This window comes from Larimichthys crocea, chromosome XII, assembly GCF_000972845.2.
Source record: "Larimichthys crocea isolate SSNF chromosome XII, L_crocea_2.0, whole genome shotgun sequence".
Lineage (NCBI taxonomy): Eukaryota > Metazoa > Chordata > Actinopteri > Sciaenidae > Larimichthys > Larimichthys crocea.
The window spans coordinates 20,381,219-20,519,506 of NC_040022.1; the positions used below are offsets into that span (position 1 = coordinate 20,381,219).

The 138,288-nt window shown below is 39.2% G+C and overlaps 17 protein-coding genes across 24 annotated transcripts in view; 5 read left to right on the forward strand and 12 right to left on the reverse strand.

Annotated features, from left to right (window-relative positions):
- Nucleotides 1–5,971: 5,971 nt before the first annotated feature.
- Nucleotides 5,972–14,890, forward strand: kcnj12b (potassium inwardly rectifying channel subfamily J member 12b). 4 transcript variants are annotated; one of them, XM_019274266.2, is made up of 3 exons: nt 5,972–6,533; nt 8,310–8,525; nt 9,066–14,890. In XM_019274266.2, exon 3 carries the CDS (start codon nt 9,188–9,190, stop codon nt 10,463–10,465), a length of 1,278 nt encoding a protein of 425 aa, XP_019129811.1. In that variant the 5' UTR covers nt 5,972–6,533; nt 8,310–8,525; nt 9,066–9,187; the 3' UTR covers nt 10,466–14,890. The 4 variants fall into 4 exon arrangements, with proteins under 4 accessions (XP_019129811.1, XP_019129812.1, XP_027141731.1 ...); XM_019274267.2 differs by lacking the exon at nt 8,310–8,525; XM_027285930.1 differs by lacking the exon at nt 5,972–6,533 and having other exon boundaries at nt 7,588–8,525.
- Nucleotides 14,891–18,321: 3,431 nt separating this feature from the next.
- tufm (Tu translation elongation factor, mitochondrial) lies at nt 18,322–22,936 on the reverse strand. Its single transcript, XM_019274269.2, has 10 exons — nt 22,823–22,936; nt 21,969–22,015; nt 21,738–21,876; nt 21,411–21,577; nt 21,023–21,292; nt 20,704–20,836; nt 20,293–20,397; nt 19,810–19,961; nt 19,304–19,423; nt 18,322–18,797 (listed from the first exon to the last, which is right to left on the reverse strand). The coding sequence occupies exons 1-10, from the start codon at nt 22,857–22,859 to the stop codon at nt 18,624–18,626; spliced, it is 1,344 nt and encodes a 447-aa protein (XP_019129814.1). The 5' UTR covers nt 22,860–22,936; the 3' UTR covers nt 18,322–18,623.
- A 573-nt stretch (nt 22,937–23,509) lies between these two features.
- On the forward strand, nt 23,510–27,329 carry hspbp1 (HSPA (heat shock 70kDa) binding protein, cytoplasmic cochaperone 1). Its single transcript, XM_019274287.2, has 8 exons — nt 23,510–23,688; nt 24,004–24,134; nt 24,417–24,633; nt 24,755–24,979; nt 25,110–25,265; nt 26,211–26,307; nt 26,405–26,516; nt 26,681–27,329. The coding sequence occupies exons 2-8, from the start codon at nt 24,015–24,017 to the stop codon at nt 26,759–26,761; spliced, it is 1,008 nt and encodes a 335-aa protein (XP_019129832.1). The 5' UTR covers nt 23,510–23,688; nt 24,004–24,014; the 3' UTR covers nt 26,762–27,329.
- A 112-nt stretch (nt 27,330–27,441) lies between these two features.
- Nucleotides 27,442–29,030, reverse strand: tmem86b (transmembrane protein 86B). The gene is made up of 3 exons (XM_019276316.2): nt 28,752–29,030; nt 28,320–28,563; nt 27,442–28,128 (listed from the first exon to the last, which is right to left on the reverse strand). The coding sequence occupies exons 1-3, from the start codon at nt 28,800–28,802 to the stop codon at nt 27,683–27,685; spliced, it is 741 nt and encodes a 246-aa protein (XP_019131861.2). The 5' UTR covers nt 28,803–29,030; the 3' UTR covers nt 27,442–27,682.
- A 563-nt stretch (nt 29,031–29,593) lies between these two features.
- Nucleotides 29,594–33,081, forward strand: aspdh (aspartate dehydrogenase domain containing). The gene is made up of 8 exons (XM_019274288.2): nt 29,594–29,689; nt 29,797–29,876; nt 29,996–30,140; nt 30,373–30,457; nt 30,816–30,965; nt 31,409–31,632; nt 31,722–31,861; nt 32,335–33,081. The coding sequence occupies exons 2-8, from the start codon at nt 29,822–29,824 to the stop codon at nt 32,370–32,372; spliced, it is 837 nt and encodes a 278-aa protein (XP_019129833.1). The 5' UTR covers nt 29,594–29,689; nt 29,797–29,821; the 3' UTR covers nt 32,373–33,081.
- On the reverse strand, nt 32,600–41,018 carry gys1 (glycogen synthase 1 (muscle)). The gene is made up of 16 exons (XM_010745103.3): nt 40,823–41,018; nt 38,723–38,841; nt 38,224–38,405; nt 37,160–37,351; nt 36,714–36,899; nt 36,466–36,610; nt 36,164–36,281; nt 35,835–35,955; nt 35,603–35,709; nt 35,366–35,425; nt 34,980–35,172; nt 34,654–34,780; nt 34,463–34,558; nt 34,181–34,344; nt 34,013–34,093; nt 32,600–33,923 (listed from the first exon to the last, which is right to left on the reverse strand). The coding sequence occupies exons 2-16, from the start codon at nt 38,838–38,840 to the stop codon at nt 33,678–33,680; spliced, it is 2,136 nt and encodes a 711-aa protein (XP_010743405.2). The 5' UTR covers nt 38,841; nt 40,823–41,018; the 3' UTR covers nt 32,600–33,677.
- Nucleotides 41,019–42,045: 1,027 nt separating this feature from the next.
- Nucleotides 42,046–51,714, forward strand: pold1 (polymerase (DNA directed), delta 1, catalytic subunit). Its single transcript, XM_010745110.3, has 27 exons — nt 42,046–42,227; nt 42,906–43,094; nt 43,649–43,762; nt 43,883–44,023; nt 44,625–44,750; nt 44,895–45,063; nt 45,707–45,821; nt 45,961–46,090; nt 46,227–46,393; nt 46,516–46,620; nt 46,701–46,841; nt 46,958–47,068; nt 47,210–47,401; nt 47,489–47,577; nt 47,676–47,792; nt 48,015–48,128; nt 48,283–48,430; nt 49,019–49,114; nt 49,233–49,370; nt 49,554–49,729; nt 49,908–50,060; nt 50,157–50,259; nt 50,350–50,482; nt 50,668–50,781; nt 50,907–50,959; nt 51,257–51,354; nt 51,466–51,714. The coding sequence occupies exons 2-27, from the start codon at nt 42,908–42,910 to the stop codon at nt 51,551–51,553; spliced, it is 3,318 nt and encodes a 1,105-aa protein (XP_010743412.2). The 5' UTR covers nt 42,046–42,227; nt 42,906–42,907; the 3' UTR covers nt 51,554–51,714.
- Nucleotides 51,715–52,221: 507 nt separating this feature from the next.
- Nucleotides 52,222–56,765, reverse strand: zgc:55558. The gene is made up of 5 exons (XM_010745111.3): nt 56,454–56,765; nt 56,099–56,211; nt 54,662–54,840; nt 54,113–54,272; nt 52,222–53,997 (listed from the first exon to the last, which is right to left on the reverse strand). Exons 2-5 carry the CDS (start codon nt 56,207–56,209, stop codon nt 53,884–53,886), a joined length of 564 nt encoding a protein of 187 aa, XP_010743413.1. The 5' UTR covers nt 56,210–56,211; nt 56,454–56,765; the 3' UTR covers nt 52,222–53,883.
- A 1,545-nt stretch (nt 56,766–58,310) lies between these two features.
- Nucleotides 58,311–75,052, reverse strand: slc17a7a (solute carrier family 17 member 7a). Its single transcript, XM_010745112.3, has 13 exons — nt 74,907–75,052; nt 66,723–66,975; nt 66,365–66,483; nt 65,977–66,091; nt 65,800–65,887; nt 64,885–64,971; nt 64,337–64,479; nt 64,066–64,215; nt 63,242–63,374; nt 61,782–61,892; nt 61,244–61,371; nt 61,052–61,121; nt 58,311–60,967 (listed from the first exon to the last, which is right to left on the reverse strand). Exons 1-13 carry the CDS (start codon nt 74,966–74,968, stop codon nt 60,672–60,674), a joined length of 1,755 nt encoding a protein of 584 aa, XP_010743414.1. The 5' UTR covers nt 74,969–75,052; the 3' UTR covers nt 58,311–60,671.
- Nucleotides 75,053–76,387: 1,335 nt separating this feature from the next.
- On the reverse strand, nt 76,388–86,233 carry slc6a16a (solute carrier family 6 member 16a). Its single transcript, XM_010745113.3, has 12 exons — nt 85,889–86,233; nt 82,868–83,099; nt 82,485–82,642; nt 81,486–81,612; nt 81,226–81,401; nt 80,594–80,704; nt 80,199–80,440; nt 79,638–79,818; nt 78,338–78,539; nt 78,065–78,224; nt 77,813–77,975; nt 76,388–77,405 (listed from the first exon to the last, which is right to left on the reverse strand). The coding sequence occupies exons 1-12, from the start codon at nt 85,889–85,891 to the stop codon at nt 77,064–77,066; spliced, it is 2,097 nt and encodes a 698-aa protein (XP_010743415.2). The 5' UTR covers nt 85,892–86,233; the 3' UTR covers nt 76,388–77,063.
- A 2,724-nt stretch (nt 86,234–88,957) lies between these two features.
- eps8l1a (EPS8 signaling adaptor L1a) lies at nt 88,958–96,046 on the forward strand. Its single transcript, XM_010745117.3, has 14 exons — nt 88,958–89,109; nt 90,021–90,135; nt 90,296–90,354; nt 90,844–90,982; nt 91,919–92,007; nt 92,090–92,164; nt 92,253–92,401; nt 92,475–92,681; nt 92,865–92,973; nt 93,091–93,231; nt 93,321–93,462; nt 93,831–93,993; nt 94,457–94,589; nt 95,009–96,046. The coding sequence occupies exons 2-14, from the start codon at nt 90,021–90,023 to the stop codon at nt 95,093–95,095; spliced, it is 1,608 nt and encodes a 535-aa protein (XP_010743419.3). The 5' UTR covers nt 88,958–89,109; the 3' UTR covers nt 95,096–96,046.
- On the reverse strand, nt 95,555–99,036 carry nme4 (NME/NM23 nucleoside diphosphate kinase 4). Of its 2 annotated transcripts, none has more exons than XM_010745114.3 (5): nt 98,776–99,036; nt 97,863–97,993; nt 97,680–97,781; nt 97,424–97,536; nt 95,555–97,263 (listed from the first exon to the last, which is right to left on the reverse strand). In XM_010745114.3, exons 1-5 carry the CDS (start codon nt 98,918–98,920, stop codon nt 97,143–97,145), a joined length of 612 nt encoding a protein of 203 aa, XP_010743416.2. In that variant the 5' UTR covers nt 98,921–99,036; the 3' UTR covers nt 95,555–97,142. The 2 variants fall into 2 exon arrangements, with proteins under 2 accessions (XP_010743416.2, XP_027141719.1); XM_027285918.1 differs by lacking the exon at nt 98,776–99,036 and adding an exon at nt 98,084–98,532.
- A 1,114-nt stretch (nt 99,037–100,150) lies between these two features.
- Nucleotides 100,151–113,180, reverse strand: xpo6 (exportin 6). The gene is made up of 24 exons (XM_010745119.3): nt 112,370–113,180; nt 111,256–111,346; nt 110,811–110,923; nt 110,145–110,342; nt 109,100–109,259; nt 108,612–108,689; nt 107,944–108,475; nt 107,515–107,641; nt 107,299–107,408; nt 106,621–106,729; nt 106,317–106,409; nt 105,977–106,046; nt 105,681–105,840; nt 105,352–105,444; nt 104,767–104,911; nt 103,823–103,972; nt 103,362–103,551; nt 103,097–103,252; nt 102,632–102,746; nt 102,335–102,506; nt 101,972–102,130; nt 101,758–101,856; nt 101,306–101,536; nt 100,151–100,797 (listed from the first exon to the last, which is right to left on the reverse strand). Exons 1-24 carry the CDS (start codon nt 112,370–112,372, stop codon nt 100,696–100,698), a joined length of 3,456 nt encoding a protein of 1,151 aa, XP_010743421.1. The 5' UTR covers nt 112,373–113,180; the 3' UTR covers nt 100,151–100,695.
- Nucleotides 113,181–113,316: 136 nt separating this feature from the next.
- antkmt (adenine nucleotide translocase lysine methyltransferase) lies at nt 113,317–117,395 on the reverse strand. 3 transcript variants are annotated; one of them, XM_027285188.1, is made up of 6 exons: nt 117,143–117,288; nt 116,165–116,328; nt 115,964–116,068; nt 115,733–115,873; nt 115,355–115,405; nt 113,317–115,117 (listed from the first exon to the last, which is right to left on the reverse strand). In XM_027285188.1, the coding sequence occupies exons 1-6, from the start codon at nt 117,174–117,176 to the stop codon at nt 114,893–114,895; spliced, it is 720 nt and encodes a 239-aa protein (XP_027140989.1). In that variant the 5' UTR covers nt 117,177–117,288; the 3' UTR covers nt 113,317–114,892. The 3 variants fall into 3 exon arrangements, with proteins under 3 accessions (XP_027140989.1, XP_027140988.1, XP_010743422.2); XM_010745120.3 differs by lacking the exon at nt 117,143–117,288 and adding an exon at nt 117,315–117,395 and having other exon boundaries at nt 113,347–115,117; XM_027285187.1 differs by lacking the exon at nt 117,143–117,288 and having other exon boundaries at nt 113,345–115,117; nt 116,165–117,132.
- A 78-nt stretch (nt 117,396–117,473) lies between these two features.
- hirip3 (HIRA interacting protein 3) lies at nt 117,474–121,625 on the reverse strand. Of its 2 annotated transcripts, none has more exons than XM_010745121.3 (8): nt 121,484–121,625; nt 120,402–120,531; nt 120,120–120,264; nt 119,366–119,728; nt 119,090–119,265; nt 118,475–118,622; nt 118,021–118,119; nt 117,474–117,845 (listed from the first exon to the last, which is right to left on the reverse strand). In XM_010745121.3, exons 1-8 carry the CDS (start codon nt 121,558–121,560, stop codon nt 117,661–117,663), a joined length of 1,323 nt encoding a protein of 440 aa, XP_010743423.3. In that variant the 5' UTR covers nt 121,561–121,625; the 3' UTR covers nt 117,474–117,660. The 2 variants fall into 2 exon arrangements, with proteins under 2 accessions (XP_010743423.3, XP_010743424.3); XM_010745122.3 differs by having other exon boundaries at nt 119,090–119,262; nt 121,484–121,623.
- Nucleotides 121,626–122,410: 785 nt separating this feature from the next.
- On the reverse strand, nt 122,411–127,208 carry kctd13 (potassium channel tetramerization domain containing 13). The gene is made up of 7 exons (XM_010745124.3): nt 126,824–127,208; nt 125,791–126,051; nt 125,433–125,602; nt 124,846–124,935; nt 124,671–124,723; nt 124,319–124,514; nt 122,411–123,861 (listed from the first exon to the last, which is right to left on the reverse strand). The coding sequence occupies exons 2-7, from the start codon at nt 126,026–126,028 to the stop codon at nt 123,613–123,615; spliced, it is 996 nt and encodes a 331-aa protein (XP_010743426.1). The 5' UTR covers nt 126,029–126,051; nt 126,824–127,208; the 3' UTR covers nt 122,411–123,612.
- A 1,943-nt stretch (nt 127,209–129,151) lies between these two features.
- The window catches only part of sez6l2 (seizure related 6 homolog (mouse)-like 2), a 14,677-nt gene continuing 5,540 nt past the window's right edge, over nt 129,152–138,288 (reverse strand). Inside the window, exons 6-19 of the mRNA XM_019274291.2 lie at nt 137,645–137,837; nt 137,248–137,433; nt 136,977–137,160; nt 136,081–136,244; nt 135,217–135,411; nt 133,801–133,939; nt 132,900–133,096; nt 132,519–132,713; nt 132,006–132,200; nt 131,699–131,890; nt 131,439–131,477; nt 130,841–130,958; nt 130,613–130,724; nt 129,152–130,510 (exon numbers count right to left, since the gene is read on the reverse strand). Coding sequence (XP_019129836.2) covers nt 130,481–130,510; nt 130,613–130,724; nt 130,841–130,958; nt 131,439–131,477; nt 131,699–131,890; nt 132,006–132,200; nt 132,519–132,713; nt 132,900–133,096; nt 133,801–133,939; nt 135,217–135,411; nt 136,081–136,244; nt 136,977–137,160; nt 137,248–137,433; nt 137,645–137,837 — 2,139 coding nt within the window. The 3' untranslated portion in view covers nt 129,152–130,480. The remainder of the gene's footprint in view (nt 130,511–130,612; nt 130,725–130,840; nt 130,959–131,438; nt 131,478–131,698; nt 131,891–132,005; nt 132,201–132,518; nt 132,714–132,899; nt 133,097–133,800; nt 133,940–135,216; nt 135,412–136,080; nt 136,245–136,976; nt 137,161–137,247; nt 137,434–137,644; nt 137,838–138,288) is intronic.

Sequence of the window (138,288 nt, forward strand, 5' to 3'; positions counted from 1 at the left end):
TCATCATTTCTGGCGGTCTGATTTCTGTGTACATTTCCAATCACATTAGTATCACATCATTCTTGCAGAATACCCAATCTTGATGTTGCTGTTTGTTGGGAGTCGTATTCCTAAAGAGGAACATCACACCTCATTAAAACCCAACACTCATTTTTTCCTTGTGACTCCGGCATGCGAAACGTACGTGTCATGTGAGCCGACACTTTGAAAGAGTATTGCTGATTCCTAATGTCATCCACCGTGGATATAATTCTGCACCTATGAGCATTTCTGTCTGGCTGTGACACCTTTTCTGCACTTGTTTTCTAAAAGTCAACATGTTTTTTTTTTTTTGCAACAGACAGGTAAGATTTTTCACCCTACAAGACCTGAGGAGTGTAAAACCTGGACTGGGCAAGTGGAGTTCATACTGTGTCACCCATCAGATGACCAAGCTCATTCTTGACCTGGGAAATAACAGTTTGACAAAATAATCTTAACTTAAGGTCCATTTCTTTTAGCTTTGCTAGCTCTGAAGATTTCAACTCCAGGTGAATGCTGCAAAGTTTCTCTGAAAGTTTCTTTTCTATGTTTTATATTATTGGAAATTAAATCTATTTTAGTTTTAGACCGTTTTAGACCCGGCTGTTATTTCTGTTGTGTAGTGGTATCAGTATGTAGCTCTCTTGATATTTGAGTTTCTAATGTACTTAAAAATAATGAATAAAAAAATTGCACCTACGATAAAGTCAGTCTTCCTGGTGTTGCATTAATTCTGTCCCTTCAAGCTGATAATTTCCTTTGTAACATATTTTTTCATGTCTTCTTAATCTTGATACCTTAATGGATAAACACACTGAATTTAACCAAATTGTAATTATATTGAAACCGATATCTCTCTCATGTGCTGCATTCATTTTATTTTAATAAGTTCATTATTTCTTTCACATAGTTTCGACTTATGTGACATTTATGATTGTAACATGTTCAGAATAAAGAAAGTGATTCTCATACACAGTATATCTCAAATATGAACTTCTCTCAGTTTGTTTCTAATGTGTGTGTGTGTGTGTGTGTGTGTGTGTGTGTAGTGTCTATATATACAGTATGCGTGTGTGTATATATGTGTGTGTGTGTGTGTGTGTGTGTGTGTGTGCGTGTGTGTGTGTGTGGAGTAGTGCACCTGCAGGGTCTGTTCTGAGTCGAGCTGCCCCACAAACGCATTCCCAGCGCTCATGACTGATCAGCGGCTGATGTAGAAACACCAGCACACAGGTGCACCTGCTCAGGCTGCAAAAATAAGTGGCCCATTTAGTCATGCAAAGATCAATTACTGTAACCAGCAAAGAGGCTGCAGCGCTGATCAGTAAGTACTGCCTGCTTCCCCACAATCATACATTTCAGTTGTGTTTACACTGCAGCTGACAGGACCACACTCTGCCTATTTTTCCTCTCACATGTGACACAGCTCATGGTTTCAGTGTAATTTGGATCACAGAGTTTAAAAAAACGAGGTCCAGAGGCGTGTGACCTATATGCAATTTATTTGCTCAAACTCAAAATTGTCAGCGTTTCCATGACAATGGATAAATCCTACATTGTTCACCTGAGTTAAATATAAATTTGGCACCACCGTAGGTTTGGCCTCACCAGCCTCAGCATGGAGGACGATGAGGCTGATTGGTATTTGGGGAAGCACACTGTTGACGCTTGTAGGTGCTGTTAGTAAAACGTGTCAGAAACAAATAATCAACGTTTGTTTGGGTAAAAAAAAAGATGTGAAGATGTATCGGATATGGACGTGCAACTTTTAATGACTCTGGAGATCTTATATATGAATTATTTGTTTTTCTGCAGCAGTCAGCTAGAAATGAATGATAAAAGAACAGACTGAGACTTTTCAATGATGTTAAACATTTTATATGCAGAGCTAAACATTGCATGTGGTCAGAAAATAGCCCCACACACTCTTACCTTAAGTGAGGTAAATAACATCACTATCCACCTGTATGAGGTAACAGAAAGGTTCTAATTAAAGGTTTTTGATTGAATGCAGATGTCACCTCATAGTAAGAAATTCCACCTCCAGTCCTTTTTGTGCTAACGTGGTCTCCTTGTGTTATTTCATAAGGTGAGAGCACTTTATTATTAAGAGGCAGGATGTTGATTAGGCTGCTCCCCATGAGCATAACTGGAGCAATGAGGTTAGTGAACAGATCCCTAAAAATGTCCTGTTTCTTTTGTATATGCAGCATTTCTTTCTTGGGTGGGTGCACAACGCCTCTCTTCCCCCACTCAGGTTTTTTTTGTCGGTGCTGGCTGCCAACAGAGACTCTCTACAGCATCTCGAACATTCGTGTTCGTTCTGTCTCTTCCTTGTGATCACTAGCTTTGTTACACAGGCCTGCAGACATGCTGTTTCAGGTATTTAAGGAGAGTTCGACAGAATTACACTTTTAGTTGTTATTTTAAACACATTTTCATACAAAGAAGTAGAAAAAAAATCAATCATGGGGTGATTGTAATCTAATGGAGTAGCATTAGATTACAACAGGGTAACACCTGTGTAATACAATTCTCGTGCAACAGTAGTCCAGTTCGTAGGAGCATCATAGCTGGTGCCTGTTTCTCCTCCTGGACACTGCTAAAATGTCCTTAAGCAAGACATTGAACCCATAATTCTACATTTGCATAAGTCCTGTGTGTGTGGTTGTATGATACAGTAAATCTTCTTGCTGACCTTTACCCAACCCAACCCCACTCAGTTACTGTTGCTACACCTATAAAGCTTTCCATTCTCACCACTCCACATATGCAGTTTGCAATAATAGGGGCAGATCAAGGGGGTAATAATGTGTACCTACATATCTCAAGTAGGAATACGGCAAAACAGTAATAATGGGCTAACAACAGCCAAATCTCCTCACATTTATCAGGTAGATAAGGTGAGAAAGAAATATTAGGATATGGTAGAAATATTGGTGTAAAATCCATTACTGGAGGTAACAAACGTTGGTGTAATAATAGAGTAAAGTGCTTATAATAAGGAGGAAATACTTACCTGAAAATGTAGTTTCAGTGGAATAACCTGATTACCTTGATTCGTAGTTATGAGTTAGTATAGTTAGTTAGAAGACCAACATTACAACTAGTCTCCTTGATATTACCAGGTTATTAACTCACTGACATCGGTATCATTCATCACTCATTGACATGATATCTCAGGATGATGTATGTTGTTTACCAGATATTTCTGCCCTTTGTTATTATGGAGCTAGAATGTTTAGCGCTAATGCTAATGTCAGCTGAAACTTGTATGCAATGTGTTGGCAAATGTCAGAGCAGCCATGTACTTAATTAACTTTGTTAGTGTGATAAAATAGATTTTGTTTTGTTTTCACACATTTGCATCTGAGCTGGCACAGACTACCTTACTCCTTTATACTGTCAATGCCTTACTGAAGTTGTTCTGCATGTTGTTTTCTATTGTTAGGAAGCTGCAAGTGATGTTTCAGGTTAATTATGCAATATTTATTTTTTTATTTTTTAAGCTGGCTTCATGTTATTTTTAATTTCTTTATGATCCTCACTGCTGTCATATCTACCAGTAAAGAGCACAAAAATGTGGACACTAATAAGAAACTCCTATTTTCTAAAACTACTGACTATAAAAGGCATAAATGGTGAATGATTGACACAAACACAGTGTAAAACTATCATATATGTAGTTAAGTAAGCTATGCATGTAGTAATAGGATGTGACACAAAAGTTAACAGCAGATTAATGGGACAATTACCTGTGTGATTGATTTTACTCCCACCAGTAATTACAGGCCACGGTGAAGATATTGTATACAGCTATAGATAATAGAACAATGAGCAGGAAGTGCAGAAACACAGCAAGTGAGCAAGAACAGCAGGAGTGCTGGTGAGACTGAACTAAACAGACGGTTACACAGTTGTATAATTGGAGTACCTGCCGTGCTCCTGATCCTGAGTGTCCTGCCAGAACCAGTTACGCTCATGTCTGACTGAGCTTTGAGTAAACATCCTGTGCTCTGACTGGTATCTTCTGTACCACACATGGATAACCACAACATGACATAAAGCTTGAAATGAATCAGAAGGGTGTGAGCTGATTATCTGAAACGTGATCAAAGTGTGATCAGACGCTGCAGCTTGCGTCTTGAATGAGTGTGGTCGAGCTTGTCCCACTTGTCCTGCTGCAGTGAGACGGCCTTTAAATAACTCGCTTGGTACAAGGTATCGACTGGGCTCTGAGACCTCTCTGTCCCTATAGCACACTTCACATCGGTCTGCCATCTCCTAAATGAACCCATAACCTATTTACAGGCCTGTCATCATAGTAACAGTAACATAGTGTGCATGTACAGCTTCAAAACACAGCAGCACACACACACACACACACACACACACACACACACACACACACACAAAGCAACTTTAAGGTATAAAATGTGCAGTCGAAAAATAATTAAATTATAATTAAAGTTATAGCCTACCAAATGTTACATTCTGTACATTTTCTGCTGAAGATTTTACTCAATAAATGCTTCAAAAGAGTTTCATAACAGCTGTTAGCTGTTAAATAGCACTCAAAAGTCATTCCTAACAAATAAGATTCAGATGAAATATATGTACTGTAATATCTTTTCCTTTAAAACAAAACATCCCTACAGGCACCTTAAATTAACACACATACATTTACATTCCTTAAAAAATGTCAAATCTTATATGCATTGTCATATCTTGTATATTAAGGGAATGTTTGTCCTCCATTCAACAGTACTAACACTCATGAAGGTCAAATATGTTTTCCTGTTATAATCAGAAAACTGATACTGAGACTGCCATCCATGGCTGTCATATTACAGTGTCAGCAGAGCAGACAGACGGGTGAAAGGTGTTTCCACCCATCTGTCTGCTCTTTGATGGCCTCTCGAGTGAATCTGGGTCAGACCAGTACTGGAACTAGAGATCCTGTTTGTGTCCCGTGAAGCTCACGAAAGAATTACACACTCCTGGGTAAGGCAGTCTGCCATTGGGTTGTTAAAAACCAACATTAGATGTGTTGTAGCTTGCAGACTGCATAGAGCATATTGTTTTAATCTGAGGTGTTTGGAAATAAATTGTGATTGCACAGAAAGAGTGACAATGTAAACTCTCTCTACGTTGGTCCACCATTTTAGTCCAAACTGAAATATCTCAACAACTTTTAGATGTATTGCCATGATTTGTCATACATTCATGGTCCCCAGAGGATGAATCATACTGCTACTTTGGTGATCCTTTCACTCTTCCTCAAACATTTTCACTTTTTCTGTGAAATATCTCAACATCATCTTTTGTACATGCATTCATGGTTGTCAGATGATGTATCCTATATCCATTTGTCCCTAAGTATTCTCTCACAGAGCTGCTAGCTTGAATGTAGACTCTTGATTTCCTCCTTCATTCATGCATGCACAGACATTAAGACAAAGAAGTGACGTGCAGTAAGACACTGCCCACGTGTGCTTTTCTAGTTGAGCTTCTTCAACATTAGCTGCCTTGCGTTCTGAATGAGTAAAAATGGAGATCTCACCACCCACTCTGTAATCTGTTTGGTTTAAGTTGGAAACTAAAGACAATATTACAGAGTATGCCCATGAATTATAGGTGTAAATGACCTCTTAATTTTTCCCTATTTTATTACATAAGTGCGTAATTCAGTAGATTTTACATCTGGACCAACAATACACCCAATGTGCCAGGATAAGAAGTACTTACTAGAAAAATAGCGAAGAAATCAGGTTAACCAGCATTTAACTATATGGACTCTCGTACACATCGTTCATGTGTAGCTGTTAGTTCTTTCAACTCTAAATATTGCTGACCAGTACTAGTGCAATACTTGGTAAGGGGAAGAGCATGTAGTCTCCAAATGCCAAGTATCTACAGTGACACCATGAAAGGGAGGGGGAGGACGAGAGCTGAGCAGTGAGCAATAGTTCACTGGATGTGGGATACAGAGTGGGATCTGCAACAGAATAAGATCAGATAGCAGATCTACTAAGAAAGTGTGAGGCTGTTGACTGTCCATGACAACTGTCTGACTGACATGACATAATTCATGTGAGGGATTGATTTTTATGATTGGATTGGACCCCACAGGCCGTGATCAAGTCATTTTGAGGTTCAAAATTATGACTTCAGTGCTCCACAAGTCATTTTCTATGTTTTTGGTTTGTTTCTGATCGACTGGATATCAATCAAGCACCAATTTTGGAGGACTTGACAGTGGGAGTGAATGTAATGCTGTCCTCATTGAGCGGAGAAAGAGACGCGATAAAACTAGGAGGCATGGACATGATGGTACTCTGTGACCATTTACTTTTCTGCCTCAGGAGGATAGAGTGGTTCTACCCGTAATAGAAGAGTTGAAGGACGCCTGAGGAGAAACATGCAGCAGTTTGGCTAAAAGACCTGGATATCTGGAAGAAAAGGAAAGTTGGAAATCAACATTTATCTGGAACATAAATATTGCTCACAAGGTAAGCCACTTATGATTTTAGACAGAAAAGATATAAGCTATAACACTGTAGCCCTGCTCTAGATTCCCTTAATGTGGACTGTCTGTCGTAGTTTAATCTATTTTTAGTGAAAACTGAGTTCCTATTGTGAATATCAGCAGAGAAATAAACTAATCGCTGCTCCGGCACTTAGATCACAGCCCAGCAGGCAGAGTGTGGCTCCTGTGAGAGCTGAGGAGCAGTCGCATAGAATATTAGATATTAATATCCTTTGGACACTCAACATCCTGCTTCCTAGCAACTAGAGCATTGAGAAGCAGCAACTGCTGCATAAAAGACACCACCAGTCAATGACAGGCAAAAAAAGAGTCAGATTTGTTGTTATTGTCATATCTGAATTTAATTCTGTGCAGATAGCTGCTGTTTGTCACACACCTGTTCTGTTGTATACACGGGATATTAATGTCTCTCTAGCTATAGAGTATCCCTGGTGGGGACACCTGCACAGCAGGCTTAGTGACCCCATTTGGAAGTTTTGCTAAAGATAAAACCCCAGTTGCTTTATAACTGCACACTGTACAAGTACTGAGGTAAATTATCTGGTGTTTGAGTGCATCATGAAGAAATAAAACAAACAGTAATCATCTACCATGTTTTACTGAGGTGAGTGCAACAACCAGCCAGGCTTGTAATCCTATAGAGTTCTCAGACATCCCAAAAGACTAATCCTAATGACTCATGATAATAATTTCTAAAAGATGCAGCGTCTTATTCTGTATTCTATTATATCTAAATTATCTGCAGGATATTTTTTAAATGTTCTTGGTCCTAAATGCAGGTTTATGAAATTTGATTTTTAGCCATGCATGTGGCAGGGCACTATAATGACTATGTGTTGGTCCAGACTGAAATATCTCTATATATCTCTATAGCCATGACATTTTGTACAGACATTTGTGGTTCCCAGAGGATGCACCAAATGTCTTTGGTGATCCTTGACCTTTGCTCTAGCATAATGTTAAAACCTTTTGTGCTTTTGAGTGAACAAGGTCAGTTTTATAACTTTTCATCAATCATTAGGTCAAATATCAATAAAACTAATAAAACATCTGTCAGCTGTACTTTGAATTTAGTGCTAATTAGCAGATGTTGAACTAAGGTGTGAATAAATATGATACCTCTTAAACATGTTAGCATTGTTATTGTAAACATATTACTAAAGCATGTTGAAATTAGGATTTATCTCAAAGCACCACTGAGCCTCCCAGAGCCGCTAGCCTGGCTGTAGGCTCTTGTTTACCACAATGTTGTGTTGTCTAGACCACGACATTAATAGACAATTTGTCTTCTTAAGCACTATGAGCTTGTTTCAGACAATACATGCTGGGATCACAGTTGTCTTGCTTAGAGTAACATGTTTCTGTGTGAAGGATTCTGATTGAATTTACAGCAGGGTGGCTGGATCGTTCCCAAAATCTGTAATCACATCTACAGTGAATTTTACTGTACAGAAAAAAAGTATATATGTAAAGACGTTCATATATGTAATTTGTGAAGACTCTTTAACCCAAGACAAACAGGGATTTAAAAACAAACAAACAAACAAAAAAAAACAGTTGTACACAACGTTAACATGTTAACAGCTTTTAACACCACCAGCAGACAGCACAAAGTGCACAAAGGCTACAACTGGGACTGACCAGTTCCTAAAATATGTTTTCCATTATGTGCCTGTAAACCATTTATATTTGAGGCTGTGTTTTCTATGATACCCATTTTCTACCCCGTCTTTTTCAGCCCATATTATTTTCCAGTTCAACCTCACGGGGGAATCACACAGCCTCATCACAGTACTCCAGTGACTCTAATAGCTGTGCCAGCTGGAGGAAACAGAAGATACGTCACATAAAATGGCAGGGCATTGGATTAGCTGGCTATTTCTGTACCTTGTTGATCAGAGAAACATGTATTGTATATACCAGAGTATTTTCAACAGACCAGGGGAGAACGGAGGTAGGACAGAAAATCAAATGTAGGCTATGTAAGAATACAATACGAATGAAATGTACTAGGTTAACTGGAATCCTTTAAAGCAAGGTTAAATATCGTGCCCTGAAACCAAGTTTTCAACATAGTCTGCAGTTTGAAAATCATCTACCAGGTTTGTCCTAAATTGCTTTAAAACACAGATTTTTGTAAATAACATTTTGAGAAGAAAAACGATCCAAAAAATGTGTTACAAAGCAACAGGCTAAAATGATTAAGTAAAATTACAACATGCTTTGGCACAGCTTTGTAAACCAGCTGCTATTATTAAACAGCAGGTCCTATATAGTTGACAGTGAGTGAGTCCTGAGAGGAGTCCAGATATTTTAAGTACATAATGATCATGAGTAGAAGAAGTATGTCCTTAAGTGGTAAAAAGTAAATGTAGTCAACAAAGTGCTGCAACAAATAGATAGAGAGATATGTGATATCCTTAAATTCTTAACTGATATCATACAATAACCAATAATGTTGTATACTAATATCGTATCTGTCATTTCTTTACAGGAAACTACATTTGTGCCTCACCTTTTAGCTTTGGACGGAGCAGTACACTTTCCGTGAGCCTGGTCAGTTTTGTATGAACCGGGCTGATTGTTTGAACCCACGTGGCTGTGCCCCACCGAGGCATGAATGTGGGAAGGGCCCACCAACACAACTTCCTGTCCTGCGACGAAGAAGGCCTGAGACTAAGTACCATGCCTGCTGTGGGCAGCTTCGGCAATGGCAAGATTCACACAAGACGCAAGTACCACAGCCGGTTTGTCAGCAAGGCTGGCCAATGCAACGTCAATTTCTCAAACATGGATGAGAAGTCACAGCGGTACATGTCTGACATTTTCACAACTTGTGTGGACATCCGCTGGCGGTACATGTTCCTGCTATTCAGCCTGGTGTTCGTGGTGTCCTGGCTAACATTCGGCCTGGCGTACTGGGTTATTGCCCTCCTACACGGTGACATGGACCATCCTGCAGGGGACGACAACTTTGTTCCTTGTGTCACGCAGGTCAACACCTTTGTGGCAGCTTTCTTGTTCTCTATTGAGACCCAGACAACCATTGGGTATGGAGCTCGTTGTGTGACAGAGGAATGTCCGGCTGCTGTCTTCATGGTGGTGTTTCAGTCCATCATGGGATGCATCATCGATGCCTTCATGATTGGTGCTATCATGGCCAAGATGGCACGGCCCAAAAAGCGTGCAGAGACTCTACTGTTCAGCCACAATGCAGTCATTGCTTTGCGTGATGGGAAACTGTGCCTCATGTTCAGGGTTGCCAATCTAAGAAAGAGCCACATTGTGGAAGCTCACGTGCGAGCTCAGCTCGTCAAGCCCCGCTTCACAGAGGAAGGTGAATATATCCCCCTAGATCAGATTGACATGAACGTAGGCTATGACAAAGGTACAGACCGCCTGTTTCTGGTTGCACCCCTTACTGTCATACATGAAATTGATGAAGAAAGTCCACTGTTTGGTATTAGTAAGCAAGATCTTGAAACATCTGAGTTTGAGATAGTCATTATACTTGAAGGGTTGGTGGAGGCCACAGCAATGACGACGCAAGCACGCAGCTCTTACCTGCCCTCAGAGATCTTGTGGGGTCACCGCTTTGAGCCCGTCATCTTTGAGGAGAAAAGCCAGTACAGGATAGATTACGCCTACTTTCACAAAACATTTGAAGTACCGTCCACCCCAAGATGCAGTGCCAAGGACATGGAGGAGAGAAAATTCCCAACATCTGGTGCCAACTCGTTCTGCTATGAGAACGAGCTGGCCTTCATCAGCAGGGATGAGGAGGAGGACAAGGAAGATCAGGAGAAAGACTGGAAGTGTGTACCAGAGCTATTGAATGAGCAGACGACTCCTGAAAGTGATCAAAAGTCCTCTCGTAGAGAATCAGTGATGTGAACTTTGGTTGCTGCTTGTTGTGTGCAATGCAAGCATCACACGTAGAGACCTATGACTGTCATCTTTCTGACATGAGGCTACTGCAAGACATTTCTGCTGCAGGTGGAGAAACATTTCTAATCTCTATCATACAAGCAAGGATGAAACTTATCACATTTCTCATTGGAATAACTGTTTTGCTTCCCTGAGATGGTTACTGAGCTTTAACAAATTTAAACAAAACTGTCATGTATCAATTTGCAGATGCCCCTAGTAGTAAAGTGCATGACAATAGCATAGTTTTGTATTAATATTTTGGGAAATGTTTCATAGTTTCGGTGAGACTATCTTTAGATTCACAGTCCTCAAATATATGAATTGCAACTGAGTGTGGAGTGAAATTGACAATTTGCAGATAACGTTTAGGAAACTAAAACTCTCCAGACTCATTTTGATAAAAGAAAAAGTGTAGATCAACAGTGGATTTTCATCTTAATGCTATAACTTAAATATTCTATATTATACAATGTCAGTTGATGACTTAATTAGTTGTCTTATATACAACTGATACATAGTATGGACTGCATGTAACTATGGGAGACACATGACAAGGTAGAGTTATAAACATTTCCATCACAAAAAGGGCAAATAAACTTAATGGTGCATCATATGACATTTATGCATACTAACAGGGAAAAATACTCATCTATGTCTTAATATTTCAGCCAGTGAAACAATGCAATGAGTTTTCTATTCACCTGTTTTTATCTGTACATAAAAACAGCTTGATGAGAACAAGGAAAAATGTTAATATTGGAAAAAAGTTCTACCCTTGGCTGAGGTGGCAACACAAAGCAAAAAGTGCATGACGTACACGAAACATGTCACTTCAGTGTCCACTGATGGTTCCAATCTACAGAGGGTATTAAAAATAGTAACAGGTCTATGTGGAGAGATGAGGAGAGTGATCATTCATTCAACATACAGTCTATGCCATATTTACATCATATCTTTATTGTTTTCCACCATCTGAGGTCTGACTGACACTCTTTGAATTACGACATCTTGTACCCTCTTCTTTAGATTCTGACTGGAGAATTAGTACCAACAGCTGTTTACATTGAGTGGTTTAACTTCCAATATACATACAGTCGGTGTCTTGTCATAGTTGGAGGGTGTTCTTAACTCATATTAATGTCAACAAGGTGTCCTTGCTGATATTTGGCAAAGAAGGCCATTAGCTTAGGTGAGAACTACAGGTCCAACTCACGTTTTCCTCCTGCGGTCCAGTCTTTTTAGATTTGTAGCTGCAGAAGAAGTGTGCGACTTAAATCCTCTTTTTAAATTTAGAGATGGACAATTTAAAACGTGAATAGGGGAGCTAAAGCGATACAGATTTTTACATTACCATGTTTATGTTGGTAGCAGTTGTAAAAGTTGCAAGGAGAGATAATTACTTAGCAAAATTTAGACTAAACATGGTGAGTTAGTTAACTTAGAAAGATTAATCGAACATTTATGGCCTGTCTAACAGTTTAAATACAGCAAACTTAACATTAATGTTGTAGGTGCAGACTACACATAAACATATTTTTATGTTAATTTGACGTACAGAAAGCCGCACAGTAACTCTGCAACATGTTAACAAATGGATGTGACATTTTGTGGGTGTTCCCATAAATATAAATAAATATCTGTATTTGCATTACATTTAATTGAAACCTTAGCCCTCTTGATTACTTTTGCCATGTTGTCAAACTGTCAAAGCTATTTAAGCTATTATTAGCTTCATGAGTCGGTTGCAAAGGCCATCTTCAGCTAACTTTTTAAAGTTTGAACTCTTTTTAAACTAAACAAATATCCTTAATACAGTATGCACTTCTGGCTACATCATGAAAGGCTAAAGTTAACAGTCCCAGGCAAAAGGTGTCATTATCCACGTAGAAAACCTGGAAATAATCAGTTGTTCTTGTATTGCGGTACAGAGATAGATAGCTTATTTTGCTTAGCTTACATACTAGCAAACAAAAGGTTAGATTTATGCTTATTTCTAAATAGTACTGTATGTTTTAAAACTGCAAGATGAAATGCTTTTAGCATCAGGGCTAACAACCCTGTCTCAGTAATACTGGCTGGGTTTCTAGAGGTGTAACCCAAAGCCAACTCCAATAAACAGCAGGGCAGAGCTGCTAATATTAGCCTACACTCTAATGGTAGAATCCAGGACCGGTTTCCACATAGTGAGGACATAGTGGACGTGTTAGTCATAAATAAGGCTTTCACGTAACTGTAATGTAACCCTACACAAAATAATAATAAGACAGGCTAATGTTTGTAGAGTTGACAAAACACTGGTTAATCCATTCCTACCTTACACACTTGCTATTTTTTAATTTTGGAGAGGGTAAAAATCCCAACCACCCTCCACAGTCTTTCAATACAGAATATTTGAATAAATTCAGAGCTGAACATGTCTACATGCCTAGTTAGATATGCTAAGCTATGATTGCACAATTACTAGTGAGAATTGAAGTTTAGCAAATGGTTAATTGAAATTAATTTGTCAATTCTTCCCAGATGCATTATATGTTCAGAGGGAAGAAAAAATACAGTTGTACACTATATTTTACAGATGTCTTTTCATCTTTATACATGTGCTGCTGCCATCATCGTGACCTGTGTGAATCTAAAATTTAGACAGACAAATATGAAAAACACCACAAAAGCCCAGCCCTTTTTGTACTTACCCTTTCTTTCTGTAAGTTATAAAAAAATGTGAACAGAAGGATCTAACTGTAACTCGTCACATATTGGTTATCAAAGATCTGACACAATTTTCTAAGGCTCCCACATGCGATAAAAGCAGACTTAAAGTCATCTGAAATTAAACCCTGTCACATGCCTGGCACATGAGATACAGTGTGGAGTAATACTGCACCACATCGGTGTAAATTAAAACGCTAAATAAAAAACAAGAAATATTGGCCAAAGGGAAGCCCTGGAACACAACATGAAATACAGCACTGAGAAATCTCTTCAAGCGCTCTGATGTCAACAACAGCCAACACATTAAAGACTATATTAACCACAGTAAATATTCAGAGGACAAGTTTCTTACATTCATGTCATGTAATCACTCATGCAAAATAGATAAATGTTTTGACAAGCTTTACTTAGATTTAGATTGATTATAGTGTCATCATAATGTTATAATAGATATATCAGGCAATACATTTAGCTCATGATCTCATGAAAGTATGCCATGAATACATACAGTATATATCTATATCTATATATCTATATCTTTAAAGTAAAACTAAAGTATAATAATGTGAAAAACAGCAGCCCAGCAGGCAATCAACAAACATTAATTAACTTTGAGGGAAAACAACGAGCGTCCTAGTTTTACTCTGGCCTGCTCATGTCGTCTTAAAATGACCAAATGTTTCCAAATAAACCTTTGATAGATGCTTTTTATATATTACTTTGGTTCTACTGGTGAATCCATTGAGTCATATAACAGTTTATATTGTTTTTCTCTGTTCCAGTGGCATCCGTCTTTCTTTTATTTTTAATAGGACATGTGACAAAGATATTAGGTCAGACTGTGTACCACAGTTTCACTTATCCAAGATGAGATGAATTAGTCTTCCCTCCACATTTCTCAAACTAAAAGCTCCATGTGGGATAACTTATACACATGACTGCCATTTCAGCAAAATTCAACACATTTGTATTTATATCTTGCTGACCTGTGCTGAAAATACCACAATAAGCTTGCTCTAGAAAACAAATGGTGGTTCCACTGCCATTTGAGCCAAGAGCAGGGCTGAGGACTTCCTGCATGTATAGTAAGAGGGAAGAACTAATTTGTACATGTCATTATTGTAAATAAATGTATTTATTTTTTTGGTTCGTGATCTTTCTGGCTGACTAGACACTAAGTATTATTTTTAAAAATGAATATCATATACTTTACCAGATATGAAACCAGAAATACTCTCTTTGCTTGATGGACTGAAATAATGTCTACTGACCTCTTCTTGTCTTCCACTAAATGCATTTGAAGCAATCTTCACTCTGAGTTGCACCTTGTTATCTCACAGGATTTAAGTTTGTTGTGTGAAACAACAATTATGAATTGACAGACAAAACAATTATCCTGTTGATAACCACAATAAAATATATCTCACAAAGCCAACAGTTTTCTTTTTCCTTCATGATAGACAGACAAGTACAGGGATAATTTTACAGTAAGCACTCACTGAATGGATTTGTTGTCCAGTTATGGGGGGTCAGAGGTTTCTTCTTTCACTCTTATGCAATCGATCAGGCATGTCTTTGCATATGTACAGACAAGACTTGGCAGTGCTGCTTGATTTCACTGCCCTGTAACCTTCAACACTGGAAAAAAGATCACACGCACACGTAGAACACACACATAGACACAAACAAACAGAAACGTAACGGTTAGCGTGGGCTTCTGCTACATGACACTATCAGCTGACAATTTTAGCTTATTTAAAAACACCCGAACAGTTACTGATGCTGTTACTGTTTTTTACAAGACATAATTAAAGTTTCCACTGATGGGAAATAGTTAAAATTCCTGTAAAATGTACAGACATTAGTGGAATATCTGTACGTTGAATATAAATCTGTCTGTGTGTTGGTATCTGCTACCAAAATATGGTTTTATTCAATTACCATTTAATATGACCCGTCAGCTAAAGAGTTGGTGTGTTTGATATAAATTATAAATGTTATCTTGGCAACAAGAAGTCACATCACAGTGACATTTGACAGATTCAACGTACCCTTTCATGCATTTAACTTATCTTAGTGCCGAATTAATGTATAATTTCTAACTGTGTCCTCTGAGACGTGTTGTGTGATGGAAAGAGCACTGAGAATAAACTGGGATGCTTCTCACCCACTCGGCAGTGTTGGAGGATGAGATGCCGTGGAGGGGTCAGTCTTCCAACATGAAGAGTGGGCTGTTGAAAGGCAAATTCAGGCTTAATTGCAGCAGCTCTATTCTTTGCTGGTTTGTCTCAGCTGCCAGAAGGAGGTGGAGGATGGGAAAAAAAGTAACATGATACAACAGCTGTGCTTCCTTTCCTAAAGCCATAAGTCCAGACATATTAGACAATAGTCAGTCCTGAGGATATACCAAACTTTTTACTATACTATTCACTACTTTACGCTACCGATGGATGAAACATATGGACTCACCAAAAATTAACCACAAAAGCCCCAAAGCATTCTTTATCAACAGGCTGGTTGCTCTCTTTGTAATAAACAATACAGAATAAAAGCTGTAGTTGAAAAGTCTACATGCTGCTGTGGCTAATTATTGTCATGAATCTGCTAAAAGAAAATCACTTTGGTGCCTCTATGTTGAAAAGGATTTATAGTTTGATGTGTTTCCTATGGGAACGTACCACCCACCACCTAGAGATTTTGGTCAGAATCAGTCAGCGTTGTTGGGAAATGGGCGTCCATGTTGAAGATTAGCTGGAAATAACCCTTAAATCTCATCGTCCTTGGCCTGAGGACGTGACATGTCATCGGGACAGAACAAGTCAAGGAAACCAGTGTTAGCGTCGTCTTCATATTAGATTGCGGTTTCTTGTTCCATTCACAGAATAATGTTGTTCTTTTAAAGGGTGCGGACAGCTTAGAGGTTAGAGGAATGAACCTGTGAGTGGAAGATCGCTGGTTGGAAAAACCCGCCCTGACTGGGAAAATCTGATAGAGGAAACTAGTTTTAGAAATCAGGGTGGTTTATACTGTAATTTAAACTACTGTCTAACTGCCCCAAGAGAAGCTGAGCAAAGGAGACCGTGTGAATATGTAATAAACTTATATTCAACGTGAAGTTTTCTCTGGCTTTACTTTAACAAAATTATTTAAGCAGTATATAAAATATTTACTATAAAGATGTACTAAATGCTTATTTTCATGTACAACTCATTCAAGGGCAAATTATTAACAAAGTGAATAAATATAATAAATAAATACTTCATATTTCATAATAATATTTTATATAAAGTTCATATTTTATATCACTATATTTAGGGGTGGAAAAAAGTATGTTTGTACTCTGATTATTTGTTCACAGGAAATAAATACTATTTTTACTACATTTATCTGACTGCTGCACTTTCTAGTTACTTGTATAATTAATATATATTACGCTTATGAAATACAATTATTGTGTTCTGTCTTCTTTCTGTTGGCCGCCCAGCTACAACACAACACTGCTTCTTAAACAACGATGAATTAGTCATAACAATCTAACAATGACATTTATAATAATTTAGCGTTCAAACTGGCCATTCTCCTGCATCTTTGTTCACGATACTTTAAGTACAGTCAGATAAAGGATGTTAATACTTTTTCCACCACTGATGATTTTGTTGCTAATCATTCATTATCTCTTGGAGTTGGTTCTCAGAAGTATTTGTAGTTGTTGATGTCTATATTAACATTTATTAAGAAAAGGTTCTTACAGCTGCTTCCGACTACGTTATAGTGTTATAAAACAGTCATTGCTTAGATATTATACATTTCATCCTCACGTGTCTACAGACTAAGGTTGTTGTCAACATGAACAACATGCTAACAGAGTACAAATGTCTCCTGAAGCACAGTCTGACAAGATTCAGCAATCATAAGTCATGGGTGAACGCTGGTTTGAATTACATTTAGTGTATCAGCACTCTTCAGAGACAGTTGAAACCAGTATCACAGACCACCAGTACATACTAGTGATTACTCTCTGATCATCTATCTCTTAAAGATTTCTGCTTATGGAGACATTCATGCTCCAGCTGAGCACATCACTCAGTAGTATTTGCTGCTCCAGCCTCGGCTCCTGCAGACATACAGTATTTGATTACAGAAACAGGATGATTGGATTACAGGAGGTACTGACTCAAATACGTACAGCAACACAGCAACTGGAGAACTTCCTGCTGGGGATGAACAAACCAGAGAGGACACCAACTATTTGGTCCGCAAAACCAGCAGGTCAGCCTGGATTATCACACTTAAATGATCTGTTAAAGGTCACTGTGTTCAAAATTATTGAGACTACTGAGACTTATCCAAAGCCCTCCAGCAGAGGACTTTGGATAAGCATTTCTGTTTCTCTGGTCGTCACAATTCAAAATAAAGACTTATTGTATTACAGTACCGTGTATATTACAATACTTGCCGGTTTCGTGTGTGTTGATCTTTGGTCAAGGGGATGTTATTGTACAGTTATTATTTGAAATTTACATAGTTAAAGTTAAACCTTTTATAAAATATTGTGTTATATGTGCAGTACTTAAGTTTAAACATTTTAATAGAGCATCTGACCAAAGAGACTAGTCAAACTTTTAATCCTTCAACTCTCAGGATAACGGACCATCATGGGTATATATAACCTAGAAACTATTGGAGTTTGTAATCATAGATATATTAAAAATATATAACCACCAAGTATAGAATAAGCAACTTTTATTGGACTACATTTTCAAATGATCTCACCAACAGACTTTTAAAATTCTGTTATCATTTTGAGATCAGAGCTTTGAACCTACAGACAGACTCTTGAAGCACCTCTTTGCTGCCCTCGTGTGGTGTAACAGCCATCCATTTTCCATAACCACTTATTCTTATCAGGGTTGCAGGGGGCTGGAGCCAATCCCAGCTGGCAATGGGCGGGAGTTCGAACTAGGAATCACTGTAATAATTTATTTTCTTGTAACATGCAGCATGCATGCCTGCCAAGTCCTTTAGCATTATTTGTACATTGCAAGAATTTTTGTGTGTATATTTTTTGAAAATCATCTGGCTAGAGATAGCTAATACCACAAAACAAAGGATGTTTTTATATTAAATACATTTTATTACATAAATGACAGATTTTTTGACAGCCTGGCCTTTAAACACAAAGACATGTAAAACATTACAGGTATTTTGGTTGGGCGGATCTGCACAACAGAGCCATGCTTTGCTTTGAGTCCTCTAATGTTTTATGTTTGTGCATGGGTTCATGTACTGTATGTTTATTTCTATAATCATTTGATGTGACCAGACACAGACACCCACCCACCGATCCTCCCTCCCTCCCTGACCCCCCCACAGTGCACCATTCCCCCAGCTGAGCCCTCTCTGCAGTTTCCCTTCAGTTTCCCCAGTCGACCTGGTCTTCTTCTGTAACTGTCAAGATGTCTGTGACCAGGCCGGTGCCGATGGTTTTGTTTCCATCTCTCAGAGTGAACCTCTGGCCTTTTTCCAGAACCATCGGCTGGCGCAGTGTGAGCATCAAGGAGGTGTCCTCCCCTGGCATCACCATTTCCTAAAAGAAGACAAGAAGAGGAGAGTCGTTACGGTCCTCTAAAATCCTGCTGTTGTGCTACGTTTTTTATAAATGTAAAAAGTGTAAAAAGGACTTAAAAGTATCAGCTTATGTTGGAAATTTTTACTTATTTTTGTAAACTGGTCTATGCCAACACCATATCCTCACTGGAGCAAACCCAGAAAATCAGAAACCACTGTAGGCTGTAATAAAATGCAGTCCTACATTAAATACTACCTTTTAAATTAAAAACATACCATCCCTATAACTTCATAATTCCCAACTTGCTTATGCCAAAATGCAGCATTGCTTCACATGTCAAAAACATAAAAACGCATGTATTGTAGGAGTCATTTTTCAGATCCCTATAGAAATAACTTAACAGAGGCTCTTACAGATCAGACCTGAAACATCATGAAGTCACATAAATAGTAAACAGTAGCTACATACATTAGCTGGGTGAACTGAAACCATCGGACAATGAACAAAGACACACGCACACACACCTTGTCAGCAGGCAGAGTGATTCTGCAGGCCATGTCCCAGGTCAGAGAGAACATCACGGGTATGAAGTTGGACACAAATGGTTTGTGCCTGCCTCCCTCCTCCTTACTCAGAATATACACCTGTAATAAAGGAAGCACAAATGTGTTCACAAACAAACATATTGGTGTTCTGGATAACAGTAAACTAAAAACTGGACTAAAAAACACACACATACACACAAATACACACATAACCATAATCTGTTTTAGCTCACAGCCTCCCTCTAAAACTATTCCTGCTCTGTTAGTAGATACTGTGAACACTGTAAGCGAGTGAATGACCTCAGAGTCAGTATTGAGGAATCTGGCTCGTCTCCCAGTTTGACTTTAAAATTGCTCTTTGCACATTACAGCTGGTGGGTTTTATATATAGTCATGTAACAGATGTGACTGTTTAGATTAATTGATTGTTCAAAAATCTTAAAAATTCATCAACAACAACAGTTTGCAGCTTTGTACTCTCTGACCTGAGCCTTGACTTTCTGGTGAGGCTTGATGGATCCCGGTTTGCACATCACCATCCCTCTCCTCACGTCCTCCCTCTTCAGTCCTCGGACCAGAGCGCCCAGGTTATCTCCTGCCTCTGCCCGATCCAGAGACTTGTGGAACATCTCAATACCTGAACACCAAAGGACGGACAGCAAGGTGAATTTCCTGTGTATACACCAATACTCATACAGACTGACATAACCTTGGTCTCATCAGTATCAGAGACCTGTTCTCAGATAATTATCATCTAATCACATAGAGTGCACTAATTCACATAATCAAAACATTCAGTGAGCCCTTGTACCGTGCATTGAAGCATCTGCAAAATTTCTTCACCCATTTATTCATATTTTTTAATTTGTCATTTGCCTTATGTATATTTGTCATCTTTTGGTTCCTGTAGTCCGTAAACAGCACAGCAGCTCCTCCTTTAAATGTCTCTTGCTTTTTCTTTCACTCACCTGTAACGACGGACTTGAAGAGCCGATTGTGGCCGACAAACTCAGCGTCATCTCCTTTCTTGATGATACCCCTCTCCAAAGTGCCCGTCACCACCGTACCTCTGCCTGAAAGATACAATTGATCAAATTTAGCAAGACGCTTTCCTTTTTTAAAGTTTATGTTCCTGGTTTAGATTTGATAGATAATGAAACCTGAATTTTAATTGAATACATTTTGATGATGTTCTTACATTTTCTGATTATCATTCTAAAGCATGGGAGAGGAGGAGACTGGATCGAAACAGTGTTTCAACAACTACATTTAAATTCTGAATTTATTACAAAAAACAAATAGCAACAATATTGACTGGATTAACTTTATAGTTCAGTGTTGATGTGTGCAGGCTGCACTTCTCGTTTTTTTCTACATACCTGGGATGGAATAAACTCCTTCAACGGGCAGGAGGAAAGGTTTATCCATATCTCTTTTGGGCAGAGGAACGTAAGAATCAACAATCTCCAGCAGTTTCAACACTGCATTCATACCGAGGTCAGGCTCTCTGTTCTGAGATGCAGAAAAGAAAAGATATCTCACATTAGAAACTCAAAATCTGTAATCGGTCACTTGTCATAAATGATGGAGCCACATTTGGGCTCATGATTTTGTTGAGTGGATAATTATTTTCTGATAAAGCTGAGTAGCTGACAGTATCATCTAAATAAGACAAATGACTGCCAGCGTTCACCTCACCTCCAGGGCGCAGAGGGCTGAGCCTATTACAACAGGTGTGTTCTCGCCATCATAGCCGAACTCTGTGAGCAGCTCACGGATCTCGATCTCCACCAGCTCCAGCATCTCTTTGTCCTCCACAACGTCAGCCTTGTTGATGAAAACCACCACATGCTCGACACCAATCTGCCTGGCCAACAGGAGATGCTCTCGTGTCTGAGGCATCTGACCATCGGTGGCCGCCACCACCAGGATGCAGCCGTCCATCTGAGCTGTGCCTGTGATCATGTTCTGAGAGAGATCAGAGTAACTTAGTGAACGTATAAAGAAAATAAAAAAGCTTGTATCATGTTGAGAACTCTCTTGGCCAGGTTGGTTGCAGGTGCTTAGTAGAAGTAAAGCTGATTACCTTGACGTAGTCAGCATGACCAGGACAGTCCGTGTGAGCATAATGCCTGTTGGCTGTGGTGTATTCTACATGAGAGGCGTTGATGGTGATTCCTCTGGCCTTCTCTTCAGGGGCATTGTCAATGTCTTCATACTTTTTATAGTTAGCACCACCAGCGTCAGCGAGCACTGAGGATGCAAAAACACATCAAGGTCAAGGTCTTGACTTTTTAGTCGTAGTTCAGTGAGGCCAATTCAGTCTCAAAACCGAATTAAATAATCCAATGTGTTGGGTTTATGGTCGTCTTGGCTACAGTAAGCATTAGAGAGAGGATTTCAGTGATTCTACCTTTCGTGATGGCTGCAGTCAGGGTTGTCTTGCCGTGATCAACATGGCCAATTGTTCCGATGTTTACATGGGGCTTGTCTCTGCTGTACGTCTTCTTAGCCTCTGCAGCAAAGGTCCGCCGACTCAGAGGCACAGCACACTACAACACAAACCAGAAAAAAAAAATCATGAAATACAGTTACAAAATGCATGTTAAACAACCTGTAGGCTGCAGTCTGGGGGCACTCTCACCAATTTGAAGGAGCTGTGCAGGAGGCCCGGCGAGGTGAGCTGGAGGGCTGTGAAGAAATCAACATGGGAGAATTACACTTAGTTATACTGATCAGTCAATCAATATATAGTTTCATTACCATGTGTTCCAGTATAATGTTTCTTATCAAAATACAAGCACAGAGACTTTCTGAAGATATTTCTGATCCGTGACATTTAAAGTTTGCTTTTACAATCTCACTGCAAAACATATTTATATCACACTGTATCCACTCAAACTGACCAGTCAGTGAATGCACATTTTGTTGTTGCCTTCATGTTTGTTTCAATCAGTGCAAGCACACATCGATAGTGATGTCTCCCATACTATATTAGCACTAGCACAGTGCCTCACACGTCTTTGCATAGGTTCAATCAAGATATTAAACATGCAGGCGTCTAATAAGCAACAGCATGTTGTTATAAAAGCAGTCACCTGCTGTGACATGAGTGATATATCTGGATCAGCTCTGACATGGAGCTAACAGGTCCACGTTGAATGAGAAAGAAAGACTCGAGTCATTCTCCTTCAAATAAGACGCCACTAGTTACTTATATTGTCGGCTTTGGTCGTTGTCTATCTGTTTATAACATTAACAGGTTTTAATCATCATTCATTAGTCTGTCCTCATCCCCGGCTAACTGTGTCGTCGGCTAACACAAATGGTAACGTGACCTTGTTCTGCTCCTGGCAGAGACAGCATCATCTGCTTTCACATTTCTACACTTATAAACAACATGTTCTGCTGTGCAGAGCAAACCAGAGTGTTATGGCTTCATAAACTGTCCGATATGCACAAAAACAGACATGATACGAGAAATTTGAACGTTTTTACCGGAGAAACATGCGCGCAGTCCCACAAGCGACGCCATCTTGGATGGTTGGACGAGCCAAAGAGTAATAAAAAAATCAAGATAGTATCCGGATACTTTCACAGCTGTCACTACGAGCAGGAAGCTACAGTAGCGATTTATGACAGGGGTATCAGTTAGGTATTAAAAAAAATACTACTACTGGTGATTATTATACATGTCAAGTGATTATTTATCAACAAGAAAAAGCGCCAAACTGCAGGTTTGTAAGGAAGTAATTCGTTTTTGGTTTTTGAACTTCCCTGTTACTTTGAGGGGGGTAAGGTTTGTATATATTTAGTAATATTTAAATATTTATTACACACAGGCACACACGTGCATCTCTTTATATACATTACGCATATAACGTCTATATTACATAAAATATTTTGCAATATTCATTTCATATTCGACACGTTAGTCCTGATGCGGTGCTTATCTCACTTTTATCAATACTCTCTGAACGTCGCGCGTACAAATGTTACTGATTTACCTTAAATACGCTAATAAGGTCGCGTTTGCTGCGGTATTTTAAACACCAAGGTCGTATTGATGTTAGATTTAATACATAATAATTTTAAAGGGATGGATTAGCGAAGATAAGTCAATAAGAGACGGAAATGACTTCGAGGTGAGAACAGAGTAAGGGGTAAAATATTTGACTTGCCAATTTGGTTTATGTTTTACGGTAAAGCATGGCGACCTCCTTGCCACTCGTGAGCTCAGCTAGCTAGAATGTTCTAGCACGTTCACGTTTCTGTTTATAACGAGCTATAAAAGACACGTGCCCATTCATTCATTCATTCATTCATTCATTCATTCATTCAACACCGTTTAGAGGCTCTACGAGGTAAGAACAAACTATAACTTATAAACGAATACTGTCACCGAGGTGTAATGTTATCAGTAGCTAAATTACAGCTGTGTTAAACTCCGTGTTTGTCTATTTTCTTGTTATTTAGCATGTGATGTGTGTTAAACTGATGAGCTGTTACTACTAAACTGCAGTGACTGTGGTCTTCAGACTAAAATCAAGTGTGTCAAGATCAAATCCGCCTGTTCTGTGTGCTTTCTTTGTTGTTTTGGGTTCATATCCTCAAGTCCCATCGAGTGCCACTGCACATCATGTCTGAAATCCAGTTGTATTGTTGATGTTTCTCTTCAGTTTTTCACATCATGGCGGAAAACAATCAGAACAGGAGATATCCCCAGAACCTCCAGGGGGTCCTCCAGCTCGCTATGGATGCTGGGTCAGCCGCAGAGGGACCTGCCCCTGTTGAACCCATGTCAGAGGAGGTAAACGCCTGTTCAGTATACATTTCAAATCTGAGAAGGCTTCAGGCAGATACCTTTACACATAAACACACTTTGTCGGGTCTTCTAGTTCACCTTGGTTAGTCTCCAAAGAGCACAACATGTGCTGTGTCCATATGGGCTCAGCACTCCTTGATCTATATTCATTTTTGTGAGTGTGTTTGTTATGAAAGGACAGTCCATTTTAGTGACATCCTCTTGAGGTTGAGTGTAAGTCTTCGTTTGGACCCATGACCCCATTATTGTCATCCCTCTTTGTTGCAGAGGAAAACATGGCTGAGAGAAGCTCTTGCAGAAGTCGCCAAAGGACAGATGGATGAGGTGGAACAGATGAAGCAGTGCTTGGCTGTCTTGCGCAAAGAGGAAACGAGTGAAAGGGAACGAGAAGGAGAGGAAGAGATGGATGAAGAGGATGAGGATGAGCGTGAATCAGCCTTTGAGGTGCTGTCAGAGTTGTGTGAGAACCTGGACAATGCTAGAGGTATGTAATGAATGACATTATGTTCCAATCAGTCTATAGATCAGATGTTTGCATGGACCTAGATAAAACTCTATTTATTGGCTCTATCCTGACTGCATGCTCCTCCACGTCTGCTTCACAGACCTGATGATTCTTGGTGGATTGGAACTGTGCCTCTCCAAGTATCTGTGTCACGCCCAAAGTGGACTGAGGTGGCGTGCTGCCGAGCTTATAGCTTCCTGTGCTCAGAACATGCCGCAGGTGCAGGTCCACCTGCTCAGCATCGGGGCGCTGCCGAAACTGCTGCAGCTGACAGACTCAGACCCCCACCCCACCGTCAGAGTAAAAGCTCTTTACGCTGTTTCGTGTGAGTGTCAAAGAAAATGCTGTAAAGATTTGCTATGAAAACATCTTAATTTTTAAATAAAGTTGATTTGCAACTGGCTAGAAATTATGCTGTTATTTATTTGATTGATTGTATCCTGTTGTGATTTAAGGTCTGGTTCGTGAGCAGGAGGCAGGACTCCAGGCATTCTTGACCCACGATGGCTTCTCAGTGCTGATGCGAGGCATGCAGTCGGAGAACGAGAAGCTCAGAACCAAGTCTGCATTCCTTCTGCTCAACCTGCTGACGTCACATCCCGAACAGAAAGGTACAAATAAGGGAAAAAAGACAGTGCAGTGCTGTTTCGTCAGAAAGCTGGCATTCAGACCGTGTTGTGATAGTGACACGTCGTTTCAGTGGAAGAGTCTCTGTCTTGGTATTTTTGGTGCAAAACAAACATTAAGTAAAAGTATAATGAAGATAAAAATCAAGTGTTAAAAAATCTAAACTTCTCCATTCATTCTGGGAGTGGAGGACATGTTTAACTTCATTACAGTATTTAATTATAGAATGTTATCACCTGGTTATGTGGTGTAATATTTTAGTACAGAGCCACCATATCTATGTAAATGTATTTAAAAATGTGTGAACAGCTACAGAATGCTTTTCATTCCCAGGAGTCATTTTCCCAGTTCCTATATAATCTGCACTGAACTGGGTAAAAGAGCCTTTCTGTGTTGTACACTTCTCCCAACCAGAAGTCGTAAAATTTGATCTTTTTTTGGTGAATTCAAATCATTGAAGACACTGTATGTTCTGTCTTCTGGCTGCTGATGTTTTGTGGTATTGACCATAGTTATTTTAATGGTTTTAGATGACTCCATTTAGGTTATTTTAAGGATAAAAGTTCTGATTTTCTTAATGTTGTTTATAACTTAATGGTATTTCTACCTGGCTTGTCCATTACACTTTTGAAAGAGATGTTTAATCTAACCAAGGCTTTCCAGGCTAAGTTAGGACAAAAAAATCTAATCTGTTAGTGGGATAGACCAGACTGAGCTGAGCCACACCAGGTCTTTCAATTTGGATGGTAAATTAGGACATCTTGGAACCATCCCTCCCTGTGTGCCCACTCTCATCTCTCTCATCCTATCCCTTCTTATGGGGCAAACTGAGTCTTGTTAGAAAGAGCTCTGATCATTTAATAATATGTTCATTCTGAAACTTTCATTCATCTTCAATCTAATGTATTTCTTTTTCCTCCTTCCTGCAGGCACAGTTGTCTCCATGGGGATGGTACAGCAGCTGGTATCTGTTCTCCGCACACCACACTCACCTTTCCATGAACATGTGCTCGGCGCCCTTTGCTGGTAAGCAACACTCTCTACTGTGCCATCTTAAAACACTCACAACTCACAAACTCATGGTTCACATTTATAATGACAATTATTTCTGATGTTTGTCTAGTCTGGTAGAAGACTGTCCACAGGGTCTCAAAGACTGCAGGAATCCTACTCTGGGTCTGGAGGAGTTTCTCAGACAGCGATCCAGAGAGCTCCAAGGAAAAGAAGAGAGTCAGGTAATTCCTATGTCTTTGAGTCTGGTAAGACTGGGTTAATTAAGCATTATTTATTATAATAATAATAATAATAATAATAATAATAATATAATACTGTGATTTAGCCTTAGCTTTAGTCCTTGTCTAGAAAACCTCTTTTAAAGTCACACTTTTGTTTCCAACAGGAAGAACTGGACTTCTGCGAGCGTTTGAGGGTTGCATGTTTCCGTGGGCAGCAGTCAGAAGATAATGGGATGGATCGTTGAAGTTTTATTATTCACCTTGTTTACTCTCAGTGTGCAAAGATGTAACAGGACATTCATGATCTGATTCATGGATGCTAAGTAATGTTTTTATCTGTTACAACAGATGCTGTCCATAGATTGAATATAATCCAGGAGATGGATTTTACTGTGTAAATAACTCAAACTATATATAACTCTGTATAAAATACTTTTTCAAGTCAGCTGTTATTTTAGTCCACTGTTTTCAGTTCTCCTTTACCCTGAATCAAAGATAGCATGTAAAGTATTTTCTTTTTCCGTGATTATTATTTACATCCTAATGTCAATATAGTTACACATACAGCTAATTTTTAATTATGTCTGAGATAAAGTATAATCATTTTATTTTATTGTCTGTTAAAAGAATTATGGACATTGTTTTATTTTTTTTACACCATATTTATTTATTATTAACACAATAAATGTATTAAATTTCATGTAAACTACATGTAATGGCCAGCTCACAATGGAAAAACAAAGCAACCACATGCATCATTTACAAATACACCTGGATGTCACTGATTAAAATATTTTGGCACAAATCACAGAATACAGATATTTCTGATATTGAGCTTTTTTTCTAAATCTTGTCTTTAGACTGTGGTGTTTTTTTTTAAATGTTATGACCTAAGTATGATCATTCAAATAGCAAATACAAATTGGCAACACAGTAAGATATTTTCTTTTACTCTGCATCATTTGAACTCAGTCAGTAGATGTCAAGTCTGACCAGTAGCAGAACTGTTCTCGTCCTGTTTATTGTCGTCTTCTCCATTTGATGTGTTTGCCAAGACTTACAACTCCAAACTCCAAGACCTACAAGAAGTCTTTATTGGCAGTTTTAGGATTTTAATCATGGTGAGGGAGATACTTCAAACTTCAGGGGTGCCACAGGGATGCTGTTTAGGACCTCTTCCATTTTCCAAAGTCATCTTTGTTCTCTGCCTTTACATCGCCAACAGCTATAAGTAGCTGTGCCAAATAATATGTCACCATGATAAAAATCTGACCGTTCTTCATTGGTGTCACCTTAAAAACTTGCAAAGCCACGGCCATGTCAGACACCATGAAGGACAAACTTCCTAGTATTGTCGCTGTGTGGCGAGTTCTGATGGCTAACGACCCCATTAGATTGATTAAGGCAACGTAGACCACTACAGCTGGAATGAGCATGTCTGAGTGTGGCGCCTTCTGCAGGAATGGATATATGTAGATGTAGAAACCTACTCCACCCGTTATCAGGATCAGATAAAAAAAACGGTTCCAGGAGGAAGAAGAATATGCTGCATAACGAGTGGAGACAAAGGTGAACGAGTACAGCAGATGAGCTGCAGCGAATGCACCCATTCCTAAAACGTGTGAGATGAAACAGACATGCAATAAAAAAAATGAGTAAAGGCCATGATGATCACACTGAAAGATTGATGTATTGCTGTATATTCTGTATTAGACCTATAGAACTGATTTCAGTGTTGACTAAAAAATGATTTGCATCTTGAAAACACCCAATGTGTGCTTCACTAATGTACAAGGCTCTTACCATGTATGAAGAGCTCAGGCCATACCAGGCACCAGTCACCTACAGCAGAAAACACCAGTCCTCCTGCCACACCCAGGACACTCTGACCTCCATTCCAGCTCAGCACTACTGCAGCCAATAGGAGTGTTGGTGCTGATTTGATACCTGCAGTCGTGATGGACGCAGGCGACTCAGGGGTCCACAGGTAGAAGTAGAGGGCGGCAGATAAAAAGAAAGGCATAAGAGAAAAAAGGAGAGCACAGGACTGATAGAAAGGGAAGGACAGAAAAAAAGGTGGAGACACATCACAAAGTTAGTTTTTTTAAAAGTAGGCTGAAATCTTGATTGTAGACAGTTTTGTCCTTTCCACATGTAATAAGTTACACAAACAACTATTGAATACAATTACTGTACTAACAAATTCTGTACATAAGAGTTAGTGTTTCCAGGTACCATATTCCTCCTCTGCCGCCTGTCATAGGCATCTGTTTCAAGGATGTCCATCGTCTCCCAGCAGATATCTCAGTCAGATGAACCTGTCCTGTTCGTCAATTTCTATTTTCTTCTGTCTGTGTAGTTTTGCCTTTACTATCTTGGCTACCAACACATATAATCTTCAGATGTTATCCCGTCACCCTGTCTCGAATCTCTGCCGTCTCTCTCAGTCTGTTAGTATTTCACACTAATGAACTTTGGACTGATCCTTGCTGTCTGATTGCACTTTGATAATCAATGTTCTCGCTGTTTTGAGTTCTCATGAACAAACTGTTGACTTTTGACCTATTCAGCTAGAATATATTGGTGACATCAACACAAGGGGCAAAGTTGAACTAGTAATAAACTCATATATGACAAAGGTTGTTTTCTTATTTTACATGTAAACTTCTGCTGATTGTTGATAATCACAACACAAGCAGGCATACTTTGCATTGTTTGACTTAATGGCTAAACTGCTTTAGGTTTATCCAAAAAGGCCACACCACTTGATATTGGAACAGAAAAACGGCAGAGCTTTGATACAAAAGCAATACATTTGATTAATTTCGTTGAAAACGAAACACAAGTTACACTGTACACATGCACGACAAATTAAAAAAGTACACGTTTATTCATGTACAGTGTAAGTAACACATCAGTTTATGTCTTTCTGTTATACAAAGTGAAGTTCTTTACAACATATTTTGATTGCATCTGAAACTGAAATTATTTAAATGGATAGAGGATGAGCCAGCATGTTTTACTTCCACTCATCTAAGGACTAACAATGATTAACTACGGCCTCTCTGAGTCAAACTTTGAACTGTGCTTGCCCACTTTTCCTGAAGTTGTGGGCCGGTTTTCACGCTTCGAGTTGGGAGACACAAAGTTCTGGAGGGGTATGTGATTATCTGGTGAGTAGGGCAATAAATCTAAATCAGAAGCAAGGTCAAAGGCGAAAAATGTGTATATGTGTGTGCAGTTTGTGTGTAACAGGTGAATGTTTTGTGCTTTCTCTCAGCACGTTCGCTTTCAGGGTACAGGACATGGCAACCAGCTCTTCCTCCCAAAGGATTGGAGTTGTAGGATTCGGACATCTAGGTGTGAACTGCTGATATATTCTACATATCCTTTGCTTAAATGTATTCATCTGTATCATCTTCTATCATACAACTGTAATATACGAAAGTATATGAAAGTATCCTGTGTGTGTGTTTCAGGGCAGTACCTGGTTGAGAGTATCCTTAAAGATGGAGCTGCTCTCGGTCTAACTCTGGCTTTTGTTTGGAACAGAAATCCTGACAAACTCAAAGGTTTAGTTCCTGATGAGCTCATACTTGGTAATCTGTCATCCTTTGCAAACAGGTGCGAACACACACACACACACACACACACACACACACACACACACACACACACACACACACACACACACACACACACACACACACGCACACACACACACACACACACACACACGTAGAATAAACCCATGTGCAAAACACAGTATAAACATCTGATAGTATCTCTGTGTTACCAACACGTCCCATGACATCTTTGATTCAAGTTTTATGAATAATAACTGTGTGTTTTACAGGCCATGTGACGTGATTGTAGAGGTGTGCCACCCACAGATAGTGAAAGAATTTGGGCTTCACTTCCTGTCTCAGTCTCATTTCATGGTGAGATTTTTTTTGTTGCTGTCTTTGCTTTGATTTTGTAGCTATATCTTGTTTTTATTAGTTAACGATATGTTCTCATCTGGAAAGAGTGATGATATGTTAAACTGGGAAAGCTAGTGTATTTGACTGAGGTAAATAAGATGTGCTGCTCAATCTGGATCATTCCAAGGAAAAATATGTGATATAAGCAGTGTATATGTAATTTATATGTTTGTGATATACGGAGAGATAAATTAGCTTTGACAAATCAGATGACATTCTTCTAAGTAATGTGTAAATAAATGTGTTTCTAAAAGAAAAATGGCAAATGTAAGCTGACACAAACTGACTGTTGTGCCTCTGTGTCTCCTTCTCTCAGGTGGGCTCTCCCTCCGCCCTCTCCGATCATGATCTGAACCAGAAGCTGCGTCAGGCGGCCCAGAAGTATGGTAGGACATTGTACGTCCCCAGTGGTGCATTATGGGGAGGCCAGGACATCCAGAGGCTGAATGATAGCGGGGGACTGAAGGTAACACTGCTGTAGTGCAAATGTGGTGTTAGACAGAGCAGGGACAGGTACCAGTATGTCGGTACATACTCACCTTTATATCATTTCAATAATATCTGCTGGCCCTTCTTGTTGATCTTCTTGCTGCAAAATGGTAAATTCATCACAGCACTTACATTATTTGTTAAAATGATGTAAGACTTCTTGCAACAGAGAGCTCAATTTGGACCAGAGGAAAATGTCTTGAATAAAACATTATTCTTGGAACATTAATATACTGTAGATATTATGTGGACGTGAACATATCAGTGGAAGTATAGAAGACCAGAGGTATCCTGTCTTTGTCAATTATACCCATAATTAAAATTAGAAGAAGAAAAAATGCCAGATAAACAGTTATTTTATTTTAATACTGAGCGTCCTCTGGTAATCCTTTTTGTGCTCTTCTCTTGACTTGTTTTCAGGCTTTGTTTATAAGAATGTCCAAGCATCCCTCCTGCTTCCGGCTGACAGGGGACATCCTCTCTGATTGGACGGAGGGAGAGGGCCGACGAGTTTTATTCAGTGGCTCGGTGGCAGAGTTGTGCCCACTTGCTCCAAACAACGTTAACACCATGGCAGCAGCAGCAGTGGCAGCAGGAACACTCGGCTTTAGTGGTGTTCGGGGAGAGATTGTGTCTGACACAGCGTGAGGCTTTTTAAATATCTGATAGATCTGATTCAGCCTGTCATATCCGCTTGAATCTCACTTTTCATCTTCTCCTCTTCACGTCCCAGGTTAAGTGACTATCATGTGGTGGAGGTGGAGGTGACAGGGCCTGGTGGCTTTTCTGTACACACAGTGAGGAGGAATCCAGCCAGCCTTGGAGCTGTAACTGGCAGTGCAACATACAACTCCTTCTGGAATAGTTTACTTGGTGAGTCATGCACAGTTACTAAACACTTCCTTAAAAGATCCTGATGCATCCTGCCACAAGGCAGCAAGGCGTTGTATTTTGTAAGCTTATCACACCCTTGAATGAAAAAAGTGGAACTACAGCTCTCTGATTAAGTGTTGTGAAGTAAAAAAAACGCACAATATTTGAGCATTTATTAATATTTCCTAAAGTTTAGGAGTTCAAGTGACTATTTTTCTCTTTTTGCCTGTCTGTAATAAAATGACTTACAAATGCCCAAAACATATTTAGCATTATTTCCCTCTGAAATGCATTAAAGTAGAAAGCTGCATAAAACAGAAATGCTCAAATGGAAACAACGTAATTAATCTATCATAAAATAACTATTTATGTTTAGAAGTTAGAGGAAATATCTAATTTGTTTGTATGCAAATGAGTGATTTGTTGTTAATTCTGTATTTATCCTTTATATATACTGTATATTCTTATTACAGTTTGCAAAGGTCACGGTGGCAGAGTTTACTTGTGCTGAAGCAGACAAGAACACTGCGGGATTAACTACAACATCACAAGAAGGCCCACTTCTAGATAAATTGGATGGTTTATAGTGGATACGATTTATGAAAGGTGTCACTGGATTAATGTTACTTGAAAACCTAAAGACTCTTGGGTTTGTATTCTGTATATTTGTGTCCCAATAAACTGCATGCATACAAAGAAAGAAAATCCATTTATCATTTGTAATAATATACTTATAGGTATATATATTTAAACTTTATTATAAGATCATCTGGTGCAAGATTGTAACAAATGATAAAACTTACAGGAAGTACACGCCTGGTAAAAACGTTTTTTTCCCTTTTCTTTCCATAATAGACAAATAGTCCTGATGTACTCCAATTCCTTTTCCTTTTCCAGCACTGATGTCGCCATCTTGGGACACAGTCCCCAATTTTTCCTCCATCTGTCTGACCTCTAGTCCTTTCACAAATAAATACTTGCCAAAACAGGGAAACTCAGAAATAACCATGCCCACACAAGCACACACAGAGACAGATAAAAAGGAGTGTGAGGTTATTAATGGATAACGGAAGACGCTGAAAGAAAATGTTTATGTGTGTGTGTATGTTCTACATTTAATTTCTATCCTGGGATGTTTTGTAGTAAACAAGGCATTTGTAAGGAAGAAGAAAATGCTACCAGGTGGACAGTTATATCTGAAGCAGTGGATAGTCAGCACACTGTTAAGCCAAAAAAGAAAAAGTGCTCTTTGTGTGTCATCACAGCAAACTGACACTCACATGTGCATTTCTAAACCAGGAAGTGTAAAATGGTGACAAGCTGGTTAAAAGGAGGGCGTTGTCACTTTCCCTGCTCTGAGCCACCTTTAAATCAAGTATAAAATCCCCTCCAGATACTCATAATAATCTTCTGTTACTTTTTCATTGCTTTAGATCTATGTTATCCAGTGTTAGTACACTACAAAATCCAGCAATCCTGATTTGTTTTCAGTGTTGAGCTGTCATTTAGCCCTTTCTAGCTGCTGCATTTACTCCACAAAGTAAACCTCTGCTTGCACTGCTGGTGTAACTGAAACAATAACAAAACATATCAAACTGACCAATATTTTTTTTTAAATTTCTGAGGTACGCATAAGTTGGGAAGACACTGACAGTGATGCATTTTTTCACAACAAGCCGATAATAAATTTATCACTCACATTCATACAACTGCACTCCTTTATAAAATTTGTGAGTGGATGGATGACTTCAACAATTGCCACAGATAAGGTTTTACTAGTGAGGTTTAATATGTACTGTATGTGTGTCTGCGTGACTCAGTTTTTCTCGCTCGTGACAACATTGCTATTTCCATTGACCCCATGTGCAGCAGAAGACTTGTTTTTGAACGGCAGGGCGTAGGGCTGGCGGATGTTCACCCGGTCCTTTTCTGCCTCCAGATCCTCATCGTAGCGTTCGTCATCATCGTTGTCCTCTCCCTCGCTGTGGTGGGGGGAGGAGTGGCGGGACAGAGCTGGAGATGGTGGCACAGAGGCTGGTCGCGGGTAACGGAAACCTGAGTTCTGAGGAAGGAGAATCAAAGGAGGTGTAAAGAATTTACTACTATGAAAGCAGGTGAAAGCTCACTACTCCCATCCAAAGACACACTTACTGAGGTGGGCTCATGAAGTTCATACATGTAGGTGTCAGGGAAGGCTTTAGCCAGGGCCATATGACGGGCAGAGGTATAGTACTAGTGCAGAACACAAGAAAAACAACATTTATTTATCTTGAATTTGTCACATGAACAAAATTTGTCCTTTGGGATTTGGAGTCTCACCTTGCCGAGGTATCTCCAGTCCAGGAGTTCGCTCAGACGCTCAGTCCGGTTCCTCTGGATGATCCGCTGGCGCCGGCTCTGCTTGCAGAACTGAAACAGGAAGGAAGTGAGCTGGTTACACGACTCGTCCACACCCCGAAATCGTCGGTCCAGGATGTAAATACCTGCAAAAAGAAAATGACATAATGTAACAGCAAGCATCGATTATCCCTGTGTATCTTTTTAAAGACAATCTTTGAGGAGAATTAAGAATTTAAAAAAAATAAGGTAGGAGAAACACACCATATGCTGAAGGGTCTGCTATGTGTTCCTCCATGAAACAGCCAAAGCCTGACAGGTTGGTTGAGATTGATGGAATTCCCATGACCGTGCACTCAGCTGATGGTGACCCAAACAGTAACATTTTATTATTATATAATATACCAAACCAAACAAAACCACAAAAACACCTTTTCAGTGCGCATGAATCATACCTGGTGTGTAGCCCCAAGGCTCATAGTAAGAGGGAAAGACGCCAAGGTGGCATCCTCTTACAAACTCTTCATAATCCATCGGAAGTAGAGGAGAGGTGGATGAAAGGAACTCTGGATGGAAGATAATCTAAAGATAGGAGAAGCCATTCAGTATCAGAGCCAGATATACGAGTATGTACTACAGCAAACAGTGTGAGCACATGGTGCAATGTGGAAGGATAATCACTGCCGAAACTCTGGTAAAACAGGTAGAGATGTATCAGCTGGCAACAATATGTACAAAGGTTGATGGAAATCTTGCTAGGGTGATTACTACTGACAAATACCTTGACACGGTCAGCAGAGCTGTTGAAAAGGCCGATACGGCGGACACAGTTAAGGATGGGGTCGCTGCTGTCCTCCAGCATGTTATGGGTGCAGATTGGAGGCTGGCACTGTCTCTGAGTCGCAAAGATGGCCCGCTTCATTATGGTGAAATCCTCTTTGTCCAGCATCTTCGACACATCTGGCAACTGCCCACTAATGATAACAGCTTGTTTTAGACTTAAAGGCAACTTTAAATGATACACTTGATGTGAAGTGTATTGGGTTACTCATTTCCATAAACAACAATAGAGTGTTTATTGGCATGAATAAACCAACTCCAGCTTATAAAACAGGTCATTCCACATTTGACAGGTTTCTTCACGTGGACTGAAAATGATCAACTTACACTAGAAGTGACTCATAAAGTTTCTTTCCGAAACGTTCCTTCACAGTCTGAGCAGTATCCCTGTCAGGGACAAAGATAAAAACAATACAAGTGTAAAAAGACTGCTACAAACACTTTTCCAGGTTGAACTCAAAATGTCTGATGGTTGGTATGGACATGTGTAGCACTTTGGTTGTCTGGCTCACAATGAGCCTCCAAGTGTCACTTTATTTAACATACGGTAACAGAAAAACTCACCACAGCTGTTTTCTGACTGCTTGGCCCTTCAAGGTCTCCACGTTGAAGTTGTTTGTACGAGCTGGCATGATGAAGAAAGCGATGACGGTCACGTCACTGTGATTGACCTGCAACAGAAAGACCATACATGAACATGGGGTTACACCTATAATTAACTGTCCTCCTTATCTTAAAACAAACACATAAACACTTAAATACATGCACATATCTTCAGACACAAACACACACTTACTCTCAGTAGATAGTTGAGTCTGGCTAAAGCTTCCAAAAAGATGTCAGCTCCTTTGTTGGAGAACTCGTACCTTCCAGCGATGAAGAGAAACAAACACTTGTCCAGGTTGAAGTCAAGGTGCCTAAAGGTCAGACCAAACACAATGTTCATTCTATACTATATATTTTATTCTTCACAAGTGGATTTGTGCCTTTCTTATCAGACAGAATTACTTTGATTAAAAAAAACACAAAACTAGCAGGAAAACTACTTATTTAAAAGTAAGTTCTTAAGCTTTGACTGTGCTGTGAATGTTGTGATTTGTTTATGGAGGTCTCTGTCTGACTGACCCGTAGAAGTGTCCCCTGACGAACTCCTGAATCCGATTCTTGCTCTGAGCATGGAGGTTTTGAAACTCGTGCACGGCTGAGAACTTCTTCACGTTGAGCCCGTTAGGAGTGACAATGTCTGTACGTGATGGGAGAGATTAAGCAAACAGAGAGATAGAAATCAGTTCAACTCTAGCTAAGTCTAATTAACTGTGTAGTTAACTTAAGTACAGTAAGACCTGTTTGTCTGGCCAGTGACAAGAGAGTAGAGTGAACCGTCAAGGAAGTTTCTGAATTTCATGAATCAAATCACCTCCACACACCTGGTTTCCTCTTAAGCAGGTGCTCTGCCTCAATGGCTGTGATCTGTGACACAGTGGTGAAGACATGGGCACAGTGAGCGGCCGCCCGCTCCAAACAGTAGCGGTGGTAGATCTGTCTGTCGCCTGCTTCCTTATCCACATTGAACTGTATAGGACATAAACAGGAGAGTGAGAGTCAATGGAGTGAAAAGTCTTATCTTCGTTTTGTTTTATTACATTCCTGTGTGATAAAATGTACACACACATACATCTGCAAGCTTGTTATAGAAGTCCACATTTCCAGCACACAGGTATCGTCCCAGCAGAGTGGCGTGAGTTGTGAAGATGGTTGCGACCGGCAGCTGTCTGTGTCTACACAATACCAGACCCAGGCCGGCCAACCACTCGTGGAAATGGGCTACGATGTGCGGAGGCTCCTCACACTGGGCTGCGTACTGCAATATACAGAGAAAACAGGGTCACTATAGACTAAACACATACACAAAAACATGAACTCAAATTTGTCTGTCATATGTTTTCAAGGGTTTTGACAATTTAAGTCTTCAGATTATTTTTACATTTTTTAACATTCAGGACCTTTCTTTTTTCTGCATATAAACATGCAATATTCAACTTCTCAGTTTGACATAATGCAGCTAAAACATTTTATATTTAGCTTTATAGAAATTCTCTACTGTATATGGGAGCTGCTAACCTCTCCCAGGAGCCAGGCCGTCAGGAAGCCAAACAGCACAGCATCGTTGGCCTCACGGTCGAACCACGGCACGCCGATGTCACAAAGCTCCCACAACTCGCTCTTCCAGGAGTCCAGAGACCAGGCAGTGAACGCAACGTCAATCAGAATAACGTATGGACTGCCCTCGATAAGCCACCGCCCAAAGTAGACCTGAAGGAGTAGGAATCATCATTTTACAACACAGTAGAACAAACCACATAAAGAGTTACAGCTGCAGCAGCTCCAACTCCTATTTGTCTGTTACATGCATTAATCAGCTATTTACTTTTACAATGTTTATAAGTAAATGGGCTAGTCTTTATTTGCAAGACACGTCCCACTAACAAAAACATTCCAACCACACAATCCAAGGTTAACCTTTAAGTTTGTCTTGCTGAAACATAATTGCACATTACAGTCACTCCAAGCATCAGGCACGACTAAACTAGATGGTTTAGTTTATTGTGCCATTACAGAACCTAAATATGTTTACTGGCGAACTAAATGTGCTGTGGCACTGGTCTGTCGTGAGCTTAAAGGTCAGAGGATTCAAGGTAAACCAGATAGGCTTCGTTGAAAAGGCTGCACTAACCCTTTAAAATAGTACCACTACCACTCCCAGCCTTGACCCATAATTCCACAGCACTCCCAGAGTGACACAGCACAAAGCGTTAAAAGTATCACACACACATGCGCACACACACACACCTCAACAGTTATCTATTTCTGGTGTGTGTGTTTCAGAGAGAGAGAGAGAGAGAGAGAGAGAGACAGAGACACTGATACAACTTCTAACCTTTACAACGAAATGTCACAAGGTTTAGGGATGTGGTCAGGGACACAAGGCCAAGCACAGAGCAAGTGGGTCAGACATGAAAGAGGGGCTAAGGATGATCTCTAACTGGGTTTTTAAGTGTACTGTCCATTCACAAATCTCACTCTATAATCACTCCAACTATGTGTAAATCCTTGGCCGTGCTTGAGTAGATGATGACAAATTTAACTCAGAGGCATATGTGTTTACTTTGTACATGTGGTAGTACCTTACAACCACTGGAGTTCATTTTGTCAATGGTTCTCTTCAGCGTGGGGTTGGTGGGCTCGATCAGCTCCACCTGAGTGCGCACGTTGCTCTCTACGTAGGGACCCACGAGGAAATAGTTCTCCCCCCATTCCTCTGAGGTCAGTCGGGCTTTGGTCTGGATGACGGTGTAGATGCCTCCAACTTCACACATGCAGCAAACATGCCACACGTACGCACACAAAGTAGAGACAAAGATATAATGTGATTCAGCCTGACGTATAAACTGTACGGCATTATGATAGATATGATAGATGACGATAGGTTTCTCTCGCAAATACAATATCTCTGCAGAAAATAACCTGTGTTAATGAACAAGATTAGACATGAACCTAGAAGAAAACAGAAAAAAGTACTTTTTTCTTTAAGCAGTGTTTATGTGTTTAAACCTTTTATTTTAATAATCTTTAAAAGTAAGTGTAGATGCACAAAAGACCAAACATATGCGCGCACACACTTACCTTTGTTAGCGACCTCCCATGCTATTTCAAAAAGAACAGCATCCTCCAAATCAAACTCCTCGTCCCACTCTTCCAGTCCTGACAAGGACGTGGCGGACAGGCTGCGAGCCAGCGGCATGCTGGGTAGACACAGAACACACTTAGTTGAGATGGGAGCAACTTACAACTGTGTGAACACAATACATGATTGTGACATATTGAATATATTTACCAAAAGACTTTTGATGTGTGAGCAATTCACACATGGGAGAGGTTCCAGAGCTTTTTGACAGAAAGCCCTGAGGGCAAACTTCCCCATACATAAGCAATTCACACTTAAAAACAAGGCTTTTACATCGAAACCTGTTCTTTGTTTTTATTTATCTGCAAATAAATTCAATCATTTGGCATCAACTTTGGGATACAAAAACACATTTTGCACTTTTTTTTAAGTCAAGACACTAATTTCTTCACACAACACATTGTAGTCATGTTATTTTTCTGGTAACTAACCTTTGGCTGTTCTTATAGGAAACTCTTGAGTAAAAGGCATTCAACATACATGTGTAGCGTGTGTGTACCTCTGTGTGTCTACAGTATTTGCTCTGCATATTATCTGAGGTGGTCAAAGGGCATCTTCTTCATACTAGTACAAACTAACACACAAACATGTACAGTCATGCATATCATAGACCGTTCGGTTGTATACAAAAACTACACGTTTACTCTGTGAAATCTTAACTTCTGTCGGTGCATCAGAAAAAGTTTAATTATCTGTCTCATAATCAAAGGGGGGGTGCATTTCTGTGTAAGTGTAAGATGGAAAATACAACTTTGTGTTCACTTCCTGCTTGCATAGATGGTGTAACGTCCTGAACAGATAGGGAAGGAAGGCACATACAAGGGCATATAACAAGTATAAACTTGATCCAACCATTCACATTGTGCCATTGCACACACCAATGAAATGTTGTAATTATATGAAGCTGAGACATGAAATTGCTCAAACACTCCACAACTTTGATGTTTTTTTTAAAGAGTTCTCAGCAGAGATTCAGCCTGGGCTAATCTCAAAAATGTGACTGATAACAATCACACAAGAATGACCTGAGTTTAGTGACAGCCCATCACTTTTCAAGCCTGATAAACCAACCTGATAATGGAGTGATGTAAACATGTTCTCAAATAGACATTCCTTTATATGAATTTACATTTGAGTTAAGTTGAACTAATTCAATTTTATTTGTATAGCCCAAAGTACCTTCTTAAAATCCTTTAAATTACATCTACTCTTACTTCCTTATCCAAATCACAGTTGTATTTCTAATGGAAGCTTCAAGTTTCTCACCACGCTCATATGTACACATCTTAAACTCATGTTTAACGTAAGCTCAGAGAAGCTTTCCCTCCTTCAGAAGATGAATGTGAAAACAGTCTTCTAGTGGCAGACTCAGCGCAAAGCCTCCATCATTCTGCACAGTGAAGCTCAAACATCCAAGGGACAGCCAAAGTACATTTTGAGTGGAGGGGGGTGTCTAACTTATGCAACAGCATCTGAGAAGAGCTGGCGAGGCAGGAACAAACATATGAACAAACCGCCATGCAGACTTAAGGAGTAAATGCCACAGTGCTCAACTTGAACTGTTGCTCATTTCTTCGGGGACCCCCTGGGATTCCCTCTGAATCAGCCCTCCTGCCTGGGACTCCACTTTATGGATGTTTTATAATGGCACTCCTATGAACATGTAACCACATCTTGTCTTAGACTTTTACAGATATTTTGATTTGCTCTGTCTGGTGGGCCTACATCTCTAACAAGACAAGACCCACACCTGTCCCAAATCAGGCTATGGAGCGCGCACTGCACGCCCACCTCGAGCATCGGCTGAGCCTAAAGGCAACATAAAGCCAACAGCAGACCTCTCATCTGTAGATGACATGATGCTGTATGCATCGTCTGTGTTTTCTCATGAGTTGAGGAGTGAACGTGACATCCAGCACTGACTGCAACACAGCTGCGGAAACGCGCAAAGGACACAGCGTCCTGATGCGCGCCCGCGCCCGTCCAGGAAGTATTCAACTCTTATCATTGTAGAAAATAAAAAATAGATATTGACTCACCCTTCGGTTTTTGTCCCAACTTTACGCAGATGAAGTACACATTGGCAGCTGTCGCAGTCAATCCCCCCAAAAAAAGGGAAACCAGTGGAGAGTGAGGAGAAGGGGGCGGCGGCTTTAGTTAAATGCCAGCGATTCACATTGGTTTGGTGCGCTCGCTGTCATGTAGATAGGCAGGGCGGCCAGAGCCTGAGATGCAGGAAGAAGGCTGGGTTGGTGAATGTGGGGTCTCTGCTGTCACATTATTCATGAGCTTCACTCTCATTGGTCTCAGTCTGCTTTCTGTCTCCTCCTCTGTACACAACGTGACGGGAACTGGGCGTTTTCCACAGCTGAGAAACGCAATTGGCTGAGCAGAGGTTAAAGAGAGATGGTTGGTGGATTATCATTTCATCCATACAAAAGAGGGTAGTCATGGGCAACCTGGCAACAATTTTTCCCCCAAATGAGGAGAGAGAAGAGCAAGAAAGTTATTTATAATATTTATAATGTCATCTAAGGGTCACAGAGAACATAGCTTTAAGAATACGGCGTGACATTAAGACACCCAACCCCGCTACATATCTCTGATCTATCCTAAAGTAACCACATGGGCCAAGTGGTCAGGGTCTATATTGGTGAAGCTGCTCAAAATAAGTGAGTGGGTCCCGTGATCAGACAGTCTGTAACCTACCTCAAAGTTAAATTCACTACATGACATGTTGGATTAGATTCCTCAAATTGAAGGGCGCATCACTAATGAACTGCAACATAATTTAAGGGCACGTGTTGCTCCTAAATATTTAACAGTTTTACCTGCTGATATTTTTTTAGGTATTGATTTGATTAATATGCGCCGGTGTGCGCACGATGTTCTAGAAAACACATTTACATCACAGGTAGGGGAATATCACACTGCCATATTATTATTATTATTATTATTATTATTATTATTATTATTATTATTATTATTATTAACAAAACAACTAAAAATTATTATAAATAGGTAATAAGAGGCAGAAAATATACTTTGTTTTTAAATGTAAATAAAATAAAAACACAAAAAGGTTTTACTTATGGCAAATTGTTATTCTTGGATGCATAAATTAAAATTCAAAGATTTCTTTCACTAATTGTTGAGCCATTTTTTCCCTCCATCTCTTTTGTATACATACTGACGTCATCCTGCCGGAAACACACGGTTTATTTCATGCACCGGGTAACGACAAGCCGCGGCCAACTTCCGCCTCACTAACCGCTGAGGTGCCTGCCTGGCCGTGACGTCACTGTCCGTTGCTTTGCTATTGGGCTGCGGAAACAAAACGGAATTTTTTTTCCGCGCTTTCGCCGGTGAAAGTTCACAAATTGAAGACTAGTGGCGGGAGCTGTTGTCTACCAGTGGGCTGTTGTGAAGAAGCGGCGCTGATAGGTATCTATAACTCGGTTAGAAACTCAACCAGCCGTTGATAGTTGTCGCGCGGGGAGGTCAGTCCTAAGGTTTAGGTAGCAACGGCTTTGGCGCGAGACTGTTTGTTTGCTGTGCTAGCGTGCAGCTTTAGCTTGTTACAGAAGAAAACAGCTTCCACTGTTTGACCAGAAACCAGCTTGAATAGAGAGGTTAATATAAAATACATCTCACAGGGAAATCACTAACTTTAGCATTAACACGTAGTTAAGTCGCCAACTAGTTTACAGTACAGCCAACAGTTAGCACGTTAGTTACATCACTGACATTAACAACAAAACACGTGTTATGTATCAAATGAATTATATCCAAGTGTCGTCTCTCTTTGCTTTTCTTTGAGCTGTGCACAGGCTACTTTTTGCACCATGTGCTTTCTTATTCAACAATGCTTTAATCACAGACAGCACTGCACTTGTTTAACCAATTATTCACATTAAGCCCACCACCATGTATTCTGCCAGTCCAAGGAATATTAACACAAGCTTTCTTTTCTGATATGTCTATCAAGATGTTTATTTTCAGGTGGCTATAAGCACAATTGGTACAATAGATGTCATGGTTCAACCTCATACTGACTATACTTGTCTTATGTGTCTACTGTCATACTCTCTAATCATCTTCTGTCTTCAATGTTTCTTACAGACATGGATTTTAAAAGACGCAATGGTGGCCCTCTTATGGGTGGTGCGTCCCAGGCCAAACGGGGTAAACCGGCTGGTGAATGGGAGGACAGTCCATCACAGTTTGAAGAGGAGCTGTCCATGTTTGACGATGCTGAGATGGATGCAGAGGAAATGGAGGGGCAGGCAGGCCATGATGTTATTCCCGTAGGTGAGTGTTGAGATTATTAAGTTATGTAAAGCTGTATAATCACACAGCACCCATCCTACTTTATGAAAATGTGTATGTCACATAGTTGGAATTTTGTTAAACAAGCTCGACTACACAAACTATTCTGTAGAAGCTGTAAAATAATAGTCCTGTTCATTTTACAGCATGATTTTTTTCATTTTAAGGTAAGTGATTCGTATTGCTGCCAGCTCTAACAAATCAGTCTGATTAGTTAAATTGGTAATGTCATGAGTAAATTAAGCATGCTGGCTTTGTCGGCTTTGATTGACTCCAGTTCCCCTGTGACCCTCAAGGATACGTGGGTATAGCTAACTGATGGATGGATGGATGGATGGATAGCTTTGCATTGTGCACATTGCAACTTTGTGCTAACAAAAAGTGGCAACTGTGGAGCTCGTCTAGTAACTGTTATTCCAGGAGTTTGTGCTTATTAAGTTAATTCTAATTATACTTAAATATCTTTTAGTTATACCCAATGACCTATAAATAATGCACTTTGGTTTTACTACTGTTTTTTCACCTTGTTTTGTCAGGTGACCTCTTCTCAGCAGACCTTAACCCTCGTTGGCGGCGTCCTAATGCCCCCACACTGGACCCATCATCTGACACTTTGGTGTTTCAACAGATTGATCTTGACTATTATTTAGGTAATTATCAAAGAGGACTTTTGTTGAAGCCAGAGACAAGTTGTAACAATTGTCTTAAAGTTATCTTCTTTGTTGTTTTGATCCAAATAAGAGTGTGTTATGTAATTTTGTGTTATACAGGGGCAACGGTGGCCGGCATGCCTGGCCAGTCACAGGGAAAAGTCCCGATCATTCGAATGTTTGGGGTGACAGACAGTGGCAACAGTGTGTGCTGCCACATTCATGGTTTTGCACCTTACTTCTATGTTCCTGCACCAAGTGGTGAGTACTGAACATTGTTCTGTCAACACATACGATAAGTGAATATCAACACAACATCATGTATTTTGTTGTGATGTATCTTGACCTTTTTAGTCAGTTATTATTAAATATTCTCTAGGTAGAAGATGTTTATGTCCTGTGAACAGGGGTTAAAGTGGGATTTGGCAGGTGGGGGAACCCTAAAATCCGGTGTAACCCTATGGGACGCAATTGGGGTTGGTGGGTGGGGGTGTGGGTTAACTGTCAAAGTCTTCTCACATCTGTTTCCTGCTTCATAAATTGTGAGAATTTGTCTTTACATAATATTAAATTTTATGTTTTTTTTTTTTTTTTTTCCATTAAGGATGTTTATTGAGCCCAGAAACGGACATAATGTAATAAAAAGTTATCTGAAATGTTAATAATAATGATAATTAATAAATAATAATAATAATAATATAGTTAAACATTTAAAATAAAAAAAATTAAAAGAAGCATTTGTTCTGGAGTGTTCCAGCCCACTTCATCTGCTACTTGTGAGTCACTTTTCTGGGGGGGGGGATCATTGCATTAATTCTTATAAGTCATACAATGTTTCCCTCTCTCTGCTTCCTTTGTAAAGGGTTCACATCTAATTATCTGGGTGAATTTAAAAAAGAGCTGAACTCTGCTGTCCTGAAGGACATGAGATCCAATAAGGACAATATCTCTGTCACAGTGTTGGCTGTGGACATCACACGCAAAGAGAGTGAGTACAAGTGATGTGCAAATGCTCATGTGGATTTGTTGTTCATTGAATATAAGTATGTAAAAGAATTCTCAAACATTCACAAATTTGTTTGTTAAGTTAAGTAACTATGCTTTCATCATGATTCTTTTCTTTCTCCTGCAGACATGTATGGTTACCATGGGAAACGCAGTCTGGATTTTTTGCGGATTACAATGGCAATGCCTCGTCTCATTGCTCCAGCAAAGAGACTGCTGGAGCAAGGCTTCAAATTTGGACCTTTCCCCATACAGAGTTACCAATCCTATGAGGCCAACATAGATTTTGAAATAAGGTCTGTGTTTGTGTGTGTTTGCACTTAATAAACAGAACAGTAAAGCAGATTTGATAACTTAACAATCAAATGGAAGCAAACTTCTTGCAGTGCTTACTGTGCTGTCAAGCAAATAGTGCCTTATAAGTGCTCCAGTGTTATTTGCATATATTTAAATGAGGTAATATGCATATATTTGGCACCAAATTCACCTCCTTCTGTGCAAGTGAGCATCATTACAAAGTCTGAATCATAAACACCAGATAATAGCCACATACAGAGAGTTGCAAAGAAATGGTACACTACCTGATATTCACCACGAGGGAATGAAACTGTAAGACAACATTAAAATGGAGAAATGATGATGAGGTGATGGTTATGCATCATAACAGTCCAGCATAGAGGAGAGTAGGAGCGGCTCAGCGTGCACCAAGAAGTATGAAGGGAGCCACAGACAAAGCATCTCAAACCTGATGATGTCTGTCATCAGACAAAACATTTGATACAGTGTGAGTCAGAGATCATAGTGAAGATGAAGTCAGGGAGCTTAGCTGTCACTCTAGTGGATATTAGTTTTAGAAATGATGTTCTTACAAAACAAATGCTGAGTAAAGTAACACTAAAGGTGTATTTTTCAGCTCAACAAGCCTCTCTGTGTTGTCAGATTTATGGTGGACACCGATGTGGTGGGTTGTTGCTGGATTGAACTTCCCAAAGGCAAGTACAGAGCACGTGAAGAGAAGAGCATTGGGGATGCAGATTCTGAGTACCCTGGGAAGGTAGGTCTAGTTTACTCCTTCTGGCACAATCTGACCTATGGCTGTTAACTTCCCTCTGAGCGTCTCTTCATGTAATATTTGTTTGTCAGGCTTTTACCAACAGTGTTCATGAACCATCTCCCATGTTTTTGTCCTTCAGGCGTCCTTGTGTCAGTATGAAGTGGATGTGGGATGGACAGATTTGATAAGTCACCCTGCAGAGGGAGACTGGCAGAGGATCGCACCGCTCAGGGTCCTCAGCTTTGATATTGAGTGTGCAGGAAGAAAAGGTGTGTTTTTTTTTTAACTTCATTGTGGCATTCTTATTGCACAGAATGCAAACTATTACCCCTAACATAATCCTGATCATACTTGAGTAAAGGCAAATGTAGAGCTTGACTCTGGTGTTAACTCTTTTCTTTCCAGGAATCTTCCCAGAAGCAGACAAAGACCCTGTGATTCAGATAGCATCTATGGTCCAGCGGCAGGGTGAGACAGAGCCCTTCATTCGCACTGTGTTCACCCTCCAGTCCTGCGCCAGCATCGTGGGCTCTCAGATATTGTGCTTTACACAGGAGAAACAGCTACTGCAGGTATACACACTTGCATTACTAAGGTGCAGAAAAACCTTTTGACATGTTTTCTTTTTTTTCCCGTAATGTTTTGTTGATCATCTCTCATGTCATTGCGGGTCTGTTTATGTCTCTGTGAGCAGAGCTGGGCAGAGTTTTTGAGGACAGTGGACCCAGACGTCATCACTGGATACAACATCCAAAACTTTGACTTTCCCTACTTACTCAACAGAGCAGCAGCTTTGAAGGTTAGATGGAGCCACATTTGTCACTACTTGCAGTCCCTTTTCACCTTTTTCCTCAATAAAATAGCTTCTCTTGTGTCCAGGTAAATCTGTTTCCCTACCTCGGCCGAGTGCGAGGCATCAAGTCAGTCTTGCGAGATCTAAACTTCCAGAGCAAGCAGATGGGCCGCAGAGAGAACAAGACCATTAACATGGAGGGCCGGGTTCAGTTTGATCTACTGCAGGTCAGCTTCAACTGCAGAAACTTACTATTATAAATCAAAATTTAAAACAAGATTTAAGTAACATTTCCAGGAAAAGACACACTGAGTACAGACACCAATTAGTATGTTTCTCTCAGGTTCTCCTCAGGGACTATAAACTGCGCTCATACACACTGAACGCTGTGAGTTTCCACTTCCTGCAAGAACAGAAGGAGGACGTGCAGCACTCCATCATCACTGATCTGCAGGTAAAACACGAATCAGTTAACTTGTTATATTTGTAAGAGAGCTGGTTATCCTCAAGATTAAGAGCTCGATCAATTCAAATGGCTAATGGAAAGTTCCAATGACTAACATTGAGTTCTTGCGATCTTTTCCTCCCATCACAGAACGGCAACGAACAGACACGTCGTCGTCTGGCTGTCTACTGCCTGAAAGATGCCTACCTCCCACTGCGTCTGCTGCAGAAGCTGATGTGTGTCATTAACTACATGGAAATGGCCAGAGTGACAGGTGTGCCTCTCACCTACCTGCTATCAAGAGGACAGCAGATCAAAGTCGTCTCTCAGCTGCTGCGACAGGTAACAAAGGCACACACATGGGACAGAGTACTGTGTGAATACATGCAGGTTTAAGGATGCAAACTCTAAGTGTCTGTGCATGTTTAGGCCATGAAACAAGACCTGGTCATGCCTGTTGTGAAGACAGAAGGAGGAGAAGACTACACAGGAGCGACTGTCATTGAGCCAGAGAAAGGGTATGTATGTTTACTGATAGTGTGTGTGTGTGACTCCTTTCTGCTATTGGTGTTGATGGTTTGGTACTTGCAATCTTCTCATATACTTCTCTGTATAGGTATTACAGTGTTCCTATTGCCACCCTGGATTTCTCCTCCTTGTATCCATCTATCATGATGGCTCACAATCTGTGCTACACTACCCTGCTACAGAAAGGCTCAGCAGAAAAAAACAGGTGAGCAATTTTTTTTTAAATGTGTGGTTATCTTAAAAATCCACAAGAGATAAGGTTTTCTCTGAATAGCTTTAGTTTCCCTAAACCTAATCTTCCTGCAGCTGAAATGCGTTTTATGAAATGTATTGCAGAAATCACTTCCTTGCCGTTTGTCTAATCAGCTGAATGTTATTTGCCATGTATGTTTAGCTAGGCTAAAGAATTGTGGTTGTGTGTCTTCAGCCTCTCACCAGAGGACTTCATCAAGACTCCGACTGGTGATTTGTTTGTGAAGAGCTCTGTGAGGAAAGGACTTCTACCTGAGATCCTGGAGAATCTGCTGTCCGCCAGGAAGAGGTATGAGTCGTTCAAATACATCACAAAATCTAAGTTACCCTGGAGTTTCTCTGGAAAAATACGAAATGGGTGAAACCAAAACAGACATGAAATTCATGAATGAAAATCAGTCAGAGGTGGCTTCTTGCTCAGTTTGTCCACTGTCCATCCACAGGGCCAAAGCAGAGCTAAAGAAGGAAACTGACCCTTTCAAGAGGCAGGTGCTGGATGGTCGACAGCTGGCCCTCAAAATAAGTGCAAACTCTGTCTATGGCTTCACGGGTGCCCAGGTGGGAAAACTTCCCTGCCTAGAGATCTCACAGGTGAGTACTTGACTGGTATCAGAGTCTAACTGACTTTTCACTCCTGATAAAAGTGACTGCAGCTCATGACTGTACATATGTACATACTTGGATTATCAACCAGTCCATCAAGATTAGAAAACGAAGGGGTTTTCAAAAGGAAAATCTGAAAAAGCAGATTCAGAGGTTGCACGATTGTGTTGTCATACTTCAAATACCTTCATAGCATATAAAACATTTACAATTCTGGCCCAACACAACAGTGTTTTATCTTTGCTGAATAAAGTTCTCCCCACTTGACTTTTCATCACACTTCCTGCTGTTCTGCACAGATGTAAAGTCAGAACATGAACAGTAAACACTAAAGATGTAGAGCAAAGATTATGTTGTGTGAGTTGAAATAAAAGCCACAGAACAGGTGGGAATCTAAAACGTTCTGTGGAAGGGTGACTTGTTTTACGTGAAGGAAATGGCTGCCTTCTAAATGAGCTACTTTTAAAAATAAAATGCTCAGTGACAAATATTTCTTCCAGGCACTGAAACTGGTGGCCTGTAGTGTGGCTAGTGACAATAAACTTATTTAAATATTTTCCTTTTCTTCTCATCTAGAGTGTCACTGGTTTTGGAAGACAGATGATTGAGCAAACCAAACAGTTGGTGGAGTCCAAGTACACCATTTCCAATGGTTACCAAGGTGATGCCAAGGTGAGGCATCTTTTTTTTTCCTAATAAGTTAACATATTCACTTGACTAACGGTATGGAACCTACTACCTGATGTTTGTGTGCGTGTTGTTTTAAATGTTATATTTTTATCTTTTAAAGGTAATTTACGGAGACACAGACTCTGTCATGGTTAAGCTTGGAGTTGCAACGGTGAGGGAGGCTATGGATATTGGGAAGGAGGCAGCAGAGTGGGTATCATCCCACTTCACACCTCCCATCAAGCTGGAGTTTGAGAAGGTATTATTTCTGCCCACTGAGTTTAACACTTTTCCAAGTTTTTACAAATTTTATCTGTGGAAGTGCGAATGAGTTGTTTGTCTTTCACTTGTGATGATTAGAGTGGGTGGAGGCATTTGAGTACTGAGTACAGTGAAATAACAGGATTCAGCCCATGTGAGCTTATTTTTGTCACCTCCACAGGTTTACTACCCGTACCTGCTCATCAACAAGAAACGCTACGCAGGCCTCTATTTCTCCACAAGTGCAGACAATCACGACAAGATGGACTGTAAAGGCATTGAGACTGTCCGCAGAGACAACTGCCCTCTAGTGGCTAACCTTATCAACACATGCCTGCAGAAAATCCTCATAGACAGGTACGTACACACACACACACACACACACACACACACACGTGTGCGCGCACACGCACACGCATCCTAAAATGTCTAATTCTGAACCCACTTTCTGACTTTGTCTCTGTCTGGTTAAATCCTAACCTTAAGACTAAGTTGTGTTGCGAAGATAATCACAGCTGATGTGATGTTTCCTCAGGGATCCCCAGGGTGCCGTGGCTCACGCTAAAGAAGTGATCTCAGATCTGCTATGCAACCGCATCGACATCAGCCAGCTGGTCATCACCAAGGAGCTAACGCGCACTGCCCAGGAGTATGCTGGCAAACAGGCACATGTGGAACTGGCTGAGAGGTCTGAGTCACCAGAGTCATCACACTGATTTCAAATCATACTCCAAGGAAAAATGTGTGTGTGTGATATGACTGTTTTAATATTGATGTTGTACAGAATGAGGAAAAGAGATGCTGGCAGCGCTCCAAACCTGGGAGACCGAGTTCCATACGTCATCATCAAGGCTGCAAAGGGAGCAGCAGCGTACATGAAGTCAGAGGTTTGTCTGTAAATGAACGCGTTTGTTTCATTTGTGCATCCCTCTTTACTTCTTGCCCGATAATTACTCTCCCGCCACCTTTTGCTTCAGGACCCAATCTATGTGCTGGAGAACACTATTCCCATTGACACACAATACTACCTGGAGCAGCAGCTGTCCAAGCCCCTGCTGAGAATATTTGAGCCCATCCTGGGAGAGAGCAAAGCAGAGAGTGTCCTGCTCAGTAAGTATAGCACTAAGTGTAGTGTTCTTATCATACTCAGTGGCTTATTTGCATATTAGTGAAATGATTAGTTGTAGTAACACAAAGTTATTGTAACATACCACTAGTTAAATGACACTTATCATTTGTTATCTTCTCTGGCATTTCATCTAAATGTTGCTGTTGGTTTTTCTGGTGTTTTTCAGAGGGCGACCACACACGATGTAAGACTGTGTTGACCTCAAAGATCGGGGGCCTCATGGCATTCGCTCAGAAGAGGAGCACCTGTATCGGCTGCAAAGCTGTACTCAAGACGGATGGTGTGTGTGTGTGTGCTCTGAATTTTGAGATTTGTTTTTCTACTTTGATTTCCACCTTAATGAGGTTAGGTGCCACTTTTTGTGCGGCAGCAGTGTAAAGAGCTTTTATATGTGTGTCATTGCAGCGGCTGTGTGTGACTTCTGTAAGAAGAAGGAGTCTGAACTGTACCAGAAAGAGGTAAGCAGGATGTGAGATGACTTTGTTTTCTTCAGCAACAGGTCTACTGTACCATTGTCTTATTATATATTGCCCTCCTGTGGCTCTAAAGAATTCAGGGAAATTTATACCAAATGTATTTAAGTACATTGAGTTTAACATGACCTATTTTAATACCAAATTAAACTGAGACTCATTTTGTAATTATTTTCCTTTGGGCTGATAGTGTGCTTCTAGCAAAAATAATTTAATTTAATATATTGTTTGTAATTTGCTAAGAATCAAGCACACTTTTCTCTTGCCATGTCTTGTTCATAGATCTTTCACTTGAACGCTCTGGAGGAGCGTTTCTCTCGCCTGTGGACTCAGTGTCAGCGCTGTCAAGGCTCCCTCCACGAGGATGTGCTCTGCACCAGGTACATATTCAGCATATATGGATTATAAATGTGTGTTCACTGTAGGATTATTATGTACACAGTGGCAGTATTTTATGTCTTGTAACACTGTCCCTTCTGACTCCCCTGCAGCCGGGACTGTCCCATCTTTTACATGAGGAAAAAGGTTCAGAAAGATTTGGATGACCAGAGCAAGCTCGTGTCACGCTTTGGATGGTGATAGACACGGTTACTCATCATCTGCCTCATTATTTCACTGTATTTGTTACTCCTTTCTGATGCTTGTAAAAATACATATATATCAAACTATGTCTATGTTTTCTAAAATGAATAAATGGATGTTTAGTAGTGTCTTTTTTTGTAAAATAAAATCAAAAGGAAATGTATTTTTGGGCTGCCATGTTTGATTATTACTTGTTCATTTGCATACAGAAATCTGGACCATACTGCTGTAGACACACAAGACAGTTCAGCTTTACATGTGTGCATTCCCCCATCTAAATTTGACATCAAAGTAAAAGTGTTTTTTTACTTTTACAGAAATTAAAAGAGGAACTCCACTGCTGTCCTCTGTAGTGTTATTGTGACCTCATAAACCACAGGTCTTTCTCGTCATGGATTTGGAAACTCCAAATAAAAACCCTGATCGTTTAAGATTTGATGGCACAAACTGAGGAGAGAGTGAGACTGAGCAGTGTTTGCGCTTCCTTCTTCAAAGACATGAAATAAGGTCTACAAATCAGCTCTGGTGTAAATGCACCAGATTCTCTACTTAGATTGTTGGAGATAAGTTCTCGTGTCCTACATCTTGTTCTGAAAACACATTTTAACCTCTTAATCTCCTTACCAGTAAAGATCCACCTTGGTTAAACAAAAACAGACAACAGATAAAAGCTAACGATATTTACTTGTTCATCACAGCAGAGTCCATTAAAGGTTTTACATGGCTGTCAGTGAGAGACTTGTTTGGAGTTTCTCCATATTTTAACAATGGAATGAAGTCAAGATAATCGACAGCTGCTGGTTTAACACATGCTCATTGAACTTTGATATAACTTTAGTAAATATGTAGACAGCAGTTTCTTAATGCAGATGTTGGATTTTATATTGGGGAAGCTGTTTATAATGCTACAAAAATAGAGATTTAACAATCCATTGCATTTAGGGTGACAGTAATTATAAAAGAAGTCAAACACTGCTGTAAAAAAATGACGCCCTATTGAATATCCTTGTCATCCAGCATTGAGTATGATCTGATACTGTGACCGTCATTGTGTCTGAGCTCTGGAGCGGAACACTGGTTTCATCATCAGTGGTTTAAATGTAAGTAGTACCACATAGATATTTGCTGCTCATGCTACATGTTGTGGTAGAGTGCTGTATCAATAAAAAAAAAAGTGCTTGGGACACAGTAACACAACACTGCAACCACCAGCATCACTGGATCTGACAAAAAATGAATTAAAAGTGGACTTTGGAATACAGTGTGGAACAAACAGCAGGGCTGACACTACAAACAGTAAGTTAATGATGGTGTGAACGGATGGACACAGGCATCAGATCTTAACCAATCATTTGACAGCTCTCTGTTATTCCTCAGTTCCTGATAAAACACTATATTCCTGAGTAAACTTTTAAGATGGCACGAACTAATCATAAAACCTACAATAAAAACATAAAAGGAAATGAATAAAGTGCACCTAGGAGTCTGGAACACGATTTGAGGCTTTGATACTGTGTGTAATACTACCCTAAAACAGCATTTTCATTGAATTGTAGTCTTTGAGAAAATTAAAAATGATATTGCTGTTGTGTTTCAAGCCCCAGAGGACACACTAACCTATGAAAAAACACAAGGGGAAGAAATTATTTTTTACAAACTTTCCAAGTAGTTGTCCAATCAGTATCCTAGTCAATATGACACTGTTTTCATGTTATTTGTGGGATTTTCGATTTCGTCAAATGTGTACCGAGCAAACATACAGATTCGTCATTTCATCACACTAAACAAAATGTTCAGTCCTAAAATTATTTTGGAAAATTGGACTGAATGCATCACCTGATGTGACAGTGCAAAGTGCAGTGACGCACAACTGTTAACCCTCGACCCTTTAAATAGTCAACAGGGGCTGAACTGTCTGTAAGACACACTGGCCAGACAAACTACACTTATAGACAAATTCTCATTCTGGGTCTTAAATCTTAAAATCTACCACAGACTCAAGTTAAGTTTGCAGTAATACTGACCTTAAAAAAAAAAAAAAAAATCAACTAAAACTGGAATTTCTAGTCGTTTGGTCATTACAACAAAAATTAAAAGAAACACAACTGACTTCACAGTGTTAAATTGACACTGCACAGTGGATGAATAAATGGCAAGTCTTCTAAGTGGAAACTGTGACAGCAGTAAAAATTGGATTTTGCCACGTCTGCCTCCTCGCCCGGAGCTGTGCTGGACGTCTCCAACGTGACAGAGGAGGTGCAGTGTGTGAAGGGTTGCATGAAACAAGTGCTGCAAGGGATGCTGCTGGTGTGTGTGTGTGTGGTTTGCTATAGTATTATGCAACGTCTCTGCGTATTCTTCTTGCTCTTCTTGTTGCTGCGGTTGGTCTCTTTATATCTTCTAATCTCCCGCACTAATGAATAGAAGGCTTCCTCGACACCCTGCAAAACAGAAGCAGAAAGATGTTTGTCTAAAGATAATAAATGTTGCTCAAACAAAGCTCATGCCTGCATCGGTGCAAACTAAATACAGGCGTTACTGTCTTTCCTTACATACCTGTCTGGTTTTAGCAGAGGTCTCGACAAACGGTACTCCGTAGCTTCGTGCGAGCTCCTGTGCCTGCCGCGACTCCACCGTGCGGGTACTCAGGTCGCTCTTATTCCCGACCAGCACCATGGGAACACTGTCGCTGTCCTTCACCCTGTTGATCTGCTCTCTGAGGAAGAGACACATGCGAAAGCGAGGAGTTAGTTAGGCTCATTGTGACACTTAAAGATGACAAACCTGTGGGAGATATCCTTGTAACACTTACTGTTTTCAGTATGTGTTGTCAGTTCTGTTTTATGTATTTAGATGAGTTAACTGGATGAGTAACCACACAGAACGTGTGAACACACATGTCTATAGATATGAGTTACAGATTATTACAAGTTCAGTTCCTGAACAGGAAGTAGCCTTTATGGTGCCAGACTATCTGAATCTGCACAGTCCACTATACAAAGCTGACTCTAAAGTTACACACACATGGAAATAGACTACTTTCTTCCAGCTGTGTTGTAAGACTAGTACTAGTCTACGGATGTGTGCTATAAAAACATCTTGTACCTGTAGAGGTGGACGTCCTCGAAGGACTTGGTGTTGTTGATGGCAAACACACAGAGGAAGCCCTCCCCTGTCCTCATATACTGATCCCTCATGGCGCTGTACTCTTCCTGACCTGCAGTGTCCAGGATGTCCAACAGACAGGTCTCTCCATCAATCACCACCTGTTTTCTGTACGAGTCCTGGAACACAGCACATCGACATGATGCCGCATGCAAGCAATATTAATCGGTACAAGCAGTAGGCCTGCCAGTGGATTGCATCATAATAATTCTCACCACAGTCAGAGTGCTGCATCATGTAGCAACAAGACCTCATCGAATGGAATGTTTGGCAATGAACTTGCAGAAACCTGCATATTTTTTAAAACATCAACTATTTAATGATGCCGTTAACTGACTTTGCAGCTTGACAGACAAATAGAGATTTACAGCCAAACTGAGTTGATTTTAAGGCAACAATGTGAGAAAGAGAATAGATTACACGGCAGTGCTGATTTCTAATTGTTAGTAGAAAATATGTGAATCTCGAGAGGGCTTACAGGAGAGGTGGAACCAACATTAAATAAACTTTTTGGCAGATGTTTGGCCCATTTCATGGTGCTGTACAGTTGTGATTGTATCCCAGTGGTTTGGACTTTGCATTACATTTTACTTCACTGCATTTATTTGAAAGCTATTGTTACCTTTTACTTTGCAGATTTGATACAAAACATATGACCAGCTTATTAAAATGTTATGCATTATTACAGAATAAATTAGCTTTAACATCAACCTGCTACAACATTAAATGTTTATGTACCAGTAATACCATTCCTATGATGTAATATGATGACTCAGACAAGGGGCATTCTGCTGCACAACGAACGCTTTCACTTTTCACAATATTTATGTACAACTACAGATACTTTTAAGATTTTAATGCAGGACTTTTTTCTGTTCTGGAGTATTTCCACATTTTTTATATAGCCACATCTACACAATTCAGTTGCAAAATTTGTTGTGTCATGCACATAGTGCCCAACCCATGTTGATTTGTAAGACACCAAGATACTGATGCACTGGTGAACCATTTGAACAACACTTCTTACACAGAACATTAAATTAATGAATCTCTTGTCACAATCTTTATAAATCAAATATTGTAAGGGAAGTGAAGGATTTAGGACTTTTTCCACCACTTGTTATTCAACTTATCTCTTGACTTACATCACTCACATCATTTTGTGTATTGTGTATTGATCCACTGACAGATATAACTGCAGTGGGTGTTTAAAATCTTAAAAATCTAAACCTTAAAGTCCAGATTTACTCAATGACAGTTATAACTCACACATGGAAGTGAGCATGTGCAGTGGTTTCATAATAAACTCTAGATTATGTTTTTTGTCACTAGGCTACACATTAAACACTGTGTATAATGGTTAACTTAGTGTCTCACCTCAATGGTTGGATCATACTCATCAACGAAGTGGTTCTGGATGAGCTGGATGGTGAGAGCGCTCTTCCCCACACCTCCCGCCCCGACCACCACAAGCTTGTACTCGGTCATGCCTGGAAATGATTGATCCAGCAGGTAGCCGTGATTTTATATTCAAGATATGGCAAATATGAGGTGATCAAGAGGAAATCTATCCAGCTGACAGTGCCCTCTTCCTCCCTACACTGACATGGCGAAGAGACTGACCCAGATTTAAGGTTCTTGTCCATTCACGTTAGTTGACTTCGTCACAGTTAATGAATCGATGTGAATGAGTGCTGGTGGTGAAAGTGGAAGATTGTTTAAGCGTACTCACCTCTGTGTAGGATTTACAACACTGTGTGAAATGAAAGCTGAGTTTACGAATGGATAAATGAGATTAGCTTGCTACATAACGTTAGCCTGAGACGATTTCCTCATTCAAGACACTTGTAGGAAAACTTCAAGAGCAGTCCGCAACTTGTTTGTCCAACGACAACTACGTGTCAAACTGTGAACTACAGATCTGTACGACTACTGGTAACAATCTAACTTTTTGTTATAAATAAATTAAAAGCCAGATTTCGGGCGAGTTCCCTCAGTCTTTCCTTTTAGTCTCCGCTGGGGTTCATTGTAAGCATAGCGTTTTCACGTTAATCCCCTCGTCAACCAACCAATAAAACGACAGGAGGCAGACTGACGTCAAAACCAACCAATCACAGTGGGCTACTATTTTAACCCCGCCTGCAGTTTAGCACAGCCGTCCAATCACAAACAGGAGTAGCCCTTATTGGGCGTGGCCTCACAGGCAAACTTCTGTCTCCCACAGATGGCACTTCTCAACGCCACACTTTGTCTGACTGTCACTAATTCATCTAAGTAAGTACTAATTTAAACAGTTTTATCAGACACTTCCAAACATTCTGAAGTCCTGCATCATAAGAGATAAATAAATGTCAATAAATACTATCTTTGTTTTGGTCATTTACACAGAACCTTAGGAACACCAGTGTCTTTTATTTGTTTTATTTTGAAAGTTTCCCCCGGAAGTCATAGTGCGGTAATGTGTTTGCCTTGACTATTGACACTTGGTGAAGTTCACTGTCCTCCAGTGGTCACAGCAAGGAACAACAATACTGTGTTTAAACTCGTGGCTAGCATTCACTATAGTCTTTATGGTCAACTTATTATTAGCATGGCAGTTTACGTTTCTGGTGGTACCACAAGTAGGTTTGTAGCTAATGATTTTATAAACTTAATTATCATTAATAAAGTCATCTATTTATCTAGTATGATTACTGCAAATAATAATAGTAATATTAGTGGTCATAACTTAAAAAGACTTTGAACAATATTTGTATAATGCACCACATGAATGACCCCACAGAAATGTATAACTGCATTTCCAGAACTCTGTGAGTTTTATATCTTAGTATTGGACTTACCTTCAACAGGCTGGGCAGCCAGATATAACTCTAAATGAATTGCTTCATGTGGTGAATGTGTAAAATAAACAACTGTATAAAAGGAGGTGGCATGTTGGTGTTGTGTTTTCTGCTGCCCTCAGGTGGCCAAAAATGCCTCTAGAGATGTTCATGTCAGATACAGAATCATGTGTTTTTACTGCTATCTAGTAGTCACAGCGAGAAACTGCAACACAGCGTTAAATTCATCAAAGAAGCATAAATCCTGAAATATTCATATACAATACAGATTTTCTAGAGTCTAAAATTTCCAGTAAAATTCTTCATTTGAAATTTACATCACTGATTGAAAGAGGCTCAGACGTAATGTTCTAAAAATAGTTGAATATTGATTTAAAGTGCTTCTTGAAGGTTTACTTTCAGTTGTGCGCACACACACACACACACACACACACACACACACACACACACAAAGCAGGCATTATGCCCCACCCTCTGGTCCACCATACTCACTTCCCTTGTCTGTGACGTCCATGTTTCTCCCTCACTCTCCCACTGAGTGCATCTGCTCTCCTATCTAATCTTTGCCTAAAATCACACAGATAATCCTGCATCCATCTGTCCTGAGAGAAAGACATAGAAAGACAGAGAACTGACATTGCGATGTAATAATGTAAAAAAAAAGAAAGAATCAACACCAATTTAATGTGTCATCATTCTGTAGGTGATAAATCCTAATGACATGATTGTGCTGAAATAGTGACATCATCTTAAATTGCTTAAATTTTATTATACACAAGGATATCTCACATATACATCTTTTATACATTGAATACTTTCCACATTTTTGCAATCTTAAATATGATCGTTTCCTCTTTTTTTATTTTTACATTGACTCCCACCACACATTTCATCAAGAAGAAGGAGGACAACATTGGAACAGCTATAAACTGAGACAAAGAGAAACTTGATTAAAAATACACCAATACAACACTTAAAAATGAAATTGTTCACAGGAATAATCATTCATGTCTTTTAGACATTTCACTCAAAACAAAAAGGTAATTTGCCATCATCACTTTTTAAAATAACATATTTTAGAAATGAAGAAATTATTTTTAACATTCCAAGTGTAATTTTTTTTTTCTCACAAACGTGAGCAAAAACCAGAAACCATCTATGAGTTAAATTAAATGACATTTTTCTCATCTGATCTGAAAATGAGCAAATGTACTGAACAAAAATTTCAAAACATTACTGTGTTGGCATGATTTGTGTAAATGAGGAAGTTGTGTGTGTGCATGGATGTAGATGTTTCATGTCTGAGTATGCTGGCTCTATCTACTGTATGTGCAGGCACAAAGAGTTGGACTGTGCAACTTGTACAGTATAACAGTTGCCCTCCTTTATGAGAACGTTAGTGTCCTCTCAGGAGAAGCATCTCTCAACTCTTCGCTCTGTTACCTAGCTGTCAGTGTATGAAGATGAAGAGTGTGTTGCTTCTAAAGGGCATGAGAGGAACTCATGTGATTGACCATGACTGTTCCCAAACCTTAACACACCCTCTGATAATGTATGATAATGGATTCTCCCTAAGCCCACCTTGTTTCCATGGGTGCGCCTCACAATGACAGCCATGTAAATACCAAATAGTGTGCCACCACTCCCTCCGCACACTGCATGGTGTACTTGACTGTGCTTGCATGAAATTAGCATCCTGTGTGTTTGTGTGTAAAAGGAAGAGAGGGATGGCGGGGTACTGCACTGCTGTGCTCATTAAAACATGCTCACCGCACAATGTTTCAGCACCTGCACCCAACACAACAACACACTCACTGTCACTGTCACACAAACACACACACATAGACAATCTGAAAAGCTCTGACCCACCAAGTCAAACATGACTGACGTGTAGGTACTAAGGACATGGTAACTGCACCAACAGAAGACAGAAAACATCCTGTTAAATACTGGGAAGAGGACAGAGGAAGGGGCAGCCACTGAGACACAGAAAAAGGCAGAAACAGAGGCAGCACGTGCCGTGATGCCTGGGAACTGTTGTTCCTCGCTGGTTAAGCAGCGGAACTGTTAAGCAACTGTTACACTCTACTTGTCATTCTGGGCCACCTCTCTAATGGGAGTGTACACACCAAATGGAAAGTCACAAATGCCAGATGATTACTCATGTGACCCAGGAGCCTGGCTGGACGTGACCTAGTTAGGTCAGACCCAGGTGAGATTCAGCTAGACACTACATGCAGCTTTGTGCACAAGCTCAAACACACATTCAAATGCACACACGTATGCACAAACACAGGCTGGTACAACATCTAAGCAACTTTTTCCCCTTTGAATAGTTGCTGACTTGTTGAACCACGTTGACTAACACATGAAGCATACTTTAATCATGCATGCTTTAATAATACAATGTTTCAGTGGCAACAAGAAATTAACTGGATGTATCACCAGTGTAGTTCATGTATTGATTTTATCATATGACCAAAATGATTTATGTTATGTCTAAGAACCTTAAGAGTGACATAGTAATTACATAGAAATTACATTTTATATTTAGACAATGTTGTAAGCTCAAAAGTTTTATGCCTCAAAACTGAAGGTGCTTTCCCAGAAAAAAAGTAAATGTGTGGCTTACACATAAAACTTTAAATACACACACAATGCCAGTGGCTTGAGAGAGTTGCTGTACAGGCAGAAATCACACACACACACACACACACACACACACACACACACACACCAGAATCTCCTCAGTGATGTCGTGGAAAAAGACCTGACTAATTCCAACAAGCTCAGGACCAGGAAGGTAGTCTGGGGTATGGGTTCAGTTTCTGCAAATGAATACTGTATATTTGTGTACATTAAACACTCTAACACATGCATGCACATGGCTACACACACACGCCCACACAAACAAACACACACTCGCACACATACACTGGAATGAATCAGATCCATACTTTATATGTGCAATTGTAAATATTGTACAAAAGCACAGAGCAGGTCCATTCAGTATAGCAGTGACTCTCTTACAATCCCTTTCCCAAAAACAATCTTCCTCTTTTCTTTATCTTGTTTCTCTTTTTTATTTAAACTTGTATCACGTTGATATTCTATGTCAGCTCCTTCTCCTCTTCTCCACCATACATGTAAGAGTTGTATCCAGGCGGCTGCACGTACTCCTCAGATTTATCCCAGTCCGACACCCATCCAGGACCGGCCCCTCCTCCTCCAGTCCCTCTTCCATTGGAGCCAACAGCTGGTTGGCTCATGGCTCCGTACTGCCCGCCTCCGCGGTAGAGCTCCTCTGTCTCATTTGCCAGTTCATCCTCATCAATGATACCGCACTTCTCCTCGCTGGTGTCCTCTATGTCCGCCCAATCCTGCTTTTCTCCTGATGCAAAGAGTCCTAGTGAGAAAAAATATGATCAGTGTTTAGACTGACGTCTTCAGTAAATGCCTCACAAAACACTATATTCAAAGTCAATCATACCATAGAAAACCACTCCTCCATAATGAACGAGGGAAGCTATAAGGAAGACATACTGCCACTCCTCACGTGTCTGAAATTATGTAAAAAGATAAGGAACGTAGTTGAGTTCAACAGGTTGGCCTTTCCCATTAAAAATTCACATTTTGAAAGTTCATACATTTCATTATAAAGTCAATACAAGTGAATTTTTACCTTGTGTTTGGTCATGGCTCCCACTATAAGAGGACACACCATTCCAGATAATGTTCCCACCCCGTTTGAGATGCCCATCAGTATGCTGGCATATCGTGGAGCGATATCCAAATGATTGACATTAAACCCTGAGTGAAAGAACAAACACAGGACATGACACCATGTGCTGACACGAACAGCGTGAAGGGATTGATACTGTTGCAATTTTAATCATCATGTTGCAAAACCATCCTGCATTACTGTTAAACAAATACTTTGACATTTTTGGAAATATATATTCCCTGAGAGAGTTAGATGAGAAGATTGATAGCATTTTATATTTGTACTGTACGTGTGTTGCTGAAGCCAGCAGTTGATTACCTTAGCTTAGCATAAAGACTACAAACACTGGGAAACAGTTCGCATGGCAAAATTGTATATTTCTTGGCTGAGTGTAATGCAATTGCAGTGGAGTCTCTGCTTGGTGTCTAAGCTAACCAACTTCTTGCTGTACCCTTATATTGAGATTTTTAACATACTTGTTGGTAACATCTTTTACCTGAGATAGCAAATCCACTGAAACCTACAGCGAGGACCAAGAAGGAAATGGCAACACCTTTTGAGTGAGAGTATCCCACCACGAGCAGGAGAGTGGCCTCCATCCCAAAACCTGAAACACATTCATGTAAACGCATTAAAAACTAATACCATCCACAATGTCTCAACAAGCAGTGGTCTACTGTTATGCAGTAGTGCATAGTGATATTCTAATTTGCGGTGTTAGAAATGGAAACACGGATAAAACTCTTGAGTTGTACTAAAATATTAATATGATTTCAGTACTGGCTGCTTCTGCACTTCAAATGAGTGTTGCTGGGTAAAAGGTGCCAGACAATCGATACTACTGTAGGTCCTCAAATGTCTGGAGAATTTGGCATTAACAAATTCATCTATAAAATGCACACCCCTTTCATCACACAGGAAGTTTCTGAAGATTGTTTTTAGCTTGTCAAAGTCTGTACTACAGCAGAGATGTGAGAACGTTATGTTAATTTCAACCTCATGACAGAGGAAGACAGTTTTCCTCAACTGAAATCAAGACCAAGACCATACAGTATACAATCAACTAAGGTATCTTAGATAACATGTCGCTAATGTTCACCAAATCAAGTGACAGGGCACACAGTCCCAAAACTGAACTAGTTCATATTCATTTCTTTTTTTAATGACCTGTTTCATAAAACAAAAAGGGTTTGATTTGCTGGAAGAACTTTGCACCTGTTGGCTCGAGGTCTTGTGGTTAAACCTCAACCTGACCCCTCCTGCCCCCTCTTTAGTTTTCTGTGCCACGCAGGTGTCTGCTCTATAACTACAGACTCTCACTCTCACTTTCAGCGTTCTGCCAATGTCGATTTTCCAAAAAGTCAAAGTGAAACACAATTACACACACAAGTGTTTTCAAATAATTATGAAAGTGTGGCGGGACAAGTTAGACATTATGAGGTGATTAATGGGAAACACTGGTGATATCCCCACAGTTGTGTCTTGAAATAAAATCTGTGTGTTCAAGACCGAGACAAGACAGAGTAAAAATGCAGTCGGTCTCGAGCACCACAATACTGGTCTGGGTGTCTGTACAAAGTTTCTTCATTGTCAGCCACAGTGATCAGATATTTTACAACACTTCACCCATACAGATCCAAGTTTACTTTAAGACTTGGATAGTTTAGAGTATATTTAATTGTTTTACACTAAATGTAATTTTCTATTAATTCTATAGCATTTTGAAATATTCAAGTATTCTCTCTCTCTCAAAGATGCACACACATGCCATCACTCACAAACACAACGAAACAGTGGTCAGGTTTTTGTGACATAAATTTGAGATGTTATTCTGCAAAATCGGGGGGTTTCAGTGTGTTCAGCTTCTACTTGTGCACTGAGTTTTCTTACTCCCTTTTGTCTTCCCTCCTCCTCACCCCCCTTCAACTGTCACCCATTTCTCTTTGACACTCTCACCTCCACAGTTCATGAGCTTCCTGACGTTGGTGGTGGACATCAGGTTGTGGCTTCTTAGGTAGTCTGCCAACTGGCCTCCAATAGGCACGATAATTGTCATCACCAGATGGGGCAGAGCTGACACCATGCCCACCTGAAAGAGGAAAGGGGGAGATAAAGTGTATGAGAGTGAGAGAGAGTGTATATGTATGTGAGAAAAAGACAAGAGAATGGACATCAGTCTGTATAATAGTAAATGTTTATGCTGATTAGTGCTGCTTTGAACTGAACTGAAATAATGTGATCTGAATGATGACATAATATCAAAGAAAAAAGGATGTGAAGATAGGAGGTAAAATATTAATACTTTGGGATGTTATGGTGGTGTGGGTTTGTTTAATGTTGACTCTCCATCTCTCACTGCATTTCCAGTCAACTCAATCCAGACTTGCTATCAGATAAAAGCTTCCTCACTCTTCACTTCACTCTTTAAATGGGAATTATGGTCTAATAGCAGCAATTCTCTTGTGACTATGAGTCATAATAACGTTGCACTTGTCATCTCATCTTGTAGGGATTAAATACAATTCAAATACCAGCTGTAAGCCTTCTAAAGTTTTCTAAATAAAGTTATATTTAACATAAACCTTTTGCAAGTCCAAAATGATCATGACCCATATTCACAATGGCCACAATTATGGGAATAAAATCCATATCGAAAAATACCAGAGTTCCCCTTAAATCCAGTTGAAAATTAAACCTTTCATATGATATATGATATTGATATTGAGATATGCTATATGATATTGAAACTTAAACCTTTAATATAGGTGATATAATCTCACCTTGCTGATCTCAAAGCCAAAGACCTCTTCAAAGTAGGCTGGCTGGCTGATGAGCAGCAGGTAGAAGGTCCAGCTTCTGCAGAAGTTGGCCACAATGATGGCATAGACGGGCATGGATGTGAAGAACTGTCTCCATGGAGTTTTAAATTTCTGCCACCAAAAGGAATAAAATATTACTGGGATCCTGTTCATCCACAATAACTGTGTTTGTGTATAGGTTTAGGAGACGTTAGATTGAAAGGCTACATGTGAGTATCATATAGGGTCATACATGAAGAGGATTAAGAAATGATGCAGACTCTCCGATTGCATCCTCAATGTACTTCCTCTCCTCTGGTGTGATAGTGGGATGGGCTGCAGGACTCTCATACGACACGAGAATCCAGAACAAATACCAGAATATCCCAAAGCTGCCTGGGAGAGGAAGAAAGAGAAAGCAAAAGGCACAGACATGAGTACAGTAGAGAAAAAAACAAGAGAGCCAGAGTTCAAGAGTATACTAGTGAGAGAGAAAATGAGAAAGAGCTACTCAGACTTCCTTCAAGGTTGCTGTTAATGTTGTGAAACCCAACTGTGTTAAGTTTTACCACATCAGCAGTGGGCTGTGAAGAAATTTGGCTGGTGAATGCTACAAGGAAGACTAGCAGTCCTTGAGAATCTCTTAAAAATTCAAGACAGAAGCACACTACAGAAGTTCATGGATTTGGAAACATTTGCATTTGAACTGAAGTGTTGTAGTGTATGTATTAATATTTTACTTGGCTGAACAGTCATAGTACTGCAGGAAGCAAACACATATTTAATAATAAAAACACTAACCATAGACATAGAATACTGAAGGCCATCCAGAGTATTGCACCAGTATCCCAGCTAAAGGCATAGCCACCACCGCCCCAGCATAGGATCCTTAGCAGGCATCAAACATAAAGAAAAGCAAAAAAAAATAATCGTTTTCTCTCATAATCATGTAACAACTTCTGCTCCCGAAATGATTCATATACAGTGACGGAGCTGGAATAAATATCCAAGCTGCACACATGGCTTATAGCAGGGGGGCATCAAATCACTGGCAAGTGGCAGTGCAAAGTGAAACCAGTTGGTGGTAAGAAAAACACACAAAAATATTGTATTTACATCATATAATAATCAGAATTCTAGAAATCTGACTAAAAACACAAGTAGAAATCACTTCAGGTGTAATAAATGGACACACAAGTTTTATATTGCCCAAAATGCATCCAAATGACAAATGACTGCTCCTTTGGTATCAGGCTCAACAGCACAGTCAGCCTGTTGTGCTGATAGTGACTCAGACGACTCAAAATAAATGGCTTTAGCGTTAATCCTTGGCTGTGAACTTAGTGCTATTGAGCTAGTCAACCATTTTCTCAGATACATGGCTGTGAAGGATGAAAATATTCAGCTAGCTAGCTTAACTTTAACTATTTTTCAAAACTTGAATTTTTGATCAACTTATGAAATGTTACATAACAGCATTACAGTTTTACAATACATTTCCATTTAGCACAGTTATGAAAAAAAAACATTGATATGTTTTTCTTAAAGTTAATATATATATATATATAGTTAATATATATTTATTATTACATCCGATACTTTTAATTAATTGAATTTCGTAGAAACCTTAGTGGCTTAACTTACAGAAGTCTAGTTAAGTCTAGAAATCACAAAGTTTCTGCAGATATAAATATATCAGTAACTCTGAAACTTTACCACAGAAGGCTGTTGTGGCTAATCGACTTCTTTCAAGAGGAGGTGCCCACTTGGCCCAGATCCCATGGCAGGCTGGGTATGATACACCCTAAAGGATACAAAACAGTCAGGGAGACATTCATGCATGTAGAAACAGTCGCACACAGAGACCCGCAAGCACATGTGGACATACTGTACCTCAACAAGGCCCTGGCATATCCTGACCAGTATGACACAGCTGTAATGGCAGCGAGCAGCAGATGGAATCAACATGTTGAGGGTGGACGTGGCCACTATGGCAAAGCCAAACACTCTTAAACACACAAAAGACAAATAGGCTGCCTCAGATTGAAAATTCAACAGTAACAACAACAACACAAGAATGATGAGAAGAAGAAACAAATGCTACACTCAGGGATGAAGTTCATTTCACAGTTGTTGTGGTAGGATACTGCCCAGTGCCTGGGAACTGACAAGAATGACCACATCCAGCACAATAACCCAACTGTTTCCCAATCAATCTCATTTATAGTAGACCAGATTACAGTAATGACAATATTTGAAGAAGATATGGTAAGACATTCACCTATTGGCCGCAAATTTTTGACATATAAAGCCACCCGGGATCTGTGTGACGATGTAGCCCCAGAAGAAGGAGCCATGGATCATCCCCACTGTCTCAGGGTCCCAGGTGAACTGTGCAGCCTGGAGAAAAGAAGATATATGACTTTTTGAAGTATATTACAACAACTACGGTTTACAGACGCCAATTTTCTTACTGGCAGTCAAGCCTAAATATGTCTGTATGTATGTGTCCTGAGTCCTGAGCAAAATAAAGCAGATCACTGAGAAACAGAAACAAATGTATACACGTGAGGCTTCCATATAAAAGACAGCCTGATGCACTAAAGGTGAATCCAGCATTTATTTGTTTTGCCACTTACCACAAGTACTTCCTTGTTGCCTTTGTAGACAGTGTGGTCATTGACCATGCTTACAATGGCCACACCCAGGTTGCACCTGATGCCAAATGAGATGCAGAATCCCAGGCCAGACAGGATGGCGATGATGTACCTCCTCGGCAAGCCAAAGCAGGTACAGTCCACCACTGGCAGCTCCTTCTCTTCCACCAGCTCAGGACGGCCCTCTGCTGATAACTCAATGGTTTCTCCATTGGGCTGCCGCTTCTCAATCAGCCTGAGAGAGAGACCGCAGAGTGTGCAGTAAAAGAAAACTATAAGCCAAACAAGTGTGTAGGATTTAGTGGCATCTAGTATTGAAGTTGCAGATTGCAACCAACTAAATACCCCTTGCCTCACCATCCCCTTCCGAGCGTGTAGGAGAACCTGCAGTGACTGTGAAACTTCCATTCTGGGCTGCTGTAAATTCATGGTGGTCAACACCATGTAGATAAAAAGAGCTCATTCTAAGGTACCAAAGACTTAATGATTCTTACTTTCAGGTAATTATATACTAATGGAAACATAGTTATGAATATTATATTCTGTTGCTGTGAATAGATCCACCTAAATCTGACACACTGGCCCATTAAGTTGACTGGCATTTCCCTTGGAGAAAAATATGGAGGAGGCAGGGACAGAAACATTCGTCATGAAAAAGAGGAGAGGTGACAGAGGTGACACCTCCGCTGGGGACAACAATTTGCCTAACAGGGAATCAGTGGCTCAAAAGCATGGGAAACTGTTTTTGTTCAGGCAAGCCACTGACGTTTAAAAAGAAATCTGATTTTGTAAAAGCTTGATGGCGGGAACATGTTAGACTGGTGTCAAAAAACATCTTCTCTTTATATTTCATGAACATTTTGTGAAGTTAGGCTGTTTTTGAGGCAGTGGCAAGGAGTATATATTTTCTTCATGCATATGCATATTTTTTTTGTTACTGCAGAGAGATCTCTCTCTCTCTCCCTCTCTCTCTCTCACACACAGACAACTTGCCATGTTGGGGTCGTGTCTGACTCAGCGTGTCCCAGTGTGTGGAGGCAGCTGTCTCTAGCCAAGTAGCAGAGTTAGCTACGACAGCACATTCCCCTAGTGTCCACTCCTTCAGGACACCTGGGACCTGCTGCCATACTGGTGCTATTCAAGATGTCTACTCTTTCAGTTGCAAACAGAACCGATCTGGAGACATCTAAAAGTTTCATATTACTGAATTCTGTGTGTGCACAGACACAAGAATAACAGAGCAAATGAAAGTAGATAAGGGCATTCATTTTTGTCTTTAAGATGACCTTGACAAATCATTCTCTGTCTGTACATGCATACAGTATGCACATTATATTAACTAAGTAAGTTTTGTGTTTGTTGTTTTTTCTGTCATACATGCTTTTTTTGTCAACCAAGGAACTCCTGTGCAATTATACCTTTTTATAATCAAATCAGTATGTCTTAGAAGATACCAAAATTTGATGTTATTTCGAGCTGTTTCTCTAATTTGTACAAGACTATATTTGTCAAATGGCGAGAGCTTCTTTTTTCCACAGGACTCAAACAGAGAAGTCAGGAGAGTGGCCATCTGTGTATTATAACCTCCATACTCTCAACAACTCGGTATTAAACACTCACACGCATGCATACTGCAGACTTAAGTACACAATTTTACTCAGATTAAATGCAACATAGTGGCAGGACTTTCCAGTGTATATATATGTACAGTGTGTGTGTGTGTTTGTGTGTTTTAGGGTATGTGGGAGTTCACAGTGAAATGCAGTCGTGTGTCAGCCGTCCACTTTCCATTGGCTGAACCAGTTAGTCAGTGAGCTGGAGAATTATACCCAGAAACACACCACAAAGATTTGCTTCATGTGATGGAAGGATGGTTGCATTTTTAATGAGTTGTTTCAAATTTGAGATTCAATAAGTTCCTCAAACAAGTGTTTGCTTTATTGAACGCTACTGTGTTTTCCAAGTAAACATTCAAGACAATTCATCTCTCTCGGGGTCTCAGCACACTGAACCTCCAGGATAACTTATTCACGCTCAGCAACACAAGACAAGTCAGACTCTGACACTTGTTAATTATTGATGTGTTTTTGGGTGAGATAAATAATTCACTCTATCTTTTAGACCAGAATCTGTCACTATCTATCTATCTGTGAGCCTGTATGTCTGCTTTCTGCATTCATTCAGTCATTATGTTTCTTAGTTATGCATGTGGATTTCAATCCCTCCCCCTTTTACACAGACCAGAAATCTCTGTATACATCCATGCACTCAGCCAATAAACAAAAAAAGTGTGCCATTATAAAGAATGCTTTAATTAAACCAGGGTCCATCATGATATATTCGACAAAAAATAACTATTGGCAACGTTTGGAAATTTTCTAAGAGATTAAAGAGGCTGCATCCTCTCTCTCTCTCTCTCTCTCTCTCTCTCTCTCTCTCTCTCTCTTAATCTGTGACAACATTCAGATTAGGATTACAAAAATGATTTACTTCCGGAAATGAATATGTGGGGACAGACTGGTGCTAGACATGCTCTATCATGACACACATTGTTTTATGCTGGCCTTTGATTCAGTGTTTGCTTTCACTGACAAGTCAAACATTTAAGGATTTAGAAAATGTCCAATACTTTTGCAGCTTCACAGCTACACGTTATATATTTCTGTGTAAGTGAAGAGCTGAGTAGATATTCTATCTTTTAAATTTGTTTGAGATATTATCTGTTTCACTGACTAAATGGTGTGCACAAAAGGATTGCGTGCTACAGCACATGCAGGCACATGATATATCTTTGATAGAAGGTGCACTGGCCTCCGGACAGGTGCCCTGCAGTGCATTGAACACAAGAAACAGAGAGATGACAGTGTTACTAATTCTGTGAACGAAAGCAATAAATTGATCAGAAAGCTGATGTGACACAAAGAAAGATGTGTACATTTTTTTTTCTCCATCAAATCAGTTGACCATGCACACACTGCTGTCCTCTCTGTACTAAACAAATGTGCTGACTTGCCCCCTGAGTGGAGCTCAGCATCCAACTTCAGAGTTAGCGAAGGGTGAGCATCCTCATTAAACCTCACGACAGATTGCAACCTGACACCTTCACATATGCTACCAGCTAACGAGGCTAGCCCACAGCAAAAATTACTGTTAATTACTTACTAAAGGGCAATCTTACCATAATGCGTGTGTAAGTGTCTCAAAATAGCAGACTAGCTGTGGGTGTCCCTTTTCTAATATGTTTTTTTTTTAAATGTGCTAATAAAGAAAGTTTACTGGTACTTTTGTACTGGTTAGGAGGAATTCATAGTTAGATATTTAGTAGAGGAATGAGAGGCTTCCTCCCTGGACATTTGCCTTAGTGTGACGTTCACAGCCGCTCAGCTGATGCAGCTTCTCTGGTTAGCATAGTGAGGACCTGATTGGTCTCAGCTGGCAACAATTAATGAGCGAGAGAGCATGAGCAGGCAGGAGTGCCGTGACCCCAGGCTCTCTGAAATATCATAATTACAATAGTAACAGGCTCAGTGGAGACAACCCACACCTCCAACTGAGCTCATATTATATTGTGCTTTCAGTTTGTGCACAAAGTTCAACCTGCAACATAAAACCTGAATAAAAAGCTGACACAAAATGTCAGCCTGATAAAGTCAGTGTGGATTAGTTTAAGAAATGAAAAGACTTCCATGCCTTTACACACTGGATTTGAAGCCTTTGATTCAATTAAACATAATTTGTGAGAAGAAATGAAAGTAGATCTCCATAAAACAATGTTTCTACCTTAAATATTATTAGGTAAGAGAGGCTAGCACTAACAATTATTTTCATTAAATTGATGATATATTATTGATTTAACAGTAATTTTGTTTGTAAAACATAAAAAAAACAAAAAATCAATGAAGAAAATACCCAGGAAAGACCCAAGGTTATTTAAACAGTCCAAAAACCCAAAGATGACAAAGAAAACACATTTAATAACATTTTGTTTGTCATTTAAAAAAAAAATGCATTTAAAAAATGAATCAAGCTATTATTTTATACGATCAAAATAGTTGCTGATTAATTTGATGTCAATTTGATTTAATCATACATAATGTGAAACTTTCACATGTATTGTTAAATAGTGAGAAAACATAATTTTGCCTAAATTGTGAGTGCAGTAATACACCAGCAAAAATAACACCGTGACTCTCACATAGTGGCTGGTGACCTGGGAACTTTGTTACTGTGTATATTAAATTCACCAATTCACAGAGCGTTCTGCGTAATCCTTTCATAAGAGGATGAGAGAGAGGGAGAGAGAGACAAGCGAGGGAGGTTGACAGTAAAATATTATATAATGCCAGACGCCCTGATCTTTATTTGTCTGCATCCGTGTGCTGAATTGATCCTGCGTTGTGCGGTATGTAAACCATGCTTTACTTTCCTCACATCAGCCCTCCCACACTAGTCCTCTTGTCTAAAAATCTTTCCCCCTTATTCACCCTCTGTTTGTAGGATGGAAATATTGGTGGTATCTCAAGGAATTTCTTTTGATTTTCAAATTTCTGCAGTTATTTTGTCATTTCCATAGTGGTGTCTCCCTCTATCTCCACGAGCCTCTCGCTCTCCCTGAAGTGAACAGATTGGGTCTCGGTGGGACTGTGTCACCCAGGGAGACACCCTCCTCCCCATCCTGTCACACCACTTTTTTTTCTCTCGCTCTCCTGTGGACACACACACACACAAACACACAGTGTTCAAACACCCACACGTGTGACCTTCATAGACTTATTATCTAAATATCACATAGTATAACTCAATCACTCTGTGAGTGCTGACTGCACATTCACACACAGACAAACACTCTGCTTCTCACTACCTTTATCAGGCAGCTAACAATGAACTGAGCCTTGTTATGAGCTATAAAAAAACTGTTTTCTCCTCCTGGTTCTTTGCTTTCCTGTTGTGTGTCACGGTGTTCGACCCAACAATGCACAGAGGTAGTGCAAATAAAATATAAATATAAAATACTGAAGCATTACAGACATCATGGATAAAAACTGCATCACTGCCAATAACTGGGCATGCTGAGCGGTTACAGCTGACTTTCCAAACTGCTGAGCTCTAACTGATCCATCATCTGAGTAGACCTTTCAATAAACCTGCGTACATGCAGCCACCTCAAAGACACAACAACACAGGTAAAGAGAGTTAAATACTGACATAGACAGACAGAAAGAAAATAGCAGAACAAAAGTGTCTCAAATGTGGCATTTTGGTTTCTGCCTCAGTGACTGCCAACAGAGTTGTTATCTTTACGTTTGACAACCAGTCCAATAGCTTTAACACTACCACTGCCATTGTCAAAATAACTATATATAATATTAATAATACTACTAATAATAATACACTATATAAAATACTGTAATCAGCACAATCCCTGGACTGATGTGAAGTAGCCATGAGTGTATTTTTCCTTTTTTCACAGCACTGCATCTGTTTTTCTTCTTCATTATGAAAATATTTAGACCACTCAGTGTATTGTGCAAAAGTGACAAAGGTAAGGTTACTGCAATATCACATTTCACAGGTTTCCAAAAATGTGATACAAACGCCTTATTCATCAGGAAACCCCTCTGATTGCGCACATGTACAGAGAAGTGAAGCCAAGTATCAAAGCTTCTATGTCTCTGGGTGTACTTAAGGAATTAACATCAAGAACATGGTGTAATATAAAATACAACAATTCACAATATTTTTTCCATTGATAAGAGCAGTTCTTGCAGTTAACCAAAGCAGAAATCTTAAAAATGAAGTATAGGTTCATCACATTACTATATTGAATATTTCATTTCAGACCACTGTGTGAGGTAACTGAAAATGTAGCACTTCACCGCAAGTGAAATGGATTAAAAATGGATGACCTGTTATACTGTATTGCCTTGTGCATAGTGAAACACAAGCTCTTCTTGTGTGGCCATGCAATCCTGCAGCAACTGATTTATTTAAACAGATGTTAATAAACTTATATGTAGCATTTTTATGAGACGTACAATCAGAAACCTTTACATATAGTCATAATAGTGATGAGAGGACAGCTGTAGTATGATCAGATTTCATGTAGCGCTGTGGAGCAGTTCCTTGTTATGAGGAGATGAAGAGATGATATTTAAGCATTAATTTGGAGATGTTAAGAAAGAGAATGGTGAAAGTAAAGATATGGAGTGCACTTGACCTTACAGTGCTGAAGTTTATGCTTACCTAGTGGAGTTTAATATAGAAACAGGAGATGCATTCTGATGGAGAAAATGTTTAAATAATAGATGAACTCCTGGCTGCTTTCATCAGGAGGGATTTTATCTGAGAGTTGGTGAGATTGCACACAGACCCACTCATCTATTCACACAGGGCGGGGATGTCCTGTTTGCAAGATGCAATATATTCACACATGCACACTTTTATACACGTATACACAGATGCATGTCTCAAAACATACATTTTCCACATAGATTTGAATAAAATATTCACTTTTCTCACTGAAGCCATTGCCTATACCTAACATTGTGGCCACATAAAACCAGAGTTCAGTGGCTAAGCTGAAGAAACGCCCACTAAAACCAATCTGGATCCAATCTGATACATCACATCTCTCATAACATCAGCTGTGGCCGTGCACATGCATGGCTCATGACCAGTAAGAGAGAAAAAGCCTGAGATTTGCATGTCTGTTAATCTGGGACACCCCGATAGGCTGAAACTTGTCTGTGCTGGTGTGTCAATGGCTCAATGGATGGATGGATGGATGAAGGACAGAGGAGGAGGGAGCGGCTGGAGGAAGTGACATGGGCTGGGATGGAGTGAGTGGGAGGGCAGAGTTTAGGGATTTGCGTGGCTCGACAGCTGGACTGAAAAACAGGCTATTTCAGGACGGGATTTATACGTTTGGTTGCTACCTCAAATCCTAGGAGAGCGAAAGCTTAAAGCAATGGTTATTGCATGAGGTTCTATCAGTATCTTTAATCTCTCTTTTTTTTAACTGAAATAGTCAGCACGCCAATCTGTATTGCAACTTTTGTATTGATATCCAGTTTATTTCCCAACATCCAGCACTTTAACCCATTTATGAGACTGCGGTGATATATATTTATTTTAAAAATGACACTGACTCATAATGTGAACTAGTCACGGCCTGCTTTTTCATGAACTATCTCAAAAAGCCACTGTGTGGTTGTAGAGGTGAGACAGGTGTACAGGTTTTCTTTTATAACTATGGGGCTGCAATTATTTAATAAAATATTATAAAAAGAGAATCCATGGTAAACAGACCATGGTAAAATTCTCAAACTGCAGAGATATTCAATTTTCTATCACATAAGACAAATGAAACTGAAGTATGTGTATGATATGCAATGATCGGCCTCTTTAGTAGAAAATTATCTTAAATCAATTATCAAAATAGTTTCCAATTAAGTTCCCTAGATAGATAGATAGATAGATAGATAGATAGATAGATAGATAGATAGATAGATAGATAGATAGATAGATGACTGATTCCAAGATCAACCCTCTCATTCAGCCAGGTCGTGCCAATAACGCACGGAAACATTATGTAACCACACTTTCCTCTCGCCTGAAACACCAATATAGTCAATCCAATTTGAGATGGGGCAAATCTGACAAGAATAACGGCATCATTCATGATTTTTAGAGGAAAGCTACAGAATAAAGGATCAAACTACAACGACAAAATCTCCCTGAATATCTATTACGAGTTCACTGCACTTCCACTGTCCCGATAGCATCCCCACAATTCAATTCTTTGATTGTATCTGCCATAATTTGTTTGTTCCCCCCCTGTAAGATGCTGAATAAAAATCAACTCTCCATGAAATCACAGCCAAACATTTTCTCCATCGGCATTTTTCACCCACTTCTGTCAAAGCACGCACACTATGCGCTTCGCAAAACTGGACTTTTTTTACGCGCCAGTCCCAGTTAAAATAAATCACGAGCAAACTTTTTCTCCACTTCTCCACTAGAGAGTTACTATTTGGAGGAAAGGGGATGGGGAACCCGCAGCATGATGAACTGTTGTGTCCGTACAACAAAACTATCCTCAGCAAACGCGTAAAAATGGGGAAAAAGTAAGAAGTCGAGTCAGGAAAATTTGAAATAGGTGTGTACCTGTGAATTTTTCCCAGAGTTTTGCCAGCGACCGCCTTAAACCTGTCTGGTCGGATCTCCATCCTTGCAGCTTCTTGACCCGGCCGGTGTGCTGATGTCCCGCGCGCCCTCCTGTCCTGCCTGAACGCGCACAGTCCTCTCTCTCTCTCTCTCTCTCTCTCTCTCTCTGTCTCTCTCTCTCTCTCTCTCTCTCTCATCCCTCCCTACACACACCAGCTTCCACTGTCAGATGGCCCAGTAAAAAGGTGCAGGCCTGTAAGAAATGACTTTATTCGACTTTGTTAGTTCATATGTGAACTATAAGATTTAACATAATATAACAGAACAGTTAATCCTAACTAAAAGTCCTAATTTATGACTAATAATTATCATACTTCTTTGAGAAAGTTGTAATTTTGCCCATTTTATAGGTAGAAGTTGAAAATATATAGTAAACTGTAAATAAAATTCAGTTCTGTGACACAAACAATATGCATTTCTCTCATATGGCTTGTATTATGATTTCTTCTGTTTTGGTGTATAAGTGTCAAAATTAAGGGATTTCTTTATGAGTGTGTGGTAGTGCATAAAGTTGGTTTGTTTTAATTTTTCTAAATTATATTTCAGTTTTCTCTTTTTTATCTGCCAGGCATGTAATGAAGAGATTTGTCATAAGCCAGATAACACCTAGAATACCTTAGAATAAAATTAATAAAACACTTTTTTTTAAATAATAAAACATATAAAAGCCATTTGAATATATACATGTATACATTTGTTGAAAGAATTCAACCTGCAATGGTGATGTATCCAAAATATATTAATTTATGAGTGTTAGGATGCATTTATGTTAAGATGGATGTGACAAAAGTTTTATGTCCTGTGTATATATATACGTTTATATGTCTGGTACAAATAAATAAGATATATTGTTGTTGTTCCTGTAACACTTGGATAAGTAAAGGATCAGGGTCAGAAGGAGACCCTAAATGCTGTTTAGAGTGACGGTAGATGAGGTCCAGAGAAATGTAAAGGATTTCAAGATGTGAAGTGTGCCAAGAGTATATTAAAACTGTATCCTTCTATGTTGAACATTGTCTTTGATCTCTTCAGCGCTGATTAGAGAGACCAACCTATCAGAGAGATGAGAATCAACCTATCTGAATCTAATCCTACCGAAGCCCCAGAATGTAAAAAAAAGCAAAAATATGTGATTTATTGACAAATTTAATCAGTACTGTTTAAATGCCATAAATTATAGTGTCACATTGGTTTAGGTGGATGTCAACATTTAAAAACTTTACTTCTGCAAGGACCTTAAGCCTTATAAAAAAATATAAACATGAACATTTATTTAACTCTTTCTTAACCCAAGTTAACATAAAAAAATCACATGTCCATGTAGTGACCTTGTGAATATCTGTGATCTTTTGAGAGTGTTAAGAACTTCAGGTTTGAGTGGTGACGTGTAAATCATAAAAAGCCAATTGCAGTCAGGTTGCTGCCATCTAGAGGTTTATTTAAGTCCTCATCTATACAATTTTACTACACTGAACACACATAAAAACATTGCTGTGGTCTTGTGAGGTAAAATGAGGTAAAATTATACAAATATAACGTAAAATAAAGACATTTAACTGACATATTAACATCTGTCATTTCACGCATAACAGAATAAACAAATGTTCACACACGCACACACCCACAAACACAGTTCCTTAAGGTAGAATGTTTTCCTACAAATCTATACTTTATACATTTAGCTAAAAAATACAAAATAAAGCCTATTATTTTGTTGCTGCCTCACTGAGAGTTCACCAGCTTTGTTTCACCAAACATAGCAGCTTATTCCTTTTTGTGTATGTGCGAGTGTTTTTATTTCCTGAACAGTTTGAGTGGTTCAGAAAAATGAATGGATGGAGGTATAAAGAGGAGTTGAAGTTACATAAGAATAGAATCTAAAAACCTTTTGATCTGACTGGTCATGCACCTTCAATAATATAAATAGAGTTAAAATAGCTTGCTGACGATGTAGGACTAGCTAAATATTCTAAATGGGTTCAACCCAAAGACTCGTCCATGGATAATTCTATTTGCTTAGCAATCTCTCTTGCAGGTCTTAAGGTTCAATGTTTAAACACTTCATCGTTTCATAAACTAACCCTTGCACCGCCATGTTCACACTCCCGTATCTTCCTCATCTTCTTCCTCCTGCTGGGGCAGAAGCCGGTAGTGTTCATTGCCCAATGGCAGGAAGGCAGTCCTGGGACGAGCCTCGTCTTCCTCAGAAGGCACGAGGTGGTGGGAGTTGGAATCCAGCTGCTCATTGGAGCTGCACTTGGTGTACAACTCACGGTGCAACTCCTGGCAGCGTACCTCCTCAGAGTGAGTGTTAAGGACCCTGCGGTTTTTCAACATGGAATGGATGTAGCCAATAGGCACAGGCAAGCTGGCAAAGACTATGAGCATGACAATCATAGCGAGGGCCCAGCCTGGGTACTCGAGAGTCATTTCAGAGGCCTGAAGAGAGGAAGAAACAGAGCATATGAGACAGAGAAACATGGGCAGGTTCAATACTGACTACACCAAACATTGCTAAGTTTATATTAAATGAAATAGCATCTTTATAGCAGCTTATATAAGGAGATCCATAGATACGAATATGAAAAAGGTTAAGCAAAGTTGGAAATCAAGACTTGACAGAAGAAAATAATCAAAAAAGTACAATAAATATATACTGAGTTGATCACACTGCAACATAGGCTTAAACAGCTTAAAACTAGTCAACAGTTAAAGTAGTTATTGGGTACAGTCACAAGAACAATCAGAACAAATAGGTATATTGGTGTATATGTCACATATATAAAATATAATAAAGGGAATGTAAGAGCCTGCGCACGACACAAAACAGTGGTCCAGTATCTTACTGTGTTTTGATTCCAGGCTGTGTATGTGGGCCCTTTTAGGACCATGCGCAACAAACTGGCAAGCATGAGGCCAACCATTGCCAGTAGACACACATATTTCCAAAGATATTTGTAAATCACTGGAGGGCGCCATTTGAGCATGACTTCAATGTCATCCAGGAAGCTGCAGTAGTGGAAAAATATTTTGTAGTGAAAAGCTGTAGTGGAAAAATATTTTGTAGTGAAAAGCTGTCAGAAATATTAGTTTCTTACCGATCTGTTCCATAAACCCACGCCACACTAATGGTTTCAAAGATAACTACAATGACTAATGGTAGAGTTGCAGAGTAGTCATCAAACATAGCCACAAAATAGTTTCCTGAGCACTGGGTGAACAACAGTCCCAACAAAAACCCCAAAACACAGCTGGACACTGAAAAACAAACAAAAAGCAGACAGTGTTAGAAAATAGCAGTTTCCTCAGCAAACATGAACTACCTGTAATACAGAGCATCATTTGAACTTATGTTGATGTGTGTGCATTACCTGTGAGTAGGGTCCGGTGGCGCCCAAGGAGGCTAAAATTGTCCATGAGAGGTGTGAGGATTCCCTGCATCGTCCCAAACATGGTGCTGAGGCCCAGGTTGAGCAACATTAGGAAAAACAATGTGGACCAGAACGGGCTGGCAGGGAAAAGGGCCATCACCTCAGTGAATGCTATGAATGCCAGACCTGTCCCTTCAACACCCTGCGCTCATGCAAAGGGAAGACAGAAAAGGTAGAGGTCTGAATGAGAAATTAATAAATGTTTTGAAGAATGGAGATTGTAAGTAAGTATTTGGTGGCTCTGTGCACCATAACAGAACGACCGCTCTGCAGTAGGGGGTGAGGAATTTTTTCCTTGTCCCACCAGGGCCTCATAACCAGTGTGCTATATTATTTCATGCTGGACTTATCTTATCCACATTTGTGGGAGGTCAAAAACAACAAATTAGGCCTAATATGCACGGGCGGAGGTACATTCCTGAAAAATATATGACTATTTTTGTAGTATGACATTTTTAAAACAAAATAAGCATTTGTTAGATAATATATTACTTTTAGTACGTCTTCCTCTGTTTCTTTAGTTTCTCCTTTCACTCCTCTATCACAGCTTGCCTCCTCTCTCTCCAAGACATCTACTGGATACAGTTCCCCTATATGTTTTATTCCTTTTGCTAGCTGGATAGTTTACAGTACTGTACCTCACAGATTCCTCAGGGTTTCTGGGAACCACACTCCACCTACTTATTATTGTTATTGAAATCTGATAACCTCTATGATTTTTCCTTTAAGCAAGCAAGTGTCCAGCATGTCATAAAGCAACTTTCTTTTCACTCTTGCAAAAATGCGCTCTTAAAAAGGTAGAATCAAAACAGTTCCTGGTATTTGATGGATAAAACAGCTTCTTGAAATTCATCAGTAAGACAAAAACAGGTTAATCCACATCTTAATGCTACATTACAGGCCTGATTTAATATCAACGTCAACTTCATGTTACTGGATATACTTGGGTTATGTCATGCAAACTGGTGCATCCATTCTTAAACTATCTATGTAATCACCTGCGCCTATTTGTCAGGTCTCTTTCATAATAGAATTTATAAATTTAGTATTTTTTCTTTGAAGTTAATATGATTATATTCGCAAACAGTTTAAACAATAAGCTTCGAATTGCTTGTATTATTATTTTTGAGCTTCTTTTTAATCCCTTTCACTGTTAAATAATTCTCCTGAAAGTACTTTCTATGCTATGACTTTAACCCTTATATAAAGAAAGTTCATTAAAATTATATCTTAAGTTTACCTTATTCATCTCCTCCTCCAAGCTGCAGTCAGTGATGTTAGGGCCCACCATGGAGCTGTAGTGACTGTACCACTCCCTGTATTCAGTTATAGACACAGAGTTTGGATTTGTCGTGTTGATCCAAGGAAAACCAGGATGAAGCAAATCATCGGACGTCATAAGGTTTAGAAGACCAAGATTTCTGGAAGAAGTTATAAAAAAAAAACAATAATTGCATTGGTTAATTATTAAGATTTTTGCACAAGAACATATTAAGAACATTCCACCCTTGGGTCCGCTCACACTATTGTACTTAATCAATCTTTGATAGCTAAAGCATGAAAGCAAGTGTTTTCAATACCTTTTTCAACCTGCTGAGTAACTGATTTCTTACATTTAACAATCCATTGCAGAAGTGCCTGAATTGGATACAATTTTTACTTACATAAAGGGTATGATCTTTGAGAATCTGTCTTAGTATGTTGCAGCTATATAATCTTATTGGCTTATGTGAAAGTAGCAAAAGTATGTGGCTAATAATGGGCTGATGTTATCAGTACCAACATAAGCACACATCCATACTTAGCCACACAGCGTAGTGCTATGCTCTTGGCACGGAAACCCAGCACAACAAAAACCACGAGTGAAGCCAGCACGGACGTCATGAAGTTGATGCAAGAGACCATCAGCGCATCCCTGTGACAGTTGTTGTTGACCGGATTGTAGGAGGAATATGCAATAACAGAGCCATAGCCCAGTCCGAGGGCAAAAAACACTTGTGTCGCAGCCTGCCGCCACACCTGCACATTACCCCAGATTTCCAGCTGAAAAATACAGCAAAATAAAGTCTCATCAAGACTGAATTTTTGTAAGGGCTTGGAACACAACCTCTTATGTTTTTTTATAAAATATAAGGAAAGAAATCTTTAAAAAAGTCAACAAAAAATTATCCAACATAAGATGAAATCTGTGCTTACTTTAGGATAAAACATATAGGTGATTCCATCCATTGCACCATCCAACATCAACCCTCTGATGAGGAAAATAAAGAGCACCACGTAGGGAAAGACTGAGGAAAAGTACATCACCTAAGATTTGGACATGGAAACACAGTATGACTTCTGTGCCAGAATTTTTTAAGGAATGGTTTGATATTTAGGGAAATATGCTTATTTGCTTTCTGACAGAGAGTTAGTTGAAGAGATTGATACCACTTTGATGTCTGTCCATCACATCTGATGTAATGAACAGCTTGTTAGCTTAGCTTAGTATAAAGACTAAAAACAGGGAAAGGGATTTAGCAAGCCTGGCTCTGTCAGGGAACAAATCTGTCTGGCAGCACCTCTTGAGTTCACTAATTAACACATTACATCATGCATATCTGTTTCATACAAATGACAATTTACCATTTTATGGGGGCTATGATCCAAAACATTTCTTGGCTGATCTTTAGAAGTGGCAGTAGAAAGATATTGCTTGTCTCTGCACAGAAACAGGCTATTGTTTTAAATCTTGCTTTATTCCTTTAACAATAAAGCATAAATGCCTGTATGAATGTTTAAAGCGATCTCTGAGGCTGGGGTGGCAAAGAGAAGAGTGATTAACATACCTTTGCAGAAGACTTGATGCCCTTGATCATAGCCAGAGAGACAATTGCCCAAGCAGCCAATAAACAGCCCGTCATGATTGGATTAAACTCCCCGGACTCTTCGATTGAATTTGTGATCTGAAGTGCTTTCCGAAACCAGAAATATGATGTCGGGGAAGAATCCGCACATTCTTTTACTGTTGATTGAGAACAGACAACACTCAAGACCTATAGGAATCTATGTGACATCTTAATTTGATTTACATCATATATGTCAGTACCTGTGTTATTAGTGGCTACATCAATTGGACAATGCTCCCACGGCAGAGGATACTGAAAAGAATTACCCAGGTAGAACAGGCTCCATGCAATGATAACATTGTAGTACAGAGCCACGTAAAAACAGACCTAGAGATGAAGAAAGGGTTCATGAATGATTTACTTGAAAAAAAATGTATCAATATTTACATAGCAAGTCCTTTAGATATAGGATACAGTATGTATACTGTACTGTTAAAAGTCAAAGTCAAAAGGCCTCAAAGTCCTCTGTTTTTGATCCATGTGTAATCCAAAAATATTAAGTTATTATTAAGCTATTGACACTAAGGTGTACTGAATTGTGACATTGAGTGTGTCTAACAGATCAGTGCAGCTTTTTGGAAAAGAAACAAGCTTTAAAAAGAAAAAAAGCATGGGCGTCTAGGCATACAAGTATACGTCTGTGTGCTGCATGTGCACAGAACGTTCTTGTCTACTCTGTGTTTGCCTTGTCACGTCTCTAGAGAAAAGTGTTGCATAACAGCCAGCACTACAGTGCTCACATTACAAGATTGCAACGATGTCATCATCGTCCTTTCTTAAATATACACACAGTGTGAACAGAAATAAAAAGAAAGGTGTTTACAGAAAGGTGATAAAAGACATAGTACATGCTATGGCTTTTTAATGACACAGTAGAGAGAGTCATTATGTATCTTTTCATTCTGGGGCTTGTATAAATATGGACCTATCCTTGAGTCAGCCAGCTTCCAAAATATAGCAGCCTGGCCCGAGATATACGGGCTATGAGTAATCGTTTTGCTGACAAGTGTAAACATCAACCTTTTTCTATTTTACAGAACAGTATCCATAGTTTATGTATGTTGCAGAATACAAAATGGTGAATGAATTTTATTGCTTCTCCGTTTTGGCTTTTATTTGACCCAGCGTTTATAGTACATGGAAGGTTCAATCCCAAACCCAGAAAAAAGTAAATAAATACAGAAGATTTTAATTCTCACCATGCAGCTGGAGTAGCCGATTCCTGCCAGTTTTGGGGAGATGTGCTTCCAAACACCAATGCTGCCCTGGCGAATGCTCTGGCCAGCTGCCAGCTCCATAAAAAACAGTGGAACTCCCACAATCAGTAAAAGAAAAACATACAGCAGCATGAAGGCCCCTGGAAGGACGAAGGGAAGATTTAAAAACAGAAAGGCATGTACATACTTATTTCACTTTGTACATCACTTGATAGTGACCTCTATATGTTTGTTCAGCTGTTAGTCTTTTATTTATTTCCTGTGTTTTCCAGCATAAAAACACCCATATAAAAAGTAAAAGTTGGTAGCTGATAGTTTTGTGGTTTGGACTTGAAATATAAAATTCTTTCTTTAAAGACACTCACCTCCTCCATTTTGGTGGCAAAGGTATGGGAACCTCCACACATTTCCTAAGCCCACACTGAATCCCACCTGGGCTAGCACGTACTGGATCTTGGAGTCCCACGCTGGCCGATCTTCATCAGGTGTCTCAACTCCATCTGGATTGTGCACAGTTGTAAGCTGAGTTTCAGACTGACCCTCACTGAGCCAGGCTCTGTCCTCCTCCCCGTTGCTGTCCAGTGGAGGTTTCTCAATCTTGTCATAAACGAAGAAGAAGAAGAAGAAGAAGAAGTTAAAATTAATGTCTGATACTAATAAACTTTTTTACTCATGGAATATATGTTATATATGAATATATGTATATGTAATAATACAAAATATTTCACCCACAGCTGCAAACCAATCCAATCTCAGGTTGGCAATAATCAGACATTCTGCATGTGTCCACAGGGTTCAAAATGAGTTGAACAAATTTTAGAAGATGACCTAACTGGAGAATTTGCATGAGTTACTGCTGGTACCAGCTGGTGAGAATGGAAAGTTACACAAGGTGTATGACCCGGGAAAGTGCGTAGTTGTCAAGACACATAGCCAGATAAGTCAGGTGATTTCAGAAATATTTATCCACACATGTGTGAGTATATGTGTAAGAGAGAGTGTGATAAAAATATGCATGTGCACACAAATAGAGAGGACGGAAAGTGAGAAGAGCAGTGGCCACTCAGCAGAACTCTGGGTGAAGTAAGGAGAGTCTTGGGTGACATAAGGGTGTGAGTGGGTGGGAGAACCCAATAGGTAGTGTTAGGTTCACATTGGTTCACACTGGGGGTGGTGCTGAGGTGCATGGGTGGACCATATAATATTGTGAACTGATAAAGTTGCTAAAAGAAAGCTATCAGATCTGTGAGTAACCTTGCTGATGTAGTGTTTCCTTTCAAAGCAAAAAAATGCCCTTCAAAACAAGAGAACCTACAAATCATAAAATATAAAGTTTGTCATTTAAACAGGTCTGTATATGCGGATACAGTTCAACTCATATTTACAAGTTTGGATATTTCAGTTCATCCTCACGTTCCTCAACACTATATTAGTTCTTTTTGTAGTTTGTCACACCTCACCCGCAAGTGAAGGAGAATCTATGGGGACCATGAAAATTCAACATGCTTTTCTTTAGTCCTGGGCCTTTTGCAAAGAATTACAAATTTTCTCTTTCCTCCTGTTTTTCTATACATGGCTAACCTTAAATTATCTTCTTGCACCATAGCCCCCTTCCCCCAGCATGCACGCAGGCACGCAGTAGATACAAAGCACACACACACACACAGGTGAAGTTTTGCCTATTGGTCAGTCAGTGTCTATCTCTGGGTGTGGTTAAGAAACAGACAACCCTTCTGTACTCAGTGAACAGTAACCGTAAATGTGCAAAAGCTTGCAGTCAGTGGTCCAACATGCTTAAAACAATTTGAATGTTTTAGAAGTGAATTATACTGTAAATTCATTTGTACAAATATAGTTAGTCTGGATCGCAAAAAGAGGATGTAGAGTAAATAATTCATTCCAAATTGCACACACAGAAAAAGTGGAGTATTGAGCAGAAACAGAAGATAGTTCAGTGTGCATATGAAACCATAAAGTTTGCACTTCTATTACTATTGGATTTTTCTTTTATTAGAACGATTAGATGAATGCCTGAAACACTGTGACACACACCTGTGCCTCAGTTTACAACATCCCAACTCTCCACAAACAGAGGGAATAAACTCCTTTCACACACACAACTTTACATGTCAACATTATGTTTGAAAAGGAGCCAGAGCCTTAAAATGAGTAGCTTAATGCAGTGTTGGTGCACAACCATGGATGGTTTTGCAGAAGTCAGCAACCGCCTTGTGATCATGTTTGTTTGCTGTTGTGTGTGTGTGTCTATATATATATATATATATATATATATACTATATATATCAATATATATATATATCATTATATAGAGAGAGAGAGAGAGACAGAAACGTAGATATGTATATCCTGCTATGAAAGAAATCACAGCTGTGGTACCAAGAAGCTTGCAGAAAGGGAGCATATATCAGCTATAATCCACCAGCGCTTTTATGTTTATCACGACAAAGTTTATTTAGGTATTTAATCAGTCACTTTCTCTACCTGCCTGGTCATGTTCTAGGTCTGGAATTTTATCACACATTTAGTGAAAGGAAAAATGCCAACACCCTGCACAGGTACACACTAACAAATCCACATAGGATATGCTTCTCCCAACACACACACACAACACACAACCCATGGCATTGCATAACCTGAGTAGCTGTCAATCATGAACAGCACACTAATTTTTTCCCCTCAATATAGCTTATTGCCTATATGGGACACCATGGAAAAATACACCAACAGTATGAATTTCTTTACAGAATATTTTCCTACACATTTGCAAAAAAACATTTTGGTTACAGTGCAGGTTGTAGGTTTGCAGATAGTTGCAAATTACAGATGTGTTGGCTCTGTGCTCCATCATATGTGATTTAAAATGAAACAGGCCAAAGTGCTGCCTTTAAGCTTCACTTGGAGGGTGTTTCCATCCACATCAGATCATTGTTTAGGACTTTTATTTATTTTTAACAACTAATGGACTATACAGTATTGTATAGTATATAGTATATACATATTTTATAGTACATAGTCTTCCTGTGCAGACAGTGACAGTTGTTGATTGTTTTAAACTAGATCTGTCACTGAGAACACTGCGCAGCACAGATAGTCCTGTAAACAAATGAACAGAAAACCAGCTGCACAGGCGAGATTATCCAAAGTGAGGCAAACCACAGCCTTAAAGCCCTTTATGACTGCTTGAGTAACGGACAAAGAAGTCTAATCGTTAGCGGTATAATATACAAGGCACGAGAAAAAAAAAAAGTAAAAAATGACAATTAGGCATATGCAAAGGCAAGACGTGAACAACAATAGCAATTAGTCATTAGGGCTTATAAAGTCACTTGAATAAAGTATAGATCAATCATGTGGTGTGGACATACCATGCTGACAGCACGGTCCAACAGAGGAGTAACGTTTCCAGTGGTCCTGGTGTTGGTTTCTCTGCACGTTCCCTTTTCGTCTCTTTCTCACAAGACAACTTTAAAACTCTTCCTTTTGATAACAGTCAGGCTAACAAATATAATTTGATAAGGGGGAAAAGTCTCCACCAGGTAGTTTTAACAACTTGTGGCCACGTTTCTGTGTTGGAACAAACTTCGTCGTCGACAGCCCAAAAAGACGTGAAGGAGAAGCTACTTGAGTGGGAGCCAATGAGAGGACCGAGGGGGCTGAACGGCCCTTCCCCAAAACGTTTAGCTGGGCTGGGCAACATAAGGGTACACACCATGGTATACACTATGAGTGAGAGTGTGTGTGTGTGTCCTGCAGCTTTCACAGAAACACCCACTGACGCAGGGCCGGCCCTAGACTTTTAGTGGCCCTAAACAAGATTTCTGTAAAAAAAAAAACAAACAAACTGGGTGGTCAACAAATCACACACCATTAATAAATGAATGAGCACACTTTCATTTACTTTCTTGGCAAGGGTTGGCAAGTAGTTACACACAGAAACATTATGTGAAAAGTAAATGAAGGATAAAAACAAATTCCTGCTGCATCTTTTTTTTTTTTTTTTTTTTTAAAGATAATTTTTTTGGCCTTTTATGCCTTTAATGCCTTAATAGTACAGCTGAAGATAGAGAGGAAGCAGGGGGCAGAAAGAGGAGGAATGACACGCAGTAAACGTCCGATGCAGGATTCAAGCCGGGGCCAGCTGCAGCAAGGACTGAAGCCTCTACACACGGGACGGACGCTTAACAAGGAAACTCAGAAAATCAACTTAGAAATAGAAGAGATGGAAAGGGTTCTTAAATGAACTTTTTTCTCATCATGTCAGAGGTGCTGTGGTCACACATGTTAACTGAATATTTACTGAAGACTACAAAGACACTTCATCTTCTGACACGTTTGCAGCTTAATGAAGATATTAACCAGAGGTAATGTCTGAATGAGAGAAAACATGATGATGATTTGCACACAGGATAATGTAACATAGATAATATTTCCATGAGGGAAGAGCTTTGAGGCTTCCCTTTGTATTTGGCTTCAGATCTGTCACTCTGTATCTGTACACTACTACTCATATTATAATCCAAGATTTCATCATTGAGGAACACTCAGGCTACATTCATGATTTTATTGAGAATCATTATAAAGTTTCAGGGTGTTCCTGTAACCATAGTAACTCACGCTGCAGTTACTATACTGTAGAGTCTCACGGTCACTGCGTATAAGTTCGCAGTCCCTGAGCTAGTCAGTCAAGTGAAGAGCAACATCATCATAACAATAATAACAAGCCTCTGTGGTGGAGCTAAAATAAGCTAGTAGTAAATTCTCAGCCACCTGTTGGCTGGCTAAAAGTTAAAAGGCCAACTCCCCCTTGTGGAAAAAATGTGCCTAAATGACCTTTAATGCCTTAATGAATTCAGGAATCCACTATTTGTATGAATTAAGGCTTATAGTTGCTATTAAATGGGACAGACAGATATAACAAAATGAAACTGACTGCTTGTGATGCCAGGAAGAAAATGCCATTTCAAACAGGCAATATTTCCACCAAATGCAGTAAGAGCATTTGTACAGTATGTCACTAAAACAGCCTGCTGGGATGCAGATCACAAGTGTCCTTCAACAAGTCAAAGCTTGGAATGAATGCAAGGTTCACAGCAGTACAGTAAATCCTAGGCTAATTGTGGAGATCAACAGAAAAGCTCTTAGGCTGAGATAAGACCTGTTGTTGCTCAATATGCAATTCATATGAATTTAAACATAACTAAGAAATATTCCAGACTGAAATACTTAAGATAGTGAATACAATCCCCATAAATGCTGCATGTACAGTATAGAAATTCATTTTTGTATCACTGCTAATAGTTCAGTGCCTGCAGAATATTTTTCATAGTTTAGTAATTGGGAAATATTTGATGTCTTAAAAACTTTTTTGGAACATGGTGCATTTTGCATGGTGCAACACCTGTTTATAATTTCTCCACTGGTGCAACCGTCAAGTCGAACATGAAGAGAGCTGCTGGGACAGATGGGGTCTGACCTGTAACAACCAGTTGGTGTCATTGTTCACCAAGAGTTCAGTTTCCACCAATGCCGTGTCCCACCTCTACACCAAGGAATGCCTGAGGGGTCATCATCATTACAGTACTGACAGACTCTGAAAGAAAGCTCACTAATCTATGGTATATCTGCTGATTTATTCGACATCTGTCAAACTGTCAGCAGTGTTCTGAAGAAAGCTATTCCGTATCACAAACAAGATATTCAGTGTTTTCCTAATATCCTTTTCCACATCTTATTATATCACACATTTGTCTTCCTGTCATTGTCAACATATTGTTCATGCACAGTCAACATATTTCTAAAGTGCTTAAACAAGTATTAGACTCGTTAGACTTTTTTTCTCTGTTATCATTTATTCAGTTTTTTAAATTTCTGTCAATGCCTTTCTTTTATTCACAACATTTTATTTGACAGATTCTTACTTGGTTAAATGTTAGCCAGTGAGAACATTCAAAGAACAGATAATTACAGTACAAAAAACTATAAGAAAATGGGCTATTTACTAAATTATAGGTAGATGCCTGAAAGAATCAAATCAAGTCGACTTAACTAATACAATTTCTCATTTCTCATCATATTCCTTAATTTGAACATGTAATGACCCCTTTTCATCTATGAGCCTTATCTTGGCCTCGGCTTCGTTATTGTAATCTCAAACAAAACTTGGTGTCTGAATTTGTGGAGGTGGTAAGTTTGAGGAAGACTGCATTACATTGCTTGAATGGCATGTGCTACAGATCACATTGGCCCCTTGGCACAGGCTACAGGCAGTTTGTTGATAGGAATTCCTGTCATAAGAAAGGAGAGGCTCACAAAGATGCAGAGAGAAGAATGGGAGGGAGGAGGTAAGAGAGTGCGTGTGTGTGTGTGTGTGTGTGTGTGTGTGTGTGTGTGTGTGTATCAGAGAATCACAGGCGAGTGAAAGCAACACATTAACTCAGAAAGGGAAGCCTGACTCGTTTTTCTAGTTTGTGCATATCTCAAGAAGGTGGGACGTCCTCGTGTACACAGCTAAGCTCAGTGCACATACAACTCAGCACAAGGATTGGTTTCTGTGACTTGGATTTAAACGCTCAAACCACACTAAAAGGTACAGTGATGTATCTAGATTGTATGTGTTAACTTTGTACCAACAGTGTATGTGCAAATGTGTTTAAGAGTAGGTTAGAAAGGCAGGCACCTGTCATATGACAGACAGCTGCTCTGCGTCAGTGATATGTTGCTCAGAGGAGACTTTTGAAGCAGCGTCACTTCACTCACTCCTGATAGAATATTTCATAATTTATAAACTGCATAAAGGCCTTTGTCTGAAAACTGTTGAAGCTTGAAATATTTTACAGTATTTACTGCTTCACCATTACATTACATTACATTACATTTAGCAGACGCTTTTATCCAAAGCGACTTACAGAGGAGGACATAAGCTGAGAAAGGTGTAAAGGAGCACAGAGTAGTTGTTAGTTTTGTTAGTTTGTTCACCAATATGTTGGAAGAGGAACAAACACAGAAGAAAGGCAGGGAGATGAGGAAAGAGATGAAGTAAAAAGCTGCTTTGTGTTTGGATCGTGCAAACTCGTGAGGAACTGACTTTTGTATTCATTTGATACATTTTCTTTATCAAGTTTTGGTGGTGTTGACAACTGCATACCAAGCAGTGGTTTTTCCTGTCGTGTGCATCTGTCACTTACGTGGAAGTGTGCAGACAGAATACTCGGCATTCTTACAATCAGTTTGTGGAATGTGAGGGTGAATCAAGCTCCCATTCATCGTATTATACAACATTCAGATAAAGTCATGATGAGCTTGTTGGGTAAAATTGATAAAAATCTGTTAAATTACAGATCAATAGATAAATGTATTTATAGAAGGCTAATGCAACATTTCACTGGAAACAAAAGGTGATCTACTGGTAAATATATACTTAAATATAAATAATTGTTATATTAACTAAGCATTATACTTACTTTTACTTTTTACTTTGTCTGCATTTACACACAACAGATGTCTTCACCACCTCAGGTGGTCCCTAGAAGGCATTCAGGTGTCCGAGTCATGATAACTCCAGGAGAGCTGCTTCCTCCTGGAGGTCTGCCCATCTACACAGGCTCTGGCAAAGGTATACTCATCTGCTTGATATATATGGATATATATGCATGATATGAATGTGCTGTTGCCACAAAGACTTACTTTTATTCTCTGTATGTTATTCTGGTACTCCCAACCGACTCCCAATGTTTTTAAGTTTGCTTCAATGTCTTTGTTCTTCCTTCACTCAGAAAATGGGACCAGTGGAAAGACAAATCATACATCTCTATTGGATGCAGAGAGAGAAGTGGTATGTACTTACATAAATAATATACAGTGTGTACGTGTAAGTAACTTTAGTTACTTACACTTACACAATTATGCAGAGTCACGTAAGTAACTTGAGACATGAGAGAAGATAGAAAAGCAGTGATGGTGAGGTGAAGACTGTAATGTTGATCAAAATTAAATATATTTGCATTCTCCAATTCCATTCTCAAGTCCTGAGTTTATGGCAGGGGTTATGTCTTAAAGTTTGAGTTTGAGCTAATCAGTGTGACCAGTAGTTACAACAACAGCCCTACAGTAAATACTAGTGGAGGTTATAATGTTCAGTTTGTTGAGACAATGAGACGTGTTAAGTCGACTCCATGATATTATTTAAGGCTGTAGTTATTTCATACAGTCATACATTTCTGTATACAAATGTACTTGATTTACATGCAGTGCTTTTGCACTGGATTGCATGCATTCTTTAGCATGCTAAATGGCTAAAATATAAAATTCATGTCTTCATCAGGAAATTCTGAACCACTGCTTTGACGATGTAGAGCGATTCATGGCACGCTTACAGCAGACAGCTGAGGCCCAGAGTGTTCTCAACCAAAGAAAGAAGAAGAAGAGAAGCACAAAGAGCAAAAAGAAGGACAACCAAGATGGTGAGAATTCATCTTCCATCCTAAGAACTAACTACTATACTACTATAGTCACATGCATGTAAACACACTATCTTGTCGGAGTCATCAGAAACAATATGTACAGTTGTCAGACAATACGTTTAAAGTATGAAAAATCAGCTGTTGGCAGAAGAGGACAGGCTGAAAATTCTTGCTTATAGCATGGCCAAGAAACATGAACAAAGAAAATACTGAAGCAGTTTCAGCTCATTTCTTATATGATTTACCAGTTCATTTTGTGACAATAAGTGGCCATCTAGTGGTATGTACATGGTAAAAATATTCATATCAGACTGTCATTAACCAGTTTGTATTCTTTTTATTTTTATAAATGAGATGTTATGTGACGATTAGTTGAAAGAACAAAAAGGTTTGGTTCCCAACCTTGATCTTTTTGTTGTGGACTGCCTCATTGTTGGACAGTATAAATTGCAAATAAGTGCGATTGGGAGTTTGAGTTGTTGTGTTATCTGTCTTTGCTCTGTGTTGTCCTGGCAACATAACCAGGGTGTTTCTCAGGAGTCTGGCCAGTGTGTGTTGGCATAGGTGTGACCCTAGATAAGACTAAAGGCAATGAATGTATTACTAATGTAATAGAAGACAAGATTTTTATTAGTCACTAGTGGTTCTGTAGGACTACATTGTGTAACAAGCCAGAACAAGCACTCCACACCCTTACATAGAGTTTCTGCTACTCTTTTCTTTCATTTTAGTTTTCTACAATTCTTTTATTTTAACTTAAAGTGTTAACAAAGTATAACAGTTAAAACAATTATCAAATGTTACTGACAGTGGCATCAATGTATATCAAATTTTAAAAATCAATGCATCTATAATAACAACAGTGATCAAATTATGGTTATGTGTCTGTTTCATATGTATCCTGTTGTAGCTGTGATTGTGCTCTTCTCTGTGCAGACGACTTGTTGACCTTGAAAGCTTACCCTCCATCAGAAGAAGAGTTTGTGGACATCTTCCAGAAAATAAAGTACTGCCTCAGTCTGCTGGTGAGATTAGACGTGTTATAGGTCAAATTTAAACTGAATGAAAATAAACAATGTAAATGACCCTATATGCTGGTTTATTCAGGACCGGCTCAAGTCAGTCATCACACAGCCTGACGCACCAGAGCTGCTGCATCCTGTCTTTGTGCCTCTAGGACTGGTGGGTCATTATAATATTTTATTTGGTAGTTTCTCTGTCTCTCGTTCCCTCTCTATGATACTGACTGTGGCGATGGTCCCTTTTTCAGATTGTGAAAACCACTGGAGGACCAGCGTTAGGTGCGTCTGTAGTCAGTCCTGCAATGACCAGTGGTGCTGTTTCACTACTCAGCAAACATCTGACTGAAGAGGAAAAGGGGCTGTGGACATCATTAGGGCCCAACTGGACTTCACCCTGGTCAGTGTGTTTATACATATCTGTGAGAGTGTGTCATGTTGCTCTAATAAGATCCTTTTTTTCTCTTTTTTAGTTCGCAACTTAGTGTGTCTGTTCCTGCGTACTCACCTGTCTTCCTGGATGGGTGGCAGCCTCAGGCCTATGATTCAAATGGCCAACCTAGAGAAGATCCCATCGAGTCACAGCACAAACAAGATGCTTTCAGGGAAAGTAGGGCAGCACATACTCCACAGGACCAAGCTCGACAGACAGCAGAGGGCCATGGTGAAGGCACTGAAGTGTAAGACAAAAAAAAGACAGCAGAATGATAATAACAGGCAATTTTCATGGCTACAATTAACAGTATATTGGCTAATAAAATCAGTCTGAAGGTTGTTAAGTCTGAGAATACCTTACATGTCTTTTGTTGGGGATAATTACTAATTTACATGTTACATATGTTTAAATGACATTTCTATTTCAGAGAAGGAAATTGGCTTCCACCAGAGGGTGAGAGACTTTACTGCTGCAGTTATGACTTTGTGGCTCGAAACAGCAGTGAGCTCTCTGTGCTACAAGGAGAAACACTAGAGGTAAATGCCCATAATTAGACTATTACATTTATTAAATAATTATTAACCTATTAAACATAGACATTTTCTTGGAATATGTCACAAAACGTGATTGATGTGTGAGTCATCTTTCCTTAGGTAATTGAGTCATCAAAGCGATGGTGGAAGTGTCGGAACCGCTTTGACCAGATAGGATTTGTTCCCCATAATATCCTGGAGCCTTTGTCTGCTTTGAATAACACGGGGAGAGACAGCCCAGTGGTACGCAGAGAGTCAAAGGTACAGTACAAACACAAGACACACTCACATACAGTTTACTGTTTCATACCATCTTCCAGTTTTTATTTACTCTTTCTTGTTCATAACAGAAGGCCCTTTCCCCTCGGGCAAAGTACTTCTCATATGCTCCACCAAGCCCAGATGCAACCAGTCCTATAGCTACAAGCCCGTTGCGACCACAGAGCATGGTTTTACCATCTACAACAATGCAGGGAGAAGACAGTGACCGGGGTAACAAATACGTTCATCCATTTATCATATGAATTAATAACCTCATGTGAGACGAGGAAAATCTGAACGAAATGTAGCATTTGTAGAAAAGGATTACAAACTCATATGGTGCACCTGAGAGCAGGTGCAGTCAGATGTCTTTATAGTCCTGCAAAACACTGGGATGATATTGACAGTAAGTACAGAGATAACAGGCCATAAACGGACCTCACTGACTGTGTGGTGTAAAAATGATTAGACATTTTCTGTCTTCCACAAACATCGCAGTAAATTCAGAACAACCTAGCATGTTGAGCATGAATCTTTAAAAATGAGAAATGTGACACTTTGACTCACATTATTTGGTTTTGTGTGTATTGCACTTGCAGTGCTGATAATGAATGATGAGCTTCTTCAGCGGCTGGCTGAGAAAAGAGGCTCAATCCGTCCTCTGGTGGTTCCCCGCACAGCTGACACTTCTACTCCCCTGAACTACCAATCACCACCTGCTGAGGTGGAGGCCTGGCTCACCACCAAAGGCTTCAGTCAGCAGTGAGTGTGCACCATTGAAGTAAACTTCAGCTCACACTGTTTCTAAAAACTTAATGAATTATGTGGACTTGATATACAGTGAATAAAAATCTAAGTCATCTCCACGGTTTATTGCTTTATACATGGAGCACATGCAGCTTTCAGTGATACGCTCTGAGGTTTTGTTTAGTGTACAATAGCACCCTGTCAAAATCTCCTCCCTGATAATGTTCATGAATTGCTGTAACCTAAGTTGAACTAAAACAGTGAACTAGAGGACATTTAAGGGCACTCTGAAGTGCAACAATAAATGAAAGTGAATCTTAGGAAGAGAAGCTTAGATTTGTTTCAGGTTGAGAAACTGGATTCTTCAGACATACTTATAGCCTGTCCCGGCAATAGGTGAACATTTGACAATGAAAGCTCTCTGAAGGTGAACAGATACCAACACTGATTTTCTTGCTTTCTTCCTTTCTTCTTTCAGGACAGTTCAGAGTCTGGGCATTTTAACAGGAGCGCAGCTTTTTTCCCTGAATAAGGAGGAGCTCCGCACAGTGTCCCCAGACGAAGGTGCAAGAGTTTACAGCCAAATTATGGTGCAGAAGGCCCTTCTCGAGGTTTGTTCACAGTTTTTTTTCTAAATGTATGTGTTTCTGTGTTTGTTTGCGGGGTTATGCTTGGGTCCATGTGTTCTGAGCTAGTTGTTTGCTCAGCCTTGGCTTATGGACAGAGTATCATTTTTACCACAATGTTACTGACCTACACTGACAAGATTATTAAGGTTGTTATATTAATTTACGTTTCATTTGACAAAATGCACTCTTTTAGATCTTATCTCTTATAGATCTCATAGATCTAAAGTTGCAGTGCGTTGACTTGTTAATCACTAAATTACTAAACCAACCAATCACTAAATCTTTTTCGGTCTTGATCGGTATTAAAGGAATTTCATTATGGGTTGTATTTGAACTGAAATGTAGGTGCAAACGTCATTTTGGTATGCTTCTTTTCAAGCTTTGTCTTTTGTCCTCCACAGGACGTGCACAAAGCCACAGAACTAGAGAAAGCGATGGAGAGGCAAAAGCTGAGGATTGACGAGGAATCAGAGCATGATATTGTGTAACCGATCTAACTGGAGATAAATATAATATTGCAGCTGGATTCACAGAGTGATGTTGCAGATTGACTCAAATGCTGTTTTATCTCTTGTGTGCCCCAGATTAATCAACAAAAGCAAGCTGTGTTAAAAGTAAAGCTCACTCATTAATACTAGTTACTATTTTAGATTTTACATTGTAAGACAGAGGAGCTTTAAACTTCAGATTCTCCCCAGAGTTTAAAGTTATTCTGACCGTTTGGTGTTCATTAATATGTTTTACAATTTAAATATTTCTATTTTTATGTTATCTTTCGTTGAGTCAATATCTGAAACATAAACACAAATGCAGTAAAATCAACATAATATAATATACTGATTATTAGTCTGATGTATTAACAACAACAATGGACTGAATCTGATTTTTAGAGCTATAAAAAGTACATTGTGTTATAAATGTTTATGACTCCACAGAACAGTCAGATGTTTGACTGATTTCGAGTTTTTATTGCTTGCACATCAGGCTGTATTAAAACAATGTTGATTGCTACAGTCAGTTGTTTTAGACCAAATACACACAAACTGGTGTTCTAAATATACAATTTCAGTCCTGACTCCTTCTATGATGTTCTATGGAGACTGAAATGCTTTCTGATTCAGTGTTCTTCATTGTGATTGTACAGCATATCATGACGTAATGTACAATACAGAAACATAAGAGATACATTGCTGTCAATATACTGGCTCGAATAAAACATTATGTGTTATTTTTGTATCATATTATTGTATCATGAGTTTACTTATTATAGATCAAGACAAACAATTTTAAAAAATCCTGTGAAGGTTTTACATTACATTTAATAATTGAGTGTAAGATAAGACTTTTGAACTGTATGAAGAATTAAAGAAGCAAGGAGGTAAATCATCATCATACAGAGCTTTGAAGTACAAGACTTCGGTACATTTTCACACTGACAGCACCAACACATTTTACAAATTACATTTAGCAGAGATCAAATGCTCAACAAGTGATCATTAATTTAGGCTCAACTACAAACAACTATTCCCATTTCAGACAGTTTTGTCCATGCCTTGAAATAGTTCACTCTCATATTTAATTTCTTCAGCCTCACAGTGGTTTTAAACAAAGATAAGACAATTAATAAACAATCTCAGTATACAAATTGAACTCAATTAAAATTTCAGTCAAGTAGAATCATTACTTAAAGTATTTGAGGACATTGTTCAAGTAAAGAATTCATAAAAAAAAGGCATTTGTTACATTTGAATATATATATATATATATTCACACACACAGTATTTTACTTATTATTCCTTCACAGTGAGGCCATGTGGGAATATGTTATATAAATTAGATCCCACTTTGTCTTAATTGTTTGGTAAAATGTAATTTGGTTTTGTCATAAAGTAAGTTATAGCTTAATAGCTGTGTAGACTATCGGGACTGCTAGTTTTTTAGATTACAGTTCACTATGATTTGGGGATAAAAGACAGGGTGTCTAAAATACACAGGCACATCAAGTTTTATCCATAAGTCAGAAAGATTTGGCATATTGGGTGATTGTGGGATACACTCATGTTGTACTTGCTTTCTGCCAAAATATAAAATAATATTTCAGCTAGAAATCAAATACTGAGCCACTGACAATGTCTGCATCTATCATTCAAGTCTAATTAATTTAATCCACAATGGTTCCAGAGTGCAGTCCATTGTTTCACAATAACTGTTAAAATACTGTATCTATCAGCTGCAATGCCAGAATGAATACTGATTACTACACACATCTTATAATGACACCAAAGACAAACTCCTACTATGGTAGTTCAATTAAGGAACAGCTAAAAATCTATGTGTGTAGTTGCTACAGTAGCCTGAAGTATTAAAAAACTCTTTGTGATTGTAAGTGCACTTACTGAGGTAAATTATTAAGTAGGAACACTGAATATAACTCATCTTTTTCAGTCACAGTGGTCACACTGTCACAAACCAGATCTCTGAGCAACAGGAGAAGAGGTACTATGACTGATTCTCACTGCGTTCAACTCTGTGTCTTCACAGCTCGCAGGTGATGGTCTGGTCACAGCAGTCCCAGTTCAGAAGGTCCTTTCCCTGAAACCACAGCTGGATCTCCCTCTGTGCCCCATCCACTGAATCACTGGCATGAACCACGTTTCTTTAAATGACCAACACACTTAATTATTTTATGAAGACAAGAAAAATCATGTGCAATAATTTCACAATGTGCCATACTTGGAAAGCGGCAGTATCATATGGTTGTTATTTAGTCCTGAAACTCACAGTACATATAATAATATCAAATAACCTTCAGTTACCTGCTGACATGAAAGCTGAAATCTCCTCTGACTGTGCCTGCCTGGGCTTCAGCTGGGTTAGTATGACCCACCATGGTACGTGTCGCCTGGACTACTTTGTGACCCTCCCACACCTCAACAAAAAATAAAATGACACATATGCACAGACAGAGACGTCTGTCAACTTAAAGCAAAGGAAGAACTAATTTAAGAAATAAGATGAAATAATGGAAAATACAGGCATATCTCACAAGAAGGCAGAAAGAGGAGCCCTCACCATGACAACCACAGGTCCTGAAGTCATGTAATGCACAAGGCTGGGATAAAAAGGCTTAGTCCTCAGTTGACTGTAGTGCTGAGACAGGAGATCCTCAGACACCTTCACAACAGAGACAGACAGTAAAAAAATACACAGAGAACTTGCACATCACACAAACAAATTCATTTCAGACTTCTATACCTGCAACATTTTCAGGCCAACCAGCTTGAAGCCCCGCTGCTCAAATCTCTGAATGATCTGTCCAACAAGACGACGTTGAACTCCATCTGGCTTTATAGCTATAAGAGTCCGTTCCCTTACACTTGGGAGACCTGGAGGAGCAAAACAGAACTTCTATAGATCTAACCCTCACATACTGTCAGGAACTTACAGAAAAGAGGACAATATTAACCCAAAGTCACCTATATGCAGGGAAAACAACAACCACCGCAAACACACACAGGTTTGCAAATCAAATACAGATGAACTACTCTCTGTTGTATGTATTTCGATGGCGAAGAGCTAAAACACCACTTAGGACCTAATGAGTGACTGCATGCGTTCAATTACACACACACGTGACCCATCAGGAGAAGAACTCAATCTACTGGCATTTAATTTTAGGACTCTCTGTGCTAGTAAAGTACAACGACGTACGGGCTGGATATGAGTTAGGTTCTGGGTAAAAAGGTCCTGGTGTCGAACAGTGCCTCGCTCATTACGCACAATACGCACACGTTTTGGCCCAATTACGCACACCACGCGTCACTGTGTCTGTTACCTACACCATCATCACTATCTTCTGTGCCTCTAACCTAGTTCCAGTTCATGACCCCATGCATTTGGCAAGCGAATTTGTTTTAGCCAAACACTGCGTTAAGTTTGGAGCAAACAAAAATTGCGCACGGGAAGTAAAGTCTAATCGATTAGCTAAATCTAAATAAATTTATGCCACCAGAACAGAGAGATGTCTGAGAGAAGTTTATTGGTCAGTTTAACATTTAACAGTGCCATTTAGCCATGCCACGTGATAGATTCTTTAATGAAAAGGAAATAAATCGTACAATGCGAGAATAAGACATTTCTTTGCTGACCAGTTGACATAAATACTTACTTGATGAGCTCCTGTGTCCAGCAGCTCTTTGTCCATGAAGCAGCGCAGTGGGAAACCCAGATACAAGACTTTTAGTGGTCTCTTGATGCCCTGAATAAAACTGTTGAAAGACTCTCTTAAAAATACACCTCGGAAACATGACCATGTTTTGTCTCGTGTTCAGTCAGCCTCTGTCGAGAGAAGTCAACCCTCCTCAATCAAAACTCACGAGTCATCCCCCTGTCTGTCCTCAGTTGTCACTCAAACTAAACCATAGTTAACTCCACTGATGCCAGACGTGTCTGCTGTGTGTATGCAAGAACGTACTCAAACGTCGACCTTGAATTCAGAAATATTTGTACGCCCGTCTGATTCAACCATTGGATTTATGAATAAAAGTTCTATGCATAAAGTTTTCAGCATGTTGTCCCTCTGCAGCAATCTAAACCACTGGACACTACACTTCCTATAATGCAAGGCAGCTGTCTTAATTAAACGCTTCATGCCATGTAAGTGCACAGAGCTCCACAGTTTGGCAAGCAGGCTATTGCAGGGTTATTGTCACCACTTGACATCCACAGAAGACATACAGCACAAGTGGTTTCAGAGCCTTAAGGTACTCTCCAACGACAATAAAGTGATCTTGATGTGTAAAATTTGTGGATTCCATTTAAATTAAAAGAAAAATATGATTTTAGGTTCATTTTCAATGTATTAGAAGTCTGTAACACTTTAATAAATACATATTTGGTTAAAGATGTAACTAAAATATACATTTAACATCAAGATATTATTAAACTGAGCAGTGAAATCCATCCATAATTTTGTTCCAGTTTGTGGCTGTGAGGGTTGTGCTGATTCACTTGAACCTCCAGCCTGCCTGTTTCGTACACTGCGATCACACACAACTGAACATACATAACCAAAGTTAACAGTATGACTGAATAAGAACTTGCCTTCGTTATTTACACAGCAGCTGCTTCCAGAGAAAACCCCAGCCATGCTTAAACATTGTATTACCTAAGCAACAACCACAAACATTGAAGCTGCAATGCCCTCTGTGAACTTGCAGTAAAGGTTGTGTCAAGTTTGTGAAGTTGTTTAATTATTCTTCCCATCTCGCGCATGCTGTGTTGTCACGTGCCACACATCTGTTGATGATTCATGTCTTTTAGTAATCCTCAGAATTGAATTTGGATTTACCTTATCCAAGGTTTCTGTAAAGAGCCAGACCAACTATTTGATTATTTGTGCATGTGTTCTAAAAAAAAAAAAAAAAATCAACAGTTGAAGTAGATGAATTTAAGTGAAAAGCTTGCCATTGACAAGTGCAAATACAGATTTACAGATCCAGTAAAGCACAGAGACCAATAAAATCATGAAATAAATACCAGAGTTTTACTAAAAAAGCACTTTATTAATCAAGCAGGTTTTCTCTTTTTCATAATGGAATGATATGAAAGATCTTAAGTTGAGAGTCCATCTCCTTTGGAGGAAAAAAAAAAAAAAATCAAAAGGCAAAATGAATAAAAGCAGACATTTTAAAAACTCAAAATGAGTTGAAAGTGCTCAGTCCCAGCCCAGCTCTGTTGCGAAGGCATGGGAAAGAAGGCCTGGCTCAGAGGTCTCCAGGTCTGGGCGAAAGCCAACTGCAGACCAGGTTTACATTTCTTGCCAAATTATCACTGGCAACACATAAGGAGGGCGCTGCTTTTAAAAAAAATATAATTACACGCCAACCTTCTACAGTAGAAATCAAAGAGAAAATTCAGCAGCATCCTCAACCTCCAATTACTCAACAAGACAATGTGTGTTGTTCCTTCCTATTACTTTGAACAGGTGGAGCAAAGCTGAATTGGAGAAGGAGTGTTGAGCAAAGTGGTCAGCACAGGCAGTCCTTGATCATAGTTGATGTATGGAGTGGTTCAAGCAGTCATTGTGCTATAGCTTGATGGTACCAGTGGGCAGGCTACTATTACACAATCTGTAGTAGCGAAGATCATTCACCAGCCGCTGCACACTCTGAGTGAACGAAGGCAAGTCCTTGAGAAAGAAGATAAAAGTTGAACATATTAATTTATTAGAAATAATTTGTAATATTAGACTGTAATGACATTTCTTGAAATCAAGTTGGATTTTTTAAATTGTAGAGTTTTTACAATTGATAAAACAAGTATTTCAGATTATTGTACATTTAAGGTAAGATAGACTTTATTCAATCAACGCAGGGAAATGTATTTGTTACAGCAGCTCACAGTACACAAGGTAGATAAATGTACCCAAATAAAAATTCTCAGTTTGTTAACAGGGAAACAGATTAAGCCTCAGTGAGCAAAAATGGAAATAGTTTTCAAGTGACAAAGGCTGGACTGTGTCTAATGCAAATACGTGTCAACAACCTGCAAAATACATTGCCATGGTAACTCATTAAATAGAGAAAAACTCACAAACCAATCATTGCATATGTCAGTTTAAACTGTGATGTCAGTATATTTCAGTTGAGTGAGAAAATAAAACAATGTTGGCAATTTATTTATTTTTGTACTCTTACCCGTTCAAGCTTGAAGTTGCGTGCAAGAACAGCTCGTTGGCTGGTGTCCACTCCCTGGCAGCCATTGAGGAACTCAGGCATGAATGCCGAGTAGAAGGCATCGAAGTCAACAGAGGCCATGTTGTAAATTGCAACAGTGATTTCCTCCTGAAGAAGGTCGTGACTTTTGTGAAGAAGGACCTGTAGCAGCACGTTGATGAAGTGAAAGAGCATCGAGGTCCGGAAAAGCTTCTAAAGCACAATGAAAAAAAAAAAAAAGACAATGGGTGCTGTAGTTCTCACTCATTCACAGTGTGTTCTTAACTTACATCAAATCTTATCATAATATACTTTCTACTAATCACTGGGGAGGGGGGGGCAAAGGTCACATTGATTTAAGTGCTGCCATGTGTTTTCTGTCACGCTGACTCTGTACCTCTAAAAGCAAAGACACACATAAAAACTTCACTTACTCTATGATACAACTTGTGCTTGGTGTTGAGTAACTCCAAATAGGACAGATTCTGTTTGAAGATGTGGATATCAGGCTGCAGGAAAGACTGTCCGAAAGCCTGGAAAAGATATTTCAGCACAAGTCAGGAAAACAAGTAGCAATAGATTTAGATTTAAGTATTCATCCATCCACAAGGTGCATGTTGATAACTTTGGCCACATGCATACACACACCTGCATGGCAGCTGTGAACTGGGCCTCGTTTTCCATTGTATCTTCAACTCCTCTTTGGACACTTGTTAAGACTGAAGTTTTAAAGAAGTATCTCCAGTTTTGGTGAAGTATTTGGTATAGCAACTCAAACATTTCTGCCTTGACATCTGGGGAAGACCGCTATGAAAGACAAGAGACTCAATTAGCAACGTTATACAAGTGAAATGAATGTCAAACACAAAAAGATCAGAAATTATATCACTGTTAGGCAACCAATGATTTTAATTTTCTGAATAAATAAAGGGAGATACCACATGCTAATTTTAAGTGACAGCAGGTAAATCAGAATGAATGTTAACTCATGACAGGTGAGCACCAACTGACCTCTGCCACAACCGGGTAAACCTGCTCCATGCACAGAGAGAGGATGCTGGGCAGGAAGGGCTTGAAAGCTTGACCAGGCTCTTGAACCACCACCTGCAAGATTTTCAGGAACTTCTGTACCACTCTACACCCTGCACTGCCCTCTTGCAAAATACTGGCGGCCAGCTGTTCCCTGGAGCACATACAAGTGACAATGCATGAATTAGTGTGATGGCAACGTTTTAATTATTTGCTCCATGCCATCTAAACCTTTATCCATCTAGATAAGATGAAAAACTAATGTAGTTTCTTTTTCACCTGGTGAACATGCTAAGGAAAGTGTGGATGATCTGTCCTGTGAAGGCGACGCCCATCTGGACTCGTAAAGCCTGAAACAGCGTCAAGAAGAAGGCCAGCATCTCATCTGTCACATCTGGGAAGGAAAAGTGACAAAATTAACAAAGCTGGACAGTCAGGCAACCTTTTGCATCCAAGTCTTCAGGAAATTTATTTCTTGTTATTTGTATTAATTATTAATAAATGCATTTACTTAAAACAGATATACAAACATTACTTTGTAATGCTATTTAACACAAAGTAGCTGCATTTAGAAATTCTGGTAACAAACATTGATGTGGATCTGGTCTTTTCTTTCATGCAGTGTTATCATGCACTAGTAAGATACACAGGCCTAACCTAGGGTTTGATAAAATCATCTTCATTCCTTTAAAGACTGTTACAACAAATATTAGATGGATAGCCAACTAGATGACAGACACTGACCTGGCTGCTGAATAAACACCGGGAAAAGGCTGAGGGACACTTGGACAGACTCCTGAAGACTCTGATAACATATCTGACGGGATTTGGTGGATTCCCCAGAGATACTGTCCACTATGTCTCTGAGCACAGGTAGGGTCTGCTGTATCACAGCTTTCACTGGAGTGGAAAACAGATGGTCAGAAAACATAATTCAAGCAGGGCAAAGAATGACAGAGTGTCAGTGTAATAAAAGTAACAAAACAAAAAGAAAGAAAGAAATACTGACTGTTATTCAGATCGGGTTGCCGAGGAGTTATGTTCACTGTCCCTCTTAAAACACGATATTCTCGAGTGAGTGCTGCCAGCAGGCTGGCATGGTTGCTGGAGCGCGTTTGCCACTGCTGCTCATTCTCTGGTAAATTTGGCCATGGGAGCAGCAACATGTTGGACAAAGCCCTACATACCAACATGTGAGCCTGTAGGAACAAATGTGCAGACACACAAACACACAATAAGCACAATTACTTCATATATTGAGGACATTTCAAGAACTTCATACTTTAATCATTATGCCTGTGTAGTGTTTTATTTACAGAGAAGTTTTGGACTTATCTTATAAACTATGTAAGTACTTTGCTACTTCTCAAAACTGTATAAATCTATTATTTATTTTGCATTAAATAATTAAGCCACAACATATCATATATGTAACATATATCATGCAAAATAAACACAACAAATATGTACCTCTTGTGGTAGTCTGTGGCTCTGATTCTCTGTTGTAATGAGGTTGAAAATGTTCTGAACAGCTGGCAACGTGACCAAGAAGACAGGCCGCACTGTAGAGGTTATGGAAACCATCAGATGGCATGCCGAGAGCAGCAACTTTTCTGGTACCTGGAGAGAAGACAGAATGTAAGTATTGAAAGAAGAACAACAACTCTTTTTGACATCCAAGTCCAACCCAAACATACCCCTCTGTAGTTTCTAAAAATATGTACTTGTTAATGTCACCTAGTAATTGGAAAGGAGCTCAAAAAAACTGGGTGCAAAATTATTGATAGTGTTATCAGCCAATAACGACTGTGTTTGATCAGTGATCTTTATAAAGCCCGATCAGATAACATACTTAAATTATTCCACTGGAAAGTTCTATCAGTGTTTCCTCACACACACAGTTGGACAGGCCACGCAGATACATATTGTAGAAAAATATCCCCCTCGCCGGTTACATTGTAATTGTAATTCTGTGTGAAACACTGTATATTTGTTAACTGCTTAACTGAGCAAGAGCGAGAAATATGTTGCCTGCAAATAAGTAAACATTTGTCAATTCAAAATACTTAATCTTTTCTTGATTTTAATACTTAATATTTTGTTAGGAATAGTTAAATAAATATAGAGTTCATAATCATTATCAGCCAATAGTGCTTCAAGTGATCAGCCCCAAAAAAGTTTGTCATGACTGACACTCAGATGAGGTAAATATTAACCAAAGAGGACCAGATAAATAAAGCAGAAAGTTCCTATGAATGTGGGCTAAAGGTTTTAGATATTAGTTAATATTTTACAAATCATACTTCCTCCTTAATGAAAAAATGTTTCAATAAGAAAAACAACATTCTTTTGGTTGGTATTTGATTTGAATGACGAAGTTTAAAAAAAGGACAGATAAGTATGAGTCAAGCTACCTTAGCAGTTATGAGTGGGCTACTGGCATCTATTGCAGATGTGATGAGGTTGATGAACTGGGTCTGGTTTTGACTGTGGACCTCACTGTAGAACTGTGCAAGCCAATGAGAGTAGGCTTGCAAAGCGGCAAGGGCCTGTGCATGTCTGTAACAAACAAAACAACACAGTTAAAATGCTGAATAAAACATACTTGTTTATACAGCTTCAGTATATATACAGTCAGATTTGTTAAAAATTTGCATTTACAATTTTACATTGACATAACATTTGAATTCCTGATGGTCTGGATTACTAAGTCAGTCCCAGAAAAATAAAAAATCTAACTTCATTATATAGAACAGTAGCTCTGATAGCTATGAACAGGCAGCAATTTCACACTGTGCTTACAGCCAGGGTTGCTTCTCAGTGGCTCTTATTAAGGTGTGAAATATGGCTGTTAAATCTCTAAATGCGCTGACAGTTCCCTTTTATTTTGTCAGTGATGCTGCAAAGAGCATTTCATAATGCAACTGTAACTGAAACAAAAATTAGTGCAACACATCACATGTTAGGGTTGAGGTTTTTTTTTAACATGTGATACTCACACGTCAGTGAGGTCTGGCTTGAGGACAGAAGGCACAGCGGTCTCCAGGTCATAAAGGCTGGTCTGAGAGCCGTAGCAAGTCACTTCAACCAACCTTGAAAAAGAAACACATGAACCATTATGATATTTTGCTCTCCCACTACTATGACAATAAATACATTTTTAACACTAATTTAAGTAAAACAGAGTATTAACTAACTAAAGAGTTACTTGAGACCCAGTAATAATGTGTAATGTCAGTTTTGCTGAAGCATGTTGAAACAAAAATATAACCTCATGATGTACGCAAAGCAATCGCTGAGGGTTTCAAAAGTGTACCAGAGCACTGACCTCTCCACCACTGCCAGGGCATCACTGAAACGTGCAGCAAAGATTTCCCCGATGAAATGTTCAGCCAAGCGTCCAACAGCTTGAAGTAGGGAGCTGAGATCCCTGAGAGAACAGTGAAGTCGCCGGCAGTCATTCTCTGCAGATATATTCAGCCTCCGACCTAAAAGAAGAACATCGTGACATGTCACCCTAATAGCCTAATAGCGAATTAGTATCATCCAAATGTGACTGTACTTACATACAAAAGACTGAAAGTGAAGCAAGAAGAATTGAAAGATAAAGATAGGGCTGCTTACTTGTGCCAGTGGTGACAATAAACTGCTGCAAACCCATGTACACGTCCAAATTTTCTTGCAGGACTGGAAACTTCAAAGAGAAAAGAGGAATAAGGAGGGGCTGCCACTGACTGGAACATATCACTTTAAATATTCTAATGTAATAATGAAATACATACAAGCAAATGCTTGGTGATTTAATTTAGTAGGTATTCATGCTCCTAGCAAACACATTTTGAACTTTTCAGTGTTGAAGAAAATCTACAGCTAATTTGCCCCAGGTGGAATTCTAAAATGGCAATACCCCAGTTAAATCCACTTTAAACTACAAAATGTCAAGGTGACAACAACAATCTCTTACCAGGGTAGAGAATGCATGGGATGGGAGCAGCTCCATCACCTTGGCAACCACCTCCAGACTCTGACGCAGATACCTTTGCCACTCGGTCTGTTGCTATAGTTACCAAATGAAGGAGGACATTTAGACTTTGAAGCGAAAGTTATACACCTTTGTAATGTGTGCATGTCTTAAGGGCTAAAAATATGGTATTATTAAAATAAACTTTGATAAGTGACTTCGTGTGGCAGTGAGATATAAACAGTACATACAGTGTTAAATAAAAAGGTGCAATTGACAGACTGTGAAATAAGTAAAGTGTTCTTACATCATCGTCCAGAGTCTCATCATCTAGCTCTTCCAACTGGGCCTGATTATATCTGAACTGTATGCGGTTCAGAACTTCCCTTAACAGAAGAACTAAGGCATCTTTGTACCTGTCCAACCGTACATGAATATATTACATTTCAAAACAAAGGCAACAACAAAAGAATAACAAAACATCATACATTTTATTAGTCTGATTGTATTCACTGCATTCATGATCATTGATGATTTTTGTTCACTGGGTGCTTCAGAAAACTACTCAAGTGGGAAGGGCAGCAAAAAAAATGCAAGAAAAAAACTTTTCCTGATTACTCCCTCAGCTGTTATAGCTGCATAGGTGTTTATTATTCTACCTGTGAGGCCCAACCCTTGTCCTCTCCCCCCGCGGAGAGGAAGAGGCAGTGATGACGCCTGGACATTAGCAAATAAGGCCAGGCCCAGGACCAGATTATCATAGGTTTTAAAAATGCAGGCATAGCGTAGTGAAGATACAGCCATTTCATACTCTAGACTTCTGTAACACAGACCTACACATAGATACCAAGTATCACTGTACACAGACAGTAAATGCATTTACCTTATGAAAGCACTCCAGGGGTCTGTCTTTACCTATTAACCTACTTGGATTCATGTGCTACTAGGAAACTCTGGGAAGGGAATAAATAAGTTTTCAACTTACCTATTTAGAACACTTTCTCTGTCAGCGAGTCTGCTTTTGATTTTGGTTGTTAAAAAATCCAAGAAGACACTCCAAATATCCAAACAGGCAAAGTAGCCTTCATGGGTAGGCTGGAAAACCAATGAAAAGCAAACTTTGTTATTTTGCAGAAAACCTGGTGAAAACAACAATCTTTAGTGTCCTGCATCAACAAATGACTGAGAAAATGATCATTACCTGGTTGAAGGTGTACTTGAAAAGCAGGGCAAGAAACTCTACAATTGGAAACTGAGGACTGGACTCTATCCGTCTCAAGTGAACACTGACAAACAGGCGCAGAAAATCTGTGAACTTTTCCAAGTAACTGCAAGATGAAAGAGAAAACATTAAAGTCATCACAAAAATCTTAAAGTCAGAAGTTACTTAAAGTCAGAAGTTACGAAGTTAAGTTACTCTAAGATGGACAATATCATTAAATGTCTGATAAACAAAAGATGGGCTACTAAGAAATATGAGTGGACTCCAAATTAGGTTTGTGTCTAACAAAAGCAAATATGACCAGTCGCAGACAACATGCTGAAATTATCCAGGTACAATACACCCTCTAGTCTGCAAACAATTATGTATGCACAAACATTAATGTTAACTAATGGGGCCGACCCATACCTCTCATCAAGTTCCTGTAGGCGGCTTTTGACTGTATGAGCGTTATTCTCCCGTGTCAGCCTCTGCAGGAGAAAGAAGGTCTGCTGGAACATACGCAGCAGGTATTCCTCAAAATCCATTGGCACACAGTTCTTTGACACAAGCTCATTGACACATGTCATGGCGAGTACCCCAAGCCGGGCACGATCCACCTTGTTGCCCTCACTCTGTTGTCCATTTCGTCCGCCTCCATTCGATGTTGGTGGCAATGTCCCAGCATTGAGCTGCCCATTAGAAGACGAGGAGTTTGAGGAGATGAAAGATCCTGTCTTCGTCTTTGGCCGTAGATCACAGCCAAAACGTGCAAAATGGAAAATGGATGCCAGCAGGGTGGGTGTGATGCTTGTGGACAGAGGGATCCAGCTGAACAGGTGAGCCAAACACTCCAAAACGAGACAACACAGCTGCTGACTCTCATTGTCCAATGTTGCCATGGGCTGGCAAAGCAGCTTTGAGTACTGACTGCCCTGAAACAAACTGCCAAGCAATTCCACTGGCAGATTGAAGAAACAAAAATAAACGGTCAGGTTAACACACAACAAACTGCTCAATAAGATGCTTGCGTTAGTCAATGTAATCACATTACTAGCAAGTCTTTCTTTCAGGTAACTTGAAAACAATTCACTCACCACTTTCCCCTGAGGTGGGAGAGGGAGGTGGGGTGGAAGCTATGACACTGTGCTTGTCCCCATAAGTCTCCAGGATACCTAAAAAACATGAAGTGACAAGAACTCAATTATCTACACATGCCAAAGGTTTTTGACTACAAGACAACAAGTCAAATTCTGGCATATTTTACCTTTAGTCAAAATTAGACATCATTAAAACACAAAAACAGAATTATTATGATATTTAAACCTCACTAGCAGGTTGTACATTTGGTGATTTTATTTCCAATTTGTTTTACAATTCATATGGCATTCCTGTAGTTGTGTCTCAGTTTGAAAATTGGATTGCATCTCTTGTAATATGGTACGTAATACTGATGTCACATATAGAGAGCACTGTTAAGCAAAATCATTGACACATTACACCCACGTGCATTTATAGTGAAACAAAGTCTCTCTCTCATACATAAGGCAATAACTTTGCACAAAGTATTTAAGGTTGTTCTCACCCGTCAACAGTCCAAGCACTGTCGGTACTTGCTCCAGCAGCAGTTTACGAAGCTCATCTTTTCTGGCGACACTCAGGTCTTCTCGAGGACATGCAAGTTCCTCTGATGTGGTTTTCAACATCACCAATCCCAGTGAAGCCAGAGCCGGGGACTGGATCAACTGGATCAAGAGAGTGACAATAAATATGAAAATGACTGAATGAACCTGCTATTAGGCTTTATGAAGACTGGAGATTTTCAGTGTTTTACAGCAGAGGTGAGCCATTTCATCTGAAACAAACACCATTTCCTCAACTATACAATTAATAAAAATTATTTTATGACATAAAACATTATGCTCCACACAACAAAGGTCATATACATAATACATGTGGCTGTGCAGGCCATCGTTTGCTCACTAAATTCACCATGAGACAAGATGCATTAGGATCTACTGTATGTGGTTTATTACCATGGCTAAATAATTTCCTGTGTGGAAACTCTGGAGTTTATTTAAATCGATTAATTTTCTGTTCACAATATAGCAGATCTTTTAAAGGCCAAAGATTCTGATCACATTGTATATCGATATAAATGTGTCCTGTGCATTTTACTCTTAAGCCAGCCCCTTGCTCTGAAGGTAGAGCGACATCCAATGTAGACTTGTAAATTTGATAAATGTAATCCACTGCATTTTAATTTTGTGACAAAAAAAGAAACCGATCCAGTCCCTCTTTGAATCAAAGCTCTTTTTCAAACAACAGCACAAAGTTATAAGACTGAAAAACAAAAATGAAATAGACATTTAGCAATTTTCTTGTGGGTCACACAGTACTTGTTACACGTCCAGCCACATCCTTATAACATCCACTTTCTTTTTTGTAGACTACAAAGGCCAAATAACTACAATAGGCTGCTTCAAATGCAAAGAGTTAAATTAAAGAGAGCAAATCTGAAATGCCATTTGAATACATTTGACAGATGTGCTAGAGTAAAAGGAGTTTTTAGAGAAACGTCACATGATCAAAGAACAAATGTAACAGACACAAAAATCAGCAGGGCTTACCTGAAGGGTGTTTGTAAAGAAATCATGGTAGAACATTGGCCAGTCCTGGCGGCCGATGTCCACAATGACTTTGCAGAGTTTGTTACGGATGAAATAGGGCACGGCTTTATGCTGAGCAAGGAGGAGTTTGGGCAGACAGCTGCGAATATCCATCTTGTCTTGTGAAGCAACACCGATCCACATCTTGTTCACCAAGTTCTGAGAGTACAAGGGAGCAATTGGTCAAAGCTGGGACAGACGAAGCCTACAGACATGTTTTGTAATAGTTCTCAATAATCTGTTTAACGGTGTAATGAGTAATTCCTTTGAATGTTCATTCATTTAGTAAAGAAAATGTTTTTTACAATATAGTGCTCAATGAAAATATTTAACAGACCTTGAGATAAAAACGACAATTTAAGCAGTGTGTATTAAAGACTATGAAAGTGTGTCATATGGGATAACAGGATGTTCAGCATTTTACAACATGCATAATGTACTGCACATTGACCTAACGTATTTTTTAAAATTAAAGAAATGAGGAAAGACGCCTGAATCAAATTCTCTTCTCAGTATCTATAAAACAAATTTTTATCTGGGTCTTATTTATAGAGCATAAAATAGACAAGGAAAGCCTTTAGTAAGACAATAGCACTGAAAATATTCATCTCCACCTCTAGGACTTACTTCAAATACTGTGAGGCTGTACATCATTACATACTCATTTCGAGTATTGGAGAGGAAGAACAAACAGTGGCGCCACGCTCCAGTCTGCTGTGCAAAGTTATTCAGCAGCTCTTCTGCAAAAAAAAAAAAGGAAGTAGGCATGATCTTTGACAGCGGTACAAGACAGTGTAGCTTCACTGACAGACAGAAAGTAATGCGTAGCCACACAGGAAGTGCATAAAACGACAACTCAAAAAATACTTTTCATAGAAATCAAATATAGTCAACATACAGTGCATTGTAGTCAGAGATCCAGACTAGATATTTGGCAATTATTAAAAAAATATGGGAGGAAGTGTCGTGTTTGGAAAAATATTTACCGTTTAACCAATCTGTTACAAACCAGCTAGTGCAAAAACACCCAATATTACATGTGTAGTTGTAGATTTTACAAGACAAAACTGACCTATTTCTCTCTTTCGCTCATTGGTTGTGCAGCTGTGAAAGAACTCTGTCATGAGGCCCTCCAGTGCGCGCAGTGACGACTCCTCTGATGCCTAGCGGATAATAAAAGGTAGAGTTAAAAGTTAAGCACACAATGCACATTTACACCAGCTATGGTTTATTATGACGCTTTCATCATAACCATCTACCTATTACCATGATGAAAAGCACACTGGGCAAGTATCTGTCCATTTGTCAAATAAAACTGAGATCATGCAGCTGTAGATACTCAACTGCAAAACTTCATGAGCAAGAAAACCATCCTCACAGTGAAGAGAACAATGCACTGCTATTTAGGTTTCTTCTGTACACATTTAAACATTCACTATGCCGAGTTATTTTCCGTTCATTTGTTAAAACGAACACCGACACGTATGTGCAGTTGCTGACTGATTTTAAACACCACTTGTAAATTATTGCTTGCAGGCCTTTAACTCATCCTGCTGAGGATGAGTGTAAAATGTATCTTTAAATGTCCATGCTTACACAATAGTTGGACAGCACATCACTGATTATTGTGCACGTTTTGCCACAGTCTCATGGAAACATTAACTGAAATCTGACTGTGGCTTTTATCTTGGTAACATTCTCCAACTCACGCTGTATTTAAGACACATTTGTTAAGCTTTGTCAGGTGGAGGAAGTTGGGCCCTGCCAACAAAACTGAGATAGCAAATTGAGATTTTAAAGAGCAGATCCTGTGGCAGGCGGGTCTGAATTCCTCAAATAAGCCACAACTTGCCGAGGCTTAACACAACTCAAAGCAAATATTCGCTTTTGTAAGATGGGCGTCTTTACCGTGAAATGGCTTAACAAGCTGTCACATCCCGTTGAAATACCTCTACAAACCGTTATGTGGCTTAACAGGCACACAGCGTCGTGGTGCATAAAAAGCACGCACGACTTGCTTCATGTAAAACATTTAAAACACATTATCAACATGACTTCACGCCTTCCTGGTCAGATATATACGGATCAAAAGGGTTTGCCCCACGTTAGCTACTAGCAATATAAGACAGGAAGACAACGTGAATAGCTAACGTCGGCTAAAATAACCCACGTTAAATGATACTCACCATGTTTAGCCGGCTCGTCCTTCGGTTCACTCAGTCTCGGATTAATTGCAGTAATAAGCCAACATTAGCTAAACTAACCAGCCAGATCTGTAGCCAGCGTTAGCTGAGGTGTTGCTGGCTAACGTAGCCGCAGATGGGGCTCATCATGCTCGGCTCGGCTGCTCAGGTCGACACTTCACAAACACAACTAGCTAACAAAGAGGCTGGCGTCGTTCACTTTGCAATAAACACGTTAAACACTAAGTTGTTTTGTCCCCTCCCCTATCTTGTTTCTTGAATTAAAACGCGTTTTTGATTAACGAGCATGTAGGCTCAACGTTGGATCAGCTATCTCGCACTGGGAGGTTAGCTGCATTGTCGTGTCTGGTAATTCCCATTTAATTTAGTGATTTTAAATAATGTTAAATATAGAAATCTTATTTTTTGTGGCACAGCCAACATTGGCTCCAGCGCTGGGGCAATATATGTAACGTTAATTAGCTTCCTGTGTCACGCGTCTCGCAGCTAAATTACCCCGACGCTAACGCTGCAGCAGCGGATGGCTAACTCGCTTAGCCTCTCCAGGAGGATGGAGGTTAGCTGTGTTAGCTGTCAAACGTTGACATGTTTCCAGGACTGTTGGTCACGACAACTTGCATTTACAATTTGTTATTTAAAAGCGTGTGAATATGCACACCTACGTTATATATCTGACAAGGTTAATAACACAAAATGTAATACTATACGCGGTTGTTCCTGTTATTCCCCTTTTCAATGCTTAGGGCGGCTCAAGAATATAGCTAGCCTGCTGCTAGGGACTTCGCAACTTCCTCTTTAGCTGCAGAAATCCACCAACCCAATGAGCCTGAGTGAAGTCACTCACAATAATAAAAGCACGATCTCCGGTCATGTCTTTCAAACTACAGCACTCTCTGACAAAAAGTAAAGACAACGTCTTTCAATAACACCCAGTAAGAGTGTGCAAATGTATTAAAAATTCACACGTTGTGTATTAAAAAAGTAATTTCCATATTATATAAGCCCTAAAATCACATCCAAAATGCTCATATAATATTGCTAGAATAGAGTTAACCTCCAGTACAGAAATAACGTTACATAAACTGAAAAACTAAAAAACAAGATACACATACACTACCTTTAAAAAATAAATCTGTCTTGCCCTCCTCAGAGTCATGTATCTGCAGTACTTTACCTCAAAGCTAATTTATTTTCTGCAGAAGTTTCCAAGCAACATTATACAATTTGGTGTTTGCAGGTGTAGGAATATTTAGATTTCTCTCCACTCCTCACTGGCCTTTTTTTCATATATAACTACACCGATCGGCTACTTCATTAAATACACTTATACAATCCAGTGTGATCCAATACAACAACTCTGCCATATAATTTATCATTTATTCCTGATGCTGTCAGAAAGGTATTTATTTAAGCATCATGTTTACTATTAAGGTTGTAGTTTGCAGTAGTGTTAATTTGGACTGCATTATATTGAGAAGTGTTTCTAATACTTTGGCCACTGCATTTACATACATGATAGCCATAATATTAGAAACACCTCTCAATATAATGCACCCACTAAGACCTCAATAATGAACTCAAAGTAGAATCATTACCTCTCTGACAGCGTCAACAAAAACTGTTAAGTTATGAGCTTTGAAGAAGTGAAATTTATGGCAGAGTTGTTTTATTGGATCATACTGAATTGTACAAGTGTATGTGGCCAGTCATTATATATGCTGCTACTTCGGTTGGTGTTCATTCGGTTTATCCTCAGAACTATCCTGGATCTTGTAGTTAATCCAGCATTTTGTTTCACCCAAACAGTATGCTCACATTTAGTCCTCGCATAAATTAGACCATAACTTAAGTTTTATAGCAGAAACTATCACAGCAAGTTAAAAACAAACATTCAAGAGAATCAAGAGAAAAGGCAACAGTCAAAAACAACACAGTACATGTGCTAAAATGTATAGAGAGATAACTTCACACTGTCCAGGGATGTATTATGAAGTTTATACTTCATAATACATTAAGTGTTACAATCACTTTATGAAGAGTCACAATCCATGCTTGCTAGTGCAAAGACATTTACAGCACCAGCCTGTATAAGAATACGATCAATAAAAACATAAAATAATCTTCAGTTGTGTGACATATACTCATATATGCCACACACACAGAACAAAACGACAAATGATAAAACATTTAAACGATTGCTACCCCCAGGCAGGTAATTTCATCCACACTGTTCCAAGTGGCAAAGGTGTGGTTTTCCTTTGAAATTTCTGGTTCAAACGTATTTCAAACATTGCAAATGAAAGAATCCATCCATCAAAACGGTACAACTGAGAATTTCTGTTTGCTGTTTTCAGTACTCTGTTAGACACATCCGATTGTAGATGTAGTCAAAAAGTATTCAGGCAGTACAGTTGACGTTAACGTTTTCGATATTCCATCGAAGGATATTTAAGTTCATGATACACGGTATAATTTCATTTTAAGACTAGAAACATCCATGTAGCTTCAAGTGGATCCTTTCTCCCTGGTTAATTCACTGATGCTATCCTTTAGCGTGTCATTTTTCTTAAAGATGTGCTGTCTTTGTGTTTGCATGTTGTATGCCCAGGCTCTGTCCACACCATGTCCCTCAATCCTGCAGGGTTTCCAGTCAGGGAAGGGAAAACGACCAGCTATCACTAAGGCATCATCAGGCAGCTCAGCCTGCAACTTCTGCTGCAGCAATGAAAGCTGTGAACACAAGAGCAGAATAAAAATTACTGCAATTCTTTTAACAGACATTTACTAAAACTGACCCACAATCATACATCGCAGAACCTCAACCATATGCTGACAGGTTCTTCTTATATTTTTTGTATCTTGCATCTTTAATGCAAGAGTTTCTGTAATACTTGTAGGTGAACAACCATGCCTCATTTCACCTTTTTAATAAGCTAACTTCATTACCATTATTACAATATTACTCACCACACTAGGAGCCAAAAACACTGTGATATTCTTGCATTCTGTTAAGTCGACCTGTGATGAGATACAAGGCAGGTGGTAAATAGGCCAGTAACGTTATTAAAAATTAAACTTTAAATAGCATATATACAATGATCACATGTAAAAAATTCAAATGGCATAGTCGATGTTGGTGGTTACTTAATGATTTACAAGTCACATCTGTGTCTGTTTATATGAAACTCTTGTCAGCAATTTAGCAATTAAAGTATCACGTTGTTGCAATCATATTTTGTTGTAAGACCAATTACAATAATACTGTAAAATGTTCTCATTTATTGGTGGCTGACGTAGAATAGGAGTGTTACTAAATCCATAACAAATAAGTGACAAATGTCAGACCTTCCAGAGATCTTCTCGTCGGTATGACACTTTTTCATGATGGCCTGCTCTCCATGCATGAAAGCGGGCCAGGCGAACAAGCCAGGGGTTGAGCTCATAACCAACAGCAGGAGTGAAACCCTTCCTATGGGCTTCCAAGACCTTAAGGGGTAAAAAAAAATATACCACAGTCAAAACCCATTGCTTACCAACAAGAAAAAAAAGGGCCCTTAATATCTCGATTATACTTACAATGCGGCCATCACCAGATCCCAAATCAACAAGGCCTCCTTTTCGACCTCTGAGCAATGTCATCACATTATCTACTTGGGCTTTGCTGGCAGGAATGTACGGGACCTGGAAGATATTTTAAAGAGCTTCTGATACAAAGACTTAAACTTTTTAGAGGTACAAGAAGAATGGTTGTTGGAGTGTTGAAGATAAAGACTATACCTGCAGCTTCAAGGGGACTTTTCGGAAGCCAGGCTGGAGGATTCCCACCCACATGGCATAAACAGCAAGCCCAGTGCCAGCAGCTATCTGAGCAACGCCCCATACTCCGAGATGTTCTGTCTTAAGGGCAGCAAAGGCCTCTTCTGGTCCATCATCATCCATTCCTGCATGCAATGTATAGTGTAAGGTAAGCAGATCTAATTTTACAGAGTATACTAAAACACACATGAATGGATTATAAAATACTTGCTTTTACTGTGTGGCTTTTATGGGCTCTCTGTGCATACACAGTATACACACAGTTTTGGTGGCTTTGTTCAGTAATTGCAGATTTAGCCTTCCTGTGTTATTACATACTGTATGTCTCTTGTTAATTTCTTCTTTACTGGGTTGTTTCTTTGTTTACAATCCTTGTTTTTGTCCTTCTGCCCTCAAGACAGCCACATAGATACACACAGTGTATTTTATGAGTGTCATTTTGATAAGAAATAGGCTTGTACCATCATCTTGCCTGCACTTTAGCTACCTATTTATCAAGTGTCCTTGTCCCATTCTGTTTTATTTTTTCCACCTCAGTATTTTATTCTAATGTATTTTTATTGTATTCAAATATACCAGACTGCTATGACGACCTAATTTCCCTTTGGGGATTAATAAAGTCACCTTTCTATCTATCTATCTATCTATGAATGATGCAGCTTCATGGCTGAGTGTACTAGTTAGTGAATCTAATGATGGATGGGTGTCTGTTCAGACACAAATCTTCATACACAATAGACTAGTACACAATTTCACACTATACTTGGAGAATGTGCAGCTGTATATTTCAGACATGGTTTATGTAATTTCTTTATCATTTCGCCTCACATCAGTGTACAGTAACATCTGGCGGACATAATTTAGCTTGCTTTAGAAAAACAAAACGTATTAACATTTAGTTTAGGCTATTTTGATCTTAATTAACTGCATGCATGTTACCATTGCCCTCAACCCGACATATGTCAGGACACATGACACTTCATGTCGAGGCTAGATCGAGACATTCTCTTCATTAGCAAACATGTTTGATCTGACATAATGCAGCAGTACATATTCATAACGCAGCACGTGCGGCTATCACTGAGTAATAAACAAAATAAATCTCATTGACCTGCAGCAGCCCGTGGGACAGTCCGTCTGCGAAATATTCCGTCTAACCCGAGAGTTTACCCACAGTAGTTCCGCTGTCCGTCCGGGCGAACACTCATAAAGCAGTAATAGATTAACTCTTCATGGTTTTAGATAACACCTAAAATAATTTGTTGTTCAATGAGAGCAAAATACTTTTATTTGGAAAAATAACATGTACATGAAATAATTTATCATCACACTGAACCTTATGTATCAAACATGTTTTAGAAAGATTTAATATCAAAACCCTTGCTATCAAGGTAATTAGTAAAGACCATAGCACAACATATACAAAGAATAATGTCTATATCTAAGTGGCCAAGAGGTCAGTCACTATCTGCATCGTCGCTGATTATTCCCTGCAGGTTGGACCAGTCTGTTGCTCTTCTGCGCCCTCTCTGTGCGTCTGCATCACTATCAGAGCCGGAGTCCAGAGTGCGCAGATATGGAGAGGAAGGAGGGGGAGGGTCATGTTGCTCTTGCCATGCTGATGCTCTGCGCTTAGGTCGACCTAAGAGAGGTATCCACAGCGGGTGTCATTAATAAATATGTTTTCTTTCTTTCCTTCATATGTAAACAAGAAACTCTGCTGGGCTACTTAAAAATATGTAATAATGACTGCTTTCCACCAGAAAACTGGTAGAGCTTATAGTAAGAGACGTAAACACCAAAGAAAAAAAAGTTACCTTGTGTTGCAATGATGTTGCTGACATCAAGCTCAGCGATTTCCTGAGCTTCCTCTCTCTTCTTTCTGACTTTTTTGCATTTCTCAATAGATGGCTGGCCTGTGAAACACATACACATTACAACAGAACACAACAAACCAAATCATCTCACGGTGTAGTATTTCAACAAATGTAGAAAATAAGGAAACAAGAAGAAATTACAGATACTGGTAGGTGCTTGGTAAATTTCATGGCAGCCTGACAGTTTTTGTGTGAATTTGGCCTGAACAGTTCAAGGAAGATCAAAAACATTATGATTTCTCCTCTGAGGGCCACAAATATCCCCTTTACTCTTTAACAACATAGAATGATGAAATGATGAAATGTTCTTTCAAGTTACCTTAAAACAGGCAAAATAAACCATGTTTGGGGAATCCAAAAAATTGCAATTTGAGCTGAATGTATTCCTACTTACCATGGACACCGAGATCTTCAAGCTCCTTCTTCAGAGCAGCCACCTGGGAGCGAACAGAGCGACAGCCTTCAAGGAGCTTCTTGTAATTCCGCCGGACTCCACAGAGACTGATGTAGCGTTTGAGCCTCGTGACTGCTTTGTCGTCGTTCTGCAGGAAGAATACGAGAACAGACAGATTGTGAAGAGAAGATGCAATGTTGACTCTACAACTATCCGATATACACTTTTATTTCACCTTTAGCGTTTCTACTATTCATCTTGCACTTTGTCTCTTGACCAACTGAGGGCAATCGAAGGAATTTAGATGTACCCTTACTTAACATGAAGAGTCAGACAAAGGGTCGAATTCTTACAACCTGTTAACTGAACACATTAAATTTGGCTTTTTTCAGTGCTTCATGATGCTGCAAGGTACACGATACCATGCATTGGTAGTGTTCAGCATAAAGCCCAATGGTGCATGAATGGTGTTTATCTGTCTGACCATATTTAAATTAAATTCATTTAACTTTACCTGAAAAGTAAAAATGATAAAAAATTCAAACATAAAAACAACCATTTGCATTTTACAAAGCTTCATTATTGTGATTCTGATCCATAACTCCACTTGCTCACCTTTTGATCTTTGGCACTCTCCTCTTTTTTCACAGTTTTCTTCTTCTTCTTTTCATCATCTCGTGTCTTTTCTGTCTTTTCTGTCTCACTATCTTTTTCATCGTCCAGGGAGGGAAGTGATGATGAATCTGAGTCGGAGCCGCTATTTTTCTTTTCTACTGAGACTTTATCTTCTGCTTAAGAAAATAGAAAGTCATATGAAGTCATACAAAAAAAAACTGACAAGATAAATAAACATTCACATACAAGATATGAATATATAGTTTTCATATTCACCTTTTTCACTGTTGTCTGAGGAGCCATTGGCAGTGATTTTGTCGCCCTTTTCTGACTTGTTATCTGTGTCAGTGTCATTCTCTTCATCACTCTGTGGTGTTTTCTTTCCTGTCTCTTCATTCTTTGTAGTACTTGCTTTCTTTTTCGACACTTTTTTTGGACTGTCACCACAGTCACTCTCTGATTTTTCTGATTCACTTTTTTCCTCATCTGTAGAGTTTTCACTGTTTGTCTGTGGTTTACGGCCTCCATTTTTCTTTGGCTGTGATTTTTCCACCTCTTGCTCTTCATCCTCAGATTTAATTTTCTCGTCTTCTTCACTCTCCTCACTTCCTGTTTTGCAGTCCTCTTTATCCTCCGATTCTGACAGTAACCAAAGAGAAGACAACATTTCATGATGTACAACAGTGCAACAAGATGAAGAAAAGAATAACAAATTTCACTCCTGAGTGAGTGAGCTTATCTGAAACAGAACTTGCCTTCATTGACTGGTATGCCAAAGTTTAGTTTTAAGTGAAAAAGCTGACCTGTCTGCACCATAAACCACCTTCAAATGCTACTTGATCAAGGACTAGGACAAAAACTATGCTTATGTATTATTAATAAGAACTTCCAATGCAATAGTAATTAGACATAATTTAATTATATATATGTGTGTGTGTGTGTATGAAGTGCTTTTGTTGGTTCCATTTTCTAAAATATGAGGATTTTCTGTATTTTTTATCATTGTAAAAACAGAAAAGTTCTGACCTACCTGATGAGGAGCCTGACTGACAACGTGATTTCTTAGCTGTGGATTCATCTTCTTCCCCACTTGTCACCTCGTCATTGTCCCTTTCCCTCTTCCTTTTGTTTTGGGGCTTCTTGGTCTCCACCTCACTTCCACTTTTGTCACTGTCCTAGCAGGGTAAAGACAAAAACAACAACAACATAGAAACAAAAAACAAACAAAAAAAACCTGAAGATGACAGCCCTCTACAAAAATCCAAAAGACTCAGGCAAACAAACATAAACTGTATAAGAAGAATTTGGATACCTGCATCCTACTGCTTTTCACCAGTTCCTCTCCAATCACCTGTTTCATGTAATGTTTGGCCTCTGGACTTAATGAATCACATTGCACCCGTGCCAGATATCGCTTTTTTAAAATTCGTAAGGTCAGAGTGCTGGAATAAGATATTAGAAAGGGTTATATCAAGATGTGTGAACACAGACATCGAAATACAGCTGCAAACAATAACATGTAACACACCCACATTATACTGTGTGATACTGTGAACAGATAAACACTCTGAAATCAAAATGGGAAAAACTATTTTGTGGGCACTACTTTTAGTACAGTTCTACAGTTAATAAACAGTTTTTATTTCTAAGAAAAAATCTATTATGTTGATGAGTTTAGGCCAAATCACACCAACCAAACATTATCTGACAAACATCTTGTTTTGTGTGGCATGGCTCTCGGTCCATGTTTGGAGATCTGCCGACATTTACAACGCCCATTGTTGGAGAAACTTGGAGAGAGAGAGAAACTTGGGTATAAACCTTCAGCATGAAACTAAAATCTTGCACACCATCGCCTCTTGTTCCACTGAAAGACAACTGACAACCAGCAGGTGTCGTTACAAACTGGACCGAGCAGGAGGCTGTCGGACAAGAGCAAATCTGGGACTGAGACTTTCAACCATCGTCGAGAGCTTCGTGACTCGGAGCTGGGCGTGTTGATGTTGGACTAGCAACACTATCATTATAACATTATCATTGTAACATTATCATTGTAACATTATCAGTGTAACATTATCATTGTAACATTATCTGGCTGCTGTGTCTTGTTTGGCTGTTTGCAAAGTTGTCCATCATAACAAATCCACATGTACAGCTGTCCGTATTTATGACAGTGGGATTGAACTCGCTTTGAGTAGTTAGATTACACCGGAGAAGCAGTGTTTACATGTATGTTTACATGTTTGTACGTTAGGCTGTTCTTGTTTACTGCGCGCGTGTAGAACAAAGTTGGCAACCGTTAACGTAAACTGAATTCACGCGCACTGACCTGCGGTTAGTCTCGATAAAAACAACAACATTGACTCAAACTAATCTCAGATGTTTCAACTGTACCTGAGGTCTGGCTCATCGCGGAGTTCACCGCACACAAACTTGCGGATACTTTTCGCCTCCTTCTCTGACAGCATCATTTTGATCTGCGGACGTTTCTTTTTGGCGGCGACAGTGCCCCGGACGTAGCCGGACGTGACGTCAGACCGCCACGCCCCTTCAGAATAAAAGAACTTGTAGTTTTTGTAGAAATCTGTTAATGTTAATTATATCGCTTAATTTAAGTTATAAATGCCATTATAAACTTTGTTTGATTTTAAATGTGGTTCTTTGTTACTCTTTACTCTCTGAACTTGAATGTAATTGCTACTATAATTTTGAGTTTAATTGCTCTGAGTAATTTCTTCAATCTTAATTCTCATTTTATATACTTCTAAACCAATTCTTTTAAAGTTCTCTTTGTCTGTATTTACTTATGTCCTTGTGCACCTGAATATTTGCATCTGTGACTGTACTGACTTGCCCACCTTCAAATCTAAAAAAAAAACACACCTTTTTAAAATTGCCTTTAATGTTTAGCTCAGACTATTGTTTTTAGTGAACTATCTCATATTGTTTTGATGACTTTATGTTCTTCTTCTTCGTAAAGTGTCTTTGAGTACCTTGAAAAGCGCTTCAAATAAAATGTATTATTATTATATAAAAACAAAGATAATGCGCATGATGGAATATAAATGTATTTTTTCTTTAAATGTTTGGAATTTAATCTCCATTATATTTTATTGTATGGTTTGCACTTCTGCCTATGATGAAGTGGGGAAAAAAAATAATGTTACAGGGCAGTGATAAATAAAAACCTGACTCATATTACATATAATAAGGGACAGTAACATCCAAATATCTTGTTCACTTGTTGTCTGCAACATGTATGTATTTGAGTCCATATACACTTGAGGAAAAAACAGAAAAATGAGACCAAGAAGCACAAAATTGGATTTCAAAATTAATTTATTCAGAACATTCCCATGACCACTATTGGACGGAAGTTATTAGTGCATATTTTAAAAGGTATTCCAAGATGATTTTATAAAGGGTCTGAGATACATATTGCTCTCATTCAATATTTCCTTTTCAGTATTCATAGTGATTAGATTTACACAAGACACTGGTGAATATTAGACAGAAAATACTATCCTCTCCCTGAGGGAAATAAAAATACAACCCAGTATTAATTACCTTTATCATCACTGTATGGCCAATTTCTTTAAGCAAACGACAGTGGTTTGGTGTAAGACATAAAGCGAGAGTGAAAGATCATGGCTCAGAATAAAAGAGAATATCAAAGAAATGGTCACGGTTCCTTTTGAAACATTTAAATTGAAATGTAACTTCACAATTGAGTAATTTACAGGAGTAAATTCAAAATCTGACGTGTGCCATTGAGTGCATCGTATCATTCCAAAAATTAAAACTCACTTGAGCACTAGTTAACACAAAGATTGCATACGTTAAATACCAAACAATAAATTAGGTTCATAAATTAATTAAAAAAAAAAAAAAACATCTTGAAGCAACAGCAGTAATAATTTAAACAAAAAAAAAAAATGGAGCTGCTCAACAATCAACAATCTCATTCAACCTCACTAAAAACGACTCAGTTTTATTCCAGTGTTAACAGGTCGAAGCTAAACTTGACCGTCCTCTGTTCATCACTGTCAGGCAGCATATATCAGTCCAATTTATGAAAAGGCAACAGATGTTTCACAACCCGAATAAACAGACAGACACAGTGTTTCCTACGAGTCAAACAGAGGGAGGGTACCAGTGTATATCACCCACATACACAGCAGACTGTCTGCTCTAGGAATGAAAGCCACCTGTAATTCAGTAACTTTTCCTTAACATATGCAAAGTAATATTTATGCCAGTTTTATGTCCCAGGTGTTTTTTTTATACATTTCCTATTTAAATAATGTACAAAATGTTTTCTTGTAAACAGAAGCATTTTTCATCTCCAGACAACTCTAACTTCAGTTACAAATAAGTCGTCAACCCCTACATGTCTGCAGTGACATATTACTAACTAGCTACCAAGCTATTGCTATGATCAAGGACCTCTTTCATTCTGCTAGCATCCAACAGAACATGAACGTACGTGAAGTCACTCTCCCATGTCTTACGTTTTCACATTATTAGTCCTTATACACAGTTTGCTGACCGTGCCCTCTTTCGTCATGCATTATATGCCTCCTCACATGGATCCGTCTTACTCGCCTGTCGCCCCCCACGGCGCCCTCTTCCTCCGATCCTCCAGCTCCCAGTGATGACCCTGAGCCTCTTGAATCTAAAAGGTGTAATCCTCCTGGACCAGATCCTCTGCCGTTCTCATAAATAAGAATATTGAGGGTTTCTTCAAAGATTCGAGCCTCAGGAAACTCGACCTAAAAGCACAGATGTTCAAGTTGTTGGTCACATTGAGCATTTGATTTGAGAGCAGCAAGACAAGCACGATGATGATGACGGAGGAAACTGGCTAAACTTTGATGGAGGGCTCAAATATAAAAAAGTTTGTCCTGCTCAGATATGAGGAAACTGCTCACTACGTCACTGCACAACACTGCATTCACTGAAGTACAGTGAAGTGTACATAATACAGTTTCCAAACTAGTTGTGGCATAAATACTTTTACAATATAATACTTCAAAGAGATTGATTTTCAATAAAAGATCAACCCAGAAAGCAACGCCATCAACAACTTAAAAGGAACAGGTTCCACATTTTACCTTTATCTGTTTTCTGCCAGGAGGTTAAAAGCGAAAATCGATACCTCTCTCATATTTTATCATATTTGCCTGTTGTATATCAGGCTATTCAGTGTAGACTCTGTGTCAGGCTTACTTTGGTCTGCTTCTTCTCTGTGGCATAGACAATGGAGGTGCAGCATACTTCAGCAATCTTGCGTCCTTCACCGTAGAAAGACCAACAGCAGATTTCATCCCCAAGCACGTCTTTGACAAACAGGACGCGGCCATTGAATCGTAGCACAAGTTTGTCAAACAGTTCGATATTCTTCAGCAGGTTGTCATCAGAGTTGCTGGGGAAGACAAAGAGTTAACAACTGAGAAGATCAATGAGCACTTTGCACTTAAAATCCAAATAAATTGAGCTAAAAGGTGAAGCAACCTGTGAGACAGAGTTTGTTACTAGTCTCTCATACTCTCTCTAGCACACAACGAGCCTTAGTTTTTACCTGGTGTAAGAGTACTTGTTGTTTCCTCTGTTGTTCTGCAATTTTACTACCGGCTGTAGAGACAAAAAACAGGAATAAATCTGAGTAACTGTGTGTACACACAAAAAGAAGAACCAACATATATTTCAGCTGCTCACCTGCTATGCACTTTTGTTTGAGATAAAATATGATTTACCTTTCTACAGGTAGCAATCATCTTCTGTTCTTCTTTGGCTGAAGTGATCATCGGGATACGACACACAGTTTCAAAGACATCCTTTTGTTTCTGCCGGCGAACAAAGAAAGTTCATCAATCCTCAACTAACACTTCCTTGTAAATATCAATTTATCAACTAACTGGATCAGAATAATCAATTCACAATTTAGTCTACATAGTGTCGGAGATAATATGAGACACCAATCATAAGACGTCCAAAGTGATGTCAGGATGATGTTTCTTGTTTAGTTTATCTAATAGTTAAAACCCGAAAGAGTCGAATTTATTATGATATAAAATAAAACATAAGCAACTCTTTGAATTTGTGAAGGTGTAACAGTGACAATAAATGACGAAGACAACAATTAATAAATGAACATCTTATTGTTTCAGTAACACAGATACTGATCAACAAGCCAGACACAGTTTTGTTTGTTGTTGTTAATTTCACACCAATAACATTTTATGACGGCATCTGTCTTTATATGGACATGTTTGGTCCTTTGGTACCAATGAACTCAATGAACTTTGCACAAATTCAACACAAAACCAAATGATCTATTTACCTGCATGGCACTGAGGCAGTGCTGGACGAGTCCTTGGACCCGATAGTACTGAGCCTCCTTCAGAACCTCGTCCAGTTCTCGGTGTTCCTCTGGAAGCGGTACGGAGCCATCTCGGAGGAAGTTCAAAACAAGTCCAAAATGTCGGCCACACCTATCCAACACTACCCAACCTGGGACAGCAGGGAAAAAGATTTTAAGTCATTTGAATCCTTCGATAACCTTTGTTACTTTCTGTAGTAGGATGTGGACGTGGTCCTCACATCACAGAGTCATTTAATGTGGAAACAATCTTTAGATTCTGATAATCACTTCTTTCTAAGTCACATTTTGTGGTTAGGACATTAACACCTCCACTCACCTTCTGAGTCTATGTTAACCTCCGTTCCTCCGTTGCATATGCTCCGCAGCAGGCTGTCTTCCTTGCTTAACGTCTGGACGGTTGTATAATGCAGCGAGCCGCCCACATTTAATTTGACATACTTGCTCCCCAGCAGACCTCGATTTCTGAGCTCGTCTGTGTTGTGGAAGGCGGGCTGGGAAACGGCAGACTGGACAGAGTCAGCAGCATCACTGCCAACTGAAGCCTCAGCAGACATGGGGCTGAGGAGTCACTTCCTGACTGTAATACAGAAGACGGAGCAGGAGATGGGCTGTTAGCAGAGCAGGTCTGGACCAGACCGTGGGATGGATTATTATTTATTAATGCAGACGCAGACAGCCGCTATTTCAGTCGTCTCATAAAAGAGAACTTGTGGGTAAAGCACATAATGGTCTTCAACACTAAAGCAGGCTATTTCTGAATCTGAAGTAGTGTCTTGTGGTAATAAAAACAAGGACATTATTATTATTATTATTAGTATTTATATAAGCAGCACAGACACCGGATGTGGCACCACATCCAGCATTAAATATTTACGATGCTAGAAGCTGGAGCAAAGAAAAACTGGAAAATGAGGCAAGATATTATTATCTATCTATCTATCTATCTATCTATCTATCTATCTATCTATCTATCTACACACACATGCTCCAGATGTTGTAGCTGACACCAAAACACTAAAGAAACTGTGCTGAGAACAAAGCTGGAGCACAAACTACAGACATCTCCTTTGTTTTGATGAAAGACGAGAAACGAAGTCCAGGAGCACAAACTTCTCTGATTTGATCGTTTATAAACTGAGTAACAAACATCGTGTGGCCTGTCTCACAGCATCCTCAGCCTGTTTTCATTAACATGTCCTGTGTCTGCTGTCCCTCCGCAGTGTTACTTAAATGTCCATCAGTGTGTTAGCTGGCTACAGAGAGCACCGACTGGTGTCCAGCGTTAGTTTGTTGAGCTGATAGATGCTAACCCATCAGGCTAATAACATGACACATTAAGTTGTACTTACCACACTGAACATCCAAGGGAGCTTTGAGAGTGAACCGAGCCGAGCCGAGACAGCTAAATGTTTATCAGCCAGGCGGCTAACATGAACGCAGACTGGATTTATAGCGCAGCTGATGTTTGATAACTCATTTTAATCGCTGGCTGAATCAGAGTGGCTAACAAACAAGCTCGCAGTCTGTCCCGCCTCTGGTTTTGAGTCTGACAATCAGAAACTGGACATCAAAAAAATACAAACCGCTAAATTAAGAGCGGCTGAGTCCATTGTCGGACATAAAGATTATTAAATGATGCTAACAGCAGAAGCTAAGTAGGTCACTCGGAAACGAAACCATCTCATCTACTTCCGCTGCTTTCTTCTTCTCCGTTCAAACGTCGTGTGAGTACTGCCACCTACAGGAACACACTTATTTATATACACAAAGTACACTTATATATTTACGTTAGTGCGTTTATATAGCTCCAACTAAACAGTAACAGTGAGGTGTTTGGCGTGTGTTTAGAGGCTGTGTAGACAAATCCAAAGTAATGTCTTTTTTTTTTTTTACTGTTTTATTTTGAAAGAATGACCGGAAACGTTTGTCTGTGTTATTGTGTCTGCCTTGACTGACACTGAGTTTAGAGTTACACCGCCCTCCAGTGGTCACAGCTGGGAACTGCAACACTGCGATTAAATTTGCAGCGAGACGCACAGTAATGTTAGTTGTGTGCCTGTTGGAAATAACAGTAACATTTTTTCAACATAAGCTCGCTATTATGGAGACCAATCTACCATTCTAATGTTAGTTTAGCATCCAGACAGATGACAGCTATATTTCGTTCGCTTTAGAAATATCAATATGTACAACTCATCACCGAACCGTAGCGTCAGACCTGAGAATCATGGCGTTTTAGCGCCATCTGGTGGCCACAATTAGGAACTGCAACATCAAATTTATCAAGTTAGCGTTAATACAAACACTGGACCGTGTTTAACACTTCCGGTAATTTCTTTCAAAATAAAGTCGCCAAACTGCTTTTTTCTCCGTTTAAACGTCGTGTGAAACAGCAACTTGTGATGTGGAGTACTGCCACCTACAGGGATCAAAATGCCGATACCTTAAGTACACACTTATTTATATACAAGTACACTTATATATTTACGTTAGTAAATTAGTTAGTTCGCCAAACCGAACGGACCCCACATCCTCCAGGTCCAACGAAAACAGCAACAGTAAGGTTTCTTTTGTATCTAAACATTTACAGTACACGTTTAGTGGTTGTGTAGACAAATCTAAAGTAATGTCTTTTTATTTTGAAAAGAATGACCGGAAACGTTTGTCTGTGTTATTGTCTATGCCTTGATTGACACTGAGTTTGGAGTTACACCGCCCTCCAGTGGTCACAGCTGAGAACTGCAACACTGCGATTAAATTTGCGGCTAGACACACAGTAATGTTACTTGTGTGCCTGTTGGAAATAACAGTAACATTTTTCAACATAAGCTCTCTATTATGGAGACCAATCTACCATTCTAATGTTAATTTAGCATCAAGACAGATGACAGCTATATTTCGTTACGAGGGCGTGCTGCCCTCTTGTGGCCACGGTGAAGACCTGCAACTACAAATTCAGTCCAGGTAACATGAATGCGCTCACAAAACCATGCTGTTATTCGTTACAGATTGTGTTAGTACTGTTGACTGTTATCTGTATTTACTATGTAAGTTATTAACATTTAAACTTTACGTCGCTTTAGAAATATCAATATGTACAACTCATCACCGAACCGTAGCGTCAGACCTGAGAATTATGGCGTTTTGGCGCCCTCTGGCGGCCACAACGAGGAACTGCAACATCAAATTTATCAAGTTAGCGTCAATACAAACACTGGACCGTGTTTAACACTTCCGGTAAATACTTTCAAAATAAAGTCGCCAAACCGAACGTCCTTCAGCGGGAATATTACAGATATTTAATGTGATCTAATGTGATTATTATTGATTGTTAATGTTTGTCAATGGCATAATCACACTTTTGGTGAATACTTCTAATGCAATGCAATAGAAATAATCATATAATTATACATAAAAATGCTCATCATTATTTTAATGTACATTTACATTTTGAAATCAGACGACTGAGTGGATGAAATCTGAAATATTGGTAAACTACATGTCCTGTTCCTACTATGTATTTGTTTTACGTCCAGTTTACTGTTCCCTATGTTAACTATTTAACTGTTTTATATCATAGATAATAATATTTTATTGTGATATTCTGGGTGATTTATATGTTTTGTGTAAGTGCAGCCCCTTATTTTGAAAAAACAAACAAAACAAAAGCTCATTTCTACAGTTTAACACCATTCAACAGAGACTTTATTTCCAGTTTAGCAAATAATTTACTGCCTTCAAAAGAGTGTATTCATATATGAAGCAAAGAAATGCTACTGATGATAAGAGAAGAATTAAGTCTACAAAGCAACAGTCTCCAAGATCCTTCATTTGGCACAGTGAATGAAATTACATTCACTGTTCAAACAATCAGTTGTAAATAAATACATAATGCATCACAGCAAGCAGCCAAGTTTGTAATTTTTCATCAACATAGTGCATACAACATCAAATCTGATAACAATGATAACTGTCAATAACTATAATGATAATGGCAAGATTGAGCAGAAGCAATATAATTTACAATCAGTGCATGCTCTAAGCATAATGACATTCATGTCCTCACCTTTTCTTACATGTCATGTGACACTGGGTGACGACGCACTCCAGAAACAGCGAAGAATAAAATAAACACTGTCTTTGTAAACAGTATTGCAACAACAGATGAAACACTTAGGGACATTAAATTATTTAACATTATATTTTGGCACTGAATTTTCATTACATATATAATGAAAATATATAACCTCCCACCACCTTGTATAAGTGTATATATGAGGCTTATATATATGTATATAATTTAGTATATATATCAACCTCAATCAATATTAAGTCAGATATTTACATTCAATTTGTGTGTGTGTGTGTGTTACACACACAGAGAGAGAGAGAGACAGAGAGAGAGAGAGAAAGACAAAGTGTGGAAGCGAGAAAACGACTGTGCTGATCACAAACCTTTTCTCATGATAGAAATTAAAGTATTCTTCTCGTTTACTGTTTCACTTTGTAAAAATGTAACATAGCCACTCTAAAAATGAAAGAAAAACATTTGGTGTGTACTATATGCTCATTACTGCAACTTTTGATAGTTACAAATAAAGTATTGCCAAGTTCTCAAATGTTTGGGCCTCATAATAATTCACCTTAATAAATAAATCAATTTTGCCTTCACTCTTTTCCCCCTCTCGTGTTCTTATGACTCCCACACTGTTATTTCTGTCTTTGCTGTCAATTTCTTACCCGTCATAAGGCACCAGTCCTAATTATTCAGAAAGCTGGATCGTGAAATAGGACCCACGTTTGGCAAACCTCTGTATCAGTGCGATAAATCAAAATAAAGCACTTCCGCAATTGATAAACCAAAAAAATACAGTGATGGTAAACCAGAAAGATAATTTAAAATGAATGATAAAAGGGGAGGCGAGGCCTTATAGTACTAAGGAATTTGTTTTCCAAAAGAATCAAATCTTTTTGTGGTTTTAAATTCTCACCAGCATTTTCTCCTTTTAAATGGATACTTCATACTCCCGTGTATCCTGTGGTCAAAGTAAGACATCAGTCAGTAAAAAGACTCTGAAATGACAAAAGAGTGTGAAGGAAAATATACACATGCAGGAAATTATTAGCCTTGTACTTACCCCGGCCTCATAAAGTGGGTTGTTGAAATCAGACTCGACTGTAATTGGACTGTAGGAGTGTGTGTGAGAAAGAGATTTCCAGAAGAGCGGTTTCCATTCTAGTCTGCATATGCTGTGAGTGAGTGAAATGACATATAACCACATGAATAAAGGAAGGAAGTAAAATCAGTGTTACAGCAGCAGAGATTGTTGTGTGTGTAATGTCCCTTTGATTACCCGGGTACTTACTTTGTATAGTACATGTAAATTCCTCCAATCAGGAGGATGACCAGGATGATTGGCAGAATTATTGCCAAAGCAATGTTCTCACTCAGAATCTGATGGGACGGCTCAAATGACTGGGACACTGTGAAATAGTTAAAAAGTCATCACAAGAACTGTGTCATAAAAGCTGTGATGTTTTTCTGTTCACCATGCAGTCTTGACTTGGTTATTAATCTAAAATGTTACATTAAAAATAAGCTGCTAAATCTGGAGAAACCCGTTTACTATTGTAGTAGTGTCTATCACAGTGTTGTTTGTAAAACCACCACTATTCATTCATTCATTCATTCATTCATTCATTCATTCTTTCTTTCTTTCTTTCTTTCTTTTATTCCTTTTCCATAACTACCTATCCTGGAACCAATCCCAGATGACATTAGGCAAGAGGCAGGGTACACCCTGAGGTGACAGTGCTAACCATTGCACTGCTGTGCTGCCACTACCACCTCTAGATGGTACTAAAGTAGGTCATACATGTAGTGGCTTTAAATATTATGTCTAAAGAAACTTTGTAAATGTGTACACACATATATCACAAATAGGAGAAAAGAAAAGAATTCACCTTCTAATTTGTGATCATCCAAAAGCTCCTCATATGCAACTGTGTGAGATGAAGATAACAAAGAGAGACAAAATTAATTATTGTAAATAAGACCATAAGGTCTTAAATGCACCTTCAGGATCTCAACATATATTTATGCTGATCTAGATTGTATTATTAAGATAATGCCACAAAACAAAACAGTTAAAGGCAGCTAATGTTAAAAAGGTTGGAAAGTTCAGAGCAGTGTCTGAGAATGGTGAGACAATGAAAACCTCTACCTTTGCAAAATGGCGGCGGGCTGTTCCACTGAGAGGGATGGCCGGGAACACAGCTGATAATGACCTCACCGATAAGTTCATAGCCCTCATAACAGAAGAAACGCAGAGTTTCTCCCGCCTGGTAGCTGTGCTTGTACAAAGTTTGGTAACCATTGTCAGGGACGCCAGGGTTTGGGCACGGGTCATATTTTACTGTTCAGGGCACACAGACACACACAGAGGACAATCATGAATTTGCAGTTAATTCCTAAACTTGCAGCAATACACATCATGAACAGACAGAGAAGAGTGCAGGAGTGGGACTTACAGACACACTTCGGGCTGCGGTCACTCCATTTCGGGGTGCCAGTGTCTCGTCCATGGCAGGAGATTTGGCTGGGACCTTCTAGCTGATAACCTTGGTTACAAGAGAAACGGACGACTGTTCCAACTGCAAAACCTGCTTCAGGACGCACTGAGCGTGCTCCGTTTACAACCTCTCCTGGATCAGGACACTGCTGGACTGTAGGGACCAAAGCGGGACACACATGACTGCATTTAACTTGATCCTGCCATTGGACATCTTTAACAATACTTCAATAGAAAGAACAGAGGAGTGATAGCAACATGAATCAAGACAAAAGTCAAAAATGAATACAACATTCTTTCTATCTGGTGTTTAGATAGTCAAGTACACATCAAACTAAAAACTTCTTCTCTAGTTTAACTTCTATCTTTCACCTAATCTAACCTTTACACGTAATGGTCATACTTCTTAGCTTCTATTTAACCTTAACAAAGGTTTCTCTGTGGAGTGTTTATGTCCCACTACTTGTCTCACCTTTAACACATGTAGGTGGACTGCTGCTCCAAGAGAGATCCCACTGGCAGGTGACGATATCAGAGCCACTGATGTCATATCCTGGTTGGCACTGATAGGTCAGCACACTGCCTCTCACAGGGGAGGTGTGGGATGAGCTGATCCAGCCAAAATCAATTTGGGGGAGGGTAGGGCAGGTGTCATTTGGCTCAACCTCTGCACGATACAGACAGAGAGCGATGAAAAAATGAAACGGTTGTTCATGATTAGTTCCACAGTAGTGACAGAGGTCACAGATAGATTTCTACATCAGGATGTTGTTTTATTCTAAATGTAAAAATGTGCAGGATCAAGATTTTTACACTTTGAGGCATGAAGCCAGTTACCAGAGTGTGTACCTACCATGATAATGAATGAGGAATCCCTGACTCAGGATGAAACTGGAATCATCTGGATCACTTTGAAACTGAATGGTGACCTCTGACCCCCCAGACACAACCTGGAATCGCTCTCTGGACCCGAGGTATTGTCCGATCACATGGGACATGAGATCACGTCCGTCAAAAACGGTCAGCACATCGGTGTGGCGGATATTTAAACTTAAAGAAGGAAAAACAAGAAAGAGAGAGAGATTTAAAACAAGACATCTAACCACCTAAATCACAGAGAAGACATTCAAAAGACAGAAGATTATATAAAGCTGCAATATGATTTATTATTTTACTTTCAATGTGGAACAGTTTACAGATTTAAAATGGATGTTCAGTAATCTATGTACAATCTGTAAATACACATTTACCACAATGTAAACTTAATAAAACAGAATAACATGAGTTGAAACTGTGTACATATGGTGCACATATGAGTTGATTTTGACACCAGGAGGCTATCCGGTCAAATTGTTGTTTGCACATTTACTGCACAGTATTTCTGCGTCACATATACTGGATGGCGAACCCTAGAAATGTTGTCAGAATCAGATTATCTGACACATCAAACATCAAATAGCTGATCTTTACATTTTGTGCTCAGTGGATAGTGATTCTGCAAACAAGAAACACTTTGCTGAAACCATCAAATACTGAATACAAGGTTATGCAGTACACAGGGTGCAATTTTTTTCTGATTGTGGATAGAATTACAAATAATACAAAATGTTGTAAACATGTCCTCCTTCTAAATTGTCAGAGTGCCAACCTGTACAAGGTTGGATCACTGTCTCTGTCCAATATTATGGTACATGTAGTTATGTCGCCTGTTGAGCTCAGCACTTCAAACTTGAACTTGAATCAGCAATACTCACATCTGGACATCCAGTTCGATGCGTTTCTCCTCGTTACCATGGATCTGCCATACACAGTCTAGCCCCTTGGAGTAGCTCTGGGGCCAATCAGGAGAGAGGATGGTACCTGAAGGCTCGGTCAACTCCCCTCCACACAGAGCTTACAGAGCAAAAGAAAGGTAAGAAACTGAGGTGAGAACTTGGACTGGGAGACTGAGAGAATGACGAATTAGAAAATAAATTAGAAAGAGAAAATCAACTGGATAAAAATTAAATATTAATGGAGGGAGAGGAAATAAAGACACTGAAACGATCAAGGAGAAATGATAAAGAGAGCACATAAAGAAAAGAGATGTGATGAATAGTAGCGAGTGCTTACTTTAAACCTTCATTAGTTACACATACGTGCTGTTTCCATGGCATCATTAACTTATTTGTTTATTATCCTGCAGATCAATTACAGAGTATGATCAAGTAAAGAATATGAACAATGATCACTTTGACACTAATGTCTTATTGTTTCATATTAACCACAGCAACTTATAGCCTTAGCAGAAACACATCACAAAGCGTGTCAGTGAGGAGGTGACAACTCCAGGGTGCAAACTGCAGCGATAGGAGCCAAATGTAGCACTTCTATTTATATGCAAACCCACAATTTTGCCTGTGAGAACACATTCAATTAGATTCTGTTTGGGGGATGCTGTTGACTTCACATACAAGGCAAATACTTGCTCTCATACAAAGCACCTCCTATTAAAAATTAAGCATGAAAATGTGAAGCCACACACACACACACACACACAATAAACACTTCCTTGGGAACATTTTAACCACAGCATTTGTCAAATATGTTTCAGAGAGAGTGCACAACGGGTGAACATGAGCAGTGTATAACATCACCAGGACTAAATACTGGAAAGCAACAAAGAGATCTATAAAAATATGACCAAACACAGATACAAGTGCTCCTGCTGAACATCACTGCTACTTGTGCTTTCCTGCAAGTGGAAATATCCCACAGCATATGCTTTCAGATCTTTAACGCTTGGTTGAAACTATAACACCTGTGTTTTTATTCAGTGCCTGACCCGGAGTAATTTCTCTGCCAGTTTTATATCTGCCACAGTCTCTCTGTTGCACTCAGTTTTCACAGCATGCCAGCAGATTAGCACATGAGTCAGTGTGTCTGTAGTCTTCAGGCTACAACATCTTGAGACTTCAAGCATCTATCTCAACATAATTCAGTTAGAATATTAATGAATGAAATGACTTTCAGGCTTCATGGAAAAACTTACAAAATCCATGTGTCCAGGAAATATGGATTCATAGAAGATTTCTGATTCAGTTTCATTTTCTAAACTGCTGGCATAAAGGTTGATATATTACCAAATTCACTTATTTCAAATACAGCCAAGGGTCAACCCTGAAACTTACCTTTGCACACAGGCTCGCTGTCATTCCAGTGGGGACTGCTGGGATCGACACACTCAATCGTCCCTGAACCTTGTTCCATGACAAAGCCTGGAGAACAGGTGAAGGTAACAGTGGTGCCCAACTGATATGTGATATCACTGCTGCTGAAATTTCCATGAGGCATGTAGGGCTCCCAGCAGTGTTCATCATCGAAAGCTTAAAAAAAGCAGATAAAAAATAAATTAGACATAGTGTGTGTCTGTGTACATTGGTCAGAAGCAAAAGCATTTCTGTGTTTCCTATGTTTTATTTTCATATTTTAGTAGTCGTTCTCCAGCTTGATGATATTAAGCAATCATTTAATTGAGAAGGGAGTGTAGCTTGTCACTTGGGATGATGCAGAATCTCAAACCGTCTTGGCTAGAAAAGGCTCAGGTGTAAGATGCTAAAAGCTGAAGCAGCGAGTATCTCCAAAGCCCTAAATGAATCCCACTGAAGCATGGGCAGGCTGTAAACACTTTTGTCGCTCATTATGTACGTATAAAAAACAAACTGATGAGAAGAAAGCCTTAGTTTTCTACAGGGCTGTAATCTATTCTATGTAACAAAATGATCTATTAATAAGTTAATTATCTATTAAAATGAACTCATAACATAATCTGTAACAAGTGGCTAGTCACCTCCAAGGCTTTTAAAATCTTATAATTGAATTTTCAAATGAATCATCCCTAACTCGTTCAGGCAGAATGCTGACCCAGGTACTGAATATTACACAATAATGAGGTTGGAAGGATATGCAGCTCTGCCACTGCCTTTGTGTTTTGCTGAATGTGGAAAAAACCTCACGTAGGGAAACGCATGCAGGCTGAGTATCTCAAGGCTCACCCTCGTATCTCAGAGCCAAAAGCAGAGGGATGGAGGACGAATCAGCTGTGAGCTCCAGGTACAGTGTGGAGCCCTCACTCAGCAACCCACGCTCTGGGACATCATCCATGTCTGAGTCAAAGAGCGCTGAAGACAGGGAACTGTTTCCACTGCGCACAATTAACCTGTGAGGAACAAAGATGCCAGATAGTAAGCTTGAGAAAAGAGGGAGATGCTGTGATTGCTGTCTGAATAGGGATACATTCATGTGCATTTATAGCAGATTGAAAGCATCATGTCAGTTTTAACAAATACAACACTGGTGTATATTTTAGCTATTTTTCTATATAAAATGTGAAATCAAGATTTTTTTTTCTTCTTCTGTGATGCTTAAATGAAAGTTTTTAGTTTAGATTAGATAATTGTAAAGGTTTGTTCTGAAACTTTAGATACAGACAAACAATTTTATTTTGGCATTATTTATGATAATTACCTGTAATGTTTACATATAATTAAAGAATGATGCTGGGTAGTGAGAAATAGAAACAAACAGTCTACCTATCCTACTTGGGGAGGGAAACATTGCATTATGGGTAGAAGAAAAGGGTAACCATTAAGGGAATAAAAAATAGGACAGCACTGCAAAAAGTCTATTGTCTAATGTCTAACATAAATCTTGTAGCTTTAGTGAGGTAGAATTTTAATTTTAATTAGTATGCTCTAAGTATGCTTTAATAAAATGGATTTCAGTTCAACTGAACATAAAGTAATGGTCAGAAAAATAAAAAGAAGGCTGACTGACTTAGAGCTTTTTTAAAAAGTCTTTAAGGATTTGTGGAAAGATACCAGAACAAAAAATACAAACCTGATGATGGGATGATTCTGTGATATATAAACTAGTGGAAACATAAACTTACTTATCATCATCCTCATCCAGAGCAATCCTCTCAAAGTGTAGGTGGAGTCTGTGTCCCTCTTTGGCCTCTATCAACCAGTGGCAGCTAAGATTATTTCCATTACTGTGGTTGCTGACAGATGGAGGTGGTGGAGACAGTATCCGGCCCACTGTTGCATTACGAATCCACCCTCCACAGGACACAGCTAAGGCAAACGAACATCCTACATATTATTTTCAAAAGACTAGCTAATATTGTAACTGTTGATTCAAATCCAAATCAGTTTACTGACCGACACATTGTGGCTCAGGGGTGCTCCAGTGTGGTTGTGTTGTGTTAACACAAGTAGCCACCTCATGGCCACGAACCTGGAAACCAGGATCACAGTGGAAGTGTGCCAGACCTCCAGGGTGGATGTCTGTCACGGTCACACCGCCACCCTCAGGAGACAGGGGGAATGGGCAGGACAGCAGAAAGGCTGTTGATTTTGATGAAACAGCAAGGGAATTAAATTTATTTTGTAAAATGGAAGATAAAGAGTTAAGGTTATAGTTCAAAAGGATCTTTTCGTTTACAAGTTAATATATGTTTAACTTGTGAGTTACTAATCTCTGCATTCTGATCATACATCTCTAGCTTTTCTAATTCACAATTTTACGTGTCATTTATTTCAGTTACAGTTAATTTACCTTGATAGTGCAGGCTGAACATGCCATGGTTGCTCTGTCGCAGACTGCGATAGTGTATGTACACCTGATTGGTTGTGCTGCGAATCACCTGACCCTCTCTCATCAGGGTCTCGTTGGCTAAGAGCTCCGGTCCCAAACCTCCATACCCCATAATCGTCAGGGACTCCTTCTTAGAAAGGTTCACCTTCCTCACCTAGAGGGAAAAAAAAGGAAATAATGACATGTAACCTGCTCTGACAGCATTTATTTAATAAATAAATTTGCCAAACAATTCAGTAACAAGTGGAACAATGACTGATCTACAGCCTTGTCTAACTAATGACATACTGTACAGTGATAATATTGCACCTTTCAAATGAACAAATAAAAAACGTAAATAGAGAGTGGGCTGCATGATTTTAATTTAATTTAATAATGAAAGGCATTATATTGCCATCTTTTCAATGGTCTTTGTTCTGTTTAATTAACTAACATTCCACTTGTGCCTCATTAGCTAAAAGTTAATAGTGTGTAGCTGATTACAGTGTACTCTCCTGTGATTACTGCTTTGTTTTGTTCTTAAAATGCAGCTAATGGTTTAGGTTTACCCCCTCAACATACACCACCGACCCTGCCACTATTTATTAGACTGAAATTGTGACACA

Coding starts and splice junctions, on each gene's coding strand:
- pold1 (XM_010745110.3), top strand. CDS start 42,908: ATGGATTTTAAAAGACGCAATGGTGGCCCTCTTATGGGTGGTGCGTCC. Junction 47,402..47,488: donor TCTCTCAGCTGCTGCGACAG/GTAACAAAGGCA, acceptor GTGCATGTTTAG/GCCATGAAACAAGACCTGGT. Junction 49,115..49,232: donor GTTACCAAGGTGATGCCAAG/GTGAGGCATCTT, acceptor TATCTTTTAAAG/GTAATTTACGGAGACACAGA.
- kctd13 (XM_010745124.3), bottom strand. CDS start 126,028: ATGTCTGCTGAGGCTTCAGTTGGCAGTGATGCTGCTGACTCTGTCCAG. Junction 124,515..124,670: donor AACAAGTACTCTTACACCAG/GTAAAAACTAAG, acceptor TGTCTTCCCCAG/CAACTCTGATGACAACCTGC. Junction 123,862..124,318: donor CAGAGAAGAAGCAGACCAAA/GTAAGCCTGACA, acceptor CTGTGCTTTTAG/GTCGAGTTTCCTGAGGCTCG.
- aspdh (XM_019274288.2), top strand. CDS start 29,822: ATGGCAACCAGCTCTTCCTCCCAAAGGATTGGAGTTGTAGGATTCGGA. Junction 30,141..30,372: donor CTGTCATCCTTTGCAAACAG/GTGCGAACACAC, acceptor TGTGTTTTACAG/GCCATGTGACGTGATTGTAG. Junction 31,633..31,721: donor GAGATTGTGTCTGACACAGC/GTGAGGCTTTTT, acceptor TTCACGTCCCAG/GTTAAGTGACTATCATGTGG.
- hirip3 (XM_010745121.3), bottom strand. CDS start 121,560: ATGATGCTGTCAGAGAAGGAGGCGAAAAGTATCCGCAAGTTTGTGTGC. Junction 120,265..120,401: donor TGAAAAGCAGTAGGATGCAG/GTATCCAAATTC, acceptor TTACCCTGCTAG/GACAGTGACAAAAGTGGAAG. Junction 117,846..118,020: donor CAACATCATTGCAACACAAG/GTAACTTTTTTT, acceptor TACCTCTCTTAG/GTCGACCTAAGCGCAGAGCA.
- slc17a7a (XM_010745112.3), bottom strand. CDS start 74,968: ATGGAGATCCGACCAGACAGGTTTAAGGCGGTCGCTGGCAAAACTCTG. Junction 66,976..74,906: donor ACTCTGGGAAAAATTCACAG/GTACACACCTAT, acceptor TCTCTCTCTCAG/GCTGATTGAGAAGCGGCAGC. Junction 64,972..65,799: donor AGCCACAACAGCCTTCTGTG/GTAAAGTTTCAG, acceptor ATGCCTGCTAAG/GATCCTATGCTGGGGCGGTG.
- hspbp1 (XM_019274287.2), top strand. CDS start 24,015: ATGGCGGAAAACAATCAGAACAGGAGATATCCCCAGAACCTCCAGGGG. Junction 24,135..24,416: donor TTGAACCCATGTCAGAGGAG/GTAAACGCCTGT, acceptor TCTTTGTTGCAG/AGGAAAACATGGCTGAGAGA. Junction 24,634..24,754: donor GAACCTGGACAATGCTAGAG/GTATGTAATGAA, acceptor TCTGCTTCACAG/ACCTGATGATTCTTGGTGGA.
- nme4 (XM_010745114.3), bottom strand. CDS start 98,920: ATGGTCATGTTTCCGAGGTGTATTTTTAAGAGAGTCTTTCAACAGTTT. Junction 97,994..98,775: donor TGGACACAGGAGCTCATCAA/GTAAGTATTTAT, acceptor TTGCTCCTCCAG/GTCTCCCAAGTGTAAGGGAA. Junction 97,782..97,862: donor TTGGCCTGAAAATGTTGCAG/GTATAGAAGTCT, acceptor TCTGTTGTGAAG/GTGTCTGAGGATCTCCTGTC.
- eps8l1a (XM_010745117.3), top strand. CDS start 90,021: ATGTCTTCACCACCTCAGGTGGTCCCTAGAAGGCATTCAGGTGTCCGA. Junction 90,355..90,843: donor TGGATGCAGAGAGAGAAGTG/GTATGTACTTAC, acceptor TGTCTTCATCAG/GAAATTCTGAACCACTGCTT. Junction 92,165..92,252: donor TCTTTGTGCCTCTAGGACTG/GTGGGTCATTAT, acceptor TCCCTTTTTCAG/ATTGTGAAAACCACTGGAGG.
- tufm (XM_019274269.2), bottom strand. CDS start 22,859: ATGGCGTCGCTTGTGGGACTGCGCGCATGTTTCTCCG. Junction 20,837..21,022: donor CAGCCCTCTGCGCCCTGGAG/GTGAGGTGAACG, acceptor TCTGCATCTCAG/AACAGAGAGCCTGACCTCGG. Junction 19,424..19,809: donor ACCAGAAAGTCAAGGCTCAG/GTCAGAGAGTAC, acceptor CCTTTATTACAG/GTGTATATTCTGAGTAAGGA.
- slc6a16a (XM_010745113.3), bottom strand. Junction 80,705..81,225: donor GCATCAAGTCTTCTGCAAAG/GTATGTTAATCA, acceptor TCCAAATCTTAG/GTGATGTACTTTTCCTCAGT. Junction 77,406..77,812: donor CAGCCTGGAATCAAAACACA/GTAAGATACTGG, acceptor TCCTCTCTTCAG/GCCTCTGAAATGACTCTCGA.
- tmem86b (XM_019276316.2), bottom strand. CDS start 28,802: ATGGACATCCTTGAAACAGATGCCTATGACAGGCGGCAGAGGAGGAAT. Junction 28,564..28,751: donor GGCGGCAGAGGAGGAATATG/GTACCTGGAAAC, acceptor CCTTTCTATCAG/TCCTGTGCTCTCCTTTTTTC. Junction 28,129..28,319: donor GCCTGAGCTCTTCATACATG/GTAAGAGCCTTG, acceptor CACACGTTTTAG/GAATGGGTGCATTCGCTGCA.
- kcnj12b (XM_019274266.2), top strand. CDS start 9,188: ATGAATGTGGGAAGGGCCCACCAACACAACTTCCTGTCCTGCGACGAA.
- gys1 (XM_010745103.3), bottom strand. CDS start 38,840: ATGCCGCTGGCTCGCAGCCTGTCCGCCACGTCCTTGTCAGGACTGGAA. Junction 37,352..38,223: donor TGAACTCCAGTGGTTGTAAG/GTACTACCACAT, acceptor CTACTCCTTCAG/GTCTACTTTGGGCGGTGGCT. Junction 35,173..35,365: donor CTTTATGAGTCACTTCTAGT/GTAAGTTGATCA, acceptor TGTTATCATTAG/TGGGCAGTTGCCAGATGTGT.
- xpo6 (XM_010745119.3), bottom strand. Junction 109,260..110,144: donor TCTTTACAAACACCCTTCAG/GTAAGCCCTGCT, acceptor CTCTTGATCCAG/TTGATCCAGTCCCCGGCTCT. Junction 101,537..101,757: donor AGCACAAGTTGTATCATAGA/GTAAGTGAAGTT, acceptor ATTGTGCTTTAG/AAGCTTTTCCGGACCTCGAT.
- antkmt (XM_027285187.1), bottom strand. CDS start 116,392: ATGTGTGTTTTAGTATACTCTGTAAAATTAGATCTGCTTACCTTACAC. Junction 116,069..116,164: donor AAGTCCCCTTGAAGCTGCAG/GTATAGTCTTTA, acceptor AATATCTTCCAG/GTCCCGTACATTCCTGCCAG. Junction 115,406..115,732: donor GACGAGAAGATCTCTGGAAG/GTCTGACATTTG, acceptor ATCTCATCACAG/GTCGACTTAACAGAATGCAA.
- zgc:55558 (XM_010745111.3), bottom strand. CDS start 56,209: ATGACCGAGTACAAGCTTGTGGTGGTCGGGGCGGGAGGTGTGGGGAAG. Junction 54,273..54,661: donor GAGGACGTCCACCTCTACAG/GTACAAGATGTT, acceptor TCTCTTCCTCAG/AGAGCAGATCAACAGGGTGA. Junction 53,998..54,112: donor CCTCTGCTAAAACCAGACAG/GTATGTAAGGAA, acceptor TCTGTTTTGCAG/GGTGTCGAGGAAGCCTTCTA.